Source organism: Hemiscyllium ocellatum, chromosome 18 (assembly GCF_020745735.1).
Source record: "Hemiscyllium ocellatum isolate sHemOce1 chromosome 18, sHemOce1.pat.X.cur, whole genome shotgun sequence".
Classification (NCBI taxonomy): domain Eukaryota; kingdom Metazoa; phylum Chordata; class Chondrichthyes; order Orectolobiformes; family Hemiscylliidae; genus Hemiscyllium; species Hemiscyllium ocellatum.
This window is the reverse complement of record NC_083418.1, coordinates 10,340,740-10,462,635: the sequence shown is the minus strand read 5'-3', so window position 1 is coordinate 10,462,635 and position 121,896 is coordinate 10,340,740. Positions and strand designations below refer to the sequence as shown.

Sequence of the window (121,896 nt, the reverse complement as noted above, 5' to 3'; positions counted from 1 at the left end):
CCACACCCCTCAGTGGGGACAGTAATGTGTAGAGCACATCTGAGCAGCAAGTGATATATAAATCACACCTCAAGCATGGACAGTGACACATATGAACCAGGCCCAAGTGGGCAGTGAAATATAAACCACACCCCGAACACTGACAGGGATATATAAACTACCCCCTGATCAAGGACAGTGATATATAAACCACACCCTGATCAGGCACACCCCAAACAGGGACAGTGAGGTATAAACCGCACCCCAAACAGGGACAGTGGTGTACAAACATCACCCTGAGTGAGGACAGTGGTGTATAAACCACACCGAGTGAGCACAGTGGCATATAAACCACACCCTGAGCTGGGACAGTGGTGTATAAACCACACCCTGAGCGAGGACAGTGGTGTATAAGCCACACCCTGAGTGAGGACAGTGGTGTATAAGCCACACCCTGAGTGAGGACAGTGGTGTATAAACCACACCCTGAGCTGGGGCAATGGTGTATAAACCACACCCTGAGAGAGGACAGTCAATATATAAACCACACCCTCAGCTGGGGCGGTGATGTCTAAACCACACCCTGAGTGAGGACAGTGGTGTATAAACCACACCCTGAGTGAGGACAGTGGTGTATAAACCACACCCTGAGTGAGGACAGTGGTGTATAAACCACACCCTGAGTGAGGACAGTGGTGTATAAACCACACCCTGAGCTGGGACAGTGATATATAAATTGTGTCTCGGATGGCAGCCAGTCGAGGGTGGGCCGTGACTGTTGTGGAACAGAAACATGACACGAAATGAACTTGGTACACACCATGGACCCAGAGTCAGAACAAAGACATCGAGACCACTGTTTATAAAAAAAAGGTTTTTATTGATGTTATGTACAAATGTACAGCACAGATATGAATCTGTAAAGGTGGATTAGCTCACAGCACGTATGCAATCACTTTAGTACATGAATTAATTTGTCGCTCAAATCTTTAAAAAAAATGTTCGCTGCATACAGACCACTAAATCTATTGCTCATGCACCAAGCTGTTCACAGATCCAGTATCTCAGTCACACTGATTTACACTAATAAACAGTTCTTGTAGAAATGTAGAAAAATAGTTTACACAAACAGTAAAAAAAAAACCCTCAAAACATTAAGAACTTGAAGCCAGTTTTCTCCTCTTCAGTCTCTCTCTCCAGTCTTCTGGCAGTGCTTCAAAGTTAGCATTCTTCTCAGCCTGGCCACTACAGGAACAAACATACACACCACACGGTCACGGAGATGTCAAGGACCAGAGCCACGATACTGGGAGACATCAGAGATCAGGGACAGGGCAGGATCACTGGGTGATATCAGGGACAGAGCATGATCACTGCGTGATATCAGGGATCAGGGACAGGGCATGATCATTGGGAGATATCAGGAATCCGGGACAGAGCAGGATCACTGGGAGATAGCACGGATCAGGGTCAGAGCAGGATCACTGGGTGATATCAGGGATCAGCAACACAGCAGGATCACTGGATGATATAATGGATAAGGGACAGTGCAAGATCATTGGGAGACGTCACGCATTAGGGACAGAGCAGGATCACTGGGTGATATCAGGGATCAGGGACACTGACCACTGGGTGAGATCAGGGATAGGGCATGATCACTGGGAGATATCAGGGATGGAGCAGGATCACTGGGCGATATCAGGGATCAGGGACACGGCATGATCACTGGGTGATATCCGGGATCAGGTACAGGGCATGATCACTGGGAGATATCAGGGACAGAGCAGGATCATTGGATGATATCACGGATCAGGGACAGAGCAGGATCACTGGGTTATATCAGGGATCATGGGCACGGCATGATCACTGGGTGATATCAGGGACACGGCATGATCACTGGGTGATATCAGGGGTCAGGGACAGAGCAGGATCACTGGGCGATATCACGGATAAGGGACACTTTATGATCACTGGGTGATATCAGGGATCAGGTAGCGAGCATGATCATTGGCTGATATCACGGATCAGGGATAAGGCAGGATCACTGGGTGATATCAGGGATCAAGGACACAGCAGGATCACTGGGTGATATCACGGAGCAGGGACAGGGCATAATCACTGGGTGATATCAGGGATCAGGGACAGAGCATGATCATTGGGTGATATCACGGATCAGGGACCGAGCAGGATCACTGGGAGATATCACGGATCAGGGACAGAGCATGATCATTGGGTGATATCAGGGATCAGGGACAGAGCAAGATCACTCGGTGAGATTAGGGATCAGGGACACGGATTGATCACTGGGTGAGATCAGGGATCAGGGACAGGGCATAATCACTGGGTGATATCACGGAGCAGGGACAGAGGATGATCACTAGGCGATATCAGGGATCAGGGACAGAGCAGGATTACTGGGTTTTATCAGGGGTCAGGGACATGGCACGATCACTGGGTGACATCACGGATCAGGGACACGGGAGTATCACTGGGTATTATCAGGGATCAAGGGCACAGCATGCTCACTAGGTGATATCATGGATCAGGGACAGAGCTTGATCACTGGGTGATATCAGGGACAGAGCTTGATCACTGGGTGACATCAGGGGTCAGTGACACGGCACGATCACTGGGTGATATCACGGACGAGGGACAGAGCAAGATCACTGGGTGATATCAGGGACAGGGTATGATCACTGGGCGATATCACAGATTAGGGACAGAGCACGATCACGGGGTGATATCACGGATCAGGAACCGAGCAGGATCACTGGGAGATATCAAGATCGCTGGGTGATATCAGAGATCAGGGACAGAGCAGGATTACTAGGAGATTTAACGGATCAGGGACAGAGCAGGATCACTGGGTGATATCAGGGACAGAGCATGATCACTGGGTGATATCAGGGATCAGGGACATGGCAGGATCACTGGGTGATATCACGGATCAGGAACAGAACAGGATCACTGGGTGATATCACGGATCAGGGACATGGCATGATCACTGGGTGATATCACGGAGCAGGGACAGAGCATGATCACTGGGTGATATCAGGGATCAGGGACAGAGCAGGATCACTGGGAGATATCAGGGATCAGGGACAGAGCAGGATCACTGGGAGATATCACGGATCAGGGACAGAGGTTGATCTCTGGGTGATATCATGGATCAGGGACACAGCATGATCACTGGATGCTATCACGGATCAGGGACACAGCAGAATCATTGGGCGATATCCTAGATCAGGGACAGAGCAGGATTACTGGGTTATATCAGGGGTTATGGACAGAGCAGGATTACAGGGTTATATCAGGGGTCAGGGACACGGCACGATCACTGGATGACATTACAGATAGGGGACACAGCATGTTCACTGGGTGATATCAGGGATCAGGGACAGTGCAGGATCACTGGGTGATATCAGGGGTCAGGGACAGTGCAGGATCACTGGGTGATATCAGGGATCTGGGACACGGCAGGTTCACTGGATGATATAATGGATCAGGGACAGAGCAAGATCACTGGGAGACATCACACATTAGGGACAGAGCAGGATCATTGGGTGATATCAGGGATCAGGGACACGGCATGATCACTGGGTGATATCAGGGATCAGGGACAGAGCAGGATTACTGGGTTATATCAGGGGTCAGGGACACGGTATGACGACTGGGTGATATTACGGATCAGGGAGAGAGTATGATCACTGGGCGATATCACAGATCAAGGACAGAGCAGGATCACTGGGTGATATCATGGATCAGGATTACTGGGCGATATCAGAGATCAGGGACATGGCTTGATCATAGAGATATCAGGGATCAGGGACAGGGCATGATCATTGGGTGATATCATGGGTCATGGACAGAGCAGAATCACTGGGTGATATCCCAGATCAGGGACAGAGCATGATCTGTGTGTGATATCGCGGATCAGGGACACAGCATGATCATTGGGTGATATCCAGGATCAGATACAGAGCATGATCGCTGGATCATATCACGGATCAGGGACACAGCAGGATCACTGGGTAATATCAGGGGTCAGGGACACGGTACGATTGCTGGATCATATCACGGATCAGGGACAGAGCAGGATCTCAGGATGATATAAGGAACATGGCACGATCACTGGGAGATATCAGGGATCAGGGACAGGGCATGATCATTGGGTGATATCATGGGTCATGGACAGAGCATGATCACTGGGTGATATCAGGGATCAGGGACACTGATTGATCACTGGGTGAGATCAGGGATCAGGGACAGAGCAGGACCACTGGGTGATATGATGGATGAGGGACACGGCATGATCATTGGGTGATATCACGGATCTGGGACAGAGCAGAATCACTGGGAGATATCAGAGATCAGGGACAGTGCAGAATCACTGGGTGATATCACGGATCAGGATTACTGGGTGATATCAGGGGTCAGGGACACGGCACGATCACTGGGAGATATCAGGGACAGGGCATGATCATTGGGTGATATCATGGGTCATGGACAGAGCAGGATTACTTACTGGGTTATATCACGGAGGGGGGACACGGCATGATCACTGGGTGATGTCAGGGATCAGGGACAGAGCATGATCACTGGGTGATGTCAGGGATCAGGGACAGGGCATGATCACTGGGAGATACCATGGGTCATGGACAGAGCAGAATTACTGGGTGATATCAGGTGTCAGGGACAGAACAAGATCACTGGGAGTTATCATGGATGAGGGACAGAGCAAGATCACTGGGTGATATCAGGGATCAGGGACAGGGCATGATCACTGGGTGATCTCAGATCAGGGACACGGCATGATCTTTGGGTGATATCATGGATCAGGGACAGAGCAAGATCACTGGGTGATATCACAGATCAGGGACAGAGCAGGATCACTGGGTGATATCACGGAACAGAGACAAGGCATGATCATTGGGCGATATCAGAGATCAGGGACACAGCTTGATCACAGAGATATCAGGGATCAGGGACTTGGCATGATCACTGGGTGATATTACGGACCAGGGACGGAGGAGGATCACTGGGTGATATCAGGGATCGGGACAGGGCATGATCGCTGGGTGACATCACGGATCATGGACAGGGCAGCCTTGTTAACTTTTGTCTATCCAGTAGTCTATCCAATACTCTGCTGTATCCATTTTTGAACCCTTTCAGTAATTAGGTTCCCTCCTCTGTCATCATGGTGAGTTGCTACCTCTCTTTGGTGAAGGTAGATCCAAAGTACTTGTTTAACACCTCAGCCATGGTTCTGGCCCCCAGGCGTAAATTTCCTTTTTGTTCACAAATTGGCCGTAACGCACCTTTTTATTCCCACGCTTGCACTATTTATATGGTCAGAGAAGTCTTTATGTTGGCTGCTAGTCTATTATCAGAATTCCTCATTGTTTCTGTTTGATTTTTCACCTCCCCATGCCCCTTTAATACGTCTCTTAGTTCACACTGGTACTCTGTGACCCTGGCCTTCAGCCTACTTTCACTCTATCTTCTTTGTCACCCAGGCTCCTCTGGGTTTGTTTGCTCCATCTTTCCCATTTGAGTACATCTCATCGGTACTCAAGCTATCGCCTCACTGAAAGCAGCCCACTGTTTAATTACTGGTTTTCCTCCAACCTCTTGTTTAAGTCAATTCTGCTCAGCTCTGTTCTTGCCCACTGAAGTCCACTCTCTGCTAAATGATTAGCCTCACTCTAATTTTTAAAAATTGCCTTTGATGCCATACACTGCCTAACTCCTAAAGACTGAAGCTCTCTTTGTGACTAATTTGCTACTTCCAAAGAAAAGCACCTCGACACACTCTGATGCCTCTGGACTGTGAGTGTTCAGATACTAAGACAGCACTCTGTTGTACCACAGTCATTGTAGTCAACTGCAAAATGGTCAGCATTGACTCTGTGCCCATTTTCCCACCTGACTTTAGAATAATCCTACAACCTGTAAACACCACATTGACTGGCTGAGGGGTTTGGAGCTGAAAATGTATCGCTGGAAAAGCGCAGGTCAGGCAGCATCCAAGGAACAGGAAATTCGACGTTTCGGGCATAAGCCCTTTATGCCCGAAACGTCGAATTTCCTGTTCCTTGGATGTTGCCTGACCTGCTGCGCTTTTCCAGCAACACATTTTCAGCTCTGATCTCCAGCATCTGCAGACCTCACTTCCTCCCTGAGGGGTCTGGACCAAATTAGACTAGTTTTCAAACAACCCAGCTTTTCTCCCGAGCCTGGAGAAATTCTAGGAATTTCTTTTTTGTTTTAAACACATTTTTAAATATTAATCAGCTCAAACGACTGAGAAACTTCCATGCCAATTTGAATCCTTAAAACTTGTAAGTTCAACAAAAGTGGACCACATTGCATTATAAATGCCAAGTGATGGCTGCCTTCGGAATCCGGATTTCAGAAGCATTCTACTGCAGAGTAGCCAAACGGTATGAAATACAGACCAGAAAGCGGTGCTCAGACCACAACCTGGTTGGACATAATATTGCATGGGGAAGTAGCCCAAAGGGCTAAATGGCCAGTTCCTGTTACTCAGTTCTACATTCTCCCATGTAAGTTAGTTGAGGAGCTGAATGCTGAAAGGACACCCAGAGTGAATGCTACAGCCAGGAATTCAGTACGAGAGGGGAAGACCCAGACATTACTGGGGGAGTCACATCTAGCTCAAAGATGGGTCATTCTCAGCTTTGAACATGGGCCAGGAGGCTGTTAAAAGGTGTAGTCCTCCCTGCCACCCTCCAAAGGACTCTCCCCATGGCCTTCAGGTGGCGACGTAGCGCACAGCACTCACCTGAGAAGCTGCTGCTGCTTCCATTCCTCAATTCGCTTTTGAGCCAGAATCGCTCTCTGTTCATCCTCACTGGAGCTCGAGTGCTCATCATCATCTAACTCCCGCTGAATGCTCTGCCACTTCTTCACCAATGATGGCATCTTCATTTTGCTTTTCTTATTCTGAAAGAGGAAAGTTTAGGAGTGAGGAACCCTGAATACAGCTATACAATGGGGCCAACTCTGATCAAGGCTAGCTCAAGGTAGCAACTAGCAAGTTACTTCACTGATTTCTCCTCCCAGGTCATACTGAGGTCAATTGTATAATGTACTAATGCCCCAGCTTCATGTCAATGAGGCATGGGCCTTAAGATTGCTATGATCTGATGACGCAGTAAACAGGTAAGTAGAGGTCGAGGCATGATGGTCACCATTCCAGATTTAACTTTGGTTAATTTTACTTGCTCTGCCTATGACAGGGACATTTTATACAGTTGGGATGTTACATGATTCAGTGCAGTGACTTGGGTGGCATGGTGGCTCAGTGGTTACCACTGCTGCTGCCTCACAGCTCACGGTTGCCTCACCCTCAGGTGATTGTGTAAATTCCTCAATCCTCCCTGTGCCCGTGTGGGTTTGCTCCGGTTTCCTCCCACAGTCCAAAGATGTGCAGGTTAGCTGGATTGGCCATACTAAATTGTTCATGGTATCCAGGTTAGCAATGGGAAATGCAGGGTTACAAGGGTAGTAGTGTGATACTCTGCGGAGGGCTCGATGGGGTTGAATGGCCTGCTCCCACACTTTAGTGATTCTATGATTATGGGGATGCTGTTGCCGTCTGAGCATTTAAGCAGGTAGCTTTGGGGACTGAGGGGAAAACAGCTTAGATTACTTAGCGTGGAAACAGGCCCTTCGGCCCAACAAGTCCACACCGACCCGTCGAAGTGAAATCCACCCATACCCTTACATTTGCCCCTTACCTAACACTACGGGCAATTTAGCATGGCCAATTCACCTGACCTGCACGTCTTTGGACTGTGGGAGGAAACCAGAGCACCCGGAGGAAACCCACGCAGACACGGGGAGAACGTGCAAACTCCACACAGTCAGTCGCCTGAGTCGGGAATTGAACCCGCAGTGAGACAGCAGTGCTAACCACTGTGCCACCATGCCGCCCACGATGTAAATGAGCTTGATGTAAATGAACACTTCAGAAAACAACTCAAATGTACCAATTCCACAGAGGCAAATTGATCAACAAGAGTTTCAAACGTTATGAAGAGCAACAAGGAAAACAAGTTGCAATTGAATCAGTCATGTTCTTGCTGACTGACACAACAATTTCAAAGGGCTGAATCGTTTACTGATAAGATCTTCACTGAGTTGTGGACAGTGAGGTGTTAAAGTTACATCAGTCTCCTCAGGGTAGCCTGTGTATTTGGATGTAGGGAAGTGGATGGCAAAACTACACAAGGAAGGATCTGTAGCAGAAGCCAAAGGGCAGATGGCAGCAACACTGCTCAATATTAAGCTTGCATACTACATCAGCAACAACAAATCCTTTCAAGTCCTTCAACGGATAGGTGCTGACAGGGGTTCGGAGAGAATGAAACTGATGTTGGGAAAATCTATCTGCTCTCCACTAATTATCTGTGGCCCCCATTCATTGAACTGAGACAGACAAGCAGACCGGGAGCTGCACCTTGTCTTTCTTCACTTTTCTGTTCTTTTCCACTGCTTGAGTCACCGTGTTAGTTGGCAGCACTTCTGGCACCTTAGGGAGTGGTGGGTTTGCCTGGGCAACTGGTACTTGGCGTTGAGGAATATGATGCGGCGTCTGCACTGGTCTGGTCAGAATGGGCAATAGAGGGGGTGTTGGTGCAGGTACAGGCTGGTGCATTGGACGAATGGGTACCATTGTGGCCAGCATCTGGGGACCTGCAGTTCAACAAAAATGGAAAGCAGCAATCTGTCAGCATAATTATTAACTTTGCAATACTTTGATCCCCTAAAGTGGGATTAAATAAAGCTCCCGGCTGAATTACATCAACCACTGTGCTCAATGCCCTGACGCTGCGCACTCAGCACCTCTGCCCACTTGTCATTTACACAGACTGTGTCCCATGCAGCCACCCCCCTGTCATGCCCACTTACCATCTCTGCCACAGTGAAAATACTTACTAGAAACCACCGTGCAATGTGCCAGTCCCTAATAACAATCACAAACCAGCATGCAGCTGTTTTACCTGCAATCATGGCTGACTGAGTGTACAGGACAGGACTGCTCCCAATGGTGATGTTCCGAGGTACAGGTGCAGCTGTCAGCAGGGCCGCCTTCCTCTTGTTGCCTCTTGCAGCCTGGCATGAAGCTGGTAAGTTCATACTTGTGTTCGAAGCAGAGTTACTCTGAAAAGGATGATGATCAGTTCCATGTTTATTAGCATTGCTGAGACTTCACTTGTTCAACTTACAGGCACAATCTTAGCTGAGTGATAGCTGCTTGAAGGAGTCTACCAATAAAAAAAAAGTACCTAATATAGAAGATACAACACAGAATAGCACAGCATAGGAACAGGCCCTTTAGCCTACCAATTCTGTGCTGACCATGGGGCAGCATGGTGGCTCAGTGGTTAGCACTGCTGCCTCACAGTGCCAGAGACCAGGGTTCGATTCCAGCCTCGGGTAACTGTCTGTGTGGAGTTTGCACATTCCCCCCTGTGTCTGCGTGGGTTTTCTCCAGGTTCTCCCACAGTCCAAAGATGTGCAGGTTAGGTGAATTGGCCATGCTAAATTGACATAGTGTAAGGTGGATTAGTCAGGAGTATATGTAGGGCAGGGGAATGGGTCTGGGTAGGTTACTCTTCGGAGGGTCGCTTTGGATTTGAAGGGCCTGTTTCCATACTGTAGGGAATTTAATCAGGATGCTATTCTAAACTAACCCCATCTGCCTGCACATGGTCTGTATCCCTTTATTCTCTGCCTGCTCATGTGCCTGTCTGAATGCCCTTAAATGTTGCTATCAAATCTGCTTTTACCAACTCCCCTGATAGAGCGTTAGGTGCCTGGAACGCACTTTGGCAAAACATTTGCTCACACATCTCCATTAAACCTTCCTCCCCAAATACGCCACATGGAATGGAGTAACAGAACCTGTGAGGATAGTCTATGTCTGACTCTCAAATCCATTACAATGATTTTCTTTGGCCAGATAGAGCCCAGTTCAAGACAGCTAATGTTCCTTTGTCTGCAGAATAGCATGTAAGCTGTTCTGAGGTCGTGGGTTGCTCTGATGTAATCAAACAAAGCTCGAGGAGAATAAAGGAAACTGAGAAGAGGGGAGGCCCACTCAAGAACAAAGAAGGTGACTTTTGCATGGAGCCAACCACGGAGAGTCAAGTCCTTAATGAGTACTTTGCACCAGTATTCACCAAGGAGAACTCTGGGAATGTCAATATTAAAGTGGTGGTATTAAGTTTCTTGAAGAACATTAAGGTAGATTAGTTATAGAGCCCGACGGGATTTATCCCAGGCTACTGAAGGAGGCAAGGGAAGAGATTACTGGGGTCTTGACAGAGATCACTGGATCCTCTTTAGCCACAGGGAAGGTTACAGAAGACTGAAGAACAGCCAATGCTGTTCCTTCGTTCAAGACGGGCAACAGGGATAATCCAGGAAATTATAGGCCAGTGAGCCTTACATCAGCAGTCGGAAAATTAGAGGGATCTTGGTGTCCATGTACACAGATCTCTGAAAGTTGCCACCCAGGTAAATAGTGCTGTGAAGAAGGCATATGGCGTACCTGGCTTTATTGGTAGAGGAATTGAGTTCCGGAGTCCTGAGGTCATGTTGCAGTTGTATAAGACTCTGGTGCGGCCTCATCTGGAGTATTGTGTGCAGTTTTGGTTGCCATACTATAGGAAGGATGTGGAGGCATTGGAACGGACGCAGAGGAGGTTTACCAGGATGTTGCCTGGCATGGTAGGAAGATCGTATGAGGAAAGGCTGAGGCACTTGGGGCTGTTCTCATTGGAGAAAAGAAGGTTTAGGGGAGATTTGATAGAGGTGTACAAGATGATTAGGGGTTTAGATAGGGTCGACAGTGAGAACCTTTTTCCGCTAATGGAGTCAGCTGTTACTAGGGGACACAGCTTTAAATTAAGGGGTGGTAGGTATAGGACAGATGTTAGGGGTAGATTCTTTACTCAGCGGGTTGTGAGTTCATGGATGCCCTGCCAGTAGCAGTGGTGGACTCTCCCTCTTTATGGGCATTTAAGCGGGCATTGGATAAGCATATGGAGGTTATTGGGCTAGTGTAGGTTAGGTAGGCTTCGGTATGCGCAACATCGAGGGTCGAAGGGCCTGTACTGCGCTGTATTTTTCTACGTTCCATATTGGAGAAGATTATTAGGGATAGCATTTATTTGCATTTGGAGAAGAATGGACTTATTAGGGACAGTCAGTGTGGCTTTACACAGTGGAGGTCTTGCCTTACAAACATGATCGAGTTTTCTGAGGAAGTGACGAAGATGACTGATGAGGGCAGAGGATGCTGTCTCCATGGACTTTGGTAAAGCATTTGACAAGTCTCTTATAATAGGCTGATCCAGAAGATGAAGTCACATGGGATCCCTGGTGAGTTAGCAAGTTGGGCACAAAACTGGTTTGGTTATAAAAGACAGAGGGCAGTGTGGAGGGGTGCTTCTGCTGACTGGAGATATGTAATCAGCCGTGTTCTACAAGGATCAATGCTGGGACATCTGCTGTTTGTAATATATTACAATGACTTGAACAAAAATGGGGTTGTTCTGATTACCAAGTTTGCAGATGGTGGAGCTATGGATAATGACGAAGTTAGGATACAGAATGTTGGGCAGAGAAATGGCAGATGGATTTGGATCTAGATAACAGTGAAGTGGTGGATTTGGGAGGTCAAATGCAGAAGGAAAGTATACCGTAAATGGCATGAACCTTTGGAACATTCATTTAGTGAAACCTTGAGGTCGAAGACCGTAGCTCCTTGAAAGTGGCACCAATCGTTCATGAGGTGGTGAAGTCAGTGTATGGTATATTTTCCTTCCCCAGTTCAGGCGCTGAGTATAAAGTTGGAAAATCATATTGTAGCTGTTGCCTGGATAGCAGTATATTAGCTATATAGAGAGGTTGGACAAACTCTTATTTGTTTTTGCTGAAGCATTGGAGGCTGAGGGGTGGCCTGATAGAAGTATATAAAATTATGAGCGGCACTGAATAGAGTGGATAGTCAGAGTCTTTGCCCCAAGGAGGAAATGTCAAATACAAGGGGACATAGGTGAGAGGGGGAAACACTTAAAGGAGATGTGCAAGGAGTGTTTTTTCCACACAGCATGGTGCAGGTCGTTCTGCTATAAAGTAGACAGTTGCATTCCTCTGTAACCTCACGCTGTAGTAAATGAGCTGTGGAGAATCACTACAGAAAATCACGCTGTAGTAGATGCGTGATAGAAAAATCGCTCAGTAGAAAGTTCGTGTTATCCAATGTCCACAATTCGTCAGTCACGTTAATGCCAATTTGAAAAGCAGGATGATCTATAGGTGTCTGGAATGTGCTGCCCGGGAAGGGGCAAAAGCAGAGACAATAGTAGTGTTTAGGAGGTACTTACCTGAACAGGCAGGGAGTACAGGAAGACAGAACATGTGGTGGCAGATGGGATTAGTGCAGAAGGGTATCATTCTGTTTTAGCTATTAACCAATGCAGCCTTCAGAGGAAGAGGTACAATTTTTTTTTCAATAAACACTGCAATTCTACCTTCTTTACTGCTGGAGGTTGAACTACTGTCACTGGAATGATGTTAAGAAGGGATCTTTCCAAACAATCTTCTTCTGTTCCCGGTGCTGGTGGCTCCTTACTCTCCACTTCCATCTCCACTTCCTGTATATCCCCATCATCACTGGGAGGAGGCGGCGGTGGTGGTGGTGGTGGCGGTGGCGGTGGGGGAGGAGAGGAAGGTGGAGGTGGAGGCGGAGGAGGAAGATCCAATGGGAGAGGAGGAAGAGGAGGGAGAGGAGGTTGGGCACTGCTTTTTACAGCAGTGTTATTTGGCTGACAAACTGCAACCTGGCTGGCACATAGCTCTGTATGCATCGTACCTGAATGCAAGAGGAAACAGTTACACTGCAAAGAAGTAACTATAGGAAGAGCACAATTACTGTATGAGTCACTCCATCCTAGAATACCAGCAACCAACCGGGCTTGGCGTCCACAGACAGAATCATCCTAAATTCCAAATACACAACCCATGTTCCAACCTACACAACACGGCGTTTCCACACTTCCTCAAAAATCATCACTCCCTACGACACATTTCCAATTCAGAATTATAACATCTGGATTTCACTTGGAAGCAGTGGGGAAACTTTGCATGAAAATTGAAAAACTACTTTTAAAATGAGCTCCAGATCTCATCACACAGATGCTGTGTTATTCCATATCTACAAGGAATTGGACCACGGTACCACTGACATGGGCAAGTCCATTGCTTTACACAATATATATTTACACACACAAAAAAACAGTTCCGAAGCGGTTCTGGTACTTAGCTTTGTAGCTGCTCATGTACTGAAACATAAAGGCAGCGCGGTGGCTCAGTGGTTAGCACTGCTGCCTCACAGCACTAGCAACCTGGATTCGATTCCAACCTTGGGTGACTGTCCACGTGGAGTTTACACATTCGCTCAGTGTCTGTGTGGGTTTCCTCTGGGTGCTCCGGTTTCCTCCCACAATTCAAAGATGTGCAGGTCAGGTGAATTGGCCATGCTAAATTGCCCGTAGTGTTAGGTAAGGGGTGAATTGGCCATGATAAATTGCCGATAGAGTTCAGGAATGTGTGGGTTAGGTGTATTAGCCAGGGGTAAACATAGAATTGTAGGGGAATGGATCTGGGTGGGATGTTCTTCGGTGGGTCAGCATAGATTAGTTTGGGTTAAATGGCCTGTTTCCACCCTGCAGGGATTCTATGGTTCTGAAGGAATTCTATCATGCACAACCAATGATGTGGGTCGAGATGTTTTGAGACACACAATAAAAGGGCAGGGGAAAAAAAAGTAGAGAGCCAGTACAGATTAAAAAAAAAAGCATAACACTGCTGCAGTAAGGTACTTTGACAATAGTGGTCCCTGGGACTTGTTGCACACTATCTGGAGGGTGGCTACATGTATTTTCAGACTTTGTACAGCTCATTAACTATTCACAAAATCTTATTGCTAAAACACCGATTCACACAATGCAGAGATTGCTAAAAAGATATGTTTATGGGGTAGTGTGAAGTAACTTCTTGAACCACAGCAGCCTATTTGGTGCAGAGACACCCACAGTACCAACAGGGAGGGAATTCTCGGATTTTGATCCCAACAAGCGAGAAATGGTAATATACTTCCAAGTCAAAATGGTGGAAGTTGTGGATTTGAAGTGTGCTGTTGCAATAGCTTGGCGAGTTCTTACAATCCATCCTGTAGATGGTCCACACTGCTGCCAGTGTGTTGGTGGCAAAGCAAGGAAACATTGAAGGTGGTGAATGGGGTGCCAACCCAGCAGGTTACTTGGTCCTGGATGGCATCAAGCTTGAGTGTCATTGGAGCTGTACTTACGCTGGCAAGTGGGGAACATTCCATTACACTCTTGACTTGTGCCTTTTTGATGGTGGTTAGGCTTTGGGGAGTCAAGGACGTGAGTTATTCACTACAGGATTCTGATTGGCTCTGGTGGCTATATTAAATAACATGAGTAGTCCAGATCAGTCTCCTGTCAATGGTAACCCCCAGGATTATTGATAGTGGGGGATTCAGCGATGGTGAAGGCATTGAATGTCATGGGGAGATGGCTAGATTCTTTCCTATCTGCCACACAGTTATTGCCTGGCACATGATAAGCAAGTGACGTTCATGCTATACATCGGTCCAAGCCTGGATATTGCCCAGGCCTTGTTACATTAGACATGAGCTGTTTCAGTATCTAAGGAGGTACGGATTGTATACAACACTGTGCAACCATCAGTGAACATTCCACTTCTGAATTATAATGGAGAAAGCTCAGTGATGAAGCAGCTGAAGGTATTAGAGCTCAGGTCACTCTCCTGGGGAACTCGAACTCTTGCACTGAAGTGGCAGGGTCTTTAACTTTGAGCCAGAACATCCAAGTTCAAGCCTACTTGCTCCAGAGAATATCTATTAGGAAGACCTCTTGCAGCGATCTCCTACCGTTGAGAATACAGATATCCAGCAGGTTGATAGCAGCATCCTCGTTGCTTCCAGAGACCATGTAGGTCCAGAGATCTTCCATAAACCAGCATTTCAGTCACAGATCTAAACCTGACACTCAACAGAAGGACCCATTCTCTTGGAGGGAGGACTGAAGGTGGCATGGGCACAGAATTCACTGTGTCGGGGAACCTCAATGTCCATCACCAAGACTGCTTCCACTATTGCCCGAGCCCTAAAGGATAAGCTGCTACACAGTGGGCAGCTAGTGAAAGAACGAGAAAGATGGAAAACTCTACTTGACCTCATTCTCACCGAGGTACCCGTCATGGATGCACCTTTACTTGTGAATTCATGGATTGTGGGCATCACTGGATAGGCCAGGATTTATTGCCAATTCCTAACTACACCAGGAAGATTATAAGTCAACCACATTGCTGTGGGTCTCGAGTCACATGTAAGCCAGATCAGGTAAAGGACAGATTTTCTTACCTAAAGGATATTAGTGATAGGTTTTTAATGACAATTGACGATGACTTGGTCGCCATTAACATTTTATTCCAGACTTTTACATAATTCAAGTTTAACCATCTGCCATAGCGGGATTTGAACTCATGTCCCGAGAACATTAGCCTGAGTTTCTGGATTACTAGCCCAGTGAGTGACATGGTCTCTCAGCTGCCACCTCCCCTGTCCATTACTGTAATGGTAGGAGGGATCACCGCATGTGAAGGATGCCGCCCATCTCATTTCATGGCAGACTTAAAGCCAGGCCATCAACAGGACTGCATTCAACCACAACCCATAAACCTCAAGGCCGGGAATATCCCCAATCTATCATTACTGTCAAACCTGGTTCAATGCAAAATGCAGGAAAGTATACCAGGAACAAGACCAAATACCGCTAAAAAAGGAGGTTTCAACCTGGTTAATCTACAACACAGAACCATTTGCAAGGCAAACAGAGAGAGCTGAGCAATTCCACAGTCAACAGATGAGATCTACGCTCTGCAGTACTACCCCATGTTAAGTCATGAATGATGGTGAATTATTAGACAACCAACAGGAATAAAATTCTTCACAAGTGCCCAAGTAGATGATCCATCACTATTCACTTGCTGTGGTCACCAACATTACAGATGTCAGTCCTATGACAAGTCGACTCACTGCATGTGACATGAAGGAGCGGCTGAAGACAAAGGCCAATGGACCTGAGGGCATTCCAGCAAGACTGAAGACTGACATTCCAGACAAGCTGTGTCTCTAGTCAAGTTGTTTCAGCTACAACCTTGGCATCTAACCGGCAACCTGGAACATTGCTAGGTATGCTCTGGCCACAAACAGCAGGACAAAGCCAACCAAGCTCAAGGCAGAGATACAGATGACAGCAAAACCCCATACCTGTCGGATCACCTATTGAGGCAGTCATTTCTTTCACTGGAGCGTTGGGAGAGAACACGCTCTTGCCAGCATTCAGGCTCGAGGCACACTCAGCCGTTTCATCCTCCTCATCCACATCAGGGAACTCCCACTGTGACTGGCCCGTCTGCTCATTGAGATAGAAATAGCGCCGGTGCTCCCTACGGCGTGACAGAAAGGACACACTTAGTTTGGGGGCAGCTGCGGGCACACCCTGCCAGAGGTGGAAAAAAAAAGTTTTTTTTGTCATTAGGAGGTTTCAAACCTCTTGCTCCTAGCTGACTAGGAAAAGCAGAGGTTAATGAAAACCTCACTATTCAATTTTGGTTTGTATTTTAAATTAATATTTTGTGCCTTTTAAAAAATTTGGCCCAATTATCATTGTTTTTGGTGTGAGAAAATTGTTGCCTGATAACGGTGGCATTGAGCAGGGTGTCTGATGGGTAACTCAGACATCCGCATTAATCTAGAAGCAAACAAGGAAGGAATTGATGCAAAAAATATTCTTCAAGCTGAAAAATAAAACAGTAATTTTTATATATGTATTAAAACACATTTACATATTTAACTGATACAGGAAACTGTAGTAAGAGAAAAGAAAATAATTCTGACCTGAGCTTCCGGCAATAATCTTGGTCTTCTCTCGTAGCTGCTGCTGGAGGCACTGTCCCTCTTTCTCTTGTGCAGTCGGCTCAGGAATTCCATCTCAGAAATTTCCAGCAAAGCGCAGACATTTCTTGCATGCGCATTCTCTCTCCCGCCCCTTTCCCCTTTATTGTTAATCCCTTACTCAACACAATTATATGAGCAGTCTATCTGTTCAACTTCAACAATCAAACCTCAGCAAGAGAAATGGCCAAATTTTGAGGATTACATTTTAGGCTGGTCCAATGATTTTGGTTTTGCTTTTAGGATTTGTATACATGCGGGTTCATTACCAAATTAGCAGTGAGCTGGCAGTCTGCAACTACTGTTGCCACGTCGTCATGTGGAGATGGGGAGGGGAGGTCACAGTTCGGTTGTCACGTGTCAAAGGTGAAAGGTGAAAAAGTAGAAGAGTGCGTACCTGTCCCAATGGCAGGACCAGCCTTTTGGGGATGCATTAGATTCATAGTGTTTAATCTGTAAATCAGCTTCCTGCAGTTTACGTTTCAGGTATTGGCCATTCAATGCTCCTTCTCGCCAGTCTGATATTCGAGTCTGAAACCCAAGACAGACATAATGGAATCACAGAGATGGACAAAGCAGCTCTCTCTGAACATGTCAAACAGCAATTCAGACTCCGTGTGGAATGAACAGTCAAGTCTCAAACCTCAATCTGGAGCAGCAGGAAGTGGAAGTTGGAGATAGAGTGCCTGTTAATTCCCAGGAATTCCAGTTTACTGGAGAGTGTGTTTGCCAATTCAGCGATCTGAAACTAAGAAGAGCATGAGTCAGCATTAATGTTCGAATATTTGCAGCTACCCACCCACGACCATCTCATCACACAATAAGCCAGGCGACAATCAGGGCAGTTAAACTATAGGGCAGCTATACTGCCAGCACAGTCTGGACTTTGGCCTTCTCACCTTTAGTTCACCCCGGTCATCCTTCTCTTCTGGTGGTAGCTTTGGTGCAGCTACTTGCTTTTCTGCAGGTCCTTCAAGATCCATGTCACTCTCCTCAGGATCAACGCCCGGCTTTTCAGGAACTGCAGAGAGAAGTCAGATGGTGGGGAGTGGAATTGTGAAGCAGGAGCATAGACGAGGAGGCTTTAGAAATCATTCAATTCTCTGCTATATTAAAGTCACACACAACACTCAACCACTTTCTTTCAAACCAAGCCCTTCTTGCCTAAACCTATAACAATCAGCCAAGCTGTAACTGTCAAAACGACTGCTATATTGTGATTCCTGCTTAATTTTCTGCTGGTTTCAGGAGCAGAGTGAAATTAGTCCACTGTCTTGACTCATATCTAATGGGCAAAGTGGAAAAAGGTTTTAGTTAGTGCGAATCATTGTTTGATCGTTAGAGCCATAAAAATTGGTATGAAAGCATAATCTCTCATACTCATTTATACTTTTAAACGAAGCTTTCACAGGATACAGGGTGTTGCTGACCTATGCCAACATTTCTTGCAATTACCCAATTACACTCAAGGAGGATAGCTGAATCCAAGGTGCTATTAGGAAGGGGCTTACTCATTAATTGCCCCTTGCCCTGAGAGTATCTGATTGTGGCAAGCTCCTTCTAAATGGTCTGATATGAAGAAACTGTGATCATTTCACTTTGAATCAGGCCAAAAATGTTAAAGGCTGGATACGTTAAACAATACAGCACTGTTGTGGCACCTTTACAGAAATAACAGGACCAGGAGTTGCGAAGGTGACCATAAATGCTGCTGGACACAAACCTGAGCTGGTTTATGAATGTCTGTATTTGCCACAGCTTGCTAGCCCGGTATTGTCCCATCTAGAGGGCGTACACAGCGACAAATGAAAGCACACTATATTGCTAGGGCAGCAAGGTGGACAGTTGGTGGGGTTTATGAATGCGGCCTTGCAGTGCTAACCACATTTGGGAGCAAGAGGCCTAGCTTCGTAGCCTGATCGGGGCAGGACTCTTGGAAAGAAGTTTCTCCAACCACTTACCAGTTTCAGGACGGTGTGCTTCCTCTGGGGTGGTTTCATGCTCCAGGTTATCCGAAGTATGGCTGGCAGACTCGGGACTGAAGGTACGAACCAGTGCCTGCCACTTCCCTTTCCTGTGGACATGTTTGCTGTTCTCAGACACCTGCCCCTCCTGTGCTAATGTCTGGCTGCAATCAGAGCGAGGGCTAGAGCCAGTCAAACTGGCATCGCCCTCCTCCAGTGCACGCAACTCTGCCTGTAAGCACAGGGTACAAATTATGACCATTGATATAAAAAAGCAATTACAACAAAGTTATGCAAAGCAACATTTGCTATCACTAATTTTTGTGGAAGTTGTCCACGATGACCAGCTGCGAAACTGAAAGATCATCTTCAGTGTCACTTCTCACTCTGGTAGACTTTAGCATGCAGGCAAGCTCACTTTTATTCTGGGCAAAATTGGGACAAGATTGATTATCGATGTATTGAAATATGCTTCTGTACACTTGACCCTGCCAGATGTCCAGTCCCAGCAACCAGTCCATAATCTCATTGCAGATCAATTATTTCATTCCAAATTAAAACAAAGCGTAAACACTGGCTGATCCTCAGTGGCATCATTCACTGTATTGAGAGTAACACTTCAACCTCTAATGTTCTATTATGGTACACCATACACTACTCTGCTGTAAATCAGAGAACTTCTTCTTTACTAAGTGGTTTCAAATCAATACGCAATTGATTGAGGATTACAAATGGTAGTTTAATTTTGCCAAGCATAAACAATTCAATTTCTTTTTAAATTACGACAATTGGCATCAATTCAACAGAATCAAAGTTCACCTTTTTCCTCTCCAGTACCAATTCCAATTCCCGGGTATACTCCTCCTCCTCTTCTTTCTCCACAGCCTCCTCTTCCTCTGTGCTCTCCAGGCCAATGTTCAAACTTGGACGATCCTCTTGAGCTGCTTCTTGTGCAGGTACGACGCTGCTGTTCTTGTTACTGTCCTCCTCAGCACCTTCTTCCTCCTGGCAAATTATTTTCTTCCGCCACTTCTCCTCAGCCTTCTTCACCTCCTCAGGGATGAGTGGAGCCAACAGAGACGCAGCCACACCAGAACGTTCCTCCTTCTCGCTGGCCAGTGCAAACACGCTCTCGTTAACTTCCTTTGGAAGCAGAAAATCGCAGGTTGGTGACATGACACACAAAGGAACCAGAACGGCCGCAATTCAAAGTTACCTGGACATCAGTGGCCCCACCGAAATAAATGCAGGCTTCCGCACAAGATTTTATTTTTGTTGCCCCTTTGCCCTGCAGAAAAGCAACAGGTATCACCTTATTTCACCCCTACCTTCTTCTTCAGGTTTCTGCCATCTGGCTTTGTCACAGTTTGGTCATGGTGATAGACGCCTGTGTGCTGATAACTACTCTCCACCTCGCCAGCGGACAGGGTCATGGAGCTGAAAGACAACACATGGTAACGCGTGTTTCCTCACGGCACTGTTCAAACATTCTGTGGCAACACACCTTGCCTGAACTGGATGATCTTGCTAACCCCTTTTAAGAGCCACTGTCAAACCCATACTGCTGCACATCGTGAAAAGGCTGTTCATCCTCTACATATTATATAGGTAGTCCTGACATAATCCGATTCTGTGGTTTCAATGTGCAAGTTATCTCAGTTATTTAAAATGTTGGCTTGAACCCACTTGGAGTATATCAAGAATGGATTGGCCTTACAGAGATGGAGTACAGATTCACAGAATTAAACCATGATGAAGAGAATCTAATTCTGTGGGTGGGTTGCAGACTACGCTTGCAGTCTCATGAATACAGAGATCAAGGGCAATCCAATTGACAAGTTTAAAATGATGAAAGTGAAAGGATAAATTCTTTGCTTTGATCAAGGAACACCAGAATGAAGAGACAGAATCTTAAAATTGGAGGTGGGGTGGTGTGATGCTAAAAAGTCTTTCCCCCAGAGTTCCTTCTGCCTACACAAAAACAAACAAACTGGGCTCAATTGAAAATCAATTCAGAAAACAGAGCAAGTAAATGACCAACTAAGCTGCAACATCCTTAAGGGGCTGAACGGTTTACTCCCATTATGTTCGGAGTGGAAATGGTCAAAAACCTCATCTGTCAGAAGCCACACAGCTATAATAAAGAAGAAATTCAACCTTCCATAGCTTTGCTGTAAATAAATCCAACTGTATACCTAGTCAGCATATTGCTCCTAAATACAGGATGCGAAACTTAAAACTGGAGCTTTGTGACTGCAGACAGTGAGTAATCAAGGCACTGGGGTGGTGGCTCTTCCATTGAAGGTATAAGACAGGACTTCTCGAAGTGATGGCTGGAAACCCAAGTGGAGGCATGAGCTGTAAACTTGTGGGCCTGCGAAACCTGAAGCAGTCATGGCTGCCAGCTTGCATGGGTCAAGTTACACAGGCATGCTCCTACTCTAACCTCTCACTGGGGGGTGGGGGGGCAGCGTGACAATCTTCAAGCTAATTGAAAGGGTGCATTGAAGTGTTGTGACTCTCACTATCGAACCAAAACCTCTCTTGTTGATTGCCTTTGCAAACAAAAATTTTGTTTAATCTCACACTTTGCTCTTCGGGTTTATTTACCGACTGTAAATTAATTTAAATTTTGCTGACACCAATTTTCGTTTCTTTCACCCCCCCCCACCATCTTGAATACCTTCCTATAAACTTACAGACAAATTCTGTGATATCCCAAAAATCAACCCTAAAGCACCACCTTGGTGGTGAGCATACTGTCTTAACGGCTAGCCTTCAAAAACAACTGACTTGTAGTAAATACAAAGTAAATATTCCTCTCTGAAGGCAATGGCACAAATCTTAGGCAACGACTCCCAGAACTGCATAGATAAGGAGTGTTAGGCAAACGTGAGGACTGCAGATGCTGGAAAGCAGCGTCTAGATCAGAGTGGTGCTTGAAAAGCACAGCAGCACAGGCAGCATCTGAGGAGCAGGAAAATCAACATTTCGGGCAAAAGCCCTTCATCAGGAATGGAGGCAGGTAGCCTCCAGAGACAAATGTGGGGTGTGGGGGGGGGGGGGGGGGGGGGGGGGGTGCTGGAGTGAAGTGGATAGGTGGGAAGGGAGATTGGCAGGTTGGACAGGTCATGAGGACAGTGCTGAGCTAGAAGTTAGGAACTGGGGTAAGGGGGGGGGGGAATGAGGAAACCGGTGAAGTCTCCTGCTCCTCGGATGCTGTGCTTTTCCAGCATCACTTTAATCGAGATAAAGGAGTGTTGCCTTTCTACTTGTACCAATGACAACACCTGTTGCACCATCTTTTGAAGGAAACTGTGGACACATGTTTTTACTAGGCATTTTACTAAAAACGTCACTGCTCTCAGGTGCGACTCACTCTACTACAATTATGGCCCACAGATGCCCCCTGCTACTCACCCACCTCAGCACATCGTAAGTGAAAGGTAAAACTTAAAGCCACCCTAGTCCCACAGAACCATAGCGTTTCTCCCTCATGAGAAAGAAGGACAATGGTTGGTGGTTTAACTTGAGAGCCACCACATCTCAAGCAAAGAGGGTGGTTGAGAAAATGGGATCTTCATGGGAATTTAATCTGCATTGCAAATCAGCTGTTCCACCAATTGAGCAAACTGATCTCAAGAACAACATAAATATCAGCAGGCCATATAATCCTTAAAGCCTATTCCAGATTCAAGTTGATCATAATCTAGAAATAAAATCCACTTACTGCTCCAGCAAAATTCCATCAGCATCTAATCTTAATTGCAGCATGCTCATCAGATGAACAGTCAGAATTTTCAAAGCTTCACAAATGACCAAAGACATTTCTTGTGTGTTCAAAATGGCTGACCCCTCCAGAGAATAAAGGCCCACCTGATCATTCTTTCCAAATTTCAGGAGCCAACCTAGTGAATCTTTGTTCCCTCTCTAAGGCAAGTCTATCCTCCCTTTGATTAACAGACCAAAACTAGACACAGTACTCCTGGTCTGGTCCTAAATAATTGCAGCAAGGCTAACACTTTCTGTTAAAGACCAATAGCCCACTCGTAAATATTGGACAAATCTTTGCCAAGTCTGTAACCGCAATTCATGGACATGAATCCCCACTTTTCTCAGAATACCAACATTTATATACCCAGAGTGGATAAGTTCATATCTCCACATTATCTCCTCGTCTACCAGAAATCCCAACAACTTAACCAGTGTCTTTATGGCCCTGTCAGTAATAATTCTGCACCCAGTTTTATATCAACAAACTTATATATACAGTCTTTAATTTTGCCCTCTGCCCAAATGGAAACGTTTCATTATTTTATAGACCATCAGGTCACCCCTCAGCCTTCTCTTTGTTACCTCATGATCTAGATGATGTGTACTACTAGGAGGATTTTACACAGCACGATGAAATGTGAGCCCCTCCTTGCGACACTGTCTTGAGACCCTTCTCCATCCATTACTCTTGAACGGTGCATACATAGAATGGATAATCTTGGATTACCGTATAAAATTGGACATCATAACTTTTTCACACACTCTCCTTTGGGTCAACAGGGCATCAGGATCAGTGTTTAAAAGAAAATAGCAAAATCAGAACATTAGTGAGTGACTTACTTTTAATGGTGGTTGGAAAATATGAATGATAAATTGGAAATATAAACTCAGCTCATGTAATTACAGGATTTAAAAGCTCAGCTATGATGTACAAGGTGGAATTGTCTTGTAATGTCTTCACTCTGGAATTCTGATTGCCTTTATTAAAATATTAATCTCTCCAGCATATTAGCACTTAAGGTTTTACACATTGAAGAGGGACCTGATTATGCTCACACCAGTGCCAACTGTAATAGGCCACAATGAAACAACTCTCATCCTAAAGTCAACCAATGAGCCTGAATACCTCTCTTGACCATTTTCTACCTCTCGCTATTTAGTCACTTCCCTCACTGAAATTCAAGAGGAGGACGAGAAACAAGCCACTGTAGTGTTAAAGGAAATTATCCAACCCTTTAGGCTCAGTTGACTCCAGCAAAATAAAAGAAGTCGTAAATAACAGGTTGCATTGTAATACTTAACCTACAGCCTCCATGCAACCCGCAGAACGCTAATCGATTACCTTCTGCATCGTCTCAATAGTAAACGGGTACAGAGGGAGAGGCAAGATCACCACTTGCACTATACAGCGACGAGCCACTGGTCGTATCACAACCTACTCTTGTGCAAATCGGTTGCTGGGCCCCCTGGCGAGACAGCCCTTCACATTTCACACTGCTAGGAGCGGAGACATCGCACATGGTTTCTTTGGTTAGAATCAGTGTAATATCAGCACTATATTTCAAGTTGTGGTCCCTTCCCAGCTTCAATCCCTTACTCCTCTTGTTAAGTACTCACATGCTTGTCTGTCTTTGTTTCAATGCCCTCAATTTGGGCCATGTGTTTTGCTACTGCTGCATCTTCTCCATTACCGTGGTAAACTTTCTCTCATGGAAAAACACAAACGGATGTAAACAACTGTCAAATGTGCATTTCCAACCATTCCACATGACTAAAAACACTCTGGATTCCATGTGTCCAATCATGACATGGGATAAAACATCACAGAATTACAGGATTGGGTGGATGCAAAAGAATGCTCTTTCAGCTGAGCGTTAACTCGTAATCGCTGCAGTTTGCCCAATGCAGGGAGAAGTCAGTGCCATGGAGATGCCTCAAATCGTCCTACACAATACAGTGCACAACATGGCCATCACCCTTGGTCAACATCACCAATGTGGGTGTAGTTGTGGGGGAAGGAGATGCACTTTACACCAAGTGCCAATTTTAAAGCTTTTCTTTAATTTAAAAATAAGGTTAATGCAATTCTATACTGTATAACACAAAGCATCCAACAATTGAGATCATTCCATTTTGTGTTGACAAATAACATTACACAAGATACAGCACTGGAATGCTTCTTAGGTGGTGTGCTGCCAGAGTACATTGTAGTTAAGCACCTACCTGTGTTGGTAATGGAGCCCTTGGAGTTGAGCAGCCAGGTAGAGGGGCAGCTCCCATGTCACTTCATTAGTTTGAACATTCCAATAATAGTAGCAGCCAGTATTCTCATCCCACACCTCCTGCCAGTCACCCATATCCACATTAACTGTTCAGAGAGAGACAACAGCAGAGTCATTACAGCTACACATGAAGCATAAACACATCTACATGCAAGCATACAGTCCTCCAGGAGGGGGAGTGGTGTTGACTTAGGGGTAGCAAATTAGTTAGGAGACCTAGGGAACATACTCCAGTAAGTAGTATATAACTGATAATGTCTCCCAAACATCTGTAATGGAGTTTCAGATGTTTACTGAAATTATTAATGATTTGTATGAAGGAATAAAGAACACCAAATTAAGTGGCACAGTAAGCGTGTACACGGGAGCATAAAGTTGCAAACGGTCATTCATAGATTAAGTTTCTGGGTGAAACTTGCATGATGGCATTTTGTATTTAGGGGAGTTATTGGCCTAGTGATATTATCACTGGACTGTTAATCCAAAAGAACCAGGTAACATTCTGGAGACCCAGGTTTGAAATATGGTGAAGTTCGAATTTAAAAAAATAAATCTAAATTAATGAATCCATTGTCAATTGTCTGGAAAAAACCCACCTGGTTCACTAACATCCTTTAAGGAAGGAAAGTGCCGTCCTTATCTGATCAGGCCTACATGCAACTCCAGACCCACAGCAATGCAACTGACCCTTAACGGCCCTCTGGGCAATTAGGGCTGGGCAATAAATACTGGCCTAACCAATAACACCCGCGTCTCACAAATTAATTTAAAAAAATGGGAAATCATAGGATTCGTGTAAGATGTATTCTTCATGTAGTTTCCTAAATGTACCATAGGAACTACACAGTTGAGAGGTTTAAAGATCCAAATGTAAAAATACTAAAAACTAGTGGCTAGACACAAAGGTGAAGGTAAAAGGCTCCTGAAATGTTAGCCTTTAGTTCAAAGCAATTGGATTACAAAAGGTATGCCCCATTAAACACTACATGGAATATTGTATTCAATTTATAACGCATACACTAAGGTGGTTATATTGACCTTGGAGGGGTCCTATCCAGATTCACCAATGCTACTATAGACTGAAGTAGTTGAACTGAAGTCATTTAGTGCAGGTTTGCATTCCCTCATACATAGATTACTGAAAGGTGGTGCTAAACATATTTCAAGAATTTGATTAGGGTAGTCAGAACAAAATCTCTCCCTCTCTTAACAGTAGGGAGCACTTTTCTACATTTGCACACAATACCAACCTGGCTGGTAGAATGCAGAAATCCTTCAGTGTGATTTAGGCAAGGTGAGTGAGAGGGTAAATGCATGGCAGATGATGAACATTGTGGATAAATGTGAGGCTATCCACATTAGGCAGCAAAATCAGGGAAGTGATCTGAATGACAGAAGTTTGGGGAAGGAGGAGGTGCAATACTATGGGCTTGTACACCAGTTGCTGAAAGCAAACATGCAGGAGCAGCAGGCAGTGAAGAAAGCAAATGGTATTGGCAATCATAGCAAGAGCATTTGAGTATGGAGGAAGAAGGTCTTCTTGCAATTGTACAGGACTTTGGTGAGTCAACGCCTGGACCATTGTGTGGAGCTTTGACATTCTTACCTGAGGATGTCATTCTGATTATAGACAGAGTATAATGAATGTTTATCATACTGATTCCTAGGAAAGCAAGACTGATGTATGAAGAGAGATTGGTTTGGTTAGAACTAACGGTGTCTTCAATTGATGAATGTCTGACTTACGAACACTCATACTTACAAAGAAATCCTATACAGGAGTTTAATTTCAAAAGTCTGACATACGAACATTTCCTGTACTTATAAGCAGCGTCTTGCATTTTATTCCAAATTGTGCACAAATCAACTTGCGAACGGACTCAAAACCGTATCTCGTTAGCAATCTGGAGACTGCTTGTATATTCACTGGAGTTTAGAAGCATGGGCGAGGGGGATCTAATTGAAATTCATAAAATTCTCACAAAACTTGACAGGGTAAATGCAGGAAGGATGTGACTGATGACTCTGGGAGTCCTGAACAGGGCTCACAGTCTAAGGGATACAGGGTAGGCCATTCAGGACCAAGGGAATCCTTTCACCCAGAGAGTAGTGAACTTGTGGAATTCTCTGCCACAAAAAATTGTTGACGCCAAAATATTGAATGTTTTCATAAAGTTAATGGATATAGTTCTTAGAGTTAAAGGAATCAAAGGGTATGAGGTGAAAACAGGAGCAGAGTATTGAGCTGGATGATAAGCTTTAATCATATTGAATGGCAACACAGACTGAAGGGCCAAATGGCTTAATCCTGCTCCTTCTATGTTTCATAAGGCGTGTAAATCAGTAATTCTCCAAAACCTTTGGAGAATTTGGGATGTTGGGGCCGCACAGTAATTTGAAAATTTCAAGTTGGAAATTGCCAGATGTTTATTACTTTCATGATCATTCAGGCTAGATTTCTATACCTAATGGAAGGGGGAAAAAAAGTGATGGATGTATTAATTAGAAGTTAATTGGGTCTGAACTGTATATATGAATATGGAAAGCTTGTAACCAGTGGCGGGGAGTGAGATTTATGGATTGTTGCCAAGTGAAATGAAGCCCTCTGATGTGGTCTTGAATCCTATTTAAATAGTTATCCTTTGGCATACTGAGGTATGTTTTAGGGTATGATTGCACGCCCCTATTTTCTGAAAATGAACCTTATTAAAATTGGGAAGAATGCAATTAAATTGGGGATCTAGGTTACTTCTTTACTAAAGAGGTAAATAGCCTGAGTACTCTTGTCACCACACAGAGGTAAGATGCAAGGTGTTGGAGAATTGATCATGGATGAAGATTTAGACAGCTGGTTAACTTCCATACTTAAAAAGCTGATTTACTTAGGGAAGGGCTTTTGCCCGAAACATCAAATTCGCTGATTCTCGGATGCTGCCTGAACTGCTGTGCTCTTCCAGCACCACCAATTCAGCATCTGCAGTCATTGTTTTTATCTAAAGATGCATAGTCAGATTTAGACAAATTTAGAAAGACTGAGGCTAGTAGTACCAATGGGTACATAACAGAATTCAGGAAGCGGGATGCAAGAGTACAAAAAATTTATTTGGAAATTCCAAATTTAAGTTCTTGGACTGTGCCAAAGTGTCAAGTATGGACAGATCTCTTGTTTTGACTGGAGTTAAATGTGAGGATAAATATACGCTGCTAGAATGTATGTTAGAAGTGCAAAAAATTCCTGGGCAAGTATTCCTTCCCAGCAGCATTCATGGCACAAAGGGGTCTATTGGTGATACAACACAAGTGGAGGACACAACATTAACAAATTGGTGAGACCATCTAGGTATAGATCGTAATTGAGAGTCATAGTTCTCTTTTTGTACTATTAGAAACGAGAACAGCGATATTATAGAAAATTTTGAGAGGTGAACAATATTTGGGATTTACAACAAGCAAATGAACAGTAGAAGCAGTCAAATTCAAAGTACGACCATATCATGAACTACCCCTAACTTTGTTATAAAGTATTCAAAACCAAATATGAAACAAAGGATTCAGAGGAAGAAATCGGAGATCCAGATCAAAGAGAGGGCGTTGTATTGGTCACAAGAAGCTTCAGATCATTGATCAACGTGTTGGCTGCAGTTTTGCAATTGTGCAGCATTGAACAGCAGGTGCATACCTACCATATGGACAACATGCTACTAAGACACTTAGTAAAAGGGATCAGGACAAAGTTGAAGAATTTGAGATTTCCACCAGTTTCAAATTTGCGACTGCTCACAAAATGTTTGAAAAGATGCCTATTCCTTGTAAAATAGCCAGAATTAATCATTTAATTAGCACGGATGAAGTGTTCAGTGAAATATTCTTGTTATTAAAGTAGATTATCAATGGAGAAAAGAGATGCAACAGGATATGGAAGACGATAAAGCTCTTGTATTTGGAAATATCCACAATCAGGACCCTACTGTATTCCTTTGACAGAAAATAACCGCTCCAACCGGGAAATTAAACAAGTGTTATGAACATTGGGACTTAGGAAACAAAAGGTAACTAGATTAGAATTGTATATGCATTTTTGCACATGCTTTCTCAAAGATTAAAACATTTAGCAAAGAGTGCAGGAATAAGAGATGTGGAAGGCAATCAAGTTCTTAAAGATAAGCAATAACTGCAGCATTTACAAACATTGAAAGACGCCATAACCGTCTAACACAAATCTAACCTTAGCGAGAAATTTCAATGAGATAGTGACCATAGATTTAAGAAAATAAATCATTTCACGTCACAGATTTGGTAATCGGATTTTGTCAGTCAACAATAGCCTATAGTAAACACAAAGTACTGTATCAAAGTACAAGATATAGATATTATGGATATCATGAACTACCCCTAACTTTGTTATAAAGTATTCAAAATCAAATACGAAACAAAGGATTCAGAGGAAGAAATCGGAGATCCAGATCAAAGAGATCTGGATTCAGGTGTGCGTAGAATTCGCTAATGAACAATTCAGATGAGTGTGTGAATAAAGACATAATAGTTATGAATCTGACAGCAAAAAGCTCTAGTAGCAATGGAGTATGTGAAAGAAACCATGTTAAGAATTTGTTGCAGATGGCAGGAAGATGTACCTCATATCAGTTTGATTTTGACAGGAATTCTAAAAGTCCATCAGTTATAAGTGATCAGCCAACAACTTGGAAATGGAGCTACAATGAGTTCTATGTTTTCCAGAGCATTTGAATGCACTGTGGATAGGCAGAAAGCCCATAAATAAGAGAAAGAATGGAGGGCAAAGAGAAGAACTCCCAAAATATGTATAGGAATGATTTGGAGATGCTGGTGTTGGACTGGGGTGTACAAAGTTAAAAAAAATCACACAACACCAGGTTATAGTCCAACAGGTTTAATTGGAAGCACTAGCTTTCGAAGCGACGCTCCTTCATCACATGGTTATGGAGTACACAATTGTAAGACACAGAATTTATATCAAAAGTTGCTCTAAATCTTTGCTATAAATTCTGCCCCTTACAATTGTGTACTCCACAACCACCTGATGAAGGAGCAATGCTCCAAAAGCTAGTGAGCTTCCAATTAAACCTGTTGGACTATAACCTGGTGTTGTGTGATTTTTAACTTTATGTATAGGAAAGTTTTCTTTACCAGTAACATCCATGCCACTCAAGTGCCAGGCAATGACTGTCTTCAACAAGAGGAAGCTGACCACTGCCCTAACCATCAGCTAGCATTACCACCACTGAATCCCTGCTACCAAGCAGCTGGGGGGGGTAACTACTGACCAGAAACTGAACTGGACCAGTTTCCCGATTTATGAATGCTCAGAGTTACAAATGCAAATCCCATACAAGGTTAATTTTAAAGATGTGGCACATTAACATTCCCCGTACTTACAAACAGCTGCTTTATATTGGCCTGCATTTTGTCCCAACTTGCTAACTGACTCCAGAATGGAACCCGTTGTCAACCTGGGCACTGCCTGTCCATTGTCTGGCTACAAGAGCAGGTCAGAGGCTGAGAACCATGCACTCTCTGCCTGACTCCTCAAAGCCTGCCCACTACTTATAAAGCACAAGGCAGGAATGTGATGGAATATTCTCAACTTGCCATTTTCATCAACAGCCAAGAAACCTGACACTATTCAGGATTGAACACCCCTTTGATTAGCATCCCGTCCACCGCCTTCAATATGCACTTCTTTCAGTACCAATGCAGCAGTGTGTAACATCTATAAGAAGCAATACAGTAAGGCTCCTCATATAGCACTTGCCAAATCCAAAATCTTTATTTAATAGTATCAGCTTTTGTATAAATAGACCTCCAAAAAGATATTTAATAATATACCACAGCACAGATTTATTTGGAAAATTCGAAGCTCATTGGATTAAAGTCATGGCAGTACGGTGGGTAAGGAATTAGCTGAGGGATGGGAGGTTGAGCATAGTGGTGAAAGACATTCTTCTGACCAGACAGGTTCCATGGAGCTCCATTTTTGGACTATTATTTTCTTAGTAAAGGGGCTAGCAGCTAGACAAAGGCAGCACAATTGTCAAATTTGCAAATGATTATCAAATTTGGAGTATTAAATCGAGAGATAGAACAGACTATGGTACTGGATACAAAAACAAAGTGAGCATGCTAACCACCTCCCCCCTTTAGGTACATTATTAAGTGTAGAGTTTGGTAAAGTTGGGATGCTCCCCAATGTTGAGGCAAATAGGGGGACACTGTTTTCTTTCAAATAAAAAGACCAGCACCCAGCGGTTCAGAGATTTAAAATAATTGAGAAGGGCAACAAGGAAAAATTCATCACCTAGTTTTTCAGATCACAACATAGTGCCTATAAATAAAGGTGGAATCAGATTCTAGAGCAATGTTCAGAAGGCAGCTAGAAATATACATAATAAGGTCTAATTTGCAGGTTCACAGGGGAGAGGAATGGGATGAAATTGGAAATTTCAAGAAGGTGGAACAGGCTTGATAAGCTGACTGGTCTCCTATGCTCAGAAAAGTCAATGATGAACAGTTACAGTCATTGAGCACCATATATAATATTAATCAATCACAGACCTCCAATGTACTGGACATGTACCAATTACATACCTCCAGCAAGTGAGTACTGTGTATCGTAGTGCCAATCAGTTCCCACGTGACTGCCTTCCACTGTTGCATTCACTTCACTGCTTTTATGGTTGTTTGCAGCTTTCTGAGCAGTGGGTTCTGGTCGTGGTGGTGTGGGTGCTGGCAGTGGCGTCTCAGTGGGAGTAGCCACTGATTCAGAGACAGGCATGGGTGCTGTAATTGCATCAATCTCCTGCATTTACAGAAATACAAACATGACACTTGAACAAGCATTGATTCAGCCCACACTCAACCCAATGATGCCTTTCGGACTCAAAGAGTTCAATAAGAAACAGGAGGAGTAGACCATTTGGCCCTTTGAGCATGGTGTGCCCTTCAATAAGATCACAGTTGAACTGATCATGACCTCAACTCTCATTCCCATGCACCCTCATAACCTTAGACTCTCGGTAGATCAACAATCTAACTTAGGATTGAACACACTTAATGTTCTGGCCTCCAGTGTTCTCTGGGGAAGAGAATTCCAAACTCAGATGACCCTCCACGTTTCTCCTAACGTCCTAGTCTTAAGCAAGGAAAACAGGGCACCTATCTAAATTCCCCCACAAGGGAAAATATCCAATCAGCATCCACCCAGTCAGTCAATCTTCCAAAACCCATTTCTGATTGGCATCCAAAAACCAGGCCACATTTTCCCATGCATAGAATCCTTATACCCTTGATCCAGGATCTGCATTACAAGAAGGATTATACATACACACGGAAAAGATTGCATTATGCATGGAATGGCAGAGCAGATTGATGGGCTGAATGGCCTACTTCTGCCTCTATGTCTTATGGCCAAGTTGTAACTGGATTCAGTCAGCCACATATTTAGTTCTAGTCTTGAAAGCTGAGGATTTAAACTCCCCACTCTTAATGGATGGTCCTGAGGATTGAGATATGCTGCACTAAACAGGGAACATACAGGTAACAATCAAAAAATCAACCCTATAACATCAAAGAACAGGTATAACTAGTTGCCTATGTCTTTACTTTCTGTGGGACAATGATAGTGGAAGTTGATTGCCACTTTCGCCTGTAGACCATCTGCAATGCAATCGGATATGAAACATAGTGAGGTGCTTGAAAGAAGCAGTGAGGCATTTGTTGATCAGGATTGGAAATACTACATCAGACCCTGATTGAAGAAAATAATAAGTCACTTGCCTTTAGATGATGAGCTTGCCCTTTGAATTTCCTGGCTAGAAGCCATCCCAGTTGACGCAGTGTTGGTGAACCCAGATATCCATGGTGACAGGAGTGGGAAGGATCAGCGTGGCAACCACACCCCCTTTTTCATTAGTAAATGGTACATTCCATGATTTAAGGGCCTTATCACCATTCTGAAAGCAACTGAAGGGGTGGTGCCTTGCCTGCCAGGTAAATGGCTCAACTCCAATCTATGCTACTACAACAGCTATCTTATCATAAAACTGCAAATATATCAACAATTTAGCATAACAGCCTTGTTCCACAGGACAAAGTACAAGTGAAAACAAATGCACAGGTGAAAGAGTGTTTTTCACTTTATGATAGACAAAGTGCTATGTAAAGAGGTAGGGTGGAGTCTCTGTTACGCCAAGCCTGTGGGAGAAGCTGGGTCATCATTTTTTTTCCCCACTACCTGAGGACCTCTATAGGCTACAAACACTAATTTGTGGCGATCAATTCTTGTAACCACTTCCATGAAATGCATTTACCACCAGGATACGCTTGACACTCTCAAATATTATAAGAATGAAATTGAACAGCCACTTCTCCGACCACTACACTGTAGATGAGTGGCAAAGGGCAAACACACACTGCACATTCAGGATAGGTCAGCAAAACAGAGGCTCCATCATTCTTTTCCATGGGCTTGTGGCATGTGGATGTCACTAGCTGGGCCAGTATTTACTGTTCATCCTTAATTGCCATGAAGAAGATGGTGGTGAGCTACCTCCTTGAAGTGCTAAGGTCCTGTGGTATAAGACCACCCATGGTGCTAAAGTTCCAGGATGTTGAACTGTACCATATATTATACATGTCAGGATGGTGAAAGCTTGGAGGAGAACTCAAAGGTGGTACTGCTCTTGTCCTGCTTGATGATTGTCATCAAGGGTTTGGAAAGTGCTGTCTAAAGAGCCCCAAGTGATGTAATGCAACAAATCTTGTAGATGGTATGCACTGCTGTTACTGCACATTGGTGGTGGACGGAATGAATATTTGTTGATGCAGTACTAATAAGGTAGGCTATTTTGTCCTGAATGGTGTCAAGCATTCCTGACCATGCCTTGTCGATGATGGACAGGCTTTGGGGAAGTCAGGAGATGAGTTACTGACACATAACACCTACAACTTCTAATTGATCCTAGAGACATGTCAAAACATATAATAGGCTCAACATGCAGATTCATTGAAACTGCTCTTTGTCAAGACTAGTCACCTTGATTGCTGAAGTACCAGAATGAGTTTTACTAGTTCAAAAAAAGAGACAGTGAATGTTGGCAATTTGAACTAAAGGGAAAAACTGAAATTGACAGTGAATGAAATTCCATCTTGACATGTGGAAACATGGGGTGGCTGATCAAGGACTGTAGATAAATGTAATAATTTGCTTTATCTGCCCAGAGCTATATCCCTTCCTCTAGCATGCACCAACTCTCAGAATTAGAACCATAGGCACTTGTTCACCTTCTCTGTCACAAGTGCAAATCTACCAGGCAGAGGTTTAGAGCACAGATAGATTTGTTAAGGGCCAACTGTTACAAAGCAAAATGATCAATCCCTGTGATGTTTATGAATTCACATGCATTCGACCATGGACAAGGGCTTACAACAGTGACTCATTATCTATACAATATTTCCTGGTAATAAACTTCCAACAACTAAAACCAAAACATAAAGGCTATAAGGAACTGGAAGTCATTCTCCAATTTGTGGGAGTTGGGAGCCATGGAGATGGCAGGCTGGTTGAGGTGGAAGAGCAGTGCAGCAAGTAGGTAGGGTGGAAACAAAGAGGAGGAGGGAGAAACAGTTTAGGGGGAGGAATGGAGAGAGATATATGTGGCAAAAACTCGTTCTTGCATGGGCTTTAAAAGTATCAGTTACTTTTTAAGAAGCACCTTAAAGAATGAAAACAAAAGTTGTGAAAATGTTTCGGGAGAAATTTCGGAGCTTAAGGTACCAGCTGAAAGAATAGTCATCAAGGGTGGAGTGATTTGAGATACTGAGGACAGAATTAGATGAGTACAGATTTTTCAGAAGCTTGTTAGACTGGACTAGGTCTCAAAGACAGATGAGATAGCGGAAGAATTTGAGGAAAAAAAGTAAAGATTTTAAAAACAAGGCACTGCTTAACCAGGACCCAAAGTAGATCGGCGAACATGAGGTGGTGCATGAATAGAACATGACAATTTAGGATATCAAAGTTAAAAATCACACAACACCAGGTTATAGTCTAACAGGTTTATTTGGAAGCACTAGCTTTCAGAGCACTGCTCCTTCATCAGGTGGTTGTGGAGAATAAGATTGTAAGACACAGAATTTATAACCTGCTTAACAGCCGGCTTAAAGTGAACAGGATCTCCAAGCAGATCGCACATATCGAAACAGACATCAAGTTCCTACAGAAATGCAGGCAAGCAGGAAAGGCTATAAATTCTGTGTCTTACAATCTTATGCGCCACAACAACCTGATGAAGGAGCGGCGCTCCAAAAGCTAGTGCTTCCAATTAAACCTGCTGGACTATAACCTGGTGTTGTGTGATTTTTAACTTTGTACATCCCAGTCCAACACCGGCATCTCCGAATTAGGATATCAAAAGCAGAATCTGAATGTTGCTGCAATAGAAACCGTGCAGCCAGCTTGGAGTGAGTTGGAATAATTGGGTAACTATGGGTAACAAGGCAAATGAGGGTTTCAGCAGTGGGAAAGCAAAGAAAAAGTTAGAATTAGCTTACAGAAGTGGGAAAAAGTGGTCTTAGTAATAGGTCTCTGATTGGTTGAAGTATGACGTCAAGTTTGCAAACAATTTGGATGTTGGGCAAATGTTCCCATGGTTTAACAGCAGGAAGTAGTGGGGAAAATCAAAGCTGGGGTTGCTAACATACATATGCAAGTTTATGTGCTTTCAGATGACATTGATAGCATGAATATATCAATGAGAAATAGGAAGGCGGCGAAGTTGGATCCTCAGGGAGAACCAGAGAACTATACAACAGAAACAGAACTCACTTTACAGACCTGATCAATAAAAATGGAATGAGAACCAAGTATGTGCAGTCCTTCCTAGCTAAAACAGGAGATGTGTACTGGAGCAGGATAAAATTTGGGCGGCACGGTGGCACAGTGGTTAGCACTGCTGCCTCACAGCGCCGGAGACCCGGGTTCAATTCCTGACTCGGGCAGCTGACTGTGTTCTCCCAGTGTCTGCGTGGGTTTCCTCTGGGTGCTCCGGTTTCCTCCCACAGTCCAAAGATGTGCGGGTCAGGTGAATCGGCCATGCTAAATTGCCCATAGTGTTAGGTAAAGGGGTAAATATAGGGGTATTGATGAGTTGCGCTTCAGCGGGTCGGTGTGGACTTGTTGGGCCGAAGGGCCTGTTTCCACACTGTAAGTAATCTAAAAAAACATTAGGAGGCAAATCACATCAAAGCTGAAGGAAGGACGAGGATGGCAGGGAGATATCGGAAGTGACATCTGAATATGATTAAACTTGTCTTGATACTATTCTGGCTAAGGAAATCTGACTGGGAGAATTCAAAACTTGCCATGTTCGAAGACTAGACAGGAGTGAAATTGGAAACGTGCAGTGGTTTGCAATCCAGGATTAACTTTTTGAGGAAGGATTGATGTCAGCTTGTCCAGAGAAGAGAGGGATAGTACCTTCGAAGAGAAATCCCTCAAACTTAATTAACATAGGATGTAGGAATGGAAGCTGGGCGAAATTAGGGCTGCGCTCAGGGTGGGGGCGTTGCGTAGAGAGGAAGAGAAGATGCTGGCTGTGCGCAGAGCTTGCAAGGTCAACCTAATCCTCACCGCCATGAAGTTGGCCAACGTGCTGTCGATATCTGCAGGCTTGCCAGCCTGTGGCTCTGCCTCTGGTGGCTCAGTGTCAGGACCATCTTCATCCTCGCTGTCTGTGTAGGCTCCGAGTAAGCCCAACCCACCTGCAAGCCAGGAGTACAAATAAAAACAGCTAGTATCTGCGGCTTCTTCCTCCTCTCACCCACTGCGGGAGTCAGCAACAATTTGCTGGCAACAGTTCACATTGAGCAGTGGATGTGAACTGTAGAACAGAAATGAACCACGACAGATTAAGTGAGTGGTCAAACGACAAAAAATGGAGTGCAATATGGACAAGAATAAATGCTGAAAATGACAAACATTTAAAATGGCTTATAGGGTAGATAGTTAAACAACTTAATTGGTCGTGCAATCTTGATACGACAGCTAGGCCATTCAGAAATGTAATCAGGAAGTAGCTACCTGTAGTCCGGACTGCAGGTTCCTTTGCTGTTCCGTTATCTGTATTGTTTGAACTTGAATTAACAAATAATTGATCAGATGCATCCTCTTGTTCATCTGCAGAAAAGGAAGGATATTACTGAAGGAGTCACTAAAATTAACAGCTAGAGGGACTCATGGTGAATAACATGCTTCTCAAAACTTTAAAGAACTTGCAGTCAATAAATGCCTCTGCTTGCTCCCGGGTCCGAATCTCCCCATGGAGTTCAATGCCTATTCTGGGGAGAATAAAACAACCAAGGGGCAGGGCCACAATGAGGAAAAAAAATACTAACTGGACACCCAGCAGCTTTTCTCAAAATACCCAAAGCAGACACAGAATGACACAGCACTAGTAAGATCTTTGACAACCCAAAATGCAGCCCAGTGAGTGTACATTTTCCACTGAAACTCAGCACGGTTCACCCCAGCAGCAGCTGGAAACACAGCTGTTCATTTTAAATACATAATTTATTCAAATTTGTTTGCAGTTAGAGATCAGCAAAAAAAACCCATTGGGCACGAGAATAGGCACTGAAACAAGAAGCAGACAGCAACCAGCTATAAAGAAAGCAACCAGTATATAATTATCATCCCCACTTGATTCATTTTCAGCTGGGTTCTTGAGAGATGTGGGGATGGAAGCTCACACAACCAAGGAACCAAAGGTTAAGAGAAACGCACAGTGTTCTGCTGAAGATACAGCTCAGCTGCCTGCAGGCCAGCACTGGCTTGGGTGAATGGGTAGTAATCCATAAATCAGTGGCATCACAACAACAGATCCCCCTACATGATCAGCACTGGTATAGAAACAGGAAGCTGCCATCGGCATGAATTAAATGCCAAAGAGCTGTTGAACATATACACCAGATTAATTTTTCATTGCAAATTTTAATTATTAAATGTATTAACAATGAAATAATGCCTAGAACACAGGGATTAGCAGACAGGTCTGAGCTGCAGATTAAAAAGAGAAGCCTAATGGGAATGTGAAGAGAGGTAGCCACAGCTCAGATTATAATGGTCTCTATAAACAAGACAAGTACACAGCACTAGGCATCCTGAAAGATGACTTGAAGGTCAAGAGTAAGTCAGGAGTTTAAATTATATACACAGTTTTCAGATTTAAACAGTTAAATGTAACAGGTTTACATTTAGAGCTAAGAGATATACAGCACAGAAACACACACTTCAGTCCAACTCATGCATGCTGACCAGATGTCCTACATTAAATCCAATCCCATTTACTAGCATTTGGCCCATATCCTTCTAAACCCTTCCTATTCATATACCCATCCAGACGCCTCTTAAATGTTGTAATTGTAACCAGCCTTCACCACTTCCTCTGGCAGCTCATTCCATACATATATCACCCTCTGCCTGAAAAGTTGCCCCTTAGATCCCTTTTAAATCTGTCTCCTCTCACCCTAAACCTACGCCTATTAGATGCAGGTTTGCTCGCTGAGCTTGAAGGTTCATTTCCAGACATTTTGTCACCCTACTAGGTAACATCTTCAGTGGGTCTCCAGGTGTAGCACTGCTGATGATTTCTGTTTTCTATTTTTATGTTTGGGGTTCTTTGGGTTGGTGATGTCATTTCCTGTGATGTCACTTCCTGTACTTTTTCTCAGGGGATGGTAGATGGGGTCTAACTCGATGCGTTTGTTGATAGAGTTCTGGTTGGAATGCCATGCTTCTAGGAATTCTCGTACAAGTCTCTGTTTGGCTTGTCCGAGGATGAATGTGTTGTCCCAGTCGAAGTGGTGTCCTTCCTCATCTGTATGTAAGGATAGTAATGAGAGAGGGTCATGTCGTTTTGTGGCTAGTTGATGTTCATGTACCCTGGTGGCTAGTGTTTTGTCCAATGTAGTGTTTGTTACAGTTCTTGCACAGTATTTTGTAAATGACATTACTTTTGCTTATTGTCTGTACAGGGTCTTTCAAGATCATTAGCTGCTGTTTTAGTGTGTTGGTGGGTTTGCCAACAGGTCTGAGTAGCCCACAAACCCACCAACATACTAAAACAGCAGCTAATGATCTTGAAAGACCCTGTACAGACAATAAGCAAAAGTAATGTCATTTACAAAATACTGTGCAAGAACTGTAACAAACACTACATTGGACAACAGGCAGAACACTAGCCACCAGGATACTTGAACATCAACTAGCCACAAAACGACATGACCCCCTCTCATTACTATCCTTACATACAGATGAGGAAGGACACCACTTCGACTGGGACAACACATTCATCCTCGGACAAGCCAAACAGAGACTTGTACGAGAATTCCTAGAAGCATGGCATTCCAACCAGAACTCTATCAACAAACACATTGAGTTAGACCCCATCTACCACTCCCTGAGAAAAAGAACAGGAAATTAATCACCAACCCAAAGAAATTCAAACATATAAAGCAGAAATCATCAGCAGTGTTTTACCCAGAGGCCGAAGATGTTACCTAGTATGGTGACAAAACGTCTGGGAACGAACCTTCCAGCTCAGCGAGCAAACCTACATCCAGAATCTCAACCTGAGCTACAAATCTTCTCAAAACTTGCAATGCTTTCTAGTTTTGGATTTGCCCCACCGCCAGGAAAACCCTTGTCTATTTATCCAAGCCATGCCCCTAATGATTTTGTAAACCTCTATAAGGTCACCCCTCAGCATCTGACACTCCAGAGAAAACAGCCTCAGTCTAATCAGTCTTTTCCTAGAGCTCAAACCCTCCAATCCTGGTAAATGTTTTCCCAACATCCTTCCTACAGGAGGGAGACCCGAATTACATGTAGTATTCCAATAACAGCCTAACTGCAACATGACCTCCCAACTCTGATAGTCAATGCACTGGACAATAAAGAAAAGCATACTAAATGCCTTCTTCAATGGCCTACCTACCTTGGACTACACTTTCAAGGGACGAAGAACCTGCGCTCCAAGGTCTCTTTGTTCAGCAACAAGCCCCAGGACCTTACCATTAAGAGGAGTCCTGCACCGATATGCCTTTCCAAAATGAATCTAAATTTATCTGAATTTAGAATTTATCTAAATTGAAATCCACCTTCCATCCTTGGCCCATATGATCAAGATCTCATTGTACTGAGGTAATCTTCTTCACATTCAGCCCATATCTCTCTAATCGTTTCCCATTCATACGCCCATCCAGATGCGACTGTAAGTTGTGACTGTATTGTCAAATCCCATTGGATTCCAGATTAAGAACAGGCCACAAGTTGTATGGAGATGAATTGAGGTGAGGAGTTTTTTTTAATATATATTGCCTACACTTTCAGTCTGTATCTGGTACTGGAAAGGCTAAAAGTATTTCACTGTCAGCAAGTATAAATGAGCCATGCTTAGAGCTCAGTATCTTTACATTCATACACAGGGATCAATGCTCTGCAAAAACAGAAAGGAATATGTTCAAACCGTATCCATCTTTTAAAATTTCCAGGAGTTTGGTAAACTTCTCGTTTCCCACTCCATGAAAATACCTTAGCCAACCAGTGCTAACTTGTCAACCTGACTTTCAGCTTAAAAAAAAACTTTGCTCTGTATCTCACCCCGTGGTGTACCTGTCCTGAGTACTTGATGGAGTGTGTCAAGGAATGTTCACTTTTAGTTTTAAAGAGTAGAGGGAACTTTGTTGTCATTTTAAGAGTTGAAGGTATTTTACTCTGTATCTAACCCGGTACTATACCTGTACTGTGAGTGTTTGAAGGGGACAATGTAGTTTGTTACTTCCCAATTTAAAAGAATAAAGGAAGGTTTACTTTCTGATTAGAAGCAACTACACTGCTGTTACAGCACTGCAAGATATGGGAATTGATAGATGCTAGTATGATCAGTACAAATTTACCTCAAGGGACATCAGTTCAGAGTTTGAGCTGGATGCTGAGCTGTAGGTATTGCAACTCATCAAGGTCCGTGCATATTTTGTCCCAAATGCAGTCGCAGCCCTGAAAGTCATCTGATTGGGTCAGTGATCGGGAACAGGGGAGTATGGGCAGCACGGTGGCTCAGTGGTTAGCCTCACAGCACTAGGGTTTGATTCCCACCTCAGGACACTGTCTGTGTGGAGTTTGCACATTCTCCCCGTGTCTGCATGGGTTTCCTCCAGGTGCTCTATTTTCCTCCCACAGTCCAAAGATGTGCAGGTCAGGTGAATTGGCCAAGCTAAGTCACCCATAGTGTTAGGTGCATTGGTCAGGGGTAAATATAAGGTAGGAATGGGTCTGCGTGGGTAAAAACAATGATTGCAGATGCTGAAACCAGATTCTGGATTAGTGGTGCTGGAAGAGCACAGTAGTTCAGGCAGCATCTGAGGAGCAGTAAAATCAATGTTTCAGGCAAAAGCCCTTCATCAGGAATAAAGGGGATTACTGTTTGGAGGGTCAACGTGGACTTGTTAGGCCAAATACTCTGTTTCCACACGGTAAGGAATCTAATCTATGGCTGCAGCTGTGATGGGGATAAGACCTTGAAGGGCGGAGCCTTAATCTTTGCAACTGTCCAATCAGCTGAGAGATATTTCAGATTTGAAAGCAAGAGTGAGCCACAGAATAGATTAGCTAAATAACCATGACACATCGCACAGAAAGCCATTCAAGTGTAGGTAGAAAAAAAACTTAGCCGCAGAAGGGGACAGAACAGTAAGGGGTACTTACACTTTTCTGAAACAAACAGAAAATGAGTCCAAATGGCTGTGTTGCCTCACAGACTCAGGGCTTGAAAGAAAATCACTATTGGGAAGGAGAGAGAAGACAGCAGGTGTGGGGGATTTCAGTAGAGTAGAAGAATAGGCAGGGAAAGAAGAGGATGCTGGTGAGGGGACTGTCTTTGAATGCATGTAGCATTTGAAACAAAACAGATGACAGTCATCATTGTATCCTCTAGCCACAGGTGGGGTCCCAGAGGACTGGAGAATAGTAATGTTATCTCATTGTTTAACAGGGGTAATCCAGGAAATTATAGGCCTGTGAGCCTCAAGTAGGAAAATTATTGGAAAAGATTCTCAGGGACAAGATCTATAAGCATTTAGTAGCATATGGGCTGAATAGCGATAAACAGAAGCATGGTTGTGTGCAGGGCAGGTCATGCCTCACTAACCTGATTTAAGTATTTTGAGAAAGTGACGAAGACGATTGATGAGGGACAAATAGTTGATGTTGTCTACATGAACATCAGTACAAAGGAACTCGATTATCCGAACGAGATGAGTGGGCATTATTTTGTTCGGATAATTGATTATTCGGTTAATCGTTTCAATGCCTCTCCTCTGGGGCTCAGAGTTTTCCATTAAGGCTGCTCCCTGTTCAGCAGACTGCAGCACACCCCATGCAACAGCACAGCATGTGTAAGCACCGTGCCCAACCCCATCCAGCACCACCCGCCACACCACCCCCAACCAACACCACCCGCTACAACACCCCCCCGCCTGCCCCCAACCCCATCCAACACCACGCCCTGACGGCCGACCCCTGCCTGCGCCCCCGCCCCCATCAGCCCCCCTCCCCTTCCGGAGCAGCTGGAGTGGACACCAACAGTTTGCTGCTTCAAATAGCACGGGCGTGTGCGCGCGCACACAACTTTTTGATAAGTTCCACCTCTGCCCTGTACAGATCAATGTTAGAGGGAATATCTGGGGAAAGGGGATTTCAGGGTTCACCCCTACGTAGAACTCCAGAGAAAGTGTGGGTAGAGAGGGAGGGCAGGTGGTCAGTCATTTGGCTCCCATTGATGTCCAGGACTTTTCTTGGCAGCATTTCAGCGAGCCAAGCTCATTCTTCGATCAGCGTTGGAAACATATCTTTGATGTAATGTTTCTATCGGGACCTTGAGATCTCCTTCAGATAATCGAGGTTCTTCTGTAAAAGTTCCTCATGGCACACTTATGCAAGAGGTGAAGTCACATGATATCAGGGGTGAGCAGGCAGGTTGGATACAGAACTGGCTTAGCAATAGGAGACAGAGGGTAGTGGTGAAAGAATGCTTTTCACAATGGAAGACTATGACTAGTGGTGTTCCACAGGCATCAGTGCTGGGACCTCTGTTGTTTGTGAGCTACATAAATGATCTGGAGGAAAACCAGTAGTCGGTCTAATTTATAAGTTTGCGGATGATACAAAGATTGGTGGAGTTGTGGATAGTGAGGAGGATTGTCAGAGGACACAGCAGAATACAGATCAGTTGGAGGCATGGGCAGAAAAACGGCAATTGGAGTTTAATCCAGGTAAATGTGAGGTGATGCATTGTGGAAGGTCAATTACAGGTGGAAATTATACAGTGAATACCAGAACCCTTAGGAGTATTGAAATGCAGAGATCTGGGTGTGCAGGTCAACAGATCACTGAAGATGGCAGTGCCGGTAGATATGGTAGTAAAATATGGTCCATACCATGTTTGCCTTCACTGGAAGGAGTACTGTGGATAGACAAGTTATGTTGCAGCTTTGTACAATTTTAGTTAGGCCGAACTTGGAATATCGTGTAGTTTTACCATACTACCAGATCGGTATGAATGCTTCGGAGAGGGGACAGAAAAGGTTTATCAGAATGTTGCCTAGTATGGGGGATTTTAGCTATGAAGAAAGGTTGGATAGACTGGATTTGTTTTCACTGGAACGCAGGAGATTGAAGGGCTACCTGTCAGAAGTTTAAAAGATTGCAAATGGCCTGGATAGAGTGGAAAATTAGGCTTTTCCAAGAGTAGAGTGGTCAATTACTAGGGGACACAGGTTCAAAGTGTGAGGGGAGAAGGTTTAAAAGAGATATGTGAGGCACATTTTTCTCACAAAGGATGGTGCGTGCTGAGAACGCACTGCCAGAGGGAAGTGGTGGAAGCAGATGCAATAGTGGCATTTAAGAAACACCTGGACAAATACATATATAGGAAGGGAATAGAGGGGTACAGATCCTGTAAGTGAAGACCAATGGCAATTGAAAAGGCAAAATGTGTCAACCCAAGCCTGGAGGGCCTCAGGGCTTGTTCTTTGTTCTGTGAATCAGCGGTGTGAATAATAAATCACAGTGTTTTCACAGCCATAAGAAACATGGCTGCCGGGTGAGTGAGTTGGAAAGGAGACAGGAGTTTTCAGGCACCAAAGCAAGAAAGAGAGGTGTAGGGATGGCTCTGTTAGTTAAAGTCAGGAGTACAATGAGAGAGATGACCTCAGTTGAGGGAAGCAGGATGGAGGTGCAGTTTGGGTAGAGCTGAGCCTCATGGCAGTGTTGTACAAGTGGCTGGTTTATGAACCCCGTGTTTATCAGGGGACAATCCCAGCAGGTATCAGCCCTGCTCGGGATGAAGCAGCCTCTGAGGCATCCCCCCCCCAACACCCCCCACCGCCGCCGCCGGGGCTTCTCCTCCCCGAGGCCCAGCCTCCCCCACAACTCACCCTCGGAGCCCGAGCCGCGCTCCTCCTTCTTGTGGCCAGGCTCCAGCTGTAAGATGGGGCGTCGCCGGCTCTGTGGCAGATTGATCCGCGTCTTCTTCCCCATCGGACCGGCTTCCGAGGTAGGCCGCAGCTCGGCGTCTCGCAGCCGGGGCTCGGATCGAGCCGCCGCTACCCTTCTAGCCTGGGCCGGGACCGCCCCCTCTGTCCTCGGTCTCTCTCTGCCGCCTGATCCGGCCTAGGCCTACCTCCCTCCCTTCCCTCTACCTCTCTCCTGGTCCGGCCTAGGTCCCCTCTCCCTCTCCAGGGTTTCTCCTTTCCCTCCACACGGAGCTGACAACGTGGTGACGTCAACGCGTCAATGGAGTGGTGGTGGAGCGTGGTGATGTCAACGCGTCAATGGAGGTGGGGCGTGGTGGCGTCAATGGGGGTGGTGGAGCACGGCGATGTCAACGCGTCAATGGAGGTGGAGCGTGGTGAAGTCAACGCGTCAATGGAGGTGGAGCGTGGTGGCGTCAATGGGGGTGGTGGAGCACGGCGATGTCAACGCCTCAATGGAGGTGGAGCGTGGTGATGTCAACGCGTCAATGAGGGTAGAGCGCGGCACCGGAGCGTCAGGGCCCCTGCCATCAGGACGTGCAGACCCCGTGCTCCTGGTACCTGGGAACCGTCGCCATTGCTCTCCCGGAGGAAGTCGGCCAGAGAAAGGGGAGCGTCGTCCCGGACCAACAACAACACCTGAACAGCTAGAGTGAGGGGCCAGAGGGCGGGAGCCTCTGCAAGGCAGGCACGGCCAGAGGGTCACGGTGAGAGAAGAGGAGGCACCGTGGCGGAGGGACGGTGGGTTAGCTCAGGGAGCTGCAGGCTGCTCCCTCTCTGATGCTGAAAGCACAGGCCCCGCTCCGGGCCTGGTCAGCCCCGCTCCGGGCCTGGTCAGCCCCGCTCCGGGCCTGGTCAGCCCCGCTCCGGGCCTGGTCAGCCCCGCTCCGGGCCTGGGTCGAGCAGCCTTCAGTGAGCTCCAGACACCAGCCAGAACATTAACCTCCTGTCACTAACCTTGAAGCTTAATGCCCCGGGTCGTTGACTTGAACCGTGGACTGCACTTTTCCATTGGAATCAATGTTCGCCGAGCTGAACAAATGTAATACTCTTCTGTATCAGTGCAATCCTAGCTGAAATAACTTGCAAAACCAAAAAAAAATACAGAAATAGCTTGTATATTCAAATTGACGACAGTCGCCAAGTCTCCCTTAAGCAATCTCTTCAGTTTAGGAATGATTGGCTTCTACTCCAAGCCTGGGCTTTTAAATCCAGCACATAATCTGCAGATTCTCCTAGGAGTGAATATCAGGTGATGCTTTAAAGGTCTGTATTGGTGCCATACCAAATAAAAACTCCTTTTTTTGGTTTATCACTGAGTTGTTGAAGATGTTTGCCATAGACACGAGGAGTAGGCTAGTCAGCCCTTCAAGTCTGATCTGCCATTCAGTATCATTGAGCATGATCCTCCATCTCAGTCCCATACTTCTACTTTCTTTCCATTCCCCCAACATCTTTGATGTATAAATAAAAATTGAAAGAGCTGTGCCTGCAGTAAATTGGAAACAAAAACAAATTGCTGGAAAAGCTCAGAAGTGTCACCAGATGAAATGTTACCTTTGATTTCTCTTCACAGATGCTGCCAGACCTGCTGAGCTTTTCTAGCAACTTCTGTTTTTGTTTCTGATTTACAGCGTCTGCAGTTCTTTCGGTTTTGCTTCTGTGGAACTGCCTGAGTATTTCCAGCAATTTTTGTTTGTTATTTTTGAAGTCTAGAAATGTTTCAGTCACTCCCTTGAGTATTCTCTGTCCACAGTTTCTGGTAGTGAAATATATGGGTTGACATTTCGTTGACGAAATTTCAGAGTTATCCAGCATAGAAATAGGCTGTTTAGCCCAACATGTCAATGCCAAACTATACTCATCCCATTCACCTGCACTTGGTCTGTAGTTTAATCTGCCCTGGAAGTTTATATTCTCATTCAAATGATTTTAAAAGTTGCAATAGTAACTGCTTTCACTATGCACTCAGGCAGAATGGTCCATATTTCTACCACCCTCTGGCTGTTAATTTCTGTGAACTCTAAACCACTTCCTCCTCACCTTAAACCTATGTCCTGTAGTCTAAGACATGTCTGTTATGGGGAAAAGATTCTCATGATCTACTCTGTCTATGCCTCTCATAATTTTGTACACCTCAATCAGATTCCCCCTCACCCTCCTCTGTTCCAAAGAAAGCAAACCCTGTATCCTCCTAATTGACACTTTTTTCATTTCAGGCAACATCCTGGTGAATTTTCTGTGTAGCTTTTCTGGTGCAATCTCATCCATCCAATAGTGTGGCGACCAGAACTGCACACAATATTCTATTTGTGACCTAACCAATGTTTTCTCACCTTAGCCCTTCTTTGTTATCCTTAAACTGTAACCCTTGGTTCTAGACTCCACTTAGTGGGCGGCACGGTGGCACAGTGGTTAGCACTGCTGCCTCACAGCGCCTGAAGACCCGGGTTCAATTCCCGACTCAGGCGACTGACTGTGTGGAGTTTGCACGTTCTCCCCGTGTCTGCGTGGGTTTCCTCCGGGTGCTCCGGTTTCCTCCCACAGTCCAAAGATGTGCGGGTCAGGTGAATTGGCCAAGCTAAATTGCCCGTAGTGTTAGGTAAGGGGTAATGTAGGGGTATGGGTGGGTTTCGCTTCGGCGGGTCGGTGTGGACTTGTTGGGCCGAAGGGCCTGTTTCCACACTGTAAGTCTAATCTAATCTAATCTAAAACCAGGGGAAGCATCCTCCCTGTATCTGTCTGTCCACCCGTGTTTTTAATTTTATATTTTTCATTCAGACATCCTCTCATTCTTGTTGAAAAGTGTAGTGCTGAAACAGCGCAGCAGGTCAGGCAGCATCCGAGGAGCAGGAGAGCTGATGTTTCGGGCATAAGCCCCCTCATCAAGAATGTGGGGATGGGAGGGGCTGAGAGATAGAGAAGAGGATGGGGGAAAGGTAGCTGAGAAGGTGATAGGTAGATGCAGGTGTTGGGGGGGGGGGGGGAAGGTGGGGGAGGGTGATGGTGTTAGGTCAGAGTGGAGAGTAGAGCGGATTGGTGGGAAGGAAGATTAGCTTAGATTACTTAGTGTGGAAACAGGCCCTTCGGCCCAACAAGACCACACCGACCCGCCAAAGCGTAACCCACCTACACCCATTCTCCTACATTTACCCCTTCACCTAACACTACGGGCAATTTAGCATAGCCAATTCACCTAACCTATACATTTTTGGATTGTGGGAGGAAACCCATGCAGACACAGGGAGAATGTGTAAACTCCACACAGAGAGTCGCCTGAACTGAATTGAACCCAGGTCTCTGGCGCTGTGAGGCAGCAGTGATAACCACTGTGCCACCATGCCGCCCACAAAGCTGGACAGGGAGGACAGTTCAAGAGGGCAGTACTGAGTTAGAGGGTTGGATCTGGGATGAGGTCAGGGAAGGGAAGATGAGGAAACTGGTGAAATTGATGTTGATGCTGTGTGGTTGGAGGGTCCCAAGGCAGAAGATGAGGCATTATTCCTCCAGGCGTCGGGTGGTTTAGATTTGGCAGTGGAGGAAGCCCAGGACTTGCAGAGTGGGAGGGAGACTTGAAGTGGTCGACCACAGGGTGGTGGGGTTGTTTGGTGCATTTGTCCCAGAGATGTTCTCTGAAACATTCTGCAAGTTGCTGTCCTGTCTCCCCAATGTAGGGGAGACCACATTGAGAGCAACAGACACAGTGGATGAGGAGTTTAGGTGTGCAGGAAAATCTCTGCCGGATGTGGAAGGATCCTTTGGCGTCTTGGATGGAGGAGAGGGGAGAGGTGTGGCTGCAGAAGTTACACGCAAGGGAAGGCACCAGGAGTGGAGAGTGGGTTGGTGGGCGATGTCAACCTAACGAGGGATTTGCAGAGGGAATGGTCTCTGTGGAATGCTGATGGGGGGGCGGGGGGGCGAAATACATCTCTGGTGGTGGTCTGACTATCGGTGGCAGAAATGGAGGATGATCTGCTTTTTCCAGCTCCACATTTTCTTGACTCTGACTTTCCAGCATCTGCAGTCCTCATTATCTCAATCTCCTTCTCAGTGGACCCTTGGTTCCTTAACATCTCTGGAAAATGGTTTGTGTACTGTTTTGTGAAGACGAAACCAAAATATGTGTTCAATTTCTGCTACTTCTTTGGGGGTGGTCTTTATCATGGAGTCATACAGCATAGAAACAGGCTCTGAAAGCTTATTTTCTATTTTACCTCTCTTGATCTCAACCTTTTTGTCCACTTTTGCTGTATTTGGGCGGCACGGTGGCACAGTGGTTAGCTTCACAGCGACAGAGACCCGGGTTCAATTCCCGCCTCAGGCGACTGACTGTGTGGAGTTTGCACATTCTCTCTGTGTCTGCGTGGGTTTCCTCCGGGTGCTCCAGTTTCCTCCCACAGTCCAAAGATGTGCAGGTCAGGTGAATTGGCCATGCTAAATTGCCAGTTGTGTTAGGTGAAGGGGTAAATGTAGGGGTATGGGTAGGTTGCGCTTCGGCGGGTCGGTATGGACTTGTTGGGCGGAAGGGCCTGTTTCCACACTAAGTAATCTAAGCTGGTCCCAGTCCTCTGGCTTGATGGTTTTCCTGGCTGATTTATATACTTCCTCATTCCATCTGATATGACCCTAATTTCTTTTGTAAGCCATGGTTGATCAATGTTTCTTGTTTTATTTTTGCACCCACTGAAAGTAAATAATTATTGTAATTCATGCACATGTTCCTTAAATATTATTGGTTGTCCATACACTACCGGTTCCTTTTGTAAGGTTGCCTACTCCACCATTGCCAATTTGTGCTTCATACTTTCATAGTTCCCTTTATTGGATTAAGGACCCTACTTTCACATTCAATTTATTCACTCTCCATCTCAATAAACATTTATATCATTTTATGATCACCCATTCCCAAAAGATCCTGCATAAAAGGCTGTTAATTAATCCTTTCTGATTGCGAAGTACCCAGACTAGTCTAGTCTGCTCTCCAGTGGGTTCCTCATTGTATTGGTCTAACATAATATTGTATACATGCCAGGATATCCTCTTCCACAGAATTATTGCTAGTTTGGTTTTTGCAATATATATCAAAAGTCAACCATGATTACTGTTGTACCCATTATGCATATGTCTTGAATCTGTTTAATGTCTTTTTTTTTACATCCTGCTTTTATTGGGACCTATAGACAACCCTTACCAATGTTTACTGCTCCTTGAGATTTTCTAACTCCATCCATACATTTTCCACGTCATGATCCTTTCTCCTTTACTAATAGTGTTACAATACCCCTGGATGTTCAGTTCCCATCCTTGGTCAACCTGCAGCTTTGTTTCCGTAATTGCAACCTCTATTGGCAGCACGATGGTTCAGTGCTCAGCAGTATCTGTGTGGAGTTTGCTCATTCTCCTTGCGTTTGTGTGGATTTCCCCCCGCTTGCTCTGGTTTCCTCCATCAGTCCAAAGATGTGCAGGTTAGGTGAATTAGCAATGCTAAATTCCCTTAGTGTTCAGGGATATGTAGGCTAGGTGCATTAGTCAGGGGAGATGTAGAATAATAGGGTAGGGGAATGGGTCTGGGTAGGATACCTTTTGGAGGGTCAGTGTGGACTTGTTGGACCAAATGGCCTATTTCCACACTGTAGTGTTTCTATGATAAATGTGAATATCATTTGCGCTGTTAACTCATCCGTCTTATTGTGAGTGCTTCGCGCTTTAATACAGAATATCTTTACTTGTCCTTTCAATTTTATTAGTCATCTTTGCTTTATTTTGCACAGTTATCTCATTTTTTGCTTGTTTTTTTTCTGCCTTCACTATTCACTTCTTACTTTCCTGTCTTTTATTTCTATCCTTGCTTTCCCCTTCTCTGTCTCCCTGCTCAGATTCCCATTCTAATTTAAACCCCACTGAGAACATTGGTTCCACTTCTGCTGTATCCTATTCGTACTGGTCCTATTTTCCCCCTGATCTCATGTCTCAGGAGTTTACACTTCTCTGCAGTACACCATTTCTTCAGCTGTGTACTCATCTGATATTTCTACATTCTCCAGCATTAATAATTTTGAGATTTTATGTCCTATACTCAGCAGAGTCACAGAGATGTATAGCATGGAAACAGACCGTTCTGTCCAACTCGTCTATGTCGACCAGATATCCCAATCCAATCTGGACCCACCTGCCAGCATCCGGCCCATATTCCTTCAAACCCTTCCTATTCATATACCCATCAAATGCCTTTTAAATGTTCCAGTTGTACCAGCCTCCACCGCTTCCTCTTGCAGCTCATTCCATACACATACCATCCTCTGCATGAAAAAGTTGCCCCTTAGGTCTCTTATATCTTTCCCCTCTCATCCTAAACCTATGCCCTAGATTCTAGATTCCCCCACCCCAGTCCAGAGACTTTGTCTATTTATCCTATCCATGCCCCTCATGATTTTATAAACCTCTATAAGGTCAACCTATAGCCTCTGACGCACTAGGGAACACAGGCCCAGTGTATTCAACCTTTCCCTATAGCTCAAATCCTCCAACCCTGGCAACATCTTTGGAAATCTTTTCTGAACCCTTTTAAGTATCACAACATTTTCCCAATAGGAAGGAGACCAGAATTGCACTCAACATTCCAAAAGTGCCTAACCAGTGTCCTGAACAGCTGCAACATGACATCCCAACTCCTGTGCTCAAGACTCTGACCAAAAAAGGGAAAGCATATCAAACATCTTCTTCACTATCCTATCTACCTGTGATTCCACTTTTGAGGAGCTATGAACCTGCACGGCAAGGTCTCTTTGTTCAGCAGCAAGAAACCTGAATTGAAAGGCAGAGTGTATAGGTATAATCATTGCTCCACTTTCATACTGTGGCACGACGAAGCACCACCTAAACAAAGCTTGCCTGCACCATCAAAGGTTTGGAAAAAAGACCATTCCATTCTGCAGCTGATCAAAATCTAGAGAAGGGTGAAGATCAAAATCTATTCTTTTTAGAAGTTACAGATTTCAGGAACACATGTATTATTATTAATGGCAACAAAACTAATTTTGAATTATAAATGGGGCAGCTTTTTCTATTCTTTCAGATTTCTATTTATGGTACAAGCGTAATACCTACAACTGTGTTCCATTCAACTTCGGGGCTCAGGAGATATTGCAATCAGAGTGAAATGGTACAATGAGGACAATATTACCAATACCTCTATTATTTCTGTTCATTATAGGAAATGGACATTGCTGGCTGGGCCAATATCGATTGCCTATCCCCATACACATTTGAGAAGATGATGGCTGTTTCACTGACCAATAGCCATATGTTGGCTTGGGCAGAAAGAGATATAGAGATCTATGAGGATTTTGCTGGAAAGCTATAACACATGGACAGTAATTTTTACCTTTCCCTTCTGAACCTTTTCCCTGTCCAGAAACTAAACACTCATAAGGAAGAACTGATTTTTTTTTCTTTGTAATTAAACAATCACCAATTAAGCAGTTACAAACTGAGTCTACCAGAGGCAATGTTACGAAAACCAAAGCCAAAAAAGGAAAAACAAGGAAGTAGTCTCAATAAAAATGCTGTTGGTGGGATAATAATATACCTTATGGTATCAAACTTCTCTAAAGGCTTCAGGTTTGCCAGTGGACACTATGAAGTCCCTATCCAAAGACATGAAATTGAGGCAGGCCAGCAGGAATTATTGTCACCTTCATAGCCTCCTGCCTGAATCTGTCGATGTCTATGTGAGCCACGCCCAGGAACCGGTCCTTGAGACGTGCCTTTGACTTGTCTGCCTGCCTTCACTGCACCAGGTACTTAAAGATCTTTAGTACAGGGAAGTGCAACCAAATAGAAGGGTTTATTAGAGATAATTAAACAGGAGGTGCAACCTACCATAATCTATATACATGTGGTCCACTGATTGCATGACATTGAAAAACAAAAGAACTCAGTTGCCCTGGTGGGATTTGAACCTGTTCCCCAGTGCGTAAACCTAGTGTACTTGACTCCCGATGCTGTAGTGTTTCCTCAGCATGCAACTCTGAAGAAGATATGAATGAGAAATTCCGTTCATTGGTTTTCTCTTCATGAAATTGTGCTGGACTGGATGCTGAAGTTTTCCCTCTTGAATCAGTTTTTCCTGGATCAGTTGAATCCATGTTCCGAGGAGTAAGTATCAGCAACAATCTGCCTTAGTCCGTTGATGTTGACGCTACAGTTAAGAAAATGCACCAATGCCTCTACTTCCTCGGAAAGCTAAGGAAATTTGGCATAACAACAATGATTTTACCAAATTTTATAGATGCACCATAAAAAGCATCCTAGCCAAAAACATCACAGCTTGGTATGGCAATTGCTCTGCTCAAGACCATAAGAAATTACAGAGTTGTGAATACAGCCCAGTCTATCACACAAACCAGCCCTCCATCCATTGACTTCTCCTATACTTCCAGTTGATTCGGGAAAGCAGCCAACATAATCAAAGACCTCTCCCACCTTGGTTATACTCTCTGGCACCCACTTTTATTAGGCAGAAGATACAAAAGTTTGAAAACGTGCATCAACAGATTCAAGACCAGCTTAGTCCTGGCTGTTATGCGTCAGTCATAGAGTTGATCATTCTCTGCACCTTCTCTGCGGCTGTAACACTATGTATTCTGAAATCTGATCTACTAACTTGATATATAAGGTATGATTTGTCTGGATAGCACCCAAAACAATAACTTTCACTGTATCTGGATGCATATGACAATAATAAATGTCTCACAAACTTGATTGAATTTTTTGAAGAACTAACAAAGACGATTGATGAATGCAGAGTGGTAGATGTGATCTGTATGGACTTCAGTAAGGCGTTCGACAAGGTTCCCTATGGGTTAGATCTCATGGAATACAGGGAGAACTAGCCATGTGGATACAGAACTGGTTCAAAGGTAGAAGATGGGTAGTGATGGAGGGTTGTTTTTCAGACTGCAGGCCTGTGACCAGTGGAATGTCACAGGGATCGGTGCTGGGCCCTCTACTTTTCATCATTTATATAAATTATTTGGATGTAAACGTAGGAGGTATAGTTAGTAAGTTTGTAGAAGACAACAAAATTGAAGGTGTAGTGGACAGGAAAGAAGGTTGCCTCCGATTACAGCAGGATCTTGATCAAATAGGCCAATGGACTGAGACGTGGCAGATGGAGTTTAATTTAGATAAATGCAAGGTCATGCATTTTGGGAAAGCAAATCTTAGCAGGATTTATACACTTAATGGTAAGGTCCTAGGGTGTGTTACTGAACAAAGAGACGTTGGAGTCATAGAGATGTACAGCATGGAAATAGATCCTGTCCATGCCGACCAGGTATCCCAACCCAATCTGGTCCCATCTGGCAGCACCCGGCCCATATCCCTCCAAAACCTTTCTATTCATATACCTATCCAAATGCCTCTTAAATGTTGCAATTGTACCAGCCTCCACCACACCCTCTGGCAGAGTGTAGGTTCATAGCTCCTTGAAAGTGGAGTCGCAGATAGATAGGATAGTGAAGAAGGCATTTGGTATGCTTTCCTTTATTGGTCAGAGTATTGAGTATCGGAGTTGGGAGGTCATGGTGTGGCTGTACAGGACATTGGTTAGGCCATTGTTGGAATATTGTGTGCAATTCTGGTCTCTTTCCTATTGGAAGGATTTTGTGAAACTTGAAAGGGTTCAGAAAAGATTTTCAAGGGTGTTGCCAAGGTTGGAGGATTTGTACGATAGGGACAGGTTGAATAGACTGGGGCTGTTTTCCTTGGAGCATCAGAGACTGAAGTGTGACCTTCTAAAAGGGACATGGATAGGATAAATAGACAAAGCCTCTGGACTGGGGTGGGGGAGTCCAGAACTAGAAGGCAGAGGTTTAGGGTGAGAGGGGAAAGATATAAAAGAGACACAAGGGGCAACTTTTTCACACAGTGAGTGATACATGTATGGAATGAGCTGCCAGAGGAAGTGGTGGAGACTGGTACAATTGCAACATTTAAGATACATCTGAATGGGTGTATTAATAGGAAGGATTTGGAGGGATATGGGGTGGTGCTGGCAGGTTGGCCTAGATTGGGTTGGGATATCTGGTTGGCATGGACGAGTTGGACCGAAGGGCCTGTTTCTGTGCTGTATATCTCTGACTCACTCCCTAGGACTTTACCATTAAGTGTATAAGTCCTGCTAAGATTTCCCAAAATACAGTACCTCGCATTTATGTAAATTAAACTCCACCTGCCATTTCTCAGCCCATTGGCCCATCTGATCAAGATCCCGTTGTAATTGTGGTAACCCTCTACGCTGCCCACTACACCTCCAATTTTGGTGTAATCTGGAAACTTACTAACTATACCTCTGATGCTCACATCCAAAGCATATATAAATGATGAAATGTAGTGGACCCAGCACCGATCCTTGTGGCACTCCACTGGTCATAGGCCTCCAGTCTGAAAAACAACCCTCCACCACCAACATCTGTCTTCTATCTTTGAGCCAGTTCAGTATCCAAATGGCTAGTTCTCCATGTATTCTATGTGATCTATCTTTGCTAACCAGTCTCCCTTGGGGTGCTTTGTCAAATGCCTTACTGAAGTCCACATCCACTGCTCTGCCCTCATCAAATCTCTGTTACTTCTTCAAAAAAATTCAAGTTCGTAAGACAACATTTCCCACACACAAAACCATGTTGACTATCCATAATCAATCCTCTCCAAATAAATGTACATCCTATCACTCTGGATTCCCTCCAACAACTTGCCCACCACTGACGTCAGGCTCACTGGTCTATTGTTCCCTGGCTTTCCTTACCACCTTTCTTAAATAGTGGTACCATGTTAGCCAACCTCCAGTCTTCTGGCACCTCACCTGTGACAATCTATGATACAAATATCTCAGCAAGGGGCTCAGCAATCGCTTCCCTAGCTTCCACAGAGTTCTAGGCCACACCTGATCAGGTCCTGGAGATTTATCTATTTTTATATGTTTAAAGACATCCAACACTTCCTCCACTGTAATATGGACCTTTTTCAAGATGTCGCCATTTATTTCCCTACATTCTATATCTTCCATGTCTTTTTCCACAGCAAACAATGACGCAAAATACTTGTTTAATATCTCCCCCATCTGCTGTGTCCACACAAAGGCTGCCTTGCTGACCTTTGAGGGACCCTATTCTCTCCCTAATTACCCTTTTGTCATTAATGTATTTCTAAAAAGCTTTGGATTCTCCTTAACCTTATTTGCCGATGCTATCTCATGTCCCCTTTTTGCCGTCCTGATTTACTGCCTTTATACTTTTCCAAGGGTGTTAGATCTTGTTTCTTTTTCTTCATGTGCTGTCGGTACCAAATGTACCACAGCTACTGGCTGTTCACCTTCCCATTTCAGAAAGCCCAGTATCTTCTGAGACATCCTTGAACCTAACATCAAGGAGGAAACAAACCTTCCTTGACTTTATTTTACAGTCATAGAAATGTACAGCACGGAAACAGACCCTTCAGTCCAACTCATCCATGCTGACCAGATATCCCAGCCTAATCTAGTCCCATTTGCCAGCACTTGGCCCATCTCCCTCTAAACCCTTCTTATTCATATACCCATCTAGATACCTTTTAAAATGTTGCAATTGTACCAGCCTCCAACACTTCCTCTGGCAGCTTATTCCATATGCGTACCATCCTCTGCATGAAAATGTTGCCCCTTAGGTGCCTTTTATATCTTTCCCCTCTCACCCTAAATCTATGCCTTCTAGTTCTGGACTCCCTGATCCCAGGGAAAAGACTATTTACCCTATCCATGCCCTTCATGATTTGATAAACCTCTATAAGGTTACCCCTCCGTCTCCAATGTTTCGGGGAACACAGCCTCAGCCAAATCAGCCTCCCCAATAGTACAAATCCTCCAACCCTGGCAACATTCTTGTAGATCTTTTCTGAACCCTTTCAAATTTCACAATATCCTTCCAATAAGAGGGAGATCAGAATTGCACGCAATGTTCCAAAAGTGGCCTAACCAATGTCCTGTACAGCTGCAACAACTGCTCCCAACTCCGATACTCAATGCTCTGACCAATGAAGGAAAGCATAGCAAATGCCTTCTTCACTCTCACATCTACCTGTGACTCCTCTTTCAAGGTGCTATGAACCTGCACTCCAAGTTCAGCAACACTCCCTAGGACCTTACCATTAAGTGTATAAGTCCTTCTGCCACTTCTCAGCCCATTGGCCCATCTGCTCAAGATTCCATTGTAATCTGAGGCAACCTTCTTCGCTGTCCACTACACCTCCAATTTTGGTGTCATCTACAAACTTACTAATTGTACCTCTGATGCTCACATCCAAATCATTTATATAAGTGACGAAAGGTAGTGTATCCAGAACTGATCCTTGTGGCACTCACTGGTCACAGGCCTCCATTCTGAAAAACAACTCTCCACAACCACCTTCTGTCTTCTATCTTTGAGCCAGTTCTGTATTGAAATAGGTAGTTCTCCCTGTATTCCATGAGATCTAACCTTGCTGGCCAGTGTCCCATGGGGAACCTTGTCGAACGCCTTACTAAAAGTCAATATAGATCACGTCCACTGCTCTGCCCTCATCAACCCTCTTTGTTACTTTTTCGAAAAACTCAGTCAAGTTTGTGAGACATGATTTCCCACACACAAAGCCATTTTGACTATCCCTAATCCGTCCTTACCTTTCCAAATACCTGTGAATCCTGTCCCTCAGAATTCCCTCCAACAACTTGCCCACCACCGACGTCGGGCTCACCTGTCTGTAGTTCCATGGCTTGCCCTTGCCACCTTTCTTAAGTAATAGTACCACGTTAGCCAGCTTCCAGTCTTCTGGCACCTCACCTGTGACTATCAATGATACAAATATCTCAACAAGAGCTTCCCACAGAGGTCTAGAGTACACCTGATTGGACCCTGGGGATTTATCCACCTTCATGGGTTTCACGACATTGGGCACTTCTTCCTCTTTAATAAGGGCATACTGATGCGGTACAGAAGAACCTGTCTATTTCCCTTACTAATATGTCTGTATCACTATAGTCCTGTCCCTCTTCTTCCCTCTTGTGCAGCAGATGGACCTTGCTCCTGCTAGTATCCAAGATGATAAATCTTCAGGAATACTAAAGTATTTCAGTGAAGATGGCTTTGAGTGATTAAGAGCCTTGAGGTTGGGCATTTTGTTTTTGCATCTCTTGTTAGTGGACTTCAAAAACCTTTTGAGGAGATTGCTGGGTTTGAATTGAAGGTAGCAAGGTCCTGGTGGGGTTAATGGGATGAGGACATGGGTCAGCAGCAGATCTGAAAAATTTATTTGAGGACTGTAGGACAGTTGTCCTTTGCATCCCCTTCGTTATAGAGTCATTAAAAAAATCATAAAGCAGTCCCAGCCTATTCAACCTCTCCTTAAAGCTCAAATCCTCCAAGCCTGGCAACATCCTTGTAAATCTTTTGTTAGAATTCACAGGAGAATGATCTTGACACTTGTTCCTAAGGCAACCTTAGGTATAAGCAAACCATCAGTAGTTTTCTGAGGGCCAATCATTTAGATTTTTACAAACAGTTTGGCCGGTGTGGTGACATTGATGCTTTCCACAAGATGACAGAGTGAAACGTCTGTTCACCACTTGCTGTCTGTACATGTACATCCTCAGATTCTAGTCTATCAATCACTTCAGGTACACACCTCTGGTTGGAACCCAGGTGGTCTTTATTGAAGTTTGAAGATGCTCCTTGCACACAGTCTGCTTGGGTCCGTGCACAGCTCTTTGTAGCTGCATTGGCTTCTGTCTTGTGCACTGCCTCTGCCAACCACCTTTTCTGCCACATTCCTGGCAACACTGGTTGATAGGAAATCACACCTTCTACATGTTTGGGTGTTCCACAATCCTGTCGACCACTGAGTTTGTACTTAGTCCCTGCATGCTTTGTTGACCCATGAAGTTTGCTTTGTACTTACATCTCATTGTAGCTGTTAATGGCATAATTAAACGTGCTATTTGTTCTGGCACTGTGCTTTCTGTTCTTATTCTGTGCGATATTGTGACTGTAACAGGAGCAGTTTGCTGGTGATCACGTCCCACTACTTCATGAGCCGTGACAAAAGTATTTAATCACTAAAATACGCAAGTTGTTTCTCTTAGTTACTGTTACCCAGGACAAAGGAGATTTTCACAGGTTTCTGTAATAAGCTGTTAAAAAAAAACTTGTTTAGTATAAAAGAAACTTATTCTTACAATAACTGGCAAAACTGGTTAACAATTAAGTTACTAATCATAGAAACATAGAAAGTTGGAACAGGAATGAGCCATTCAGCTCATCAAGCCCACTTTGCCATTCAGCATGATCATGGCTGATCCCATAACTCAGTACTACATTCCTGCTCTCTCCCTGAATATCGTGACACATTTAGTGTTTGACCCCCCAGCTATTATCATCATTATCCAGTCTGTCCTACCTGTCAGAATTATATATGTTTCAGTGAGACCCTTGGAAAAAAAAACTAATGGATAAAAAGATTGATATATCCTCTGTTCCTGATGGATTGCATTCTTGGATTTTAAATAAAGTAGCAACAGTGATGGTGGATGAAGTGGTTGTATTCTTGCAAGAATCTTTAGGTTCTGGAAAAACCCCAGAGGGTTGGAAAATTGCCAATATACTATCTTCATTCGAAAAGGGAGGGAGATTAAAAAAAAGACCATAGGCTTAACACTGTCAGTTTCAAATGTTAAGAGTTTATTATAAAGAATGTAATAGTAAAGCATTTAGAAATAAATAATATGATCAAGCAGATTAAGCAGTGTCAGCATAGCTTCAGGAAGGGGAAATCATGCCTGACAAATGTATTACAGGCGTCTAAGGGAAGATATACTGGCTTTGGAGGCAATCCAGAGAAGGTTCACCGGGTTGATTCTGGATGTGCTTTGTTAAAAGGAGAGGTTGAATAGTTTTGTTTGTATTCACTGGCATTTGGAATACAGGGAGGATATCTTATTGATTTGACAGGTTAGGTGCAGAGATGTTTTTCCTGTTTGCTCCTGGATTCTCCTGCGAGGTCATAATCTCAGCAAAAGGGGTCATCCATTTAAGAGAGAGGTTCAGAGGAATTATTTTTCTCATGGTGTGCTGTGGAGACTGGGTATATTCATGGCTGACAGAGACATTTTTAATTGATAAGGGAATCAAAGGCTATGGGGATAATGCAGGAATGTGGTGTTGAGATTAGTCAGATCAACCTTGGTATTGTATGTTGGAGCTGACTTGATGGCCGAATGGCCTACGTCTGCTCCTAAATCCTATGTTGTTATGTTTTATCCCCTCTCATTCTTCTGAGCTCCAGTGCATACAGGCTCAGTTAACTTGATCTCTCTTCATAAGTCAAACCTGGAATAATTTGGTGACCCATCACTGCACTTCTTCTGTGGTAAGTATACCTTAGGGGTACTTGAACTTGAAATACAGAAAATTAACACACGATGCAAAGATAATGGAATGTTGGCTCTTATTTCAAGAGAGTTGGAGTAAGGAAATCTTAGTGCAGCTGTCCAAGGTGCTGGTGAGACCATATCTGGAGTACTGAGAGTCGTTTTGGTCTTCTTATTTAGAACATAGGCCTTTGATGCTGTGCTGAGCTTTTATCCAACACTAAGATCAAACTAAATTACATACTCTTCATTTTATTATCATCCATGTGTCTATCCAAGAGTTGCTTAAATGTCCCTAATGTATCTGACTCTACTAGTACCACTGGCAGTGAATTCCCTTCACCCACCACTCTCTGTGTAAAGAACCTATCCACAACATCTCCCCTAAACCTTCTTCCAATTACCTGAAAATAATGCCCTCTTGTGATCGCTATTTCTGCTCTGGGGAAAGAATCTCTGACTATTCACTCAATCTATACCTCACATCATCTTGTACACATCTATCAAGTTGCCTCTCACCCTTCGTTCCAATGAGAAAAGCCTTAACTCCCACAACTTTTCTTCATATGACATGCCCTCCAGTTTAGTCAGCATCCTGGTAAATCTCCTCTGCATCCACTCTGAACCCTCACATTCTTCCTATAATGAGGCAACCAGAACTGAACACAGTAATCCAAGCATGGTCTAACCACAGCTCTGTAGAGCTGCAGCATAACCTCGTGGCTCTGAAACTCAATCTCACTGCTAATGAAAGCCAACATACCATACATCTTCTTAACAACCCTATCAACCTGGGTGGTAACTTTGAGGGATCTATGGACATGGACCCCAAGATCCTTCTGTTCCTCTACACTGCCAAGAATCCTGCCTTTAACTCTGTATTCTGGTTTCAAACTCGACCTTCCAAAGTGAATCAACTTCACACTTTTCCAGGTTGAATTCCATTTCTGCCGTTTCTCAGCCCAGTTCTGCATCCTGTCAATGTCCCATTGCAACCTACAACAGTTCTCCATAATATCCACAACTCCACCAACCTTTGTGTCATCAGCAAACTTACTAATCCACCCTTCCACTTCCTCATCCAAGTCATTTATAAAAACCACAAAGAGCAGAGATGCCGGAATAGATCTCTGCGGAACACTGTCACCAAGCTTCAGGCTGAATACTTGCCATCTAACAGCACCCTCTGTGTTTTATATGAATGATATCCTTTCATTGGAAGCAGTGTAGAGATAGTTCATTAGGATGATCCTGGTTAGGAGGGATTGTCTTATGAACAAATGCTAAACAGGTTGGGGCTCTACTCACAGGAGTTTAAAAGAATCAGAGGTGTTTTCATTGAAACATGTAAGATCAAAGTTTGTGAGAAGATTTGTAGCTCGGGTGCTCTTTGTTGTGGTTCTGTTTGCCGAACTGGGAGTTTTTCTTGCAAACGTTTCGTCTCCTTTCTAGGTGACATCCTCAGTACTTGGGAGCCTCCTGTGAAGCGCTTCTGTGCTGATTCCTCCGGCATTTATACTGGTTTGAATTTGCCGCTTCCGGTTGTCAGTTGCTGTCCGTTGCAGTGGCTGGTATATAGGGTCTAGGTCAAGTTGTCTGTTGATAGAATTCGTGGATGAGTGCCATGCTTCTAGGAATTCCCTGCTGTTCTCTGTTTGGCCTGCCCTATAATAGTGGTGTTGTCCCAATCGAATTCATGTTGTTTGTCATCTGAGTGTATGGCTACTAAGGATAGCTGGTCGTGTCGTTTCGTGGCTAGTTGATGTTCGTGGATGCGGGTTGTTAGCTGTCTTCCTGTTTGTCCTATGTAGTGTTTTGTGCAGTCCTTGCATTGGATTTTGTACACTACATTGGTTTTGCTTATGCTGGGTTTCGGGTCCTTTGTCCTGGTGAGTTGTTGTCTGAGGGTGGCTGTTGGTTTGTGTGCTGTTATGAGTCCTAGTGGTCACAGCAGTCTGGCTGTCAGTTCAGAAATGCTCCTGATGTATGGGAGTATGGCCAGTCCTTTGGGTTGTGGCATGTCCTCATTTCGTTGTCTTTCCCTGCGGCATCTGTTGATGAAATTGCGCGGGTATCCGTTTTTGTTGAATACCTTGTGTAGGTGTTCTTCTTCCTCTTTTTGTAGTTCAGGTGTGCTGCAGTGTGTTGTGGCCCTTTTGAATAATGTCCTGATGTAACTTCGTTTGTGTGTGTTGGGGTGGTTGCTTTCATAGTTCAGGATTTGGTCTGTGTGTGTGGCTTTTCTGGGTACCTTCGTGGCGAATTCTCCGTTTGGACAAACAGGACACAGCTAACAATCCGCATCCACGAACACCAACTAGCTAGGAAACGACACGACCAGCTATCCTTAGTAGCCATAGACTCAGATGACAAACAACATGAATTCGATTGGGACAACACCGCTATTATAGGGCAGGCCAAACAGAGAACAGCCAGGGAATTCCTAGAAGCATGGCACTCATCCACGAATTCTATCAACAGACACATCGACCTAGACCCTATATACCGGCCACTGCAACGGACAGCAACTGACAACCGGAAGCGGCAGATTCAAAACAGTATAAATGCCGGAGGAATCAGCACAGAAGCGCTTCACAGGAGGCTCCCAAGCACTGAGGATGTCACCTAGAAAGGGGACGAAACGTTTGCAAGAAAAACTCCCAGCTCGGCGAACAGAACTACAACAAACATGTAAGATTTTTAAAGAGCAAGGTAAGTGCTGAGAGGATAGCGAGTTTTGAGTAGATTTGTAGCTCAGCTTGATGATAAATCTGTAAGTTTGCTTGCTGAGCTTGAAGTTTTGTTTTCAGATGTTCTGTCACCATGAATAGGTAACATCATCAGTGAGAGTGGCCGGTGAAGCACTGGTGGCATGTTCTTCCTCTCTACTTATAGGTCTTGATTTCTTAAGGTGGGTGATGTCATTTCCGGTTCTTTTTTTCAGGGGAATGTAGATAGGATCTAAACTGATGTGTTTATTGATGGAGTTCTGGTTAGAATGCCATGCCTCTGAGAATTCTGTTATGTGTCTTTGTTTCGCCTGCCCTAGGGGGTGTGTGTTGTCCCAGTCAAAGTGGTGTCCTTCTTTGTCTATATGTATAGAAACTAGTGATAGTGGGGCGTGTCTTTTGGTGGCCAATTGGTGTTCATGTGTCCTGGTGGCAAGTTTCCTACTTGTTTGTCCAATGTAATGTTTTTTATGGTTCTTGCATGGTATCTTGCAAATTACGTTGGTTTTGCTGGTCGTTGTTTAAGTCGTTTGTAGTATTATGGGCTACCGTGATGCCAAGGTGTCAGAGGCATCTGGAAGTCATTTCTGATATGTCTAATGTGGGGTAGTGTGGCTATAGATCTTGGTTGCTTTGTGTCTGTTTGTTTAGGTTTGTTTCTGAGGAATCAGCTCATTGTGCTCATTGGGTACCTGTTTTTCTTGAAAACATTGTATAGATATTTTTCTTCTGCTTTTTATAATTCTTAGGTACTCAATAAACACCTCAGGACATACCACCAGCCCTTCACCAGAGACTCTCACCAATGATGTTACCTAGTATGGTGATGAAACATCTGAAAACAAATCTTCAAGTTCAGTGAGCTAACTTACAGACTTGCTGAGAGAATGTTTTGCTTCATTTTAACATCTGGGACTTTACTCAAAGCTTTCCAAAAACCTAAATAAAATGCATGCACTGGTTCAATCTAACCTATTCTGCTTTTTATGTCCTGAAAAACATCTCTGATAGGTGTGTCAAGCTGTATTTGGAACCAAGTTATTTTCCCCATTGCCAAACAGAAATTCTTTTGCTACCAGCTTCTTGAAGGTTAGTTCCTACAACTGATACATGAGAGTGTGTACTGAAACAGCAACTTCAGTTCAGGGAGTGTTACTAGGTGACTGTCAGCACTTAGGCCCCATTTCTTCCAAATCCAAGTTTGTCAAGTTTGGATAGAATATAGAACTCATCTTTTCAAAGGCTTTGTGTCCTGTTGCACTCATTAAGTTGTTGGGCGATTTCATTTTAATCCAGAATGTCCAAACATATTCCAGTTCCTCCTGCTCCTTAAACATGAATGTGAATTCCTGCCAGTGAGGGTTTTCTACGCTTTGGTCACAAGTTGAAAACTCTTGCCAGCTATTTCTTTGTCAAAACCTGAGTAGATGATGGTTCTTCAGCACACTCTTCCTCTTTAGCTTGTTGAGCTGCATTAAGACTTGATGGACAATTCCACTCCTTGGAATTCAAGTAATTTCACCATATATATTAGCCTCAAACTTCATCAAAGCTAGACTCCCTCACCAAGGTGATGATTTCATGTGGAACCTCAGGGACAGTGTCCTGAAATTCTTTTTTGCCTCTGACACCTTTGCCCCAAAGTTTCTGCCACAGATTGTTTAGGCATGTCAACCTGGCTAAGTCCCACAAATCAGTGTTTGAGGATTTCAAATCTGCGTCAATTTCCCTCACTGGTGCATTCTTGCCATGAATTGGTAGCAGGTACAGCAGCGAGAGTAAGTCTTGAATGCTGCTTGATCCATTGGTCGTGTCAATTTACTTATGTTGGGTGACAAGAAAAGCACCGATGAAGTTTTCAAAAACTTAATCGAGTTGATGGGAAGACCTGGGGAAATTATCCAATAATGGCAATATTTTACAGTACAGATTTTCTCTGGCACAACATGGAATGACATACTTAAGGAGCTAAAGAACTAAAAAACCTATTACCTAGGCATTCTTTTTTCAGTGTTAAACAACACATCAGTGCTCCTTGGAATCACTCTACAAAGCCCATGGTGCCTTGGCCTTGTATATAGGGTTTTAACTTAAAATCTCCTGCAGCATTCTCACCAAAGTAAAGTAGCCAAGTAATCTTTGGCAACTTGAATGTTGGCAACATCTTCTCTTGAGAGATCTACATTCACTCGAGCATAACTTTTCAAAAATGTCACATTCAATTAATCTTGAGAAATTATTTAGCTGGTTAGCCACGTTCTTCAATGACTGTCTTCAAATTCATCAGCTGCTTCTGCATCAGCACAAGTTGCCTCACCAGACATTCTTCAGTGGTACAAATAGGCACACATATTGAACTGGTTGAATAATTTGCTTTGACATTCAATGGCATTACCTCACTATTACAGACTGGGAAGTGGGACGTTATCCTTGGCCAGAAACTGAATTGGACAAGTAAAGAGCAGGTCAGAGGCTAGAAATTCTGCAGAGAGTAGGATGGTAGTGGTCAGAGGTTCGGAAAGTGCTGTATAAGGAGCCTTGTTGAATGTCTGCAGTGTATCTTGTAGATGATACACACTGCTGCTACTTAGCAATGGTGGTGAAGATTGTGAATGTCAGTGTGGTAGCGATCAAACAGGCTGCTTTGTCCTTGATGGTGTCAAGCTTTTTGTGTGTTGTCGGAGCTGCACTCATACAAAGAGTAGGGAGTATTTAATCATAATCCTAGCTTGTGGTTTGTAAATGGTGGAATCCTTGATGGACTCAACCTGAAGCCTTTCTTGGTTCACCCCAGAGATCGTATTCTGAGGTAGTCTGGGATATAAGACTCTTACAGACAGTTTAGTTTGAATTATTACTTTTATTTACCAATGGCATCAATGTTACACTATAACATAGATTCCACAAGCCAGGCTTGAGCTAAGGTTCTAAAACCTTTTGTAGAGTAGTGGTACTAGCTCTTAGCTGTAAGAGCTCTCTCAGGCTACTCTCCTTATTGTTGCAAACAATATCTTTGTACAGAAATTGGTATTAAAATGACAAAAACACCACACGTCCTTAATCAGATAAGTAGCAACAAAATGGAAAAACTTTGCAGAGGAAGAGAAACTCATTGACAGGTCTGACTAAATAAGCAACATGCACATCAGAGTGGGAAACCTGGATCCCCAAATGGCTGATTGCTTTGGCTAGATAACCTTCCCTTTTAACAGTACATCATAATGAGCGATTAATTTAAATTACGTGGAAAGGCCACGAGGTAACCTTGCTCAGGTAACATATCCAGTATCATTGTCCAACAAAATGGCTTTCTTTTTTAAAATCATCTTAAATTCTCAGAATGCAAACTGAATTCATAACATTCCTGGATCTCAAACTCCAGAGAACAACACACAAACATTCAATCCATGACAAACCAGCGTTCACTCAAATCAGACCATAAATAGCTAAATTTTCTACCAGCTTTTGTCATGTCTCTGTCTCCCTTTCTCTCTCTGTGTCCCTTGAACCCTTCAGACAGTGAATGTAATTTACAGAAGAAGGTTTCTCTCTCTCTCACTCACACAACTTCCTTACTATGCCACTTTCAGCCTTTGTATTTTCCTAGTCTTTAAAGTCAGTGAGACATTCCCATTTCAGGGCAGTCAAGATGACGGAACTGAGCTTCATAAATTCAAAGTCAAGTTTAGAGTGGCGCTGGAAAAGCACAGCAGGTCAGGCAGCATTCGAGGAGCAGGAAAATCGACATTTCCGGCAGGAGTCCTTCATCAGAATTCCTGCAGTCCTCACTTTTGTCTTCATAAATTCAAATCTGTTCAGTGTGGTATACATGAAAATCAGGATTGTTCAATTGCATGTATGTTCCACTCAGCTTATTAAATTGCAAGTTCTTTTCCTCTTGAATATGAGTTTTGTTAAGAGTCTGATATAATCCAGCAATTTAGTTATTCTACATCCTGTTGTGAAATACGCGCCTCTGGCATGAGAAGGAAGTATTGCCACACATTTCACAAGTGACCAATTATTGGTGAGCAAGCGCTGCTTGATAGCACTATTAATGACCCCTTGATCGAGAGTAAAATGATGGAGGGTTAATTGGCCAGTTTGAATTTGCCCTGCTGTTTGTGTACAGGGTGTATCTGGTTAATTTTTCACATAGCTAGGAAATGCCAGTGTTACAGCTGTATTGGAACAGCATGGCTTGGGTAATTGCAAGTTCTGGAGTACAAGTCTTGAAGACATTGCTGAAATGTTGTCAGGGCCCATAGCCTTTGCAGTATCCAATGACTTCAGCCATTCCTTGATATCATGTGGAGTGAATCGAATTAGGTGATTACTGGCATTTGTGATGCTGGGGGAGGCCAAAATGGATCATCCACTTGTCACTTCTTGCTGAAGATCTTTGCAAAGTCTTCAGCCTTATCTTTTGCACTGATGTATTATTAAGGATGGAAATATATGTAGAGCTGCCTCCTCCTCCAATGGGTTACTTAATTGTCCCCTACCATTCATGACTGGATTTGGCAGGACTGGAAAGCGATTGGGTCTGTTCTGACATTCATTTCGATCATGACCAATTCTTATCTTCACCCGGCCGACCTCCAGTTCCTTTTATTTCTGCCTCTCAAATGGAACATTAAATTCCAACATATTATGGTCAGTGTTTCCGACGGGATCTTTTACTCTCAGATCACGTATTAAATTTGTCCCATTAGCCCAAACAGCCTGATCCCTGAATGGATCCACAACATCTGTTGTAGGAAAGCGTCCAAAACAAATACTGCCTTGTGGCTACCTTTCCCAGTTTGATTTTCTCAATTTACATGAATATTAAGGTTACCAACGGTTAATGCGATATTGTTTAATCACATGCCATCATTATCGCCCGATTTTTAGTCTCTGTCCTACAGAATGATTGCTGTTAAGTGGCCTATGGACTACTGCCGCCGGTGTTTTCACTTGTAGGTTCATGCTCCCCCCCCTCCAACCAACCCACCCTCCATTCCCAGCACCTTCCCTTGCTACCACAACAGGTGTAAAACCTCCACCCACATCTCCCCCCTCGCCTCTGTCAAAGGCCCCAAAGGATCTTTTCATGTCCAGCAAAGATTTTGCTACACATCCAAGCACCTCATCCACTGTATCTGTTGTTCTCAATGTGGTCTCCTTTATATCAGGGATAAAGAATGCCAACTCATGGAGCATTTCAGGGAACATCTCTGGGTCACACGAACCCAACAACCCCCCACTGCCTTGTGGCCGACCACTTCAACTCCCCCTGTCACTCCACCAAGGGCATGCAACGCCTGGGCCTCCTACATCGCCAAATCCAAGCCACCCCAATGTCTGGGGGAAGAATGCCTCAACTTCTGCCTTGGAACCCTTCAAACACAGGGCATCAACATCAACTTCGCTAGTTTCCAAACCTCCCCTCCCCCCACTTCATCCCAGATCCAACCCTCCAACTCGGCACCGCCCTCTTGACTTACCCCACCTGTCCGCTCCACCCTCCCTAACGACATATCACAATCACTCCCCTCAACCAGCATCCACCTATCACCTTCCCAGCTACCTCTGACCGCCCAGCTTCAAGCCACACTCCCGTTTATCCCTCACTCCCCCCCACTTCAGTTAGTGAGTCGTAGAGTCATAAAGATATATAGCACGGAAACAAACCCTTTGGTCCATGCCAACCAGATATCCGAACCTAATCTGGTCACATTTGCTAGCACTTAGCCCATATCCCTCTAAACCTTTGCTATTCATATACCCATCCAAATGTCTTTTAAATGCTGCAATTGTACAAGCCTCTACCACCTCCTCTGGTAGCTCATTCCGTACATGCACCATGCTTTGAGTGAAAAGTTGCCCCTTAGGTCCCTTTTAAATTTGTCCCCTCTCACCCTAAACCTATTCCTTCTAGTTCTGGACTCCCCCACCCCGGGGAAAGATCTTGTGTATTTACCTTATCCATGCCCCTCATGATTTTATAAACCTCTATAAGGTCACCCCTCAGCCTCTGACGCACCAGGGAAAAAAGCCCCAACCTTTGGATGCGAGCAAAAGGGGTAAAGTTAGTAAGTTTGCAGATGGCACTAAAATTTGAGGTGTAGTGGACACTGAAGAGGGTTACCTCAAATTACAACAGGATCTTGACCAGATGGGCCAATGGGCTGAGAAGTGGCAGATGGAGTTTAATTCAGATAAATGCAACGTGCTGCAATTTGGGAAAGCAAATCTTAGCAGGACTTATACACTTAATGGTAAGGTCCTAGGGAGTGTTGTTGAACAAAGAGACATTGGAGTGCAGGTTCATAGATCCTTGAAAGTGAAGTCGCAGGTAGATAGAATAGTGAAGAAGGCATTTGGTATGCTTTCCTTTATTGTCAGAGTTTTGAGTACAGGAGTTGGGAGGTCATGTTGCGGCTGTACAGGACATTGGTTAGGCCACTGTTGGAATATTGCATGCAATTCTGGTGTCCTATCTATTGGAAAGATGTTGTGAAACTTGAAAGGGTTCAGAATAGATTTACAAGGATGTTGCCAGGGTTGGAGGATTTGAGCTATAGGGAGAGGCTGAACAGGCTGGGGCTGTTTTCCCTGGAGTGTTGGAGGCCTTACAAAATTATAAGGGGCATGGATAGGGTAAATAGGCAAAGTCTTTCCCCTGGGGTCAGGGAGTCCAGAACTAGGGGGCATAGGTTTAGGGTGAGAGGGGAGGGGAAAGATATAAAAGAGACCTACGGGCCAATCTTTTCACGCATGTATAGAATGAGCTGCCAGAGGAAGTGGTGGAGTCTGGTACAATTGCAATATTTAAGAGGCATTTGGATGGGTATATGAATAGGAAGGGTTTGGAGAAATATGGGCTGGGTGCTGGCTGGTGGGACTAGATTGGGTTGGGATATCTGGTCAGCATGGATGGGTTGGACCGAAAGGTCTGTTTCCATGCTGTACATCTCTATGACTCTATGACTCTATTCAGCCTCTCCTCACAGCTCAACACCCTTATAAGTCTTTTCTGAGTCCTTTTAAGTTTCACAACATCCGATAGGAAGGAGACCAGAATTGCAAGCAATATTCCATAAGTGGCCTAACAAATGTCCTATACGGCCACGATATGACCTCCCAAATCCTCCACTCAGTACTCTGACCAATAAAGCTAAGCATACCAAAAATCTTCTTCACTATCCTTTCTACCTGCAACTCAATTTTTAAGGAACTATGAATCTGCACTCTCTTTGTTCAGCAACACTCCCCAAGACCTTCCCATTAAGTGTGTAAGAGGGCTGTGCTTCTTTTATATTCTAAGTTTAGAAAAGTGAAAAAAATCCACTTTTTAAAGTGCTTTGGTTTACACTGCACTGCAGAAGTTTTTGTTTTGAAACCCGACCTCCTTAAAATAAGGAATTTTGTTTTTGTTTTGGCGAGTCCTACAGGTGATTGGCTCTGGAGATGTTTTACTCTCCAAGGAATTTGTTGAAGGCGAGTCATTTTTTATTCAGTTAATCAGCTAAGTGATTGATTTTATTTAAAATTTACATATTTGATGTAATTTTAGTTTCTTTTCCATTTTAACAATATTTTCTGTAGGTAACAAAAGATAGTGTTTATATCACGTGTTATTGAAAGTTCTGGTTTTTAGGTTTAATGTTATGAAAGACAAATATGAGGTATAGAGTGAGATGGATAGCAGATTTTGAAAAGTTATTATACTGCAGGATCAGTCAGATAGATGGGTGACTGTCAGAAAAGGTGAGAAGGTAATTCAAAAGTCTCCAGTGACTATTCTTCTATCAAATAGATATTCAGTTTTTGGTACTGTCGAAGGGGATAGTCTCTGAGGAAAACAGAAGGGGGAGTCAGTTATTGGGCACTAGGAATAATTCTTATGTTAGGCAGCATTTGACAACATTTAATAGAATTCTTGTTATAGGGAACTATCCTGTTAGGGGGGGAAAACAGGAGATTCCGTGGCAGTGAGCGTAAATTTAGGATGGTTTGTTGCTTTCCTAGTACTCAGATTAAGGACATTTCTCAAAGTTTCAAGCATATTGTTAAAGCTGAGATTGAAAAGCCATAAATTAATGTACATGTTGGTAGCATGACATTTTTAGGGAAAAGATTAAAGTAGTACAAAGTGAATTGAAGAAGTTAGGTAGAAGATTAAAAAATAAAACCTTAAAAGTGATCTCTGGTTTATTCCCAATGTCAAACTCGAATGAGTTAAGGAACAAAAGGATAAAGGAGATAAATTAATGGCTGAAGCAGTGGTGCACTTTTTGAGTGATTCAGGCTTTTGGACAATTGGAATGCCTTCTGGGATAGAAAAGTCCTGTTCAAAAAGGCTGGTCTAACCAGTGGCTCAGTGGTTAGCATTGCTGCCTCATAGCACCAGGGTCCTAGATTCAATTCCAGGTTTGGGAGACTGTCTGTTTTGAATTTGCACATTCACCCTGTATCTGTCTGGGTTTTCTCCCACGTTCCAAAGATGTGTTAGTCAGAGGGGGTTGGGTTGCTCTTTGGAGGGTCGGTGTGGACTTGTTGGGCCAAAGGGCCTGTTTCCATACAGTAGGGAATCTGATCTAAACTAGAAAGGGACCAATATCTCAGCAGGGAGATTTGCTCATTCCATTAAGGGAGACTTTATATTGATGGACAGGGGAATGGAAGAATTCTAAGTAGTCGTGAAAATAGAAAACTTGATGGGAAAGGTTCTGAATGTGATGATAAGAAAGGCAAGAGAGAGAGTATGGAGTAACTCTGAAGAACTAAATTGCATTTATTTTAATGTAAAAGATCTTACAGGTAGGGCTGATGAACTCAGGGCATGTTTAAGAATATCAGATTGGGACGTCATAGCTATTAAGGACATTTCTCAATGTTTCAAGTGTATTGTTAAAGCTGAGATTGAGGAGCCAGGAACTAATGTACACATTGGTAGCATGACATTTTTAGGGAAAGGATTAAAGTAGTACAGAGTGAATTGAAGAAGTAGGTAGAAGATTAAAAAATAAAACCTTAAAAGTGATCTCTGGTTTATTCCCAATGTCAAACTCGAATGAGTTAAGGAACAAAAGGATAAAGGAGATAAATTAATGGGCAAGACTGGCAGTTCAATGTTTTAGATGCTTTGGAAGGATACAAAAAGAGGCAAGAAAGGATTTGGGGTGGGGGCATGGGGGGCGGGGGGCTCATTTTTGATTCAAGAAAGCATTACTGTTGTGACGGCAGATATTTCTGAAAAATCATCCAGTAAAAGTATATGGGTAGAAACTAGAAATAAAAAAAGGAAAGATCACATTGATGGGATTATACTCTGGACCCCCCAACAGTATGAGGGAAATTGAGAAACAAATGTGTAGGGAGATCTCAGATATATGTGAGTATAATAAAGTTGTAATAAGAGGAGATTTTAATTTTCCACACATTGACTGTGGTTAAAGATTTGGATGGTGACAAATTTGTTAAATATGTTCAAGAAAAACTAAATATTCTTTTGGGCAACAAGGCAGGGCAGGTGACTGAAGTGGGGCAACTCTTGGAGTCTAGCGATCATAATTCGATGAGTTTCAAAATGGTTATGAAAAAGGATCAGTCGTCCATGAAAGTTAAAGTTTTTAATTGGAGTAAGGCGAATTTTAATGGTATGAGTCAAGAACTGTCAGAAGTTCACTGGAGTTGACTGTATGTAAAGGGATGATTAATAAGTGGGAGGCTTTCAAGAGTGTGATGAGGAGAGTTCAGAGGCATTACATTCCTGTTAAAGTGAAGGGTAAGGCTGGTAAAATTAAGGAACAATGAATGAATAAAGATATTGAGGTTCTAGTCAATAGCCATTTGGATAAAGAACTGGCTCAAAGATAGAAGACAGAGGGTGGTGGTAGAGGGTTGTTTTTCAGACTGGACTGAGAGGTGGTTGATGGAGTTTAATTTAGATAAATGTGAGGTGCTGTATTTTTGGAAAGCAAATCTTAGCAGGACTTATACACTTAATGGTAAGATCCGAGGGAGTGTAGCTGAACAAAGAGACGTTGGAGTGCAGGTTCATAGCTCCTTGAAAGCAGAATCGCCAGGTAGATAGAATAGTGAAGGAGGCATTTGGTATGCTTTCCTTTATTGGTCAGAGTATTGAGTACAGGAGTTGGGAGGTCATGTTGCGGCTATACAGGACATTGGTTAGGCCAGTTTTGGAATATTGCATGCAATTCTAGTCTCCTTCCTATCGGAAAGATGTTGTGAAACTTGAAAGACTTCAGAAAAGATTTACAAGGATGTTGCCAGGGTTGGAGGAATTGAGCCATAAGAAGAGGTTGAATAGGCTGGGGCTGTTTTCCCTGGAGCGTCGGAGACTGAGGGGTGAGTCATAGAGTCATAGAGATGTACAGCATAGAAACAGACCCTTCGGTCCAACACGTCAATGCCGACCAGATATCCCAATCCAATCTAGTTCCACCTGCCAGCACTGGGCCCAAATCCCTCCAAACCCTTCCTATTTATATACCCATCCAAATTCCTTATAAGTGTTGCAATTAAGTGTACCAGCCTCCACCGCTTCCTCTGGCAATTTATTCCATACACGTACCATCCTCTGTATAAAAAGTTGCCCTTAGGTCTCCTTTTTATCTTTCCCCTCTCACCCTAAATCTATGCCCTCTAGTTCTGGACTGCCCAACCCCAGGGAAAAGTCTTTGTCTGTTTACCCCATCTGTGCCCCTCATAAATTTGTAAACCTCTATAAGGCCACCCCTCAGCCTCCGACGCTCCAGGGAAAACAGCCCCAGCCTATTCAACCTCTTCTTATGGCTCAATTCCTCCAACCCTGGCAACATCCTTGTAAATCTTTTCTGAAGTCTTTCAAGTTTCACAACATCTTTCCGATAGGAAGGAGACTAGAATTGCATGCAATATTCCAAAACTGGCCTAACCAATGTCCTGTATAGCCGCAACATGACCTCCCAACTCCTGTACTCAATACTCTGTCCAATGAAAGAGAGCATACCAAACGGCTTCTTCGCTATCCTATCCACCTACGACTCCACTTTCAAGGAGCTATGAACCTGCACTCCAAGGTCTCTTTGTTCAGCAACACTCTCTAGGACCTTACCATTATGTGCATAAATTCTGCTAAGATTTGCTTTCCCAAAATGCAGCACCTCGCATTTATCTAAATTAAACTCAATTTGCCACTTCTCAACCCATTGGCCCATCTGATCAAGGTCCTGTTGTAATCTGAGGTAACCTTCTTCGCTGTCCACTACACCTCCAATTTTGGTGTCATCTGCAAACTTACGAACTATACCTCTTGGGCTAGCATTCAAATCATTTATATAAATGACAAAAAGTAGAGGACCCAGGCTTCCAGTCTGAAAAACAACCCTCCACCACCACCCTCTGTCCTCTACCTTTGAGCCAGTTCTGTATCCAACTGGCTAGTTCTCCCTGTATCCCGTGAGATCTAACCTTGCTAACCAGTCTCCCATGAGGAACCTTGTCGAACACCTTACTGAAGTCCGTATAGATCACATCTACTGCTCTTCGCTCATCAATTCTCTTCGTTGCTTCTTTGAAAAACACAAGCAAGTTTGTGAGACATGATTTCCCACGCACATAGCCATGTTGTCTATCTCTAATCAGTCCTTGTCTTTCCAAATACATGTACATCCTGTCCCTCTGGAGTCCCTCTAACAACTTGTCCACCACTGAGGTCAGGCTCACCGGTCTATAGTTCCCTGGCTTGTCCTTACCACCCTTCTTAAACATTGGCACCACATTAGCCAACCTCTAGTCTTCTGACATCTTGCCTGTGACTATCAATGATACAAATATCTCAGCAAGAGGTCCCGCAATCACTTCTCTAGCCTCCCATAGAGTTCCAGGGTACATCTGATCAGATCCTGGGGATTGAACCACTTTTATGCATTTCAAGACATCCAACGCTTCCTCCTCTGTAATATGGACATTTTTCAAGGGGTCACCATCTATTTCCCTACATTCTGTATCTTCCATATCCTTTTCCACAGTAAATACTGATGCAAAGTACTCGTTTAATATCTCCCCCATTCTCTGTGGCTCCACGCAAAGGTCGCCTTGCTGATCTATGAGGGGCCCTATTTTCTCCCTAGTTACCCTTTTGTCCTTAATGTATTTGTAAAAACCCTTTGGATTCTCCTTAATTCTATTTGCCAAAGCTATCTCATGTCCCCTTTTTGCCCTCCTGATTTCTCTCCTATTGCCTTTATATTCTTCTAAGGATTCACTCGACCTATCCTGTCTATACCTGACATATGCTTCCTTCTTTTTCTTAACCAAACCCTCAATTTCTCTGCTCATCCAGCATTCCCTATACCTACCAGCCTTCCCTTTCATCCTGACAGGAATATACTTTCTCTTGATTCTCGTCATCTCATTTCTGAAGGCTTCCCATTTACCAGCCGTCCCTTTACCTGCGAACATCTGCCCCCAATCAGCTTTCGAAAGTTTTTGCCTAATACCATCAAAATTGGCCTTTCTCCCACTTAGAACTTCAACTTTTAGATCTGGTCTATCCTTTGCCATCACTATTTTAAATCTCATAGAATTATGGTCGCTGGCCCCAAAGTAGTCCCCCACTGACACCTCAGTCACCTGCCCTGCCTTATTTCACAAGGATAGGTCAAGTTTTGCACCTCCTCTAGTAGGTACATCTACATACTGAATCAGAAAATTTTCTTGCACACATTTAACAAATTCCTCTCCATCTAAACCCTTAACACTATGGCAGTCCCAGTCTAAAGTTAAAATCCCCTACCATAACTACCCTATTATTCTTACAGATAGCTGAGATCTTGTTACAAGTTTGTTTCTCAATTTCCCTCTGACTATTAGGGGGTCTATAATACAATCCCAATAAGGTGATCATCCCTTTCTTATTTCTCAGTTCCACCCAAATAACTTCCCTGGATATATTTCCAGGAATATCATCCCTCAGCACAGCTGTAATGCTATCCGTTATCAGAAAATGCCACTCCCACCACCCCACCCAACCCCCCCACCTCCTCTCTTGCCTCCCTTTCTGTCCTTCCTGTAGTATTTGTATCCTGGAAGATTAAGCTGTCAGTCCTGCCCATCCCTGAGCCATGTTTCTGTAATTGCTATGATATCCCAGTCCCATGTTCCTAACCATGCCCTCAGTTCATCTTCCTTCCCTGTTCGGCCCCTTGCCTTGAAGTAAATGCAGTTTAATTTATTAGTCCTACCTTGTCCCTGCCTGCCCTGATTGTTTGACTCACTTCTGTTCTCAACTGTACCACTCTCAGATTGATCTCTTTCCTCATTATCTCCCTGGGTCCCACCCCCACCTACACCTTACTAGTTTAAATCCTCCTGAGCAGCGCTAGCAAATCTCCCTGGCAGTATATTAGTCCCCTTCCAATTTAGGTGCAATTCTTGTACAGGTCACTTCTAACCCAAAAGAGATTTCAATGATCCAAAAATGTGAATCCTTCTCCCATACACCAGCTCCTCAGCCATGTATTCATCTGCTCTATCCTCCTATTCCTGCCCTCACTAGCTTGTAGTACCGGGAGTAATCCAGATATTACTACTCTCGAGGACCTCCTTTTTAAATTTCTGCCTAACTCTCTGTAATCTCCTTTCAGAATTTCAACCTTTTCCCTTCCTATGTCGCTGGTTCCAATGTGGACAATGACCTCTTGCTGGCCCTTCTTCCCCTTGAGACCTTCTGAGACACCCTTGATCCTGGCACCAGGGAAGCAACACACCATTCTGATTTTTCGCTGCTGGCCACAGAAACGTCCGTCTGTACCTTGGAATAGAGGGACCCCTAACACAGTTGATCTCTTGGAACCCCGAACCCCTCGTTGCATTAGAGCCAGTCTCAATACCAGAAACTTGGCTGTTCGTGCTTCGTTCCCCTAAGAATCCATCATCCCCCCTGCGTTTTCCAAAACAGCATACTTGTTTGAAATGGGTATAGCCACAGAAGACTCCTGCACTAGCTGCCTACCTCTCTTACCTTTCCAGGAGTCGTATGACTGTATCTGAGACTTTTCCCCCTTCCTGTAACTGCCATCATCACATACTGTTGCTGTTGCAAATTCCTCATTGCCTCTAACTGACTCTCCAACCAATCCATACGGTCTGATAGGTTGACCTTATAGAGGTTTATAAAATCATGAGGGACATGAATAGGGTAAATAGACAAAGTCTTTCCCCCTAGAGTGGGGGAGTCCAGAACTAAAGGGCATAGGTTTAAGGTGAGAGAGGAAAGATATAAAAGAGACCTAAGGGGCAATATTTTCACGCAGAGGGTGATGTGTGTTTGGAATGAGCTGCCAGAGGAAGTGGTGGAGACTAGTACAATTGCAACATCTGGATGGGTATATGAATAGGAACAGTTTGGAGCGATATGGGGCGGGTGCTGGCAGGTGGGACTAGATTGGGTTGGTATATCCTGTTGGCATGGACAGAGGGTCTGTTTCCATGCTGTAGAGCTCTATGACTCTGTTCTGCAGCAGAGCCAACCATGATGCCACAAACCTGGCTGCTGCAGTTTTCCTGAGAATCCATCCCCTGCAAAATGGTATGTCTGTTTGAGAGAGAAATGATCACTGGGAACTCCTGCACTGCCTATCCCTGTTTACTCATCTTTCTCATTGTCACCCAGTGGTTTTCTGCCTGTGTAGCCCTTATACTCAGTATGATCAGCTTACTAAATGTGTTCCTCAGCATCATGGATGCTGCATAGTGAGTCCATCCAAAGCTCCAGCCGCAGGATCTGGATGTGGAGAGAATATTTCTTTTAATGGGAGAATCTAGAACTAGGAGTAATAGTTTAAAAATAAGGGTGTGTCCATTTTATAAAGAGATAAGGATAATATTTTTCTCTCAGTGCATTGAGGGTCTTTGGAATTCCATTCTTCATAGGGAGTGGGGGATGCTGAATCTTAAAATACTCTTAAGGTGGAGATAATTCGATTTTTGATTCTCACAAGGGTGAAAAATTATCAAAGGTTCACAGGAATGTCGAGTTGAGGTTATTGGGTGGTGGAACATGCTCTTGTTCCTTGTAATTGCTATTTGTGTAATTCATTTATACTGTTCTGAACTCTACATGTATTTAAGTAAAGCACTGTTTTTATTTATCAATTGTTCCTACTTAGACTCTATTTGCTGTGTTTTTGGATATTTTCTGATCAGTCTGATCAGAGATGTTGTTAAGCACCTGTAGAGCAGGTGGGGCCTGACCGAAGGTCCCCTGGCTCAGAGGTTGGAACACCACTATGAGCCCAGCTGCTTATTTTTATGCTTAAAAAAAACTCTGTCCCTTTCTGTCTCACTTTGGATACTGTTGCTGGCTTTCCAAGGTCCCCCTTGTTTTGTAAGCCTATGTAATGCCTCTTCTGAACCATCCCCATTCAATAAAGCAGTCTGTGCAGGTTCTGAGAAGAATTCAGTTAAATGTCACAGAACACCAAGTTTATGTGGAAGCACTAGCTTTCAGAGCGCCGCTCCTTCATCAGGTTGTTGTGAACGTTAAGATCATGCTCACAGAATTTAAAGCCAAAGGAATCCAGTGTCATGGAGATGTGATACAGTAAACAATCTTAGATTAAAACTTTCATCTTTTATCATGGGATATGCTGGTTTCTGTTCTTTGATATGTAAATCCCAGAGATACATTTAAATTACATTCTCCAGATAGCTCAGCTCAGTAGTTGTGAAGTCTGTTTGCGTCTCAATGCTGTGCCAGACTGATTAACCCTTTGTATAGTTTTATAGGCAAAATAAAATGTAATTCTGTGAAAACAAATTCAGCCCATAAACTTATATATGTGTGCATGTCAGAGCGACAGATTGAGTGTGTGCATGTGATAGAGTCTGTGTGTATAAGCTTGGTTAAGTGTGTGTGTGACTGTGATGGGGTACGTGTGAGAGGTGTGTGTGTCAGTGTATGTGTGCATATGAGAGAGAACTTGTGTAAGAGATTAGATTAGATTAGATTCTTCTACAGTATGGAAACAGGCCCCCAACAAGTCCACACCAACCCTCCAAAGAGTAACCCACCCAGACCCATTTCCCTCTGACTAGTGCACTTGACACTATGGACAACACATCTTTGGACTGTGAGAAGAAACCGGAGCACCTGGAGGAAACCCAGGGGAGAATGTGCAAACTCCACACAGTCACCCAAGGCTGAAATTTAACCTGATTGTACCTGGATCCCTGGCGCTGTGAGGCAGCAGGGGTGTGTGTGTGTGTGTACCCCAGTCCAACACCAGCACGTCCAAGTCATGAGAAGAGTTCCATACGCTTGAAAATAGACATTGTTGTTAAATCAAAGTTAGCCACTGCATAGTTAAAGACTGACCTATAATTATTATAGGATAACAAGATCTCAGTTTATTTCCAATACAAAAATTACAAAATGTCATTCAGATAAAGTCAATTATTTTTTGTAAGGAGATGGAGCAGAGTCAGGGTCTGTTTTGTAGAAGGTGTGGAGGAAGATCAGGGTCTGTATTATAAAATGGTTGGAGGATGATCATGACCTTTGTTTAGAAGAAGCTTGAGGAGGATCAAGGTTTGCATTGAGTTAGCTTGATAAGAGTAAGGGAGGAGATGCTGGAACAGGATCAGCAAACAGTAAGGAATTGTCAAGTGTCTGTGGTATTGGGGAAACTGATGAGGATCACTGTCTATGTTTAGGAGATGCTGACAAGGATCAGGGTCTATGTTGAGAAGCTGATGAGAATCAGGGTCTATGTTGAGGAGATGCTGATGAGGATCAGGGTCTATGTTGAGGAGAGGCTGACAAGGATCAGGGTCCGTGTTGAGGAGAAGCTGACAAAGATCAGGGTCTGCATTGAGGAGATGATGATGAGGATCAGGGTCTGTGTTGAGGTGCTGATGAGGATCAAGGTCAATGTTGAGGAGAGGCTGACGAGGATCAGAGTCTGTGTTGAGGAGAAGCTGACGAGGATCAGGGTCTGTGTTGAGGAGATGCTGACGAGGATCAGGGTCTATGTTGATAAGCTGATGAGAATCAGGGTCTGTGTTGAGGAGACGCTGATGAGGATCAGGGTCTATGTTGAGGAGAGGCTGACAAAGATTAGGGTCTGCGTTGAGAAGATGCTGATGAGGATCAGGGTCTGTGTTGAGAAGCTGATGAGAATCAGGTCTGTGTTGAGGAGAGGCTGATGAGGATCAGGGTCTATGTTGAGGAGAGGCTGACAAAGATTAGGGTCTGCGTTGAGAAGATGCTGATGAGGATCAGAGTCTGTGTTGAGGAGAAGCTGGAAGAGTAGGGTCTGCATTGAGGAGAAGCCGGAAGAGGATCAGCGACTGTGCTGAGGAGAAGCTAGAGGAAGAGCAGGGTCTATGTTACTAGGCAATTTGAGGAGAAGCAGGGTCTGTGTTGAGAATCTGACAAATGTTGAGTGTTTTGGTGAGAAGCTGATGAAGGAGGATCAGGGTCTGTTTTATTGGCAGGCTGAGGAAGTATTCGGGAAATTGGAGGAGGATCCGGGTCTGTGATGGTCAGCATCCACCTTAATATTTATATTTTTTCCACCATGTGATTCTTTGAGCAGGTTTCGAATGTTCTTCTGGATGTTGGAAAAAGAATGCTGAAAGGGTAACTGCATTTGCTTGGATCTGCTCTTGTTGGTTGGTGAAGAAGGATATACAGTCTGCGACGTAGGTGTGGATTCTATCAGGGACATCTTTGATGAGTTGTTTGGAAATGTCCTTTAGGAATCCAGTGTAGTTCAGGGTTTCCTCCCCTAAATGCTTGTCAACCTTTGAGTATGCATCAGTTGAGGCAATGAGGGGAATTGCCAATCGAAGTGTTGAGGCACATGATCTTGACACATCCTTACTGTTTCCACCCAGGTGAAGCAACAAAGAAACAAGGTGAGAATGTACTTGTTGGTGGAAGTAGGTTTTGGGATCTTTACATGCACACTTGACTAAGCGTCCTAACACAATAAAGGCTTCAGCCCGCACCTTTTCACACTTGGCTTCAAAGAATGGTTCAATGCCAGTAATGATTTTCAGGACGAAAGGTCTGATGGTATTTGGTCTCAATTGCTCCAGGTGCTTTGAGAGGCATAACAACACCTCGAACATGAGCAGGTCATTGTCATTCTCCCCAGTTTCCATCAGACCGGTCATCGCACAGAGCACTGGCCGAGAATATTTCTCGAGTCGGTGAGGAGCTCCAGTTGTAACATTGGTCATGCCCCGGACACACAGAAACTGAACAACTGAAGATGAACTATACAGGCACCTTAGCAACCTGTTCATCAGGGTATCTGTAAGCTGAAGCTGTGAGATCTGTGGAGACTTCAAGAGTTCTCCAAAGAAGGCAGCCACAGTAACTTTCTGACACTCTTCTACTGTCAGGATGAGAGCTGAGAGTTGCACAACAATCCCTGTCAGACTAGAAACAGCATACCGGACCATTGCTTTTGCCAGCAAAATAACCCCTCTGTGGGACTTGCGTAGGTCCATCATCTGATCCCAACCTCCATTTTCTTGCATGAAATGCACCACTTGATGATTATTTGCCATATTCAGCAGGTCCATTAACATCTCGACACAGTTCACACAGACATCTTTACTGCTCAATGACTGAGGTTCTGTTGAGAAATCTCTCTGCTTGGATTCATGATGGGGAACGAAAACCTTAGGCAGGCGAACGTTGATGGCGGAGCTGTGATGGATGAGCAGGGTGCTGAATAACTGGGGGAATAACTTAATGATAACCTCTCGTGACTCGGGTGTGGTTATCATCTCATACAAAGCACACACTGCTGCCAGAGATTCGAGAGTTGAATATTGATCCAGATTTTCAGTTAAGGGGGATGTTCTCCTTTCCCCAGTTGGCAACTGTTTATTCAGTATATTCAGCAGCTCTTTCATTGTATTCATGGAACATTCCGGATCCTCTGCCAATGTTCTCCAGATGTCACTGACATACTTATCCAAAGGAACAGGGAAAGTGAGGAGACAAGACACAACTGTTGATGTGTTGTGCGCGGTTAGAATGGCAATACTACGTAGGACAGAAAATTTCACTGCCTCTGAAGGGACTGACTGTAGCTGAACTCTCAGCAGGTTAAGTATCTCAGAGACCTGGTCCCGAAGTTCACTCCCACGCCTTTTTATGATGGTCTTGAGGAAGCCAGCAGCTGCACTGGAACAGTTGGGCTGATGGTCAGTCAGTCCTTTAAATGCTGCAAAAAGTAGATTTCCGAGTTGGTCATGGGGCAAAGAGTTTGAAATGATCTCACTGATCTGACTGGCTGTTTGAAAGAGGACTGAATGGTCAGGGTTGACAAATGCTTCTCGGACAGATTTAAGAATGTCTAATTGCTCTTGATGCTGATGCAAATTGGTGCCTTCATACGAGAACTGAATAGACAGGATGATGTGTAAACTGTCTATGGCCAGCTGGCCAATGGATGGTGATGGGTCTGCACAACGTGGCATCACTCGTCCAATCAAAGTCCCCATATTATTCAATGGCACTACATTTTTAACATCGAGATTCTCCAAATAACAGTTCAGGAGCTCGAAGGTAGTGATCATAGCCCTCTCACGTACATAGTCCTTTGTTGACATGATCCACTCTTCCAGCTGTGTGAATATGGACTGAAGACCATCAGGGGACAGATCTTGAAGTAATATTTGCTTCAGAAGGTCTTGCAGAGCAGTCAGGGTTTGTTTATAAAGTGTGGCTCTCTCCTTAATGTTACTATCAGTCACTTTGACCTCATTTAGTTCTGAAGGGGCCAAGCTGAAAGTACTTAATAGGCAGGTCTGAATAAGTTGCAAAGTGTCCTCTTGGTCACCGTGTAGCTGTACAAGATACATGCAGGCAGACATTGCTAAAAGACGCACAGGGTTCAGCAGTACTTGTGATACCTCAGCCTCAATAAGATCCTGCATGTATTTCAAAAGTTGTCTTTTCCCACTGAAATGGAAGGGAACTCTTTGATGAATTGACTGTAGAGACCTGGCTATTAGGGTCACGGTTTTTATTAGGCTTATCCTTAGTGTGAGATCCTTGGATTCAGACTTTGTCCCCTGAACACCAGTCATAAACTGGTTAACCACAGCAGGCAGAATGTGGCTTTCGACTCTGGAGAGAACTAGTTCCTCAGGCGAATAGAGGGCCATGTTCCCATAGCACAGAACCAGTGTGCTCTTCACTTTATCCAGATCCACCTCAGGCTTATCCCTAAGAATATTGAAGAAGTTACTTGTGTTCTTTAAGCTGTTCGAATTGGCAAACTCTTCCAGGGCGCTGAGTGTTTCATCAAAATGGGTCATAGCACAGAAACCAATGGCGGCAGCAGCTCCTTCTCTCTCTGCAGCCTCACTGTGCTGAACATTGAGTAGCATTTGATGAAGCTTCCCCTTTATGTTTTTATGAGGAACATGATGGAGCACTGTGCCAAGAGATTTATAAAGAAAACCTTTCTCTTGTGGGGAGTGATGGTCAGTGTGGATTTGTTTGCACATTTCATCGCTCAGCTTACCTGTCCATTCCTCGTCACCAATGTGATTGAGAGATCTGGACAAGAACAGCAAGAGTTTCTTCTCCCATTCTTGCTGGGGAAGAGATTCCTCCGAATTCTGCAGTAAATAATCAGCTAGTGAGGGAAGTTCCTCTCCCCACCCTGCCACTGTTGCTGGGTGGATATTGAAGCTCAGGACTTGCAAGAGTCTCAGTGCAGCAGCTCCATGGCCTCCTCCCTGATATGGACAACAGCACACAGTGAGGAGCCGGGCTAGCAGTGCCTGGGCTTTAGGGAGGTCGGTTTCTTCACTGTATTGAACTGATAAGCTTTCATTGCCAGTTTGTAATTTCCTTTTCCCAAGCTGCGCTAAACAATTGCAGATTGTTGTTAAAGCTTGCGTGTATTGGGTCATTGTGACACACTCTAATAAGAATGGCCAAAGAATATCCTCCATCTTCACTGAATTTGTGATCATAAACATCACTGTTTCACATATTGTAACTAAATCTTCATCTGTAACTTGATCTAGGTGTTGGTCAGATGATACTGGGGACCCTGAACGAACAGATGTGGCACACTGTCGGATGAGAAATTCCACCATTACCTTTCCTCCTTCCGGCTTGAGGTAACCTTGTTGGGCCATGGCACATATTACCTGGGCAATGATCTTCTTTTCCTGATTGCTGCCCTTGTCCAGGAGAGTTGGTTTTATTGCAGCTACAACCTGAGCTGCCTTCTGTTCAATGTGTGGGGATGCTGAGCTGATGAGATGTCTCAGTATACTGAGTGTGCCTACTCTGACTTGCTGGTCAGTATTCTCCAACTTAGCTAAAAGAAAATTGATCAATGCATCTGTGTAAACTGGGGCCAGAACTGTGAAACAGCGAAGGATTTCGGAATGGTTTTTCATAGCAAGTTGATTATTAAAGTCCACTGAAAGGCAAATCTGCTGATGCAGATTGTTCAGCACATTGTCTACCTGTGTCTTCAGTTTAAGACACCTCATCTCTGTTGCAATATTTAGTACCTGGTAGAGACACTCTGTGATTGAACAGTGCCCCCCATGTTTTTTAGTGAAAGACAGAAGGCTTCGGATTAGCTTGGGCAGCTCTTCCTCCAGTCGGTCCTTGGGTAGCAGGGAGCTGATGTAGCCTAGAGCTTCCACTATTGGGATGTTCAACTTGGAATGCTCCTTCTCAAGCCACATTTTGAACAACAGACTGTAGACAATGTTGATCTCGGTGGAAAATGTCGTTTTGATGGATGTAGGGTCTAAGCCTTTCTCCTTTTCCAGATAGATCAGGATGCTTTTGCTAAAACTACTCATTGCTGAGGCAAGTACTGATTTCAAATCCTCATCCTTCACTCCAATAAGAACTGGAATCATGGTTTCCATGATAGATTTGAGAAAAGGCAGCATGCCTGACACATTTTGTATTGACATTTTGCTCAAAGTCTTCACCATGTACACGTGGGGAAATTGTCCTTGTTTGAAATTCTCCATCGTCAACTGAACAACTTCATTAATAAATCTGAAGCTCATGGCAACCAGGAGATTGCTTGCAGCTTCCTGGCTGTCAGCTTGTGCTCCTGTGAATGTCATCCAGAGCGTAGCCACCGAAATAATTTTCTGTGCTAATGCTTGGCTTATTTGGTCAATGGTGTCCTTGATAATCTTTGTCATGCTGTCCAATATGACAACCCCTTGTGGGACTGTCAGTGTGGTATGCTTGGACAGATAGTCATGGCAACTCTTCAACACTGTCTCTGGATGGTAACAACCCAATGTATGGAGGGTGTTTGATATTTTCTCATGACCATATTCATCCTCCTCTGCAGTCAGGCTCAGCAGGGCAACTGAGAATAATTCCACACTGCTATTCATTTTAGGAATTTTTTTCACAACTTGGGACTGGAAAGCTCAAATTGCTTAACTCAGCATTTGCAAAGTTTATTAATGACCTTATACTAAAAGGTGTGTCCTTTCGGAATTACACCCGTGAATTCTCTGATATATTTCTAAGCAGATCAATCCAGATCTTTACTCAAGAGTTCTAATCTCTGCAGTTCAGTCTGAAGGATCTAATTGCCCAGTTACATTCCGTGTCTAGTGATCAATTAAAGACTACCTTTCTTCATTCACTCAGAATGGAATCCACTGGACAAATACGTTCTCACTGCTCCTTCTCTTGAGTAATTAGTGCTGTTCCTTTACACAGTATTCCCAAGCACATCTTCATTATTCTTCCTAGATTTGAAAGGATAGGATAAAAGACAGTTGTTTTAAAGCTCGCATCCCACCACTCTCTCCAATACAAATGTATGTTTGGTGTCACTTTTCTGTGTCTTTTCCCCCCATTCTTCCTGTTTCTGGGTTGTTATGGTTTTCATTGTGAAGTCACCTGACACAAGATAACCCCTCAGTCTTAAGCTGACCCTGATTGGCTTTCCCATATGAATGCCACCAGTTGATTGTGACTATTTCAAATGGTGGTGGTTAGAGTGAAGGAAGACCAATCTGACAGGGCAACAACTGCATATCCTAGCAACACACTGGATGGTACAGCAGTTTGTTTTCTAATGTACACCTTTCTATGCCACAGATTTCAAAGCACTGACACCAGAGTACATAGAAATATGCTTCCTCTCTGCTTCTTGCTGGAACAAAGGTCTGAACCATCCCCACCCATCACTGCCCTCCTCCAAATGGCTGAGCTTGTCTTCACCCTAAACAACTTCTCTTTTAACTCTTCTCATATTCTTCAGGTCAGAGGGATGGCCATGGTAACTGCATGGGCCCTGGTTATGCCTGTCTCTTTTTGGGTTCCTAGAACATTCTCCACCCACAACTCTATCTGTGATATATCAATGGTATCAACAGTGCTGCTTCGCTCTCTCATCCAGAATTGGAAAGATTTGTCAATTTTGCTTCCAATTTCCATCTGCCCTCACTTTCACCCAGTCCATCTCTGACTGCCCCCTACCCTTCCTCGACAACATCCCTGTTTCTATTTCTGGGGATAAACTGGTCACTAATATTCACTATGAACCCACCGACACCCACTGTTATCTGGAGTATGCATCCTCACACTCTGCTTCTTGTAAAGACTCTATTCCATTCTCTCAATTCTCTGTTGCATATGTTCCAAAGATGTTGACTTCAACAAGGGAGCCTCTGAAATGTTCACCTTCTACTTCACCTGAGGATTCTCCAGCACTGTTGTTGACAGGGCCCTCAAGCAGGTCCAACCTATCTCCCACACTTTGGCCCTCACCCCTCTTCCTTCTCACAACGGCAGTCGGATTCCCCTTGTCCTTACTACCATCCCACCAGCACCCACAGCTAGAAAATCATTAGCCATTATTTCCACCACTTCCAGTGAGATGCCACCACATATTCCCCTCCCCTTTCTTGACTGCCTTCTGGATTGTTCCCTCCAGGACACCCTGGTCCACTCTTCCTTAACTCCCAACAATCCCCCCAACAGCCCCACGGCACCTTCCTTTGCACTCGCTGAAGCCGTAACATTTGCCCATTTACTTCCTCCCTTCTCAGCATCTAAAGGTCCAAACATACTTTCCAGCACTTTACCTGCACTTCACACAATGTTACCTACTGCACTCGCTGCTCACGATGTGGTCTCCTCTACATTGAGAAAACAAAACATAGACTGGGTGACCACTTCGCACGCCATCTGCGTTCTGCCTGCAAAAATAACCTCGAGCTTCCAGTTGCCACTTCAACACACCACCTAAATTCTCTGCCTAAGGATTGCTGCAGTGTTCTGAGTGTGAGCTGGAAGAACAATACCTAATTTTCCGCCTGGCGAGCCTGCAGCCTTCTGGATTCAATAACTTTATTGTATCCAGAGTTCAATAATTTTAGGGCTTCAGCTCTCTTATGTCCTCCCCCCCAACCCCACACACCAGGCCTTGTGATCGCACAGTCTGCTATTACACACACAACTAACACTCCATTAACAACTATTCACCCTCCTAGCCAGATTATTTTCTACTCCTTTGTCTGTCCAATTATTCTTCTCTCTCTTTGGGCTCTATCCCCACCTATCGTTTACTCCTTCTGCAATCACCCCACCCCACCCCCACCCTTTGCATATAAACCAACATTGTGCCAACTACCATCAGTCGTGAGGAAGGGTCATTGGATTTGAAACATTAACTCTGATTTTTCTTCACAGATTCTGCCAGACCTGCTGAGCTTTTCCAGCAATTTCTGTTTTTGTTTCTGATTTATGGCATGTGCAGTTCTTTCAGTTTTTATATGGAAATTTTGTTTTGAGTCAGATATTTCCAGTAAACTGATTAAAATTGAAGTCTTGATCAGATCAAAAAGTAATGGTTACTTCTACACCCCAGGAGAAAGTGGTATTTAGTTTGTTGCTCTGAATAACTATTGGTTGAAAAGAAGTGTCAATATCGTTAAGTTCAACTCGAATGGCGATGTCAAGTTTAGGAGCAATCTTTTGTTAAAACCTATTTACTAGCTCAGAGACTATGCCATCTACTGAGGTGATGGCATAGTCCTGATCTAGTAATCCAGACAGTGTGGGGTAGATTAGATTACCGACAGTGTGGAAACAGGCCATTTGGCCCAGGAAGTCCACACCGACCCTCCAAAAAGTCAGCCACCTAGACCCATTTCCCTCTGACTAATGAACCTAACCCTATGGGGCAATTTAGCATGGCCCATTCACCTGAACTGCACGTCTTTGGACTGTGAGAGGAAACCAGAGCACCCGGAGTAAACCCACACTGACACGGGGAGAATGTGCAAACTCCACAACGATAGTCACCCGAGCCTGGAAGTGAACCCAGGTCCCTGGCACTGTGAGGCTAACCACTGAGCCACTGTGCCGACCAATAGCCTGGGCCCTTGGAATCCTAGAAGATTGAATTAAATTTCAATACGGAATTAAAAGTTTAATGATGACTGAAAGCCCATCTGATTCATTAATGTCCTTTAGAGAAGAGAAAACTGTCATCCATCTCTGTGATTTCAGAGCACAGCATTATGGCTAACTCCTAATTGCCCTCTGAAATGGATTAGCAAGCTACACGGTTGAATCAATCACTAGAAGCCTCAAAAAAAGGACTGAAACAAACTGGACTAAACTATATCAAGTAAGGCAGCAGAAACAGCAACGTCAAACAAAGTCCTGTAGACCCTGGAATGTCATTCTTACTAACATCCGGGAGGCTAGTGTCAAAATTGGGACAGCTGTCTCACAAATTAGTCAAACATCAGCCTGACACTGTCTGGAAGGTATGATTTCATGAGTCTGACTATGTACCCACCATCCCTGGGTATTCCTTTACCATGTGGCATAGTATCAGGAAGGTGTTGCCCTGAGAGTTCAGGATTGATTCTGGACCCCATGGACTCTCATAGCATCAGGTCAAACAGTACTCCGCCGTATTGAATACCATTTGGAGGAAGCAATAAGACTGAAGCTTTCTCAACAATCTTCAGCAAGAAATGCCAAGTAGATGACCCATCTCAGACTCCTCCAGAAATCCCAGCACCACAGATGCCAATCTTCAAACAACTTGAATCACTCCATGAGCTGTCAATAAATGATTGGAGGGATTGGATACTGCAAAGACCATAGGCCTTGGCAACATTCTGGGAATAGTACTGAAGATTTATGCTCCAGAAGTTGTTGCACCCCTAACCAAACTGGTCCAGCTATCATGGAGGAAGCTCTGATCTGGTTTGAGTAATTCATACCTGGCAGATAGCAAGTAAATAATGGTTGTTGGAGGTCTGTCACCACAGCTCCAGGACATCTCTGCAGGAATTCCTCAGGGTGGTATCCCAGGCCCAACAATCTTCAGCAGTTTCATTGATGACTTTCCCTTGACCTAAGGTCAGAAGTATGGATGTTTGCTAATGATTGCACAGTATTCAGCACTATTTGCAATTCCTCAGATCTCATGCAGGAGATCTCACAGTGTCCACACTTGGGCTGAAAAGTGACAGGCAACCTTTGCATCACCTAAGTGCTAGGCAATGACCACCACCAATAAGTCCCAAGCAAACTATTGCCTCCTTGACATTCAACGGTGTTACCATCACTGAGTACTCTTCTATCAACTTCCTGGGGTTACATTGATCAAAAACTGAACTGGGCTGGCTATATAAATACGATGGTGAGAAAGGCTTTGCCTGTGAGATCCTTTATGCACGCCCGGACTCTCTGCCGCACTGCACGCTGCCCTCGAAGCGGCTGCGGGTGGGACGAGACTGTCACACACCTCCTTCTGGAATGTGCCAACGCAGAAGAAGTCTGGAGCGGAATGCTGTGGTGTTTGTCGAGGTTCATCCCGAGCAGCGCCGTGACGCGGGACTCCGTGCTCTACGGTCTGTTCCCCGGGACGCACACCAAGACGAACATCAACAGTGCCTGGAGGATCATCAACTCAGTGAAAGATGCTCTTTGGTCTGCCCGAAACCTGTTGATCTTCCAGCTGAAGGAGCTGAACCTGACTGAGTGTGGCAGACTGGCACATTCCAAGGTCCAAGACTATGTGTTGAGGGACGCGCTGAAGCTTGGGGCAGCTGCAGCCAAGGCGTGGTGGGGAAAGAGCACCGTGTAATGTCTGCCTGCCTAAGAACCGGGGGCCCACGCAGTAAGTGGGCTCGGCTGACGCCTCAGCAGAACAGCTGGATAATAAATGTACAGACTTGTATATAGGGAAAATAAATTTTGATGTCTGTATGTAAAGAAATGTAATGTATGCACAAGAATGGCATGACAAGAATGTATAGAGATCCAAATAATTTTATGAAAAAAGTTTATTTTTGAAATTAAAAAAAATGGCTACAAGAGCAGTCAGAGGCTAAGAATACCACAGCGAATAACACCACTTTGTGATTCTCCACCGTCCACAAGGTACAAATCAGGAGTGTGATGGAATACTCCCCACTTGCCTGCATGAGTGCAGCTCCAATAACATTCAAGAAGCCTGACAACATTCAGGACAAAGCAGCCTGCTTGATTGGCCCCACACCCACAAACATCCACTCCCTCCACCACCAATACTGTACTCAGTTTCAGCAAGTGTGTACTATTTTCAAGATGCACTACAGAAATTCACCAAAGCTCCTTAGACAGCATCTTCCAAACAAATAGTCAAGAAGGACAAGGGCAGCAGACACATGGGATTATGAACCCTGCAAGATCCCCCTCCAAGCCACTTACTACCCTTACTTAGAAATATATCAGTGGTCCAAAGCAGCCTGCTTGATTGGCCCCACACCCACAAACATCCACTCCCTCCACCACCAATACTGTACTCAGTTTCAGCAAGTGTGTACTATTTTCAAGATGCACTACAGAAATTCACCAAAGCTCCTTAGACAGCATCTTCCAAACAAATAGTCAAGAAGGACAAGGGCAGCAGACACATGGGATTATGAACCCTGCAAGATCCCCCTCCAAGCCACTTACTACCCTTACTTAGAAATATATCAGTGGTCCTTCAGGCCAAAACCCTTGAATTCCTCCCTGACTGCATTGTGGGTGTGCCAACAGCACATGGTCTGCAATGGTTCAAGAAACCAACTCATCACCACCTTGTCAAGGGCAACTAGGGATGGTTAACAAGTGCTGGTCCACTAGTAGTGCCCATGTCCCACAAGTGAAAGAAAATATTTGTTAATATTGTGTAATGTTGAGCACTCTTTGTGACTCCTCAGATAGTCAAAGTCCACATCCTATTGTAGCAAAATCTGGACCACATCCAAGATTGGGCTGACAAGTTAAAATTAACATTCATACTGTTAAAACACCATGCATTGACCATGCCCAACCAAAGAGAATGTGATTTTCTTGTCTTAACCCTCAATAGCGTTGACGTCTCTGAATCGTACACTATCAACATCCTGGGGGTTACCATTGACCAGAAACGGAACTTGACCAGCCACAAAAATACTGCGGCTACAAGAGCACCTCTTGACTTCTGAAAGTCTGTGTACCATTAATACGGCACAAGTCAGCTATGTGGTGAAACACTCCCCATGGCTCTGGTTGAGTCCAGCTCCAACAGCACTCATGAATCTTGACACTGTTGATGATTTTCGGAGCCTCGCAGTAACAGTTAACTAAGTTAGGCACTCGATAATTTGTAATTAATTTTCTTACAGTTTGTTAAATTTGTTAAGAAACAGCCATTTATATATGATGCATTAGTTCAAAGATAAACATGACAATTGGATGTGTTTTACTGATATGAGAGGACAAACATGCTGTGAGAACCGAATGTGTCAATCCCATTAAGATGGTGCAAGCAGCATCTTGCCGTCTAGCTGAGATGCTAGGGAACTCACCCTCCTGGCCCGTCTTCCATCTGAGAAAACTACTCTCTGCAGATTGCCAGTTGAGAGTTAATGAATTTATAAAGAGGACATGATTATGAGGAGGAGGTGGAGAGTGATTGATAGCTGAAGTGAGTTGGCAAAAATGGCAACTGGAGTGTAATGTAGGTAAATGTGAGGTTCTCCATTCTGGGAAGAGAAAAAAGCAGAATTTTATTTGAATGGAAAGAGACTGCAGAATGCTGCAGGGCAAAGGGAACTGTATGTGCAAGTATAGTAAGTGACTAGATAACCACATGGAATGTTGGCCTTTCTTGCCTTTAATTGAGATAGAATATAAAAAGGGGGGATATCTTGAAATCACTGTACAAGATGTGAGACTACTTCTGGAGTACACCATGGAGTTTTATCGTTGCCGCAGCGGGATTTACTTGCTGCTGTGATGACTTCATTTTCAATATTTTTTGCGGTCTTAAGTTTGAAAGAATGTGGATTCTTAATTTTGATTTTCCAAAGATGTCAATGAGAGGGCAGTGGATCGTTTTATTTAATGAGGTATTTCTTGAAGAAGAATCATAATGGACTCGAAACATTAACTCTTCACAGATGCTGCAAGACCTCACAGAGTCATAGAGTCATAGAGATGTGCAGCACGGAAACAGACCCTTCGCTCCAACCCATCCATGCCAACCAGATATCCCACCCCAATCGAGTCCCACCTGCCAGCACCTGGCCCATATCCCTCCAAACCCTTCCTATTCGTATACCCATCCAAATGCCTCTTAAATGTTGCCATTGTACCAGCCTCCACGACATCCTCTGGCAACTCATTCCACACATGTACCAACCTCTGTGTGAAAAGGTTACCCCTTAGGTCTTTCCCCTCTCACCCTAAATCTATGCCCTCTAGTTCTGGACTCCCCCACCCCAGGGAAAAGACTTTGTCTGTTTATCCTATCCATGCCCCTCATGATTTTATAAACCTCTATAAGGTCAACTCTCAGCGTCCAATGCTCCAGGGAAAACAGCCCCAGCCTGTTCAGCCTTTCCCTATGGTACAAATCCTCCAACTCTGGCAACATCCTTGTAAATCTTTTATGAACCCTTTCAAGTTTCACAACATCTTTCCATTAGGAAGGAGACCAGAATTGCACACAATATTCCAACAGTGGCCTAACCAATGTCTTGTACAGCCGCAACATGACCTCCCAACTCCTGTACTCAATACTCTGACCAACAAAGGAAAGCATACCAAATGCCTTCTTCACTATCCTATCAACTTGCGACTCCACTTTCAACGAGCTATGAACCTACACTCCAAGATCTCTTTGTTCAGCAACACTCCCTATCACCTTACCATTAAGTATAGAAGTCCTGCTCAGATTTGCTTTCCCAAAATGCAGCACCTCGCATTTATATAAATTAAATTCCATCTGCCACTTCTCAGCCCATTGGCCCATCTGATCGAGACCCCGTTATAATCTGAGGTAACTTTCTTCGCTGTCCACTACACCTCCAATTTTGGTGTCATCAGCAAACTTACTAACTGTACCTCTTATGCTCACATCCAAATCATTTATATAAATGATGAAAAGTAGTGGACCCAGGACTGATCCTTATGGCACTCCACTGGTCACAGGCCTCCAGTCTGAAAAACAACCCTCCACCACTACCCTCTGTCTTCTACCTTTGAGCTAGTTCTGTATCCAAATGGCGAGTTCTCCCTGTATTCATGAAGTCTAACCTTGCCAACCAGTCTCCATGGGGAACCTTTTTGAATGCCTTACTGAAGTCTATATAGATCACATCTACTGCTCTGCCCTTATCAATCCTCCTTGTTACTTCTTCAAAAACTCAATCAAGTTTGTGAGACATGATTTCCCACACATAAAGCCATGTTGACTATCCCTAATCAGTCCTTGCCTTTCCAAATATATGAGTAAAAAATGAGGTCTGCAGATGCTGGAGATCAGAGCTGCAAATGTGTTGCTGGTCAAAGCACAGCAGGTTAGGCAGCATCTCAGGAATAGAGAATTCGACGTTTCGAGCATAAGCCCTTCATCAGGAATAAGAGAGAGAGAGCCAAGCCGGCTGAGATAAAAGGTAGGGAGGAGGGACTAGGGGGAGGGGCGATGGAGGTGGGATAGGTGGAAGGAGGTCAAGGTGAGGGTGATAGGCCGGAGTGGGGTGGGGGCGGAGAGGTCAGGAAGAGGATTGCAGGTTAGGAGGGCGGTGCTGAGTTGAGGGAACCGACTGAGACAAGGTGGGGGGAGGGGAAATGAGGAAGCTGGAGAAATCTGAATTCATACCTTGTGGTTGGAGGGTTCCCAGGCGGAAGATGAGGCGCTCCTCCTCCAGCCGTCGTGTAGTTGTGTTCTGCCGGTGGAGGAGTCCAAGGACCTGCATGTCCTCGGTGGAGTGGGAGGGGGAGTTAAAGTGTTGAGCCACGGGGTGATTGGGTTGGTTGGTTCGGGCGGCCCAGAGGTGTTCTCTGAAGCGTTCCGCAAGTAAGCGGCCTGTCTCGCCAATATAGAGGAGGCCACATCGGGTGCAGCGGATGCAATAGATGATGTGTGTGGAGGTACAGGTGAACTTGTGGCGGATATGGAAGGATCCCTTGGGGCCTTGGAGGGAAGTGAGTGTGGAGGTGTGGGCGCAAGTTTTACATTTCCTGCGGTTGCAGGGGAAGGTGCCGGGGGTGGAGGTTGGGTTGGTGGGGGGTGTGGATCTGACAAGGGAGTCACGAAGGGAGTGGTCCTTGCGGAACGCTGATAGGGGAGGGGAGGGAAATATATCCTTGGTGGTGGGGTCCGTTTGGAGGTGGCGGAAATGGCGGCGGATAATACGTTGTATGCGCAGGTTGGTGGGGTGGTAGGTGAGAACCAGTGGGGTTCTGTCTTGGTGGCGGTTGGAGGAGCGGGGCTCAAGGGCGGAGGAGCGGGAAGTGGAGGAGATGCGGTGGAGGGCATCGTCGATCACGTCTGGGGGGAATCTGCGGTCCTTGAAGAAGGAGGCCATCTGGGTTGTGCGGTGTTGGAATTGGTCCTCCTGGGAGCAGATGCGGCGGAGACGAAGGAATTGGGAATATGGGATGGCGTTTTTACAGGGGGCAGGGTGGGAGGAGGTGTAGTCCAGGTAGCTGTGGGAGTCAGTCGGTTTATAATAGATGTCTGTGTTGAGTCGGTCGCCCGAGATAGAAATGGAAAGGTCTAGGAAGGGGAGGGAGGAGTCTGAGACAGTCCAGGTGAATTTCAGGTCGGGATGGAAGGTGTTAGTAAAGTTGATGAACTGTTCAACCTCCTCGTGGGAGCACGAGGCAGCGCCGATACAGTCATCGATGTAGCGGAGGAAAAGGTGGGGGGTGGTGCCAGTGTAGTTGCGGAAGATGGACTGTTCCACATATCCTACAAAGAGGCAGGCATAGCTGGGGCCCATGCGGGTGCCCATGGCAACTCCTTTAGTTTGGAGGAAGTGGGAGGATTGAAAAGAGAAGTTATTCAGGGTGAGGACCAGTTCAGTCAGTCGAAGGAGGGTGTCAGTGGAAGGGTACTGGTTAGTGCGGCGGGAAAGGAAGAAGCGGAGGGCTTTGAGTCCTTCGTGATGGGGGATGGAGGTGTACAGGGACTGGATGTCCATAGTGAGTTCAACACGCGGCGAGATATTGAACAATTCTTCCGCCGCCTTCGCCTCCGTGCCTACTTTCACAACCAAGACTCCCGCCCACCCTCTGACGACCCCTTCTCCCGCCTCCAACACACCCCATCCACCTGGACACCCCGTGCAGGCCTCCTACCCGCCCTCGACCTCTTTATAGCCAACTGCCGCCGTGACATCAACCGACTCAACCTGTCCACCCCTCTCACCCACTCCAACCTCTCACCCTCAGAACGTGCAGCCCTCCACTCCCTCCGCTCCAATCCCAACCTCACCATCAAACCCGCAGACAAGGGAGGCGCGGTGGTAGTTTGGCGCACTGACCTGTACACCGCTGAAGCCAAACGCCAGCTCGCGGACGCCTCCTCTTATCGCCCCCTTGACCACGACCCCACCTCCCACCACCAAACCATCATCTCACAGACCATCCAGGACCTCATCACCTCAGGGGATCTCCCATCCACCGCCTCCAACCTCATAGTCCCACAACCCCGCACCGCCCGTTTCTACCTCCTGCCCAAAATCCACAAACCTGCCTGCCCCGGCCGACCCATTGTCTCAGCCTGCTCCTGCCCCACCGAACTCATCTCCCAATACCTCGACACGGTCCTGTCCCCTTTAGTCCAAGAACTCCCCACCTACGTTCGGGACACCACCCACGCCCTCCACCTCCTCCAGGATTTTCGCTTCCCCGGTCCCCAACGCCTTATATTCACTATGGACATCCAGTCCCTGTACACCTCCATCCCCCATCACGAAGGACTCAAAGCCCTCCGCTTCTTCCTTTCCCGCCGCACTAACCAGTACCCTTCCACTGACACCCTCCTTCAACTGACTGAACTGGTCCTCACCCTGAATAACTTCTCTTTTCAATCCTCCCACTTCCTCCAAACTAAAGGAGTTGCCATGGGCACCCGCATGGGCCCCAGCTATGCCTGCCTCTTTGTAGGATATGTGGAACAGTCCATCTTCCGCAACTACACTGGCACCACCCCCCACCTTTTCCTCCGCTACATCGATGACTGTATCGGCGCTGCCTCGTGCTCCCACGAGGAGGTTGAACAGTTCATCAACTTTACTAACACCTTCCATCCCGACCTGAAATTCACCTGGACTGTCTCAGACTCCTCCCTCCCCTTCCTAGACCTTTCCATTTCTATCTCGGGCGACCGACTCAACACAGACATCTATTATAAACCGACTGACTCCCACAGCTACCTGGACTACACCTCCTCCCACCCTGCCCCCTGTAAAAACGCCATCCCATATTCCCAATTCCTTCGTCTCCGCCGCATCTGCTCCCAGGAGGACCAATTCCAACACCGCACAACCCAGATGGCCTCCTTCTTCAAGGACCGCAGATTCCCCCCAGACGTGATCGACGATGCCCTCCACCGCATCTCCTCCACTTCCCGCTCCTCCGCCCTTGAGCCCCGCTCCTCCAACCGCCACCAAGACAGAACCCCACTGGTTCTCACCTACCACCCCACCAACCTGCGCATACAACGTATTATCCGCCGCCATTTCCGCCACCTCCAAACGGACCCCACCACCAAGGATATATTTCCCTCCCCTCCCCTATCAGCGTTCCGCAAGGACCACTCCCTTCGTGACTCCCTTGTCAGATCCACACCCCCCACCAACCCAACCTCCACCCCCGGCACCTTCCCCTGCAACCGCAGGAAATGTAAAACTTGCGCCCACACCTCCACACTCACTTCCCTCCAAGGCCCCAAGGGATCCTTCCATATCCGCCACAAGTTCACCTGTACCTCCACACACATCATCTATTGCATCCGCTGCACCCGATGTGGCCTCCTCTATATTGGCGAGACAGGCCGCTTACTTGCGGAACGCTTCAGAGAACACCTCTGGGCCGCCCGAACCAACCAACCCAATCACCCCGTGGCTCAACACTTTAACTCCCCCTCCCACTCCACCGAGGACATGCAGGTCCTTGGACTCCTCCACCGGCAGAACACAACTACACGACGGCTGGAGGAGGAGCGCCTCATCTTCCGCCTGGGAACCCTCCAACCACAAGGTATGAATTCAGATTTCTCCAGCTTCCTCATTTCCCCTCCCCCCACCTTGTCTCAGTCGGTTCCCTCAACTCAGCACCGCCCTCCTAACCTGCAATCCTCTTCCTGACCTCTCCGCCCCCACCCCACTCCGGCCTATCACCCTCACCTTGACCTCCTTCCACCTATCCCACCTCCATCGCCCCTCCCCCTAGTCCCTCCTCCCTACCTTTTATCTCAGCCGGCTTGGCTCTCTCTCTCTTATTCCTGATGAAGGGCTTATGCTCGAAACGTCGAATTCTCTATTCCTGAGATGCTGCCTAACCTGCTGTGCTTTGACCAGCAACACATTTGCAGCAGTTTCCAAATATATGTACATCCTGTCCCTCAGGATTCCCTCCAACAAGTTGCTGACCAATTCACTGGTCTATAGTTCCCTAACTTGTCCTTACCACCCTTCTTAAACAGGGGCACCACGTTAGCCAGCCTCCAGTCTGCCAGCACCTCACCTGTGACTATCGATGATACAAATATCTCAGTAAGAGGCCCAGCAATCACTTCCCAGCTTCCCGCACCTGATCAGGTCCTGAGCATTAATCTACTTTTATGTGTTTCAAGACATCCAACACTTTCTCTTCTGTAATATGGACATTTTTCAAGATGTCACCATCTATTTCCCTACATTCTGTATCTTCAATATCCTTTCCCACAGTAACTACTGATGCAAAATACTCATTCAGTATCTGCCCCATCTCCTGAGGCTCCACACTAAGGCCGCCTTGCTGATCTTTGAGGGACCCTATTCTCTCCCTAGTTACCCTTTTGGCCTTAATGTATTCTTAAAAACCCTTTGGATAAACCTAAACCCTATTTGCCAAAGCTATCTCATGTCCCCTTTTTGCCCTCCTGATTTCTCTCTTAAGTATACTCCTACTGCCTTTATACTCTTCTAAGGATTCACTCGATCTATCCTGTCTATACCTGACATATGCTTCCTTCTTTTTCTTAGCCAAACCCTCAATTTCTCTAGTCATCCAGCTATCCCTATACCTACCAGCCTTCTCTTTCACCTTAACAGGAATATACTGTCTCTGGACTCTCCCTATGTCATTTCTGAAGGCTTCCCATTTTCCAGCCGTCCCTTTATCTGTGAACATCTGTGTCCAATCAGCTTTCGAAAGTTCTTGCCTAATACCGTCAAAATTGGCCTTTCTCCAATTTAGAACTTCAACTTTTAGATCTGGTCTATCCTTTTCCATCACTATTTTAAATCTAATAGAATTATGGTCACAGGCTCCAAAATGGTCCCACACTGCCCTGCCTTATTTCCCAAGAGTAGGTCAAGTTTTGCACCTTCTCTAGTAGGTACATCCACAGATCTGTTGAAGTTCTCTCGCACTTGCTATTTTTATTTCAGATTTCCAGCAATAACTTGCTTCACTAAAATTGCTGGGTTTCATTACTTGAATTGAACTGACTTCAGGGAAAACACTTTACTGTTTTCACGACTGAGTTTTATGTGATTCTTTTTAAACTGCAGGCTTGCAGATGGTTTTGCATTTTAGTTGGGGGGAGCTTACTGAAAGTAAGGAGCTGTTCAGCTTGTGTCTCCTGTTTCTGAAGCACCTTTATGGCAAGTCTATTGGGAAAGCTAATTGTCCTCTTGCAATGTGTGTTTCCTGACCATGCTGCACCTAGAAATATCCCTGAAATACCCACCGATATCAGTGACAGTGTTTACACATTCCAGAACCTTAGACTAATAGTTATCCAAACATTCCAAGGCTTATCCTTCCCTTTTTTGCCTTCAAGAACTGAAGTCTCGTTTGCCAAATATTTTTTGTTTCTTTGCAGAGAGAAACCTGTTCTTTTACTTTACGTTATGAGTAAAGATTCATATTTTCATATCACAAAGTAATTGTGTTAAACAGTTTGGCATCTTTACTGAATTAGTTTTGTTCCATAAAAAAAATGTTGTGTTTATGTAAGAAACTTGACTAATGGACCTCTTCATTGTAATATAACGAAAGCCATATCAGGAATTGACTAAAACAATTAAATTTATGTTGTGATCCCTGGGGTAGTAGGACTAGAGAAAGACAAAGCACTATTCTCATTTAAATCATTGTATTGTCGATACCCACTGGAGTTTGGAAAAAAAGAGCTGATCTGATTGGGAAGTATAAAGCTCTGATGGGGTCTTGACAGCCTGTATGCTGACTGGATATTTCCCCACATGATGGATTCTGGAACTAGGGAACACATTTAAAATGAAAATGCGAAATTTCTTCTCTTGGAGAGTTTTCATTTTTGTAATGTGGTCCACCAGGGGGCAGTGGAGGCTGCTTTATTGTGTATATTCAGTGCTGCATTGGACAGATTTTTCATCAATGAGTGAGTTAAAGCAGCAGCGTTAAGGACAGAATTGTATTTGATGATGGAGTGGGTGTGAGGAGCTAAATGTTTAACTGAGTTTTCAGTGTTCTCATTGATCCAGCAGGTTTTCAGGACCATGACATGCACGCAGTTCCCAGTGAGTACATCAATAGCTGGAGACTTGGCTAGCTGGGTGTATTGGTGCATGTGGAAAGTTTTCACCAGCCCTTAGCTGTCTGTGCAACTCCAATTCTCAGTCCTTCTGTACTCCTGGATTCTAATCGCTCCATGACTATGTCAGTCAATGAGCTTTTGAATTCTTTTCCTGAAACTCTGCAATTCTCTAGCCTTCTTTTCTCTTTAAGGCATGCCTTTATGATTTTGGTGACTTGTCTTTGGTGTTTGTTTCCATTTGATTCTCATCCTGTAAGTTATACTGTATAAAATATATTATTTTGGATACAAGTCCCACCTGCTCCTGAGCTGTGACCAGGTTGACCAGAAAATATAAATTGACAGTGATGTAATATTAAAAGGAAACCAAAAGGGGGCACTGATGGTTCAATGAGAGAGTTTGAGGTGACCAGAAGGACGGATGGGTATGACAGGGAAGTGGAGTTGATAGTTCTATTTATACCAACCAATCCTTAAATTATGCAGATTAACAGTAGGGCTGACACTGTGTCAGTACTGGCTCTCTAATATTAAGCTTGTTTCTACATGAAAGTCAGAGATTCAAACACAACATCAGAGAAGACAGCCTGTAATCCAGGTTGTCACCTCAGTGCAGACGGAAGTTTCGCTGTTTTAGGGCAGTACTGAGGGAGCACTGTATTGTTTTGGGGGTTTCGGGGGAGGGGGGGATGCGTGGTGTGTGTGGATATATCCTCATTTCTACTCAACTATTGAGTGGCTGAGGTTCTAACCCAATTCCACTTTGCCATCACTTGATTTCCAAAAATCTATTGAACTCAGGGCTGAGGATCCCCTGCTCCCTGGAGCAAAGATTTCCAAAGAAGCAACTCCTCCTCATCTCAATCCTAATTGTCCAATCCTGAGTCTAGTTCAAGACTCCTTGATCAAGCCAACAGCATTTCACCTGTTCATCCCACTAGATATTTATATATTTCATTTACTCTACTTTTACTGAACTCCAGAGAATATGAATTTAATTGCTGTGCACTCTAAGGCAATGAGGTCTATCCAGATTTCTCCAGTTGTGTTCCATCAAAACCCTTATAATTCAACTCCCTTGTAAATGAAAGACAGATATGCAATTTGCCCTTCTCATTGTCTCGTGATATGTTGACTTATGTGATTCATGTACAAGAATTCCTAATTCACTCTGAGGATCAAGATTTATTGGTCTCCCATCTTTGAAATAAGTTTTGATTTTTCATTGTTCTTACTGATAATTTCCTAGCACTGTCTTCACCACCTTATCCTATCCATTTTGCGGTCTCTATTCCTTTGCAGCCTTGTAATGCCTTTGTAATAGGTTTTATTTTTCAGCTACCTCTGTATAATCAGCAATAGGTCAGAGGCTAGGAACATTGCAGCAAGTAACTGACTCCTCAAAGTCTGTCCCCCATCTACAAGACACAAGTCAGGAGTGTGATGAAATACTCCCCACTTGCCTGAATGGGTTTAGCTCCAGCGGTACTCAAGAAGCTTGACCCATTCAGGCCAAAGTAGCCCACATGATTGGCATCATATCCCTAAACATCCCTAAACTGATGCTCAGCAGCAGCAGTATATATGTACTATCTTTAAGGCTGCTTAGATAGCACTGCCCAATCCCATCTAGAAGGACAAGGGCAGCAGATATATGGGAGCACAATCCCCTGAAAGTTCCTCTACAAACCACTCACCACCCTGACTTGGAAATATATTGCTGCTCCTTCAGTCTTGCTAATGGCATTATGGAATTTACCTACAGCACATGAACTGCAGTGGCTCAGCGGGCCACCGTCACCTTCTCATGGGTAACTGGGGAAGGCCAGCAAAGGCTGGCTCAGCCTTGGATCCCCAAATCCCATGAATTTAAACAATTAAAAACAAAGTGGGTGAATCTCTGGAGGTCAGATCTCAGCAGATTTTGAAAGTGAGAGGAGGAAGGTTTAAAAGGGACCTGAGAAGAAACGGGTTCACGTAGAGGGTGGTTCAATGTGGAATGAACTGCCAGAGGAAGTGGTACAGTTACAACATTTCAAAGCCATTTGGACATCTATAAGAAAGGTTTGGAGGGATGTAGGCCAAATGCAAGCAAGTGGGACTAATTTGGGAAACTTGGTCAGCATGGACAAGTTGGACTGGTGGGTCTGTTTCTATGCTGTTTGACTCTATCTGGTAGTATCGATGAAGAGACTTAATATGAACTTTAACTGTGTATTTTACACTTTGTTCACTCTTCCAAATCATTGATTTGTATTAATAATAGCTGAGGCACAAATACAGTTCTTTGCAGCACTCCATTGGCTACATCCTGTCATTCCAGGAGATCAAAGAATGAATCAATCTTCCTTAATGGTCCAATTAGAATAAGCAGCCATAATAAGGCTGGTGACTGGCTTCATTCATAAATCAGGAACAACAGAATATTTTTCCCAGGGCTTACACCTAATGGTCATTAACTTATTGAGTGAGCAATGTCAGACAACAGCAGTCTTAAACTCAGGCAATTAGCACTCCTTTGCTTCTGCCTAATGCTGACATAATTTGCCCTCCCTTAATTTAGTACCTACCCACAAGGTCCTGACTTACCTTAAAACTTAAGGACTTGTGAGCACTATTTCCAAAATGCTCTCCTATGGAAAGGTCAGGTGTATTAGCTAATACAAGGTCTAGTATGGCCCTTCCTTGAGTTGGACTATCCACATACTGTTTCAAGGAACCCTCTTGGATGCACTTCACAAATCCTACCCCATTGAAGCTTCTGGTTTTAAGTGGTTACCAATCTGTACTGAGGAAGTTAAAGTCACCCGCTACCACAACCCCGTTGTTATTGCATCATTCCATAGTTTGCCTAAACGTTTGTTTATCAATGTTTTCTGGCTGTTGTGGGGCCTAGAGTATAATCCTAACAGAATGATTGTGCCCATCTTATTTTGAGCCATATCCATAATTGCCTCAGTGGATGAGCCCTCCAGTATGTCCTCTCTGAGTGCAGATGGAACATTCTCCCTGATGAGTAATGCAACTCCTCCACCTCTTTTACCTTCCCCTCTGTCTCCTCTAAAACAATAAAACGTTGGAAGATTGAGCATCCTCTCATGTCCCTCTCTCAACAAAGTCTCTGTAATGGCCATGTCATCATAGTTCCATGTACTGATCCAGGCTCTAAGCTCATCTACCTTACCTAGAGTACACCTTGCATTGAAATAAACACACTTCAGCCCATTTGTACCATGGGTTCATTTATCTATCTGTTCATTTATCTGTCTCTGCTTGTCTTTCATTTCTGTCTTAGCTTCCCTCAATCCCTGGGAGAGGCGAAAGGGCTTTTGATGCACAGAGGATCTGCTAGAGGAAAGACAAGAACTGCGTAGAGTGGTGCAGATGACCAAGAACTCTGTCCATCCAATAACGGCATTAATTGTTCCATTTCCCTATGCTCCAATGGACGGGATGATAACTATTCTGTCTTCCAGGATTATGTACCTGAGCATCTCAGTGACCTACGAGCTCTGAAAAGTATCATCCGTGTGCAATTACAGAAATTCAGTCTGCCAGATTCCCAGACCTCCAAGTGTAAAACTGATATGTCTCTTTTCCACCAACAGATGCAACTTTAGGGTGACATGTCCATAATAGAGCCGCAATAGGAGTCTGATCTTGCTTCGAAGACAAACTTAATGTTGGGCAAGAATCTGGCTGCTGTTCTTGCATCTCTGAGATACTGCGGAACAGATCCATCTGCATTCATCTATGCCATCATGGAAAATGGCCACTGCCAAAACTAGAACTTTCTCCAGCTTAGGTAAGGGGTTGTCAAAAGTAAGTTTACAGCAGACAATGATTTCTAACTGTCTGTTTTTTGTTAATGATTTAGAGATGCCAGTGTTGGACGGAGGAGTGTACAAAGTTATAAATCACACAACACCAGGTTATAGTCCAACAGGTTTAATTGGAAGCACTAGCTTTTGGAGCGCCGGTCCTTCATCAGGTGGTTGTGGAGTATACAATTGTAAGACACAGAATTTATAGCAAAAATTTGCAGTGTGATGTAACTGTAATTATACATTGAAAAATACCTTGATTGTTTGTTAAGTCTCTCATCTGTTAGAATGACCATGATAGTTTAATGGCGTCTTTGATTAAGATCTCAGCTCTGAATGTTTCACTTGCCTTGTGACTTGATCGTGTTTGCAGTGACTAATTATTTCTTTCTTTTCTGCCTGCAGCTTTCTCAGGCTATCGCCTACACTCCACTGAGACATCTAATGTTTGCGTTTGCAAGGAGAAAGCATGGGTCCACTGTTATATTTTTAAAAAATGCATTTGAACAGACTCAGAAAAAAGGAACTTGAACAGGCAAGCCATGTTTAATGGTGGACTGAGTGGTGGTGGTTCCTTGAGGGGTGGTTAATGGCAATAATTGTTTTCCTTATTTATTGCATTAATGGTCTTTTTATGTTGTGCACTTCCCTTTGATAATGTATTATCAATAAAAATAATTTTTCAATAGCTTCTTAAGTAAGCAGCACAATTGGCATTACAAGATGCACCTTCAAACCCCCATCAATGCATATTTTTTGTAACACCCTAGGAAAATATGGAGAATGTATTAGGACAGCAGTTGTACTGTAGAGTCATGGGCAATGCCACTTACTGCTGCAGAGTCTCTCCATAGTCAGTATCATTGGTTTGATGACCATTGTCACCACCTGTGCTAGTGGTGCCAGTACTAAATACCATAGTACACTGGTCTGCTGCTCTTACAGAGTCTGGGAGAGGGTGGCTGGTTGCAGAGAGTCAAGATTAGAGTAGTGCTGGAAAAGCACAGCAGGTCAGGCAGCATCCAAGAAGCAGGAAAATTGACATTTCGGGCAAAGGCCCTTCATCAGGAATGAGGCTGGGAGCCTCGGGGGTGGAGAGATAAATGGGAGGGGGGGGTGGGACTGGGGAGAAGGTAGCTGAGAGTGCAATAGTTGGATGGAGGTGGGGGTAATGATGATAAATCAGAGAGGAGGATGGAGTGGATAGGTGGGAAGGAAGATGGAAAGGTAGGACAGGTCATGGGGACAGTGCTGAGCTGGAAGGTTGGAACTAGGGCAAGGTGGGGAGAGGGGAAATGAGGAAACTGGTGAAGTCCACATTGATGCCCTGGGGTTAAAGGATCCCAAGGCGGAAGATGAGGCGTTCTTCCACCATGCGTTGGGTGGTGAGGGAGCAGCGGTGAAGGAGGCCCAGGACCTGCAAGTCCTCAGCAGAGTGGGAGGGGGAGTTGAAATGTTGGGTCATGGGGTGGTGTGGTTGATTGGTGCTGGTGTCCCGGAGATGTTCCCTGAAACGCTCTGTGAGAAGGTGTCCAGTCTCCCCAATGTAGAGGAGACCGCATCGGGAGCAATGGATACAATAAATGACATGTGTGGAAGTGCAGGTGAAGCTTTGATGGATGTGGAAGGCTCCTTTGGGGCCTTGGATGGAGGTGAGGGAGGAGGTGTGGGCAGAGGTTTTACGGTTCCTGTGGTGGTACTGAAAGGTGCCGGAGGGCAGTGTGGGTTGTTGGGGGGTGTGGACATAACGAGGAAGTTGGGAAGGGAATGGTCTTTATGGAAAGCGTTGCAAAGAGTATCTGGGAAATGGATGTTTTGATCAGCAAGTTTCAGAGAGAAGGCAGTTTATTACAAAGTCTAGGAATAATGGGACTGATGCAGAGAACATTTTGAAGGAGGGATTCGGTCCAAAACATTTGTGCAAAATTCAGCCTGGTCATCCATATTATTCCTAAATTTCTCCTTTCAATAATCCACGTCACTGCTCTGTTTTTACCTGTCTTCTCTCTGATGCGAAATGCTTTCCCTGTTCATTGGATGAAAGGTTGTGTCCAGGTAAAGAGACTTCACATAGAAAATCTGAAAGCAGTACAGTACTCTGAAGATACAATACAGAATTCTCCTGCTGCTAAGTTGGCTTTCATTTTAAATATAAAATATTGGGGAAGAGATTATTGAGCAATGATGAGACGGACTTTGTATCTCTACTGACATTAATCAGTGAGCAATGTTAGCATCTGATGCAGTCTGAAGGAATGTCTGTGACCCTGAAGGAATGTCTGTGACCCTAACGGAATGTCTGTGACCCTAATGGAATGAAGGAAAAGGTGATAGGTATATTTTTGAGAAGTTTGAATTGGTTTAATTAGCGATAATAATCAATGTGTCAGCTTTATAGGGGGTGAACACTATAGTTTTTAAGGAGTATTTAGATAAACACATCAAATGCCTGAGCACTTAAGGCTATGGGCCAGGTTCTGGGAAATGTGATTAAAATAGACTGCTGCACGATTCCTGCCACAGGCATGAAGTTCCAAGTGGCCTTTCGCTGTGCTGTAAGTTTCTGACACGAGGTAGTCTGCTGCGTGCTGGAGGTTTTCATGTAAGTCTCCCGTTGTTGATTCTTGATCTCCTGAGGAAGTGATTTTGCTATTTGGAGTTTGTTCTTCAAGGTAATCTGCAACTGAGGTAATAAGATATTACTTAACCCCACCATCAGAAGTCACCCTGTTGGAGTTAAATCTTGTGTTTTGAGGAAGAACATCTGCTATAAAGAGAAAAAAAAACACTGGAGAAACTAAGCAGTTTTAGCAACATATGCGGAGACAGAAACGGGGTTTATGTTTTGGATCCAATATGGCTCTTTTTTTGGAACTCAGTATCTGTTTCGATTTGCTTTCACTTTGATATTTGTAATGGTTGTGATGAGGTCCACCAGGTGAGTTCCCTGATTGGAGCTGTCCATCTGCTACAATCAGGGAGCCCTGGCTGACAGATATAAATAGGAATGCACAACCTCAAAAGCCCATCCACATCTGACTTGGAATAATACATTGCTAAGTAACATCCAAAAACTGAACCAATCAAAATAAACGTTTGATTAAATGGCCACTCAGTTCGAATTGAGGTTGATACTAGCACAGCTGTATCAGTGAATGCAGAAACAGTCTTTAGCAATGTTCACTCTGGACTCCAATGCTTAAGTTTGCCTAAGGCTTTGGCTAGACTGAGACCCTCTGCTGGGGACCCTTTACAGATTAAGGGTACAACTTTGATTCCAGCCTTGTATGAGAAGCAGCTGATTGTAGTAAAATGCTCAGGCCCACGCTTGATGGGGTGAGATTCGTTAAGAAAGATTCACCTAGACTGGCCCAACATTTTCCGATTAGAAAATGGCTACCTGAGAGAAGTCCTAATTAAATACCTGGAAGGTTATCCGGAAAGTCTAGGGGCTATCAAAGGAGTCAAGGCCATCTTGCATGTCAACCAGGAAGCAATTCCACAATTCAACAAGGCCGGCCCAGTTTTATTTGCCCTAAGTAGAGGCAGAATCAGTGGCTAGCACTGCAGCTTCACAGCGCCAGGGATCCAGGTTCGATTCCAGCCTCGGGCGACTCTCAGTGTGGAGTTTGCACATTCTCCCCAGGTCTGTGTGGGTTTCCTCCGGGTACTCCGGTTTCCTCCCACAGTCCAAAAATGTGTAGGTCAGGTGGATTGCTAAATTGTCCAGTGTCAGCTGCATTAGTCATAGGGAATTGGGTCTGGGTGGGTTGCTCTTCAGAAGGTCGGTGTGGACTTGTTGAGCTGAAGGAACCTGTTTCCACACAGTAGAAAATCCAATAACTAATATCTAATAAATCAGGAGGCTGGAAAGTGAAAGAATCATCAAACCAGTCCAGTTTGCAGAATGGGTAGCACTGGTTGTACTGATTGTGAAGCCTGACTAAGCGATTCACCTTTGTAGGGATTTTAAACAAATGGTGAACCGTAATTTGCAGCTGGATAAATACTCAACCCCTTGAATTGAGGACTTGCGCTCAAAACTGTCTGCCATGAAGATGGACACAAACCATGCATACCTGCAACTGCAGTTAGATGAGGATTCCCAGAATTGTGCTATAATGAGCATAGTTAGCACACATGGCATTCCAATACTGTTTGTATCAACATGCGAGACTGCCATTTGGGGAATCATCAGCCTGTTGCAGTTCTCAGCAGGCGATAAAGGAACATTTTACAAGGTCTACTTCGGGTGGCCATTTATTGGGATGATGTGCTAATAGCAGGGAAGACTAATAAAGAGTACTTCCAAAACTTGGACATAGTGCTTAAATGTTTCTCCAAGGTGGGGGTGTGCCTTAGGAGGGAAAAGTGTGTGATCCAGGTACCTCAAATGACCAACTTGGGCTACAGAGTTGACAAGACCAGGTTACACCTGTTAGAAGATGAAGTGAAGGTGTATTGGCTCCCATGTCTGTACTGGAAATTAGACCTTTCCTTGGATTGCTGAATTATTATGGCGAGTTCTCCCTCCATTCAAGCACCCATACCTCTTGGAAATGTTCTCATAATGAAGGCATAGCCTTTAGGGAAGTGAGGAAGCAACTATCATTGTCTTAGGTATTGGCACATTATGATCCCAAAATTGAGATCTGGTTGATGACAAGCATGGTCTCCCCTTATAGTATCAGCATAGTATATGTAGCAGATGGTCCAATGGAGAGAAATGCCTAATGGCATGTGTTTCGCAGACCTTGGCTGATGTAGACCACAGATAAACCCAGATAGAGAAAGCAGGTTTGGCAGTCATCTTTGGTGTGAGAAAGTTCCACCAATATCTTTACAGGTATAAATTTGTAGGAGTAACAGACCACAAGCCCCTGCTAGGGCCATTCAAAGAGGACAAGGCCATGCCGCCCATAGATTCAGATTGGTTTCAGTGATGGGCTCTCATAAATGCATACTAACAAGTTGGAACACCATCTGAGAGGACAAGTAGCAAATGTGGACACCTTGAGCTGCCTCCTGCTGGCAGATACTGGTGGTGCTGCCACTGGAGGGGTCAGTTCTGGTTTTAAGCTTTCTGGTCACTGCTGACAATATCTGACTATGAACACAAAAAGATCCAGACCTGGTAAAACTAAAACAGCTGATGGTGATGGCGATGGGGGGGGTGCCATCACAGCGAGAATGAAACTTTCTGGACTCAGCGAAACGAGATCACTGTAGAGGCCGGCATCTTATTATTGGGGAGCAAGAGTGATTGTCCTGAGTAAAGGGTGTCGCCAGATACTGGCTAAACCTCACCAGAATCATCAAGGGGTGTCCAAAATGTTGGTGAGAAGTTACGTATGGAAGACAGACATAGCCATGTTGGCAGGACAGTGCCTGAAGTGCCAACAAGGACAAAAATTGCTACCAGCAGCTCCCCCCCCCCCATTTGTGGGAATGGTCAGGTAAACACTGGACTCAGTTGCATGTTGACTATGCTGACCCTTTTATGTGCTTAACATGCTTAGTCATTGAGTGTGCCCACTCAAGGTGGATGGATGTACATAGAATTCATTCATCAAACAGGGGGATGACAATAGAAAAGGTGCGAGCACCTTTTGCAACACACAGGCTCCCAGAAGTGTTGGTCACAGACAACAGACCATCATTTACCAGCAGAGAATTTGAGTATTTCCTAAGGTTGAATGGCCTTTGTCATATGAGGAGTATCAATCATCGAATGGTCTGGCAGAACAAACAATCCAAACTTTGAAGGCAGACTTAAAGAAACAGCCTAAAACTTCATTCAATACCCAACTGTCCTGGTTCCTATTTGATTATCAGACCATCCCTCACGCAACTACAGGGATAGTTCTAGCAGAGTTGCTAATGGGGGGAAGACTCAGATTAAATCTGATCTTTCTGAAGTGGGGTGGGGGCTGAAAAGTCATCAGGAATGCCAATGCCAGACACAAGACTCTTCTAAGCGAGAGAGACAGTTTACTTTGGGGAATGACATTTTGTGCCAAATCCACAGAAATGGCCCTGCATGCAGAAAAGGCATGGTCAATGTGAGTTCAGGTCCAGTGATGTACAAAGTTCGGGTAGGTTAGGCGTTCTTGAACAAGCACGTGGACCACATTGAAAGCCACAAATTTGCAAATGGCAGGACCAAAACATACCCATCCCCTCAGTTCAACCAGAAAGGCCATTGGAACCCATGAATTCTCCCCCTGCATCTCGGGTTAAAGAAACCTCAGGGTCTGAGAAGGACACAGTGAATGTTGCAACCTCTACACCTTTACTGCCTGAAGAGGATGCATTTCTTCTGTGATGCTCCGAATGCAGGAAGTGGGCTACGATCTGGTACATGCTGCCTATATCCAAGGCTGAGTCAGAGAAATGTGTATTGGGAGCAGCTGTTTGAGGATAAATCCACATTTGATATGTGGGAAACTTTTAAACAGAGGTTAATTAGAGTGCAGGACAGACCTATCCCTGTGAAAATGAGGGATCGAAATGGCAAGATTATGGAAACATGATGACAGGTGAATTTGTGAAACTAGCTAAGAGGAAAAATGGAAGCATACATAAGGTCTAGGTGACTGAAAACAGACAAAGCTTTGGAAGAATATTGGGAAAGTAGGACCAACCTGAAATGAGGAATTAAGAGGGCTAAAATGGGTCATGGAATAGCATACAGGATTATGGAAGATCCCAAAGCTTTTTATTCATATATAAGGGGCGACAGGGTAGCTAAGGAATGGGTTGGCCCACTCGAGGGCAAAGGAGGGAAGTTATGTGTGGAGTCAGAGAAAATGGGTGAGATTCTTAAAGAGTACTTTGCTTCAGTATTCACCGAGGAGAGGGACATGACAGATATTGAGGTTAGGGATAGATGCTTGATTACTCTAGGTCAAGTTGGCATAAGGAGGGAGGAAATGTTGGGTATTCTAAAAGGCTTTAAAGTGGACAAGATCTATCCCAGGTTACTGAGGGAATCGAGAGAGGAAATAGCTGGGGCCTTAACAGATATCTTTACAGCATCCTTGAACACAGGTGAGGTCTCAGAGGACTGGAGAATTGCTAATGTTGTCCCCTTGTTTAAGAAGGGTAGCAGGGATAATGCAGGTAATTATAGACCTGTGAGCCTGATGTCAGTGGAAGGGAAGCTGCTGGAGACGATACTGAGGGATAGGATCTATTTACATTTGGAAGAAAATTGACTTATTAGTGATAAGCAGTGTGGTTTTGTGCGGGGAAGGTCACCTCTTACCAACTTAATAGAATTCTTTGAAAACGTGACACAGTTGATTGAGGGAAGGGCTGTAGATGTGATATACATGGACTTCAGTAAGATGTGTGATAAGCTTTCCCATGATAGGCTGATGAAGAAAATGAAGTTGCATGAAGTCCAAGGTGAACTAGCTAGATGAATAGAGAACCGGATGGGCAACAGGAAATAGAGAGCATTGGTGGAAGGGGGTTTCTCAAAATGGAGACCTGTGACCAGTGGTGTTCCTCGGGGATCCGTGTTGGGACCGCTGTTGGTTGTGCATACATAAAAGATCTGGAGGGTGGTATAGGTGATCTGATTAGCAAGTTTGCAGATGACACTAAGATTGGTGGAGTAGCAGATAATGAAGGGGACTGTCAGAGAATCCAGCAGAATATAGATAGATTGGAGAGTTGGGCAGTGAAATGGCAGATGGAGTTCAATCCGGACAAATGTGAGGTGATGCATTTTGGAAGATCCAATTCAAGAGCGAACTGTACAGTAAATGGAAAAGCCCTGGGGAAAACTGATGTACAGGGAGATCTGGGCGTTCAGGTCCATTGTTCCCTGAAGGTGGCAACGCAGATTGATAGAGTGGTCAAGAAGGCATATGGCATGCTTTCCTTCATCGGACAGGGTATTGAGTACAAGGGTTGGCAGGTCATGTTGTAGTTTTATAGGACATTGGTTTGGCCCCATTTACAATATTACGCGCAGTTCTGGTCACCACATTACGAAAAGGATGTGGATGCTTTGGAGACAGAGCAGAGGAGGTTCACCAGGATGTTGCTTGTATGGAGGTCATTGGGTATGAAAAGAGGTTGAGCAGATTAAGATTATTTTCATTAGAAAGACAGAGGTTGAGGGGGGAGGGCCTGATTGAGGTCTACAAAATCATGGGAGGTATAGACATATTGGGGTCTATACTTGGGGTCACGAGTTCAAGGTGAGGGGGGAAAAGTTTAAGGGAGATCTGCATGGGAAGTTTTTTACACAGAGGGTGGTGGGGGCCTGGAACACGTTGCCAATGGAAGTGGTTGGGGCAGGCATGATAGCATCATTTAAGTTGTATCTAGACAGATACATGAATGGGCAGGAAGCAGAGCGGGACAGATCCTTAGAGAATAGGTGACACGTTTAGATAGAGGATCTAGTTTGGCGCAGGCTTACAGGGCCGAAAGGCCTGTTCCTGTGCTGTAGTTTTCTTTGCTCTTTGTTCTTTGAACTGGACCCAATACAGAAAGACACCAGGAGAGGCTACAAGAGAAAAAATAGGCCTACATTCCCTGACTTAGAGTGGGAGGAATGTAGTAATTGTATCAAGGTCAACTTGGCAGACTTTAGAGAATATAAATTGGGGTTGTTAACCTAGTCCAGTCAGGGAGCCCTGGCTGAATGATGCAAACAGAGTGTCAGAAGTTCTGTTCATCCTGAGAGTTGGCTGTGAGGAAGCCGTTGAAAGTGAGGACTGCAGATGCTGGAGATCAGAGTCAAGGTTAGAGTGGTGCTGGAAAAGCACAGCAGGTCAGGCAGCATCCGAGGAGCAGGAAAATCGCCATTTCGGGCAAAAGCCCTTCATGAAGGGCTTTTGCCCGAAATGGCGATTTTCCTGCTCCTCGGATGCTGCCTGACGTGCTGTGCTTTTCCAGCACCACACTAACCTGTGAGGAAGGTTAATGTCAGGTATTGTACATATGTAAATAAAGGTTGACTTGGCAATGGGATATCGGCCTCTGTGGAGTTATTTCAATATCTACTCATTGTTGTCCCAAATGAAACTGACATTTATCTCTTCAAATCAGAAGTGGAGTTGATCTCATCTCAGGGAGGAAGTGAGGACTGCAGATGCTGGAGATCAGAGTCGAGAATGTGGTGCTCTGCTTTTCCACCACTATGCTCTTGATCTCATCTCACCCAATTCCACTTCGGTCACTAACGCTGCAGTCACTTGAATCTGAAAATGCATGTGGTCTCTAAACAGTAAACTTGCATACAGCGGAAGTGTTAATCCTTAATGATGTGAACTGACATTTCTGTTATTTGACTTGTGTCTCGAAGTCTTTGCCCGCACGACCGCACAGTCTATGGAAAGGCATGGAGTGTGCAACAACACAGTATTAAGGGGGAGGATTTAGCCAATTCAGCTGCCAGGGTCAGCAGACCATTAGAATCGAGCTTCAAGGTGAATAAAGTATTATATTCTTGAAGAACTTACAGTCAGCTTGAAGCTACAAAAGTCTGAGTCATTCTGGGAAGAGTGCTTACCCCATGGGAAAGAGGAAGGAATCACACAGAGATGAGTCATAATGCTGTCAGTTCCAAAAAAAAAGGGCTGAGTGTCATTTGAGATTGCAAACAGTTGAGGACATATTGCATTGTTATATTCTTCCTCTCTGGAAAAGCATCGATCTTTGCTGCAAACACATTTTTCACCATTAATTCTGCCAAATCTGACCTTGTGGTTTAAATAATATGAACACATTTTGGTAACACAGAGAGAGCAGACTTATCACCATACCACTCCCTTGTCCCCTAATGGACAGGACTATATTACCCTGACAGTTCCACTTAATCTGATCATAAAGCATCCTATTAACCCCACACTCCCCCTTACCCCAATTATGGAGACCCCCATAGCCCCCCCTTATCCCAATCATAAAACACCCCTTTACCTCCACACTCCCCCTTAGTCTAATTATTAAAAGAAATCCCTTACACCCCACATTCCCTTAACCCAGATCATAAAACAATCTAATACATCCCAGATCTCCCCCTTACTCCAATCAGAAAACACCTCATTAATTCCACACTCATTTTACACGAATCATAAAATACCCAATTACCCTCACAACCCCCTTACCTCGATCATAAAACCATGCATTCCCACTTACTCCAGTCATAAACAATCCTGAATTCCCTCTTACACCAATTATAAAACACACAATTACACAATTCCTTCACCCTAATCATAAAACACCTCATTATCTCTACAATAGGAGTCATAGAGTCCTACAGAATGGAGACAAGTTCTTTGGCCCAAACCGGTCCGTACTGACCAAAATGTCTATCCAAGCTAATCGCACTTCCCTGCACTTGGCCCATGTCCTTCTCAACCTTTCCTACCCATGTAATTTTTCAAATGCCTTTTAACTGTTGTTAATGTACACACCTCAACCGCTTCTACTGTCAGCTCATTCCATATGCATACCACTCTCTGTGTAAAAGTGTTGCCACTTAGGTTCCCTTTTATTCTTTCCCCTCTAACTTTAAACTGATGCCCTCTAGTCCTCAATTCCCCAACCTTGGGAAAAAGACTGAGTGTATTCACCCTATCCATGCCTCACATGATCTTATACACTTCTATAAGATCCCCTCTCAGTCTCCTACACTTGAAAGAAAGAAGCCCTAGCTTGTCCGACCTCTCACTATAATTCAGACTATTGAGTCCTGGCAACATCCTTGTAAATTTCTTCTGCATTCTTTCCAGTTTAATAACATCCATCCTACTGCAAGGTGACCAAAACTGAACACAATACTCCAAGTGTGGCCTCACCAACGTCCTGTACAACTGCAACATAACTTCCCCACACGTATACTCAATGTCCTGACTGATGAAGGTCAGTGTGTCAGAAACCTTCTTCACTGTCCTGTCTACCTGTCTCTGCACTTTCAGAGAACCGTGCACCTGAACTCCAAGGTCCCTCTGTCCCACTACACTCCTTAAGGCCTTACCATTCACCAAGAAACTCCTACCTTGATTTGACTTTCCAAAATGCAAGACTTCGCACTTATTTATATTAAACTCCATTTGCCATTTCTAGGAAAACTTCCCAGTTGATCAAGGTCTTGCTGTAATTTCTAATTACCTTCTTCACTGTCCACAATACAGCCTATTTTAGTGTCATCTGTAAACTTACTAATCAAACTCACTTGTACATTCTCATCCAAATCATAAAATGCCTTATTTCATCACATACTTGCCTTATCCAAATCATAAGATATCCCATTTTACCATATACTCTTCATACCCGAATGAACACCCTATTACTCTGAAAACTCCCCCTTATTCCAATCATAAAGAATCCCCATTAATCCCATACGCTCTTTACCCTAATCATAAAACACCTCATTATAACTACGCTCCCCCTTATCCCATCATCAAACACAGCATTATCCATACACTCCCTCTTACCCCAATCATAAAACACCAAATTACCCTTATCATTCTCCCTTACCCAATCATAAAGCATCCTTCACTCCCACAATCAGCAAGTTATAAATCCAGAAACTCAGCAAATGTTCTGGGGACCAGTTTCAGCTCCACAGCAGATGGTGAAATTAGAATTCAAGAAAAAGTATCTAGCATCTACTGTTGACCATGAAACCATTGTCGATTATCAAGATCAATCCATTTGGCTCACAAATATGTCTCAGGAAAGGAAATCTGCCATCTTTACCTGGTCTGGCCTCCATGTGACTGCAGAACCACAGCAATGTCATTGACTTTTACCTGTCTTCTGGGCAATTGGGGAGGGGCAATGAATGTTGGCCTTGCCAGCAACGCCTTCATCCTGGGAATGAATTTTGAAATGTTGGGTGATAGCCCGTGTGATTCTCTTCCTTGTTTCTCACGGCAACCTGGGATACAATAACTCATTGAGACCTAGGGATTTATCAACTGCTAAACCCACCAAAACCTCCAACACCTCCTCACTCCCTGTATTAATCTGCTCAAGAACCCTACCTCTTCCTCTTGATGTACTTGTAGAATATCTGGGATTCTGCCTGATCTTGCCTGCCAATGGTTTTTCATGTCCCTTCTTTGCATTCCTAATTGGTTTCTTAAATTCCCCCTGTACTTTCTATACACCATGAAGACCTGAATTGATTTGATCCCTTTGTACAGGTCATAAACCTCTCTTTTCCTTTTTATGCAGTCCTGAATGTTCCTAGACCTCCATGGTTCCCTGGTCTTGTTGCTCTTACATTTCACCCTAAAGGGAGCATGTTGGGCCTGTACTCTCCTTTTTGAAGATCTTCTACTGTTCTGCTGTAGTTACACCCTCAAGTAGCTGTTCCCAAGCTATTTTGGCCAAATAGTTTCTTAAAATAAGATTCTGCCTTATTTTAATAAAACCTGCCTTGGCCCCAGTGCAAACCCAATCTTTTTTGTAGGTCATCATTTTCCCTTTTCGATAACACTGAAACTAAAATGCTCCCCCACTGCCATCTCGGATGCTTATCTAGTTTCGTTCCCCAGAATTAGATCAAGCACTGTGGATTGCACCTTGCCTTCCATTTAACCCATGAATATTTCTTTTCGACATTATTTTGACAGCAAACGGGAGTTGGGTTTGGATGTTGGCACGATGACTAAAGCCCTCAAAAGTAGCGTCGGGTCGGAAATCCAAAATGATTCTATCCAAGGGTCAGGAGTGTCAGTACTTGCAGGAAGGGGTTGTGAAATGGATCCTGTTGGGTTGGATGTCTTGATCAGATGTGGAGCGTTTTCAGGGGTCCCAGAGGTATAAGGGATTGGGAGAGATGTGGTGGCATACTTTACCAATCAGTTTGAGTAGAGCTTTACTAACCTTAACCTTTTCTGGGTAACTATTATTTGAAGGGAATTGGGATCCTCCAAATTTTCTGATTTTTTTTCATTCACTGCCTGCATGTATTACCTATCCATTGTTGTCTTTGTGAAAATTAGATATTAAGGTTTTTGTGGGTTTTCTATGCAAGGGATTAGCCCATTAAACTCTTCATTTCTTGGGAAATCCACATGGAATCTGCTGAGCTTGGCATTCTGAGGAATCCTGATACACAGTTTCAGTCTGCACTGGTCCAACATCCATCTGGTCATCGAACTAGCTGGCCCTGTTTATCTCAGAGTCACTCATGAAAGTTTGAGCCTGCTTTGAACAAAGAACATAGAACAGTACAGCACAGGAACAGGCCCTTTGGCCTTCATGCGTTGATCCAGATCCTCTGTCTAAACCTGTTGTCTATTCTCTAAGGATCTGCATCGCTCTGCTCCCTGCCCATTCATGTATGTGTCTAGATACATCTTAATTGACACTATCATTCCCGAACCTACCACCTCCACTGGTAACACATTCCAGGCGCACAACACTCTCTGTATGAAGAATTTTCCACGTGTATCTCCCCTAAACTTTTCCCCTCTCACTTTGAACTTGTGACACCTAGCAATTGAGTCCTCAACTCTGGGAAAACAGTTTCTTGCTCTCCACCCTGTCTACACCTCTCATGATTTTGTAGGCCTCAATCAGCTCCTCGCTCAATCTCCTTCTTTTCAATAAAAATCATCCTAATCTACTCAACCTCTCCTCATAGCCTGTACCCTCCATACCAGGCAACATCTTGGTGAACCTTCTCTGCTCCCTCTCCAAAGCATCCACAATTTTTAGTAACGTGGCGACCAGAACTGTACACAGTATTCCAAATGTGGTTGAACAACTGTAACATGACCTGCCAACTCTTATACTCAATACCGTCCGATGAAGGAAAGCATGCCGAATGCCTTCTTGACCACTCTACTGACCTGCGTTTCCACCTTCAGGGAACAATGGACCTGAATACCCAGATCTCTTTGTACATCAATTTTCCCCAGGACTTTTCCATTTACTGCATAGTTTGATATATATGATAGATGCCCTTCCAACAGAATTGCAGTGAGATAGAAATGTCAGTATAAAAGCTCAGGAAGCCCGACTGGAAAGGAACATCATTTATTGTTGAAGACCAAAATATTCGTGGCGTACGTCGACGAGTCCTAGCCTGGGGCAGCAAGTTCTGTGGACCCATCCCTGATCTGCTTTGTTAAAAAAATCAACATTTTCAAAAGTGTTCTGACACATCTCTGGTACAGGTGGGACTTGAACACCAGACCTCCTAGCTCAGGGTAGGGACACTACCAACGTACCAGCAACAGCAGTTCTGAGTTTGCTGAAATCTGCGATTATGCAGGACTGCTGAGCATATAGCACCCTCTACCCCAGGTCCCTGATGGAAACTGGAAGTACTCCCGCGTAGAGAGGCCTCTGGGTCTGCTTTGCTTTGCCTCTGTATATCCGGATTAGTTATCACACACAACCGAACAGCTTTCCTACCACCAAATCACCAGGATGTTTTTTATTATTATCTATTAACCACCACCCTGCAGTCTGTCCTGAACCACCCACATTGATGCGACAATCAAGAAGGTACAACAACACCTCTTCTTCCTCAGGTGGCTAAAGAAGTTCAGCATGTCCCTAAGAATTCTCACCAACCTTTACAGATGTACCATAGGAAGCATCCTAGTCTCGATACAGCAACGACTCTGCCCAGGACCATAAGGAACTACAGAGTGTTCTGAACACAGCCCAGCCCATCGCACAAGGCAACCTTCCATCCTTTAACTCCACTTACACTTCTCACAACCTTGGAAAGGCAGCCAATATCAAAGTCTCCTCCCATTCCAATTAAAATCCCTTCTAATCCCTTCAGTCAGGCAGAGGATACAAAAGCCTAAACACATGAACCAATAGGTTATTGGACTTCTGAATGGGCCTTTCAAAATTTCAAATCTAATGCTGATCTTGCTTTTTGTGCACCTTCTTCGCAGCTGTAACTTTGTGTTACCCGCTCTGTTCTATCACCCCATGATCATCGTGTGGTAAGATCTGCCTGGATTGCATGCAAAATAAAACTTCTCACTGTACCTAGGTACATGTGGCAATAATAAATCAAATCAAATCAAATCAAATTATTAGTTTACACTATGGGCAATGCGAACCATCAAAAGTGAGGGGGTTGTGAGAGGAAGAGGGGCAGATGTTCGGCAGATATGACCCTCTCCACAGTCGACAGCTTGCTGGACCTGTTAATGGCCAGCCGTGAGGAAGTCCTCTGCTCTGCCCAGACCCCTCCATATCAGATGCCCAAAGATCAGCAATGTAGGAATCAAAAGCACAACAAAAGATGTTCCAAATAACTGAAAAGGGGACACATTTGCCCACAACTGATATGTGCCTGGTCCACAGACTCTGTGACAGCAACAGTTGGACTGGGAGTCCCTGGGTCTGCTTTTACTTAGTTTTTTTTCTTATTTTACCCAACACTGAATGACTTTCCTGCCACCAAAATCATTGTCTTTTTTGCAATTTTTTTAAACTGCTAATCACCACCAGTGGTGCCAATTCAGTATTTACATGCAAAACATCAAAAGTGAGGGGACATAGGGAGAGAAGGAAGGGGCTAAATCAAAATGGAGTGGGGGGGGGTGAAGGGTCTGACTTTAAAGGGCTCATGTGATGAGTTCCTTTGCCTATTATCAAACAAACTCATGTTTAATGAGCTCCTTGGTGAGATTAATTAATGATTCTCCACAGGCCTAGTAGGCGTTATCATAGTGAGAATCTTTAAGCCAGTAGAAAAGGGTGGGAAGAACAAAAGAGAAAATCTGTATCAGGGTGGAGACCAGGAGTGTTCAGATAACAAAGAACAAAGAAAGGTACAGTACATGGACAGGCTCTTCGGCCCTCCAAGCCTGTGCTGATCATCATGCCCTCACTAAACTAATAAAGAAACCTTCTGCCCTTATTTGCTCTGTTTCCCTCTATTCCCTCCCTATTCATGTAACCATCCAGGTGCCTCTTAAACATTGCCAATGTGCCTGCTTCCACCACCTCTTCTGGCAGTGAGTTCCAGGCTCCTATCACTCCCTGTGTGAGAAACTTCCCTCGCACATCTCCCTTAAACCTTCCCCCTCTCACCTTGAACCTGTGTCTCCTTGTAATTGGAACTTTAACCCTGGGAAAAAGCCTCTGACAATCCACCCTATCCATGCCTCTCATAATTTTGTAGACCACTATCAGGTCTCCTTTCACTCACTGTCTTTCCAATGAAACAATTCTGGTCTTTTTAACCTTTCCTCCCAGCCAATGCCCTCAAGACCGGACAACTCCTGGTGAACCTTCTCTGCATTCTCTCCAAAGCTTCCACTTCCGTCTGGGAGTCTGGTGACCAAAACTACACAAAATACTCCAAATGCAGCCTAACAAGGGGTTAGTATGGCTGCATCATGGTTTGCCAACTCTTGTACACCATGCCCTGGCTGATGAAGGCCAGCATGCCATATGCCTTCTGAATCACCTTGGCCACCCGTGTTGCCACTTTTAGGGAACTGTGGGCCTGCACACCCAGATCCATCTCTATGTTAATGTTCCTAAGGGTCCTGCCATCTTCAGTATAATTCACACCTAAATTTCATCTTCCAAACTGCATCACCTCGCATTTGTCTGGATGAAACTCCACTTGCCTGTTCTGTGCCCAAGTCAGCAATCTAACTTTATCCTATCTGCAACTCCACCAACCTTTGTGTCATCTGCAAACTTACTAATCAGACCACACATTTTCCTCCAGATTATTTATATATGCTACAAACAACAGAGGACCAAAGACTGATCCCTGTGGAACACCACTAGTTACCAGTCTCCATTCTGAAAAACACCCTTCCACCGCCACCCTCTGTCTTCTATGACCAAGCCAGGTTTGTATCCATCTTGCCAACCCACCCTGAATCCCATGTGATTTTAGCTTATGTACCAATCTGCCATGTGAGACTTTACTAAATGCCTTCCTAAAGTCCATTTGCAGCAGTGGGAGTGGTGAGAGCACAGGCTAGAGGGCTGCATGGAAGGTAAATTTCCCTCTTAAGGACTTATCTCATGAATAGGCAGACCAAAGGCACAACAGGAGTGGATGTGGATACGGGGAATGCTGGGCATGTGAACTGATATTTTTGGATTGTGGCTAAACCCCAGACACTACACGTGTAGTGTCTCCCACCAGCCCTCCTCTAACCAAAACAAAAGACCATGTGTGAAGGGTTGGTAAGGTAAGGCTTTTTTTTTTTCCATTTATTCAATCTCTCTTGTCAATTTAGAGCAGAGGGGATGGAAACTAGGACAATTGCATAATCCTCTTGCAGGATGTGGGAGGTAAAGGTCATCACTGGTGTCCCTGTTGACCTCACCTGGGAGAAATGCACTCTGGGTGGAAAGCCTATCAGGAGACAATGGCTCAGTGAGGCGGCATGGGTGGCTCAGTGGTTAGCATTGCCACCTCACACTGTCAGGGACCCGGGTTCGATTCCATCCTTGGGCGATGGTCTGTGTAGAGTTTGCACATTCTCTCTGTGTCTGCATGGGTTTCCAATGGGTGCTCCGGTTTCCTCCCACATTCCAAAGATGTGCAGGTCAGGTGAACTGGCCATGCTAAATTGCCCGTAGTGTTCAGGGGTGTGTAGATTAGGTGCATTTGTCAGGGAAAATGTAGGGGAATGGGTCTGGGTGGGATACTGTTCAGAGGGTCAGTGAGGACCTGTCGGGTGGAAGGGCCTATTCCACACTGTAGGGATTCCATTCTATTCTATTTTAACTCCAACTTCTCACAGACTGCATTAGGGTACCGGAACTGGAGCTGGATGAACTTTGGATCATTTGAGAGGTGGAGGGGCTGATAGAGAGGAGTAATGAGGAGGTAGTCCCACCTAAGTTACAGGGTAAAGGCAGCTGGGTAGCCATCAGGAGAGGGAAAGGGCGTAGGCAGACAGTGCAGGGATCCCCTTTTGCCTTTCCCCTCAATAATAAGTACACCGTTTTGGATACTGTTGGGGGGATTGACCTACCGGGTAAAGCCACAGCAACCAGGTTTCTGGCACTGAGCCTGGCTCTGTAGCTCAGAAGGGAAGGGGGGAGATTCAGTGGTGAGAGGAACAGACAGGAGTTTCTGGGGTCACGAGCAAGACTCCT

General features: G+C 44.4%; 1 protein-coding gene and 1 long non-coding RNA gene across 4 annotated transcripts; one reads left to right on the top strand and one right to left on the bottom strand.

Annotated features, from left to right (window-relative positions):
• Positions 1 to 858: 858 nt before the first annotated feature.
• On the bottom strand, positions 859 to 44,970 carry fnbp4 (formin binding protein 4). 2 transcript variants are annotated; one of them, XM_060838691.1, is made up of 17 exons: positions 44,634 to 44,970; positions 37,222 to 37,317; positions 36,772 to 36,902; positions 31,731 to 31,941; positions 25,048 to 25,192; positions 20,379 to 20,487; positions 19,870 to 20,193; positions 19,048 to 19,282; positions 17,986 to 18,107; positions 17,730 to 17,834; positions 17,484 to 17,617; positions 16,400 to 16,578; positions 12,552 to 12,892; positions 9,012 to 9,171; positions 8,468 to 8,703; positions 6,788 to 6,948; positions 859 to 1,224 (listed from the first exon to the last, which is right to left on the bottom strand). In XM_060838691.1, exons 1-17 carry the CDS (start codon positions 44,734 to 44,736, stop codon positions 1,134 to 1,136), a joined length of 2,883 nt encoding a protein of 960 aa, XP_060694674.1. In that variant the 5' UTR covers positions 44,737 to 44,970; the 3' UTR covers positions 859 to 1,133. The 2 variants fall into 2 exon arrangements, with proteins under 2 accessions (XP_060694674.1, XP_060694675.1); XM_060838692.1 differs by lacking the exons at positions 31,731 to 31,941; positions 37,222 to 37,317; positions 44,634 to 44,970 and having other exon boundaries at positions 36,772 to 36,856.
• Positions 44,971 to 45,224: 254 nt separating this feature from the next.
• Positions 45,225 to 104,449, top strand: LOC132824337 (uncharacterized). Of its 2 annotated transcripts, XR_009645655.1 has the most exons (5): positions 45,225 to 45,436; positions 51,943 to 52,528; positions 99,936 to 99,971; positions 103,597 to 103,793; positions 104,218 to 104,449. It is a non-coding gene; the product is annotated as an uncharacterized LOC132824337 (long non-coding RNA). The 2 variants fall into 2 exon arrangements; XR_009645654.1 differs by lacking the exons at positions 99,936 to 99,971; positions 103,597 to 103,793; positions 104,218 to 104,449 and having other exon boundaries at positions 51,943 to 53,497.
• The last annotated feature ends 17,447 nt before the right edge of the window (positions 104,450 to 121,896 follow it).

What these genes read in the sequence shown, in the direction of transcription:
- fnbp4 (XM_060838691.1), bottom strand. Translation starts at nt 44,736, where the DNA reads ATGGGGAAGAAGACGCGGATCAATCTGCCACAGAGCCGGCGACGCCCC. An exon ending in CTCAATAGGTGATCCGACAG is followed by an intron (nt 12,893 to 16,399) that starts GTATGGGGTTTT and finishes TCTTGCATTCAG; the next exon opens with GTACGATGCATACAGAGCTA. An exon ending in AACCTCCAGCAGTAAAGAAG is followed by an intron (nt 9,172 to 12,551) that starts GTAGAATTGCAG and finishes CATCCTTTTCAG; the next exon opens with AGTAACTCTGCTTCGAACAC.